General features: G+C 42.9%; 3 protein-coding genes across 4 annotated transcripts; 2 read left to right on the forward strand and 1 right to left on the reverse strand.

Annotated features, from left to right (window-relative positions):
* The first annotated feature begins 27,277 nt into the window (after positions 1 to 27,277).
* LOC138079913 (carboxypeptidase A5) lies at positions 27,278 to 47,693 on the forward strand. Of its 2 annotated transcripts, XM_068972694.1 has the most exons (11): positions 27,278 to 27,393; positions 28,510 to 28,591; positions 29,575 to 29,709; positions 40,063 to 40,161; positions 40,737 to 40,838; positions 42,049 to 42,150; positions 42,497 to 42,607; positions 43,031 to 43,121; positions 46,370 to 46,569; positions 46,828 to 46,912; positions 47,397 to 47,584. In XM_068972694.1, the coding sequence occupies exons 1-11, from the start codon at positions 27,278 to 27,280 to the stop codon at positions 47,582 to 47,584; spliced, it is 1,311 nt and encodes a 436-aa protein (XP_068828795.1). The 2 variants fall into 2 exon arrangements, with proteins under 2 accessions (XP_068828795.1, XP_068828793.1); XM_068972692.1 differs by lacking the exon at positions 46,828 to 46,912 and having other exon boundaries at positions 47,397 to 47,693.
* Positions 47,694 to 58,210: 10,517 nt separating this feature from the next.
* Positions 58,211 to 64,731, forward strand: CPA1 (carboxypeptidase A1). The gene is made up of 10 exons (XM_068972744.1): positions 58,211 to 58,275; positions 58,720 to 58,801; positions 59,269 to 59,502; positions 59,748 to 59,849; positions 60,596 to 60,697; positions 60,903 to 61,013; positions 61,598 to 61,685; positions 62,205 to 62,404; positions 62,912 to 62,996; positions 64,544 to 64,731. The coding sequence occupies exons 1-10, from the start codon at positions 58,211 to 58,213 to the stop codon at positions 64,729 to 64,731; spliced, it is 1,257 nt and encodes a 418-aa protein (XP_068828845.1).
* A 7,162-nt stretch (positions 64,732 to 71,893) lies between these two features.
* CEP41 (centrosomal protein 41) lies at positions 71,894 to 119,720 on the reverse strand. The gene is made up of 10 exons (XM_068972815.1): positions 119,640 to 119,720; positions 104,350 to 104,413; positions 90,082 to 90,129; positions 85,822 to 85,883; positions 84,529 to 84,598; positions 79,197 to 79,341; positions 77,365 to 77,516; positions 76,912 to 76,979; positions 75,761 to 75,875; positions 71,894 to 74,151 (listed from the first exon to the last, which is right to left on the reverse strand). The coding sequence occupies exons 1-10, from the start codon at positions 119,670 to 119,672 to the stop codon at positions 74,003 to 74,005; spliced, it is 906 nt and encodes a 301-aa protein (XP_068828916.1). The 5' UTR covers positions 119,673 to 119,720; the 3' UTR covers positions 71,894 to 74,002.
* Between the last annotated feature and the right edge of the window lie 19,074 nt (positions 119,721 to 138,794).

Below are 138,794 nucleotides of genomic sequence, written 5' to 3' on the forward strand. Positions count from 1 at the left end.
TGAGTAATCTTACTACACTTGCACATCCCTATTTGTTCTCTGGTGTACCTTGTGTTTCCTTCTCCTGGTTTTCATTTTTTGGTTTTGATCTTTAAAGTTGCTTTTTCTGTTTTGCATCCTGGACCTTGAGGAGCAAGGTGGAGCAAAGATTCATCAGTCAGGTTCCTCTTGTTACATTCTTCCTTAGCATATACCATCTGCCTCTTTTATTTTCTCTCTCTCTTTTATTAAATTTGCTCTTTTCAAACATGTCTGTAAATCTTACCCTTCTGCCTAGGATTTGTGCAGCATCTGGTATGTGCTCATAAGCCAATAAATATTCAATATGAGTCTCCTGATCATCTTCTATTCTTTGCCTTCACCTGAATGGAACCAAGCCATGGTTTTGAATATGCAGCTCTTTATAATGTCAAAAAGTCAATTTTAATCCCTGTCCATATCACATGACATATCCTTCTCCATCAGGCTGAGGGGCCTCCAGGGTAATGTTACCTTGGTGACTGCGCTCTGGTCCTGGGTCTAGTTCTTAGTTTTTCAGCTCAAAGGCTTGATATTTTTTGTGTCTGTATTGATTAGACTTGGGGATGCTGACTCACGCCTACAGAGCTCAGATGAAGCACATGATAAAATCAGAATACAAATTTATTAATTTACATCATGGCATGTAACTGTTTAGTGGATTGGGTCCTCACGTCGGCCTGAACAGTACATTCTCTCCCTGTAGGCAAAGATACATGGGAAGCCAAATTATAATCAGAGGGTTGTTTAGTGAGCGGGGCGTCAGAGCAAGGAAAGTTAATTACAGTCTATGATTAGAATTTTTAATGGTATCCAGCTCTAATAGCATGAAACATCTAATTCTATAACCAGAGCACACCTGCCAGCCAGCTGGTCGCTTGTGCTGGCTAGTCAGGGCTGCTTCAGACCAGACAATGCCTCAGTAGATATAACATGCTTGCCTCTGTGACTTGCCTGTAACCTCTGTTTGTGGAACCCCTTGCCCACCCCCAAGATTGAAATGGTCCTTTAGATTCCTTAAGAGAAAGATTTATTGAACAAGGCATAAAAAACCATAAAAGAATACCTGTGACTATAATAACATTAAGAGATATCATTAAAAGACACTATAAAATGTGAAAACAAGTTGGAAATTAGAAGATAGCCATAATATTCATAATACACTCAAAAGACAAAGGACATACAAAGAACTCCTACAGATTAGTAAAAAAAGGACAAATAATCCAACAGAAAAGTGGATAAAAGATATGAGCAAGCACTTCACTTAAGAAGTGGTAACAGGTATTCTGATAACATAGAAGAGATGATTGGGGCTTCCCCTATGGCTCAGTGATAAAGAAACTGCCTGCAATGCAGGAGCTGCAGAAGAAGCAGGTTTGATCCCTGGGTCAGGAAGATCCCCTGGAGGAGGCCATGGCAACCCACTCCAGTATTCTGGCCTGGAGATTCCCATGGACAGAGGAACTTGGCAGGCTACAGTCCAGAGGGTGGAGTTCCCTGGTGGCTCAGTGGTAAGGAATCTGCCTGCAGTGCGGGAGACATGGTTTCAATCCCTGGGTCAGGAAGATCTCCTGGAGAGGAAATGGCTGCCCACTCCAGTATTCTTGCCTGGAGAATCCCATGGACAGGGGAGCCTAGTGGGCTACAGTCCTGGGATCACAAAGAGTTGGACACAACTGAGTGACTGACACTTTCAGGAAGAGATGATTACTGATGGAAGACATATAAATCAAAACCAAAATGAAAAGCCATTTTATACTCATTCAGTCTATATAAGTCAGAAAGTTGGAGAACTTCCCTGGTGGACAGTGGATAGGAATCTGCCTACCAAAGCAGAGGATACTGATTTGATCCCTGGTCTGGGAAGATTCCATATGGCATGGAGCCACCAAGCCTGTGCACCACATCACTGAGCTTGTCTCTAGAACCTTCGCACTCCAACTACTGAGCCAATGTGGTGCAACTACTGAAGTCGGTGTGCTGAAGAGCAGCCCCTGTTAGCCGAAACGCTTAGAGAAAGCCCACAAGCAGCAGTGAAGACCCAGTGCAGCCAAAAAAAAAAAAAAAAAGGAAAGTTGGAGAGGAGGTAGATAACAGGATCTCTTATACCTTGTTGGTAGGTGTGTGAATTAGCAAATTCACTCTGGAGAATAGTTTGGCATTATTTTCTAAATCTCACACTTCCATCCATCCCTTCCATCTCTTCCATCCCAAGCATTGTTGTTCAGTCGCTAGGTTGTATCCAACTCTTTTCGACCACATGGACTACACCATGCCAGGCTCCCTTGCCCTTCACTGTCTCCCAGAGTTATAAACCCAAGAAATTCTTGCAGTATGTAACAGGAGACATATATGAGAATCTTCACAGCAACACTGTTCATAACAGCAAAAACCTAAAAACAACAGTCCACCAGTGGGACAGTGGGTGAATAAATATGGTATTTTCACATACTGAAATATTTTACTACAGTCAGAACAAAATTTAGTGTGATTTCCTTTCTAGAAAGTTCCAAATAATTGGGAGGTAAATATATATAAAATTTATATATACACATAAACACACACACTTATAAGGAAGACATACAAAATTTGATAAAACTATGTAAAAAAGTAAGCAATAGTAAAATAAGTCAGACAGAGAAAGACAGATACTATATGTTATCAGTTATATGTAGAATCTGAAAAATAAAAGAGTGAATATAACAAAAAGGAACAGACTCACAGATATAGAGAACAAACTAGTGTGTAATAGTGGGGAGAGGGAAGAGGGAGGGGGCAAGATAGGGGCAGGGGATTAAAAGGTACAAACGACTATGTATAAAATAAATGAGCTACAAGGCTATATATTGTCCAGCACAGGGAATATAGCAAATATTTTATAATAAATATAAATGGAATATAATCTTTAAAAATTATGAATCACTTTGTTGTACACCTAAAACATACAATACTGTAAATCAGCTATAACCCAATAAAAAGGATAGGAGGGAAGCAAGATACAGTAGACACACCCAGACCCCTTTTCCTGGTCAAGAGCGCTTATCCCTAGCTACTATGAATGTTGGCTGTCAACATATCAGGCCCCATCCCTCTCTGGAGTATTGCCATTAGCCAAATGGGGGTTGCCTTACCCAGGAAACCATGCACCTGCTTTCCATTTATCCCTTCCCCAAATGTTAGTCCATCACTGACTGACTCTAGGTATAAACAGGTAGTCTTTGCTTCAAGGTAGAGTCAATGCTGTGCTTCACTGTATGCCTGAGAGCTCTGAATCCAGGCTACAGCATATTCCACATCCTTGCTTAGCTGTTTTTCCCTCTCCATCCCTGCTTCCCAAACTCCCCTTCTCCTGAGAATTCTCTTAGTAAATCATCTAAACAAGAATCCCATCTCAGGCTCTACTTGTAGGGAAATGGAGAACCTGGGATTTTGAATGATGATTACCTTAGATCGGGAGAGGTTGGGGCATGAGATAAGGGTCAAAGCCCTTTGGTGAGTTGAAGGACCTGAGCTTTTGTTTTAGGTTACCTTTTTTTTTTTCAGGTAAAAAACCTAATTCAATAGCTAAATAACAAAAGAAGGCATGCCATTAACCAAGGATTACAATTAATCCTTAATTACAATTAATTTGTAATTACAATTGCAATCAATTTGGATTAATTACAATTAAGTACTTTGGCCACCTGATGTGAAGAACTGACTCACTAGGAAAGACCCTGATGCTGGGAAAGATTGAAGGCAGGAGGAGAAGGGGACAATAGAGGATGAGATGGCTGGATGGCATCACTGACTCAATAGTTTTAGTAAGCTTTGGGAGCTGATGATGCACAGGGAGGCCTGGCATGCTGCAGTCCATGGGGTTGCAAAGAGTCAGACACAACCGAGTGACTGAACTGACAATCTATTTCTAGGACTTCCCAGGTGGCTCAGTGGGTAAAGAATCTGCCAGAAATGCAGGAGACACAGGAGACATGGGTTTGATCCCTGGGTTGGGAAGATCCCCTGGAGGACGGAATGGCAACCCACTCCAATATTCTTGCCTGGAGAATCCCATGGACAGAGGAGCCTGGTAGGTTACAGTCTATAGGATTGCAAAGGGTCAGACACAACTGAGCATGCATGCATGGACCTGAAATCCAATTTTTAAAAATGTTTACAAAGATATAGTGTTTTTTTTTAAGGTTTTACTATGCAACATACACGCAACATGCATTTATTGAGAATCTAATGTGCCAGGGACAATTTTAGATGCTGGCAATGCAATGTTAAACAAAAAGACAAAAATCCCTTCTTGCATGGAATTTCACTGTAGTTGGAGAGACAGGAAGTTCTCAAGAGAACTGTTAAATTAAAATTTTAATTTGGGAAACTTCCCTAATGGTTCAGTGGCTAAGGCTTCTTGCTTCCAATGCAGGGGGCCTGGGTTGGTGAACTAGATCCCATGTGCTGAGACTAAGACCTGTCACAGCCAAATAAAATAAATTTTAATTTGGGTAATGAGAGATGCTATAAATAAAACCAGCTGCTGTCAGGAGAGTGATGGGTGGTGGTGGGGCCTCTAGATTGGAAATGTTAGAGAAGATGGCATCTGGCTTGTATAATATTATAATATTATTCTTACCTCTCTTCCTTGTATTCTTTTATACTCCCCCAAACCACGTGAAAAATGTGGGCTAATGTTATCCACATTTTACAGGCGGAAAATCTGAAGAGCAATAAGGTTCTTGCCCAAAACAATATCTTCTGTTCCCTAAGTGAAGACCCCACTGAAAAAGAGAAGATCTAAATCATAAACATTCATGGACACAACTTGAATTTTTGAATCACATTTCAGTTCAAAAGGCTCTCATACCTCATCAAACCAGTCTCCACGGAATTTTTCACTATTAAGGACATGGAAGAGGATAGAAAAGGGATAATCCATTGATAATGGAAAAAAAGTATTTTAAATTCTCTTTTATGTAGTACTGGGAAGGGGCTCACTGAGCCATTTTCAAATCTTATACCCAGTCCTGTTGGGGACCAAAAGAAGACCTTCTATGAAGTAAATAATAGGATGGAGTAGGGGTATAGTCCATGGCTGTGGATGGAATTAGCTACTTGAAACCAGAGCTGCTTATTGAACTGCAGCCATCTGGAGACTTCAAGGCAGACCATATCCACTTGTCTGTGTTACACATGGCAAGGGGCAGCCAAATAGCCCAACTCCTTCACTCAGTCATGTGACCTTGGGCCTTGCTATAACCTCTGGGAGCCCTAGTTTCCTTTTCTTTAAGATGAGGATAGTGACTGTATTTATAGTAACTTATGAAGAGGATTCAGTAAGCTAATGCATGAAAGTCTTCAGCACTTTACCTACAGGTGGAAGTACTCCATATGTGTTAGCTTGAATTATTATTCTCACCAAATGTTAAAAATTCATTTATGAATGAGGCATTGGCATTTTCCCTTATTAGAACCCTTATTTATTTATTGGCCACACCTCGTGGCATGTGAGATCTTAGTTCCCTAACCAGGGATCACACTATTGTGCCCTGCAGTGTAAGCACAGAGTCTTAGCCACTGGACTGCCAGGAAAGTCCCATAGAAGCCATATATTTTTTTTAGACTAGTCTTAAGACTTAAAGATCTCAATAATTCACAGAAAAGCACTGGTTGGATGTTTCCATTTTGAGTATTATTTGGGTTTTGAAATTGCGGGGTTCTTTCTCTGGGAGCTTTTCTGTGTTAAACAGATATTGATGCCCTTTTAAGTAAAAGGATTAGTCAAAGGAACATGGCCTGAAACTTCCATAGGTCCAGCTTCCACGCACAGCCATGTCAAGTGTGTAGGGCTACCACTGGTTTTTACAGGTGCTGCCTGCTATAAGTCTATTATGGGTGAAGTTGAGGATATGTTCCAGTTTTGGAATGTTTTATGTAGATTGTACTTTTTTTATGTCACTATCTTCAGACCAACTATGAAGAATCATTTTTATCATTATCATCATCATCCTTATCTTTCTAGTTGATGAATTCTGGAATTTTGCCAAACCAGACAGCTTGTAAAATAAATTCTCTCTACTGTTTGTATTGAGCCTTAAATCATGAGCACCAGCTGTTTCTTGTATTTGAAGTAAAGCTCCAGGTGTACTGGTGGCATCCAGAGAGCATAGGCAGTTTTTTCCTCCTTAGAATATATGGGTACCGTGTGCAGCTGGGCAATTTGTTCCTTTAACTCAGAAAGTGAATCTCATAGTTTTTGTATTTCTTACAAAGCTGAGCTCAGCAGCTAGTAAATATTTGTCGATTTGATTTGCTGTAGGGCAGCAAGTTAACAATTGCATAAGCTGTACTCTCAACAAGTTCAGGCAGCAGAAAAAGAGTACTTTTTCCAACAAATATTATCAGTGGAATTCTTGGAAAATAGATAGGAATGTATATCCCTCAGTTCTAAGAGAAACAGAACATAAATTAAGCCTTCAGAGATAAGGAAGACTTGATATTAAGTTGCTTGCATTTTTGTAATGATTTATATTTAAAAAATGCTTTTATTTATACTGGATAATTAAATTATCACAACCACCTGGGGATACATGCAAGCTGGGTATTCCTGTCCCTATTTACTGATGAGGAGTCAAAGAATTAAAGAGGTGAAGTAACCTGTCCAAACAAAAACAGATGGAAATGGTGAAGCAGATTCTCTAGGCCAGCTCTAGAAATTGTTGCTGAGAAAGCAATTTGAATGCTTTTAAAATGCACAGAGTTCCTCCAGCTCTTTTGGTCTCACAACCCTATACTACCTTCCTGACCTCTGATAGCTTTGAGTTTCTAGGTTTGCAGCGATAAGAGGGAGTTTAGGGAAGAAACAGGAGCCACATTCTCCCTCTCCGGCTACCATTGCTGGCTGATGACACCCAAAATTGAGGGGCATTGTGTGGTTCCCATGGGTCTGCCCCCTGTGCCTGCACCTAACATTGTCATCAAGGGACAATATTTTAATTATTATGAAACATCTGGAATGGACCAAAGACACTATTTCCATACATTAGGGACTTCGTGCACTTTCATAGAGATTAGACAGCCTATGGAACCACCTACTCCCATCTTTAACTATTAGCCTCTTGAAACCTTGGATGACAAAATGCCTACTGCTCTCAACAAACAGATACATTCTATTTGAGTATTTAAACAACTTGACCTAACCTTCAGTTCAGTTCAGTTGCTCAATCGTGTCCAACTCTTTGCGACCCCATGAATCGCAGCATGCCAGGCCTCACTGTCTATCACCGTCTCCTGGAGTTCACTCAAACTCACATCCATCGAGTCAGTGATGCCATCCAGCCATCTCATCCTCTGTCGTCCCCTTCTCCTCCTGCGCCCAATCCCTCCCAGCTGGTTCCAAATAGGAAAAGGAGTACATCAAGGCTGTATATTGTCATCTTGCTTATTTAACTTATATGCAGAGTACATCATGAGAAACACTGGGCTGGAAGAAGCACAAGCTGGAATCAAGATTGCTGGGAGAAATATCAATAATTTCAGATATGCAGATGACACCACCCTTATGGCAGAAAGTGAAGAGGAACTAAAAGGTCTCTTGATGAAAGGGAAAGAGGAGAGTGAAAAAGTTGGCTTAAAGCTCAACATTCAGAAAACAAAGATCATGGCATCTGGTCCCATCACTTCATTGCAAATAGATGGGGAAACAATGGAAACAGTGTCAGACTTTATTTTTTGGGGCTCCAAAATCACTGCAGATGGTGATTGCAGCCATGAAATTAAAAGACATTTACTCCTTGGAAGGAAAGTTATGAGCAACCTAGATAGCATATTAAAAAGCAGAGACATTACTTTGCCTACAAAGGTCTGTCTAGTCAAGGCTATGGTTTTTCCAGTGGTCATGTATGGATGTGAGAGTTGGACTGTGAAGAAAGCTGAGCACCGAAGAACTGATACTTTTGAACTGTGGTGTTGGAGAGGACTCTTGAGAGTCCCTTGGACTGCAAGGCGATCCAACCAGTCCATTCTAAAGGAGATCAGCCCTGGGTGTTCTTTGGAAGGACTGATGCTAAAGCTGAAACTCCAGTACTTTGGCCACCTCATGCAAAGAGTTGACCTAACCTTAGAAAACCATTAACTCAGATTTTGGACTCTCAAGGGCAGAGCCAAGGTTTTATTTATTTTGGGTTCATAGTACGTGAGCAAAAACTGGTGACCCCTACAGCAGTGTCATTTTCACATCTGATCCACTTGGCTAATGGGCTGAGGCAGTCTCCCTTCCTTGGCTCTGAGTACCTTGCCATGGTATTTTTCTTTCCTGATGGATGTAAGAAGCCCAGAGGTCAGGGAAAGCGAAGACCTCCTGCTCTCATTTCAGCAAATCTGTATGAGAAAACTCAGAGAAGTCAGGCTCAGTGGGAAAGGAAGGATGACCTATCTCATTGCTGTGAAGTGGTATTATTTCTTTATTTAAAATTAAAACAATATATATGTATTTCAATATTTTATTATTTGTTTTTGGCTGTGTCATGTCTTAGTTGAAGCACGTGGGTTCTGGAGTTGTGGTGCACGGGTTTAGTTGCCCTGCAGCATATGAGATCTTCGTTCCTCCGTGAGGGATCGTACCCACATCCCCTGCGTTGGCAGGCTGATTCCTAACCACTGGACCACTAGGAAAGTCCCTAAAGTGGTATTTCTAGATACTTCTAGCAGCAGTCGGTGGTAAGCAGGTATTAACTTGCTAAGGAGGCATGTCAAAGAAGGCCCCATACCTTCCTCTCTCCCTCTTGCCCCAGGGCCATCAATAGGATAAATATCTTATAGGCATGCTTCTTTATGTCCTCCAGGCTCCTTGAGCCCTGGCAGGAAGTCTAGGAGCCTTCTGTTTACTCAGGAATACAAATAAGGGGCTCCTGTAGCCAGAAAGATACTTGTTCAGGCTGAAAGTGGACAAATGGCTAGGCTGGGATGCGTGCATGCTAAGTCTCTTCAGTTGTGTTCAACTATTTGCAACTCCATGGACTGTAACCTGCCAGGCTCCTCTGTCCATGGGTTTCTCCAGGCAAGAAAACTGGAGTGGGTTGCCATTCCCTTCTCCAGGGGATCTTCCTGACCCAGGGATTGAGCCCATGTCTCCTGAGACTCCTGCCTTGTAGGCAGATTGTTTACTGCTGAGGCTGGGGAAGGCCTGCTAACTAATAGCACTGGCCCTGGAAGAGGGATTTCCCCTGCTACTTTTTGCCAGGGCTGCAGGGTGGGGGAGAGATATAAGTGCCAGCTCTGTGGGCTCAGAGGTCAGTGGTATCATAACCTTTGGAAATTAAACTGAAAGATTGAGAGGAGGCAGTCCAGAGATAATTTTTCATACTCCCATAGGAGAAATAATAACACATTGATCAGTGTTTCCCTGGGTTGCTCAAACCTGATGGACTGTTTGCTCTAGTAGTATCAGAATTTCTCTGACACTTGAATCCCAATTTGTGGACCATTCCTCAGCTATTAGCACCATCCATATTTGAGCAATGTGAGATTCAGAGTAAAGTTGTTGTTTAGGATTTAATGGCCATGTATTCTAAATCTCTGTGTTTTTGTTAACACCCTGAATTGTCTGTCAAATTTTTCAAGATCTTAACACCCAAGGTGTTTCTGTGATCTTGGGAACCAAAAGGTCTCACTCTTACTGCAAAACCATCTTCCAGAGTCAAGCTGCCTTCTCCTTTCATATATGGTAAATTTCTGAACATGTATATATACAAAAGTTTACAGTAGACACATATTATAGTGATAACCTTTCCGACCCAGGGATTGAACCCGGGTTTCCTGCATTGCGGGCAGATGATTTACCGTCTGAGCAGGGAATCCCGGTAACCTTTCTACTCAGAGTCAAATGACAGCATTAGGCTATATCCAGGAGCTTGTCAGAAACAGAATCCCTGGCTCCACTCCAGACCTACTGAATCAGAGTCTGCATTGAACATGATTCTCAAGTAATTCACATGCCCAGTAAACTTTGAGAAGCACTGAGCTAAAAATATATTTACTAACTATACCTCACCTCAGCATCTTTTAGACAGATGTTCTCCACCCTGGTGGTACATTAGAATCATCCAGGGGTTTTGCAAACTACTGATGGCTTGGGTTCCACCTCAGGCCAATTGAAACAGAATCTGTGAACATTGGCTTATAAAGATCTCTGCTGATACTAATGGACAACCAAGGCTGAGAGCACTTTAAAATTTCAGCTGCACCATGCAACTTGCAGGAATCTTAGTTCCCTGACCAGAGATCGAACCCAGAACCACAGTAATGAAAGCACCGACTCCTAACCACTGGGCAACCAGGGAATTCTCCCTGAGGAAACTGTTTTGAACACAATTTCCAGTGCAATTTTCACAATGTTTTACACATGGATAAATTCTCCATGGATCTCTTATCTTTCTGCACATCCAGATGATCTTTTCAAGGATGTTAGAACAGTAAATAGCTTTGGAGGATGGAGATAATGTTCCTTCTGGAGTGAAGGAAACAGTTGTTTACTGTTCAGTATAGTAGAATAGTCAGCATGTTCAAACTGCATAAAAATAAAGACAAAAAATCTTGAAAGCAAGAATGGGGAAAATGACCTTACTACTTACAGGGCAACAAGCATAAGAATTACAGTGAAATTGCCAGGAACTGTGAAAGCAAGAAGAGTGTGCAGTGAAATATTTAAAATTTTAAAGAAATTAAGACAAACAGGATTCCTACCCAGTGAGATTATCCTTTAGGACTGAAAGAGACTCAAAAAGGCTATACAGTCTTGAGAAAAGGACACAGCTGGAGATATCCTGCTGCCTGATGTCAAACTATACTACAAAGATCTAATAAGAAAACAATATGGTACTGGCAAACACAGATACACAGACCAATGGAACAGAAGTGAGAGCTCAGAAATAAACCTATATGCGTAAGGACAATTTATGACAAAGGAACAAAGAACATACAATGGAAAAAGGATAGTCTCTTCAATGAGTAGTGTTGGGAAAACTAGATGGTCACATGAAAAAGAATGAAAGAATGAAACAGTGGTCTCACTGTCTTACACTGTACACAAAAGTTGACTCAAAACGGATTAAAGACTTGAATGTAAGACCTAAAACCACAAAATTGCTAGAAGAAAACGTAGGTAGTCCCTGGTGGCTCAGATGGTAAAGAATCTGCCTGCAATGCTAGAGACCAGATTTCGATTCCTGAGTCTGGAAGTTCCCCTGGAGAAGGGAATGGCAACCCACTCCAGTATTCTTGCTGGTAGAATCCCATGGACAGAGGAGCCTGACTGGCTACACAGTTCATAGGGTCACAGAGAGTTAGAAACGACTGAGCGAGTAACACTTAACACTCAACCTCAAAGACATGTAGTGATATCTCAGTAACGTTTTATGGATCTGACTCCAAAGGCAAGAGAAACAAAAGCAAAAATAGACAAATGGAACCACACCAAACTAAAAAGCTTCTGTATAGTGAAGGAAACTGTCTTACATTGAAAAGGCAACATATTGAATGGAGAAGGTATGTGCAAATCATATATCTGATAAGGGTCTAATATGCAAAATATTGGGCTGGGCAAAAAGTTCATTCAAGTTTTCTGTACCATCTTAAAGGAAAACCTGAATGAACTTATAGGCCAACCCAATATATATAGAAAGAACTCATATAATTCAACAAAAAACAAGCAACCTTGATTAAAAAATTGGCACAGGACCTGAATAGACATTTTTTTGAAGAAGGCACACAGATGGGCAACACGCATGAGTAGATGTTCAGCATCACTGATTATTAGGGAAATGCAAATCAAAACCACAATGAGCGATCATCTCCCATCTATTAGAATGGCTATGACTGAAATGATAGGAAATAACAAATGTTGCAGAAGGTGTGGAGAAAAGGAAATCCTTATACACTGTTGGTGGGACTATAAATTGGTACAGCCACCATGAAAAGCAATATGGAGGTTTCTAAAAAAAATTAAGACTGGAATTACCATTTGACCCAGCTATCTCACTTCTGTGTATTTATTTTAGAGAACATGAAAACATTAACTCAAAAAGATACATGCAACTCTATATTCATTACAGCATTATTTACAATAGCCGAGATAAGGAAACAACCTAAGTGTCCATTGATGGATGCATGGATAAAGAAGATGTGTGTATACACAATGGAATACATTCAGACATAAAAAAGAGAAAAATCTTGCCATTTGCAACAACATAGATAGATATTATGAAATAAGTGAACTAAGCCAGAGAAAGATATATACCATATGATTTCACTCACATATTGTATCTGAAAAATAAAACAAATGAACAAATAAAACAAAAATAAACTCATAGAAACAGAGATCAGATTAGGGGCTGCCAGAGGGGAACGGAGTTGAGAGGTGGGTAAAATAGAGGGAATGGGGTCAACTGTATGATGATGAATGGTAACTAGATTTGTGATATTTATTTTATGGTATATACAGATTGAATTATAATGCTGTACACCTGAAACTTATATAATAATTAAATGGTTTAGTCACTAAGTCGTGTCTGACTCTTGCCTACCTATGGACTGTAGCCTGCTAAGCTCCTTTGTCCATGGGATTCTCCAGGCAAGAATACTAGAGTGGGTTGTCATTTCCTTCTTCAGGATAATAATGAAATATCAACATTAAAAAAAAGAGTGAGGGGATGACAAGCAGAGAGGCAAAAAAAAAAAAAAAAAAAGACAAAACAAAACAGGAAGGGGACTTCCCTTTAGGTCCAGTGGTTAAGACTCTGAGTTCCCAGTTCAGGGGCACTGGTTCAGTTCCTGGTTGGAGAACTAAGATCCTGCATGCCGTGCAGAGCCTGGCCTAAGACATTAAATAAATAAATAAAGATGAAAATTTCTTTAAAAAAAAAAAGAGTGAAGAAGAAATACTTTTTCAGACAAACAAAATCTGAGGCAATTCATTGCAGCAGGCCAGCTCTGGAAAAAATATTTTTTTAAGTTTTTCAGGGAGTAGGAAAATGACATAGGTCAAAACATTGTATCTATATAAAGAAAGTGGGAGGAATAAAAGAAGGTAAAATAAAATACTTTATTTTTCTTACTCTTAAAGTGATCTAAAAGATAACTTTAAAAATAGTAACAATTAGATTATAGTTTATGGATATGTGAAACATACTATATTTCAGCAATGTTATATGGGGCAAGAGGAAGAAACTGAAAATATTCTAAAGTACCCACACCACATGTAAAGCCATGTTGTTTGAAGGCAGACATAGAATAATTAAAAGTGTACATTGCAAATTCTAGGGCAATTACTAAAATAATTTTTAAAAGAAGCATTCTTGATAACGCCAAGAGAGAGAATAAAGTGGAATTCTTTGAAGAAAGAAAGTCACTCAGTCGTGTTTGACTCTTTGTGACCCCATGGACTGTAGCCTACCTGGCTTCTCCATCGATGGGATTTTCCAGGCAAGAATACCGGAATGGGTTGCCATTTCCTTCTCCCGGAGATCTTCCCGAACCAGGGATTGAACCCAGGTGAGAGTTGGATTATAAAGAAAGCTGAGTGCTGAAGAATTGATGCTTTTGAACTGTGGTGTTGGAGAAGACTCTTGAGAGTCCCTTGGACTGCAAGGAGATCCAACCAATCCATCCTAAAAGAGATCAGTCCTGGGTGTTCACTGGAAGGACTGATGTTGAAGCTGAAACTCCAATACTTCGGCCACCTCATGCGAAGAACTGACTCATTTGAAAAGACCCTGATGCTGGGAAAGATTGAGGGCAGGAGGAGAAGGGGACGACAGAGAGTGAGATGGCTGGATGGCATCACCGACTCAATGGACATGGGTTTGGGTGAATTCTGGGAGTCAGTGATGGACAGGGAGGCCTGGTGTGCTGTGGCTCATGGGGTCGCAAAGAGTCGGACACGACTGAGCGACTGAACTGAACTGAGCTCCTGCGTTGTAGGCAGACACTTGATCGTCTGAGCCATCAGGATAGCTCTTTGAAAGGCTCAGTCAGAACAAGAGAAGGTGAGACTTCTCTGGTGGTCCAGTGGTGGGTGATCCCAATACAGGAGTCAGATCCCACATGCCACAGCAGAGAGTTTACATGCCACAACTAAAGATCTCGCAGGATGCAACTGAGACCCAGCATAGCCAAATACATAAATAAATATATATTTTTAAAACCAGAGAAGGCAGGTAAAGAGGGGAACAAAAGAAACAAAAACAAGTATAACACATAGAAAATGGTTACAATAATGGTAGATATCACTACAACTAGGTTGTTGTTGTTCAGTTGCTCAGTCGTGTCCTACTCTTTGTGACCCCATGGACTGCAGCAAGCCAGGCTTCCTTGTCCTTCACTGTCTCCTGGAGTTTTCTCAAACTCACATCCATTGAATCGATGATGCTATCCAACCATCTCACTTATCCTCTGTCACCCCTTTCTCTTCCTGCCCTCAATCTTTCCCAGCATCAGGGTCTTTTCAATTGAGTCAGCTCTTCTCATCAGGTGTCCAAAATATTGGAGCTTCAGCTTCAGCATCAGTCCGTCCAGTGAATATTCAGGGTTGATTTCCTTTAGGATTGAATGGTTGGATCTCCTTGCAGTCCAAGGGACTCTCAAGAGTCTTCTCCAACATCACAGTTCAAAGCATCAATTCTTCGGCAGTCAGCCTTCCTTATGGTACAACTCTCACATCCATACATGACTACAGGAAAAATCGTAGCTTTGACTATATGGACCTTTGTTGGCAAAGTGATGTGTCTGCTTTTTAATATGTTGTCTGGATTTGTGATAGCTTTTCTTACAAGGAGTGAGTGTCTTTTAATTTCATGGCTGCAGTCACTGCAGTGACTTTGGAGCCCAAGGAAACAAAGTCTGTCACCATTTCCATTGTTTCCCCATCTCTTTGCCATGAAGTGATGGGACCAGATGCCATGATCTTAGTTTTTTAATGTTGAGTTTTAAGCCAGCTTTTTCACTCCACTTTTTCACCTTCATCAAGAGGCTCTTTAGTTCCTTTTCACTTTCTGCCATAAGGGTGGTTGTCATCTGCATATCTGAGGTTGTTGATATTTATGCTGGCAATCTTGATTCCAGTTTGTGATTCATCCAGCTATATCAGTAATAGTTGACTCCAATGATAGTTCGAGTAATATTGACTCCAATTATATCAGTAATAAATTTAAATGTGAATAGTCTAATACATCAATTGAAAGACCAAAATGTCAACTGTATAAAGAAGATCCAACTTTTAAGTTACCTGCAAGAACCTCCCTTTAAATATAAAGGTTCAGATATGTTAAAAGTATAGTGATGGAGAAAGCTATTCCATGTTAACACTAGTTAAAAGAAAGTTGTAGTAGCTGTCTTAATTACAGACAAAGCGGACTTCAGAAAAAGAAAACTTATCAGGATTAAAGAGGGGCATTATATAACAATAAATAACTTTCCAAGACTATATAATAGTTCTTAACATGTTTGCTCTTGCTGCTGCTGCTAAGTCACTTCAGTCGTGTCCGACTCTGTGCGACCCCATAGACGGCAGCCCACCAGGCTCCCCCATCCCTGGGATTCTCCAGGCAAGAACACTGGAGTGGGTTGCCATTTCCTTCTCCAATGCATGAAAGTGAAAAGTGAAAGTGAAGTCGCTCAGTCGTGTCCGACCCTCAGCAACCCCATGGACTGCAGCCTTCCAGGCTCCTCCGTCCATGGGATTTTCCAGGCAAGAGTACTGGAGTGGGGTGCCATTGCCTTCTCCCTTAACAGTGTTATAATTAATGAGACAAAAACTATAAAACTGCAAGGAGAAATAGAAAAATCTGCTATCTGGTTGGGAATTTCAAAACTCTTCTTTCAGTAATTTTTAGGTTAACCAGGCAGAGAATCAGAAAGAATATGATTGACCTAAACAGCACCATCAGTTGACTTGATCTAATTGACATTTTGGAACACTTCATCCAACAACAATGGGATACACATTCTTCCCAAGTTCTCATGAACTTTCACTAAGATAAGCCACATTCTGGGTCATATACACAAAAAAATCTGGTGAATTACCTGCTGGTCCTGTGGTGAGGACTCTATGTTCTCACTGCCAAGGACAGAGGTTCAATCCTGGATCAGGGAACTAAGATCCTGCAAACCATGGTATGACCAGAAAATTTAAAAAAAAACTTTAAAAATTAAAAAAACTAGAAATCATAGACTTCAGGTTCCCTACCCTCAGGGTTCCTCTCCTATAATTTGATGTATTGCCTGGGCAGATGTCACTTGACTCTCTTTGTAGAAAACAGGGCTCAGGGAATTGGCACGAGTGCTGATATTACCCTGAGTAATAAAATCCTCTGTGACCCAGGGTTTTGTGTCTTTTGCTGGCATCCATGAAACAGTGGCAAGCCAAGTTAATTTGAAGTTGGGGTAAAAATTTGGCCTTTCAGTGTCCTTGACAATGTCTTCTATAGTTTTAATCTTTTCCTGTCCAAATCAATACCTAGCTACCTGGGTTATGCAATGAGTGTCCAAGTGAGGCTATTTGTTTCCAGAATGTTTATTTTCATTCATGCTTATCTCAGTTGCATCAAGTTTATCTCCACTGTTTAATCACTGGCACTACAATTTTCAGTTTGTTATTTTCCATTTTTACAAAATGTGGGCGAAATGTACAAATGATGCCATTTGGATAAAATCAGGTAAGGTGAGGAGCTAAACTGCAGGCACCACCTCCACCCCCAGCAACTCCTTCTGTTGCAAAAGAGGCTGAATTCAGCACATACAGGAAGTGTTACTATGTAATTGGTGTAAGTCAAGGAGAGCATGATCCTTGACCACAGTCCTTCAAGGTTCATGAAGTAAACATGGACCCAGAAGTAGTCTTAAAAGTCTTGATCCCAAGGCCTGCCATAGGGGAAGATGGTTCTAATGCAACACGACAAAAAGGAGCAGTGAAGATTCAATATCTTGACCACACATTGGATTCCAAAGGCAGAACCTTGTTGACGTATGCTGTGCTATGCTAAGTCACTTCAGTCATGTCTAACTCTTTGTGACCCCATGGACTGTCGTCTGCCACGATCCTCTGTCCATGGAATTTTCCAGGCAAGAATATTGGAGTGGGTTGCCATGCCCTTCCCCAAGGAATATTCCCAACTCAGGGATCAAACTCGTGTCTCTCAGGTCAAGCTTTGGCAGGCGAGTTCTTTACCAGTAGTGCCACCTGGGAAGCCCGAACCTTGCTCATAGCAGTGCTCAAATAGCTTTCCCCCCCTCGTAATATGTTGATTTCAAAAACAGGGAAATCCTCTAGTATCTGTCAACATTGATTTAAATAAATTTTAATTTAAAAAAACCTCAACACTATGTTAGAAAAGAGGCACTCATAGAAATAAAGGCATGACAGTGTGAGATTTTTCAAAATCAATTAGTGCCAGATCATTAGGCCAGCATTCTTCAGATTTTTTTACCCTGCCCTCCTACAATTAAAAAGTTTTTAGTACATCACACCCAATATAATTACATATCTATAAATTCTGTATACAGACCATTGTATTATCATGTATTTTATAAAACACAAACAAAAATTGAAATAAAAAGTATGAGATAAAAATACACTAGAAGTCATTAATTTCTTCCTTTCTCCTCAGTAGGAGTGAATGCCTGGCTTTGGAAATCATTGGCTTTGATTGAAGAAGGCTTCTATAGCTTTGGAAATCATTGGCTTTGATTGAAGAAGGCTTCTATAGCTTTGGAAATCATTGGCTTTGATTGAAGAAGGGTTCTAACGCACATCTCTGATTTCCCTTGAGCTTTCTAATAGCTTCTAATAGTCTTGTAAATGAATTCTTGCCTCTTCAACCACACCAGGGGGTGGGCAAACTACAGCCTCCAGGCCAAATCTAGTTCTACTTAGTTTTGTACAGCCCCAAAACTTTTTTAGAGTTTTAAATATAAGAAAGACTATTCAGTGAGACTCTGTCTTGCCTCATGCCCTCCCCCACCCCTCCCTGCCCTGCCAAAGACTGAAATATTTACTATTTGGTCCTGCTGGCCCGCAGATAGGGAAGGTGTCTGGTCACTTTGCCTTTCTTCCACACAGTAGGGTCTTCACCTGCTCTTCCCAGGGCTATATAGGGGGCTCCCTGGCTGTAGGGCTGGTCCCTGGCTGCAGATGCCTTTCCTCCAAAGAGTAGGAAGTGGGTTCTTGGGTGGTGGCTGCCAACCCTCTGCCTCACTGAGGAGCAAGCTCTTGTCCTGTGATCTGGGACACCTCATCATCATTTGCTGGGTGGTCCTGGTGTGGCCAGACCCTCAGCCACAGTGTGGTGAGACCTGTGGACTGAGGGCCAGAGAATGTCACTGGGCAAACCCTCTCCCCTTCAGGGACTGAGTGGAGGTGGAATAGAGCTGGGGTCTCCCCATTAGGTAGCTGAACTGGTAAGGCAGAGGGAGGGTGTACTGCAGTAGAGAGGAGGCCAGCTGGGTGCCTAAGTGGAGGCAGCTGTGCAGCAGAGGATGCCCCAAGAGCCTGTCATTAACTGCTGGACCTAGGTTTGGGGATGGCCACCAGTTCTGGGGGAAGGGAAGGCAAGACCCTGATATCCAAGGATTATACTCAAGTATGATACCATGTGAGGTCTCTGTGCATAAGAAAGGAGTCCAGTAACTAAAAGTGGGGAGCAGAACAGAGCAAAGATTTAGGTTCTGAGCTTGTGGATGCAGAGCTGGTAGATGCAGGCAAGGACAAAGGCCGAGAGAGAAGGTTTTGTTTTCCTAGGCTTTGGGCAGTTGGTAGAATGAGTGGACCAATATAATCAATAAGTAGGTCCTGGGCAGTGCCTGGGCTATATGCAAATATCCTGGGGTCATACAGATGGAAGACACAGCCCCAGCCCACGATGAGCTTGTCTCATATTAGACGGATTCTTGTGAAGAATTAGAATTTATATGGTGTGTGATGATAGAGGGAGGCATGAGGTATGATTGGAGATATGGTTGGTCAGCTACAGCTTCCCTTGTGGGGATGATCCCAGTGTGGCATTTTTCAATAATAAAGTTGATTTAGAAACTCTAGGCTAGAGCAGCCTTAACCCACTGTATGGTGGGTCATTGTTTTCTTGGATTTTCAGTTCTCAATTTCCTTTGAAAGCACCTGTTTGGCATATTTCTGAAAGGTGGGATAAGCATGTTTTGTGTTAATTAAATCACATTTTGAGTGTCCTGGGGGAGTTATATTAAGAGACTGTAGTAAATCCTCTTCTTAGTCAAAGAATCCTTTTGTACTGTGAATAATGATACTTGAGTTTTTCTGTTTTTTAAGATTACTTTTGATGTATTTATTTCCATTAAGCACCCAAGGAGGAATTTTGGAAATTAAACATAATTTAGTTTGTGAGTTTTATGTTGGAACACCTCATGTGATCTCTGGAGATTCTTAGGGAGGTTTCTAACCAGGAGTGGGAATTAATACTTTTAATGAAGAAAAGATCCGGGGCAAGAATCAGATTTCCTACAACCTCTTCCCCCTGCCTTGGATGGTTAACTCCTTCATACTCTGCCTAACTAGCTCAAATTCAGTCTCTCTCTTTTTTTGTTTTGAGCTTAAATTTTTTGTGTGTGTGGTAAAATATGCATAACATAAAATTTACCACTGTAATCATTTTTAAGTGTATAGTTTATTTGCATTTAGTACATTCACATGTTGTACAATCATCAGCACCATCCATTTCCAGAACCTGTCATCTTCCCCAACTGAAACTCTGAACCCATTAACCACTAACCCCTATGATCCTTTACCCCCACTAGCCCTCAGTAACCACCATTCTACTGTCACTATGCATTTGACTATTCTAGGTATCAAACGCCACTTCTAAAACTTCATTTTTACTTAAATCAGTTTTACAGCACATGGTTTCAAGAGTCAAGTAGTGCTGTAAAGACTTGTAAAAAGCAGCTAAGTCCCGCTCCCCTTTCCTTCTTCCCATCTCTTGCTCTCCAGCGACAACCAAATTGAATTCTTTTAACCTTGACATTCAGATCCATAAACCTTGATGTGGTGTTTATATTGCTACTTCTTGCTTTTTTAAGTTTTAAGCATTTTCTGTTGATTTCTCACTATGAAAAATAAGAATTTAGCTTTCCCATATTACCCTTAAGATAGGTTTTACTATGAAGTATATGTACAAGAGCCTGTGTAAAACTTTCATTGCCTGTTAAAATTAACTCTTTTACCCACCATTCAGCATTAACAAGAACAAACACACCTTAGAAGCCTCTTTGCACACCCTTCCCTTCCCCAGATGAAACCACAAATCCATGATAATAATTTCCTTCCTTTTCCTTGTAATATCAGCTGTGCACATATTCCTGGACAATGCATTGTTCTGTCTTACCTGTCTGAACATATATAATGGAAACATACAGTGCATGTTCCAATTTGGTGTCTTTCACTCAACATCGGTGTTTTGAGGTTTGTCTGCCGGATGCATGTAGCTGTAATTGGTTCATTTTCTCTCCTCTGTTGTATTACAGCTACGTCTCCATTTTAGAAATGCAATCTTGGACATAAATCTTGCTGCACGGGCACAAGAGTTTCTTCATGGCGTATAGCTGGGTGTGGAATTGTTCGGGTGTAGTATATGCGGCTTTACTAGGTAACAATGGTGTTCTGAAGTGATTTCACCACTTTAAAGCTCCACCAGGAGTGATGAGAGGTGCTCTTGCCCTCAACTCCTGGTATTGACTGACATTTAACTCTTGACAATTTGGTGGTATGATATGGTAATTTCATTGTGGTTTTAATTTTCTTTTCCCCAAATACTAAGTATAATTTTCCTATGTTTATAGATCATTTGTGAGTCTTCTTTTGAGAAATGGATTTTTGTGTTCTTTGCCCGTTAAAAGATGATTCACAGACGTTCTTTTTATATCATGGATATTGTTTTCCAGTTTTATGTATTACCAAAAAATCCTCTCAGGTTGAGGCTTATTTTCTATTCTCTGTTGCAAAGTTCTTAATTATAATGTAGTTGATTTTACTCATTTTTTCCCTTTATGGGAAACTTTATAGTTATGTTTTTTATTTTTTGCCTTTCACATCTTATTTAGAAAAAATATTACCTATTCCAATGTCATAAAATATTGTTTATGTTGTCTTCCGAGAGTGTTATAATTTGTCTTTACATTTAAGTGTTTTAATCTACCTGGAACTGATTTTTGTTTGTGGTAGGATTGAGATTTAATGCCATTTTCCTCATATAGATCTATGGTTGTCTCAGCAACATTTACTGAATAGTCTTTCTGTTCCACAATGATGTGTAGGGCCAAGTCTGCAAAAAACCAAAGTTTCCAAATACGCTTGGGTGTGTTTCTGCTATGTTCTGTTTATCTGTGCCAATACCATGCCATCTCAATTACTATAGTTCTGTGTTATTTTTAAATTTTCGCTTGCTTGTTGGTTTTCGGCTGTGCCAGGGCTCCGTTGCTGGGCGGGAGGGGGCTTCTCTCTAGCTGCGGCGCCCTGGCTTCTCATTGCAGGGGCTTCCTGTTGCAGAGCACAGGCTCTTGGGCACACGGGCTTCAGTAGTTGCGGTTCTCAGGCTCTAGAACAGAGTTTCCGGAGAAGGCGATGGCACCCCACTCCAGCACTCTTGCCTGGAAAATCCCATGGACAGAGGAGCCTGGTAGGCTCCAGTCCATGGGGTCGCGAAGAGTCGGACACGACTGAGCAACCTCACTTTCACTTTTCACTTTCATGCATTGGAGAAGGAAATGGCAACCCACTCCAGTGTTCTTGCCTGGAGAATCCCAGGGACGGTGGAGCCTGGTGGGCTGCCGTCTATGAGGTCGCACAGAGTTGGACACGACTGAAGCGACTTGGCAGCAGCAGCAGCAGCAGCAGAGCAGAGTTTCATATAGTTTTATAATATGTACTAGTGTCTGATATAGAAAGTTCTAATTAGTTCTCCAGGATTCACCTGACTCTTCTTATGGCCTTTATTTATTCATATACATTTACATCAGCTTATGAAGTTGTATGGGCTGTTGGGTTTTTGATTGGAATTATATTGAATCTCTAAATCTATTTGGGAAGAATGTAATTTTCCCAAATTACATTCCCAAATTTGGGAAGAACTGAAATTCCTTATCCTACAATAAAGTATATCTTTAGATGTATTTCAAATTTTAGCATTTTTCAGTAAAGCTTTATAATTATCTTCAGGGAGGATTGCACATTATTTGCTAGAATAATTCCAAAATATTTTTATATGTTAAAAATTCTTGGGAAATTGAAAGTAGTAGTGACCCTCTTTGGAGAAGGCAATGGCACCCCACTCCATTCCTCTTGCCTGGAAAATCCCATGGATGGAGGAGCCTGGTAGGCTGCAGCCCATGGGGTCGCGAAGAGTCAGATACAACTGAGCGACTTCACTTTCACTTTTCACTTTCATGCATTGGAGAAGGAAATGGCAACCCACTCCAGCATTCTTGCCTGGAGAATCTCAGGGACAAGGGAGCCTGGTGGGCTGCCGTCTATGGGGTCGCACAGAGTCGGACACGACTGAAGCGACTTAGCAGCAGCAGCAGTGACCATCTTGTTTCTGATAATGCCTTTTGCCTTGATGTTTATTTTTATCTTATATTAATAAAGCTAAAGATATTTTCTTAATAAAGCTACAGATATTTTCTTTTGGTTAACATTTACCTGACATATCTTTTTTCCCCCACTTTTGACTGTTAGTTTCTTTAGTTCTTATGCTTTAAGCACAGCTCGTGTGAACACATATAGCTAGGTTAAAAAAATCTATTCTGATAATTTTTGTCTGTACTAGAGGGTTAAAATCATTTAAATTTAAACTGAAATATATATTTAGGTACGTTTCTTCTTTTTATGCTCTCTTTGTCATACTTTTACCCCATGCCTTTTTAACTTTCCTTTCTCATCTTTTGATTTATTTTTCCCCCAGTATTTTATTTCATCTTTACCCTTTCTACCTGTTTGGAAGTTACTGCTTTAGCAAACTGAACATATATACTTAATCTAAGTCTAGAAAATTATCACTGTCTACCCTTTCTTCAAACAGTTCTAGGTTAAAACACTTAAACACTAACTCTGATTATCTACTTGCAAGTAACTTGCTTTATTGTGCAGGATTTAAAGTATTGATGTTAAGCAATCCAGAGAAAAGTATTTTCCAAGAATTCATAACAATAAGTAAGCCTCTACATGAGTCTGTGGTCTAAATTTATGCTAACTATGCTGTCCAAAATAACTCAAGCAAATAATTTAGAGTGATCTCAGGTTGGTAGTGCCCCCCAACCCCGCCTCCGTGCCCTCACCACCGGCAACTCATAAAAGTAAATACAAATCCTCTCTGGAGGAACTCAACCTCAATCTAGGCCTCAAAGGAATTCCACAGATAAAGGTCCAAAGAAAATGATTGACTCACAGATAAATGGCACAAGAAAACAATGCGCTTTTTGAATAAGAACCAGCAGAAATAATATGCAGTAGACATAGACTTACAGTCTTCAGATACTGCAGTTACCTGACACAGAGTCTAAAATTACTAAATTTTATAAGTTTAAAAAAACAAACAAGAGATTCTAAAATAGATAATAGGGAAGGGAGGTGGGAGGGGGGTTCATGTTTGGGAACGCATGTACACCCGTGGTGGATTCATGTCAATGTATGGCAAAACCAATACAGTATTGTAAAGTAAAATAAAGTAAAAAAAAAAAAAATCATTTCACCATGTAAAAAAAAAAATTAAATAAAATAAAAAAATAAAATAAAATAGGTAAAAATTGCAAGTCTTTTGGGCTCAAAAAGAATCAAATAGAAATTCCAAAAAATGAAAAAGGAATACCATATTGTGTTGACTATAAAATAAGATTGTAAGATCCAGCATAATTTTATGGGCCATCAAAAACTGCCAGTTATCATTCAAGATGCCACTGATTATAAGATGCTCCTGGGCTGCTGCAGGGGTGTTTAAATCTGAGAGAAAAGTTGTTTCAGAATTGATGAACTATATAAATTGAAAGTTAAAAATCTAGCAGATTGATTAAATTACAGATTAAGCTCAGCTGATGAGAGAATCAGTTAACTGGACTAAAGAAACAGTGTTCAGTGTAAGTAAATTGTCCAGATTGTAGCCCAGAGAGACAATGAAATAGAAATATGATAGAAAGACTACATCTTAGAGGATAGAATGAGAGCACAAAACATATACCTAATAAAATTCCAGAAGGTAATAAAGAGATTGGGTAAAAGCCAATGTTAAAAAGTATAATGACTGAAAAATTTATGAGGATAGTGGAAAGATAGCTATCCCCAGATACAGGAATCCAATCTCAAGCAGGATAAACCAAAAGAAACTTGTACCTAGACACATTATTGTGTATCTGAAGAATACATGAAGATAAAACTGCAGAACATCAAAGACAAAGAGGTCTTCAAAGCAACCAAAGGTAAGATCACATACTAAAGAACAGTAAATAGACTGATTGATTACCTTTTAACTGTGAAAGTGGAAGCTAGAAGACTGGGGGATAATGTTTTCAATGTGTTGAGAGAAAAACAATCAACCTAGAATTTATACTCAGTGAGACTCTTTCAAGAATTAAAGCAAATAAAGAATTTTCAAACAAAAACAGAGAGCTTTTTTTTTTTTCACTAAAGGAAACATTTAAATATATACTTCAAGTAGGAGGAAAATGACCCTAGATACAAGGTATATTCTTCTAAGGAGGAAGATCAAGAACTCTATAGAGTTGAAAGACCTCTACTCGTCATGGGAAAAGTTTGCTTACCTCTCATGTGTCTTGCTTTTACTTCTTTTGGGATCTGTGGATTCTTACTTTCATGGCAACCCAGTGAGGCATTGTATTACAAATATTTTATCTAGCACTTTACTTATTTCATTTGGGCAGGATTGGTCAGGTATATGACAGGAGGTGAAAGTCCTTCTAACAACTTCTTTAGAGTAATTCTCCTTGCATCTTCAGTCAATATGGAATCTATGTTACCTGTCCTCTGGCACATTGTACCTTCCCCTTGTAACACATACGTCAGCTATATTTTCACATTTATTTGTATGCTCTTTCAATTGTCTACTTACCCCAGTAGAAACCTAAGGGCCAGATCTGTATCACTCTATTTTATTTCCACACCTTAGCAAGTGCTTGGCCCATAGTAGGTCTTCAGTAAGCATCTACTGAGTAAATAGTGTCTACTTAATTAGACATTATCTAATGTCTAAGTAATGTCTACAAATAAAAATTAATTAATGAGCAATTAATTTTGAGTGAGAAGCCGATGTTAGGTATTAAACACAGCTGTGTGTGTCTGCTTCAGATCCAGCCATGGAGTCAGTACTTAGGGCTGGTGAATTCCCACAGAACTGTGCTGTCTTATAATATGGCACTCATTAGCCACATGTGGCCATTTAAATTATTTAAATCAACTAAAGCTAATTAAAAATTGAAATTCCTCAGTCATGCTAGCCACTGGTGGTTATCCTATTGGATGCTGCCGACGTAGAACATTTCCATTATCACAGAAAGTTCTACTGCATGTGCTGCCGTAGAATTCTCAAGAATTCTTAACTGTGCCTCTGTCTCTCTTTTGCTCTTGCTCTCGATCTATCTCTGTCTCTTTCCCCACCCCTAAAGCAAGTGCAGGGGTTGTCTTATTATTAGTGACTTACAATGATGCTTTTGAACAAGAAGATGCTGGGTACTTTGGGTGACTAGTACCATCCCACTGTTTTTCTTTTAAATTCCTGAGCTATTGTTTACCAGTATATTCTTTTATTCCAAATTTCTACTGACGCTGAATGTTACTTGAGTAGAAAGCCTAATTGCTTTCTTTTCTAGGTCCTTAAACTCTTTGCTAATGTTTCAGTCTGAGAGTTCTCAAAGCCAGGGTTCTAGGAGAGTTTGGCATGTCTGAACAGCTGAACTGCGAGATAATGGAGTAGGTCCGGCGGGGTGTGGGAGCAGGGCATTCTCTCAATAAGAGCTCTCCTCTCTGCACACATGGCCAGTTAATTGGCCATTCTGGGAAAGCATAGATGGGGAGGGGGGCTTCTGAGAATCGCCGGTGACAGTTAAGTGGCCTTTTGTTGACATCCTCTGCTGAACAACTTTGTTGGATTTAGTCTCTGCCTTTCCTCCACCTCCTGCAGATTTTCTGTTAGATTCATCATTTACCATTCAGGCATCATCTTTCACTTTCTCCTTCTAATATGACTGCTTTGTATGCTGGACTCTGCTTTATTCATACTGTTCCCAGACCATAAAGGGGGCTGTGTGGGGCTTCAGCAGACTGAGAAATTGACTCTGCTTTCTGTTGAGAGCTATAATAATGACTGCAGTGACCTTCATGTCTAGCAGAAAATGCACTACCTATCCAGGCATAATGGTGACCACCTGAAGACAGCAAAAAGGGACCCTTCACTGAATTCCTTCTCACAGAATAGACATTTCCTTTGTTCTGCGCTCCATTTTCTTCTCTCCCCTTCTCTCCACTGCAGCTAGAGTCCTGACCTAAGATGCAGCTGTGACTAAGAGCTAATGCTTTGAGATAATAAAGACATTTTATTTTGCAGGCTTTGCCAAGCCAATTCACCCAAGTTGTCTCATCTAATATCCCCTAGAAAACCCTGTGAGGTAGGGAGGAGAGATATTATTAACCCTATTTGACTGATGAGTAAATTGAGACTTAGAGAGACTAGGTCAGTTGCCCCGGATCCTTTAGACAGGAAGTGAGTACCCAGCTCTGTGTCTAAACCCGGTGTTGTTTCAATGGCTTCCACACCCTTATGTTCAAGGATCATATGTGTGAGTGGATGGGGAGGGAGAAGGAGCACAAAGAAGAGATTAGCAGGAGACTGGAAAGGAGCGATTTCCTTGGGCCTATGATTTCTCTCAGCCTTTCTCTGGAGATGGAGGATTCGATATTCACGAGAGGCTGGCCCAGTAAACTTCTGGGAAGGAAAACAGCTAAAGGCCTTGACTTCCTCTTTCCCTACCCCTGCCCCCTGCACCTTCCCAGGAGAGGACTTGCCTAGAAGTGGGGAGGGACGCCCCACTTCTGGAAGGCCTGACATGTGGGAGTCCCACACAGGGTCTCCCCAGAGAGAGCCTAACGCACGTCCTCTGCCGGGCCTGCCGGCTTTTAGGTGCTCTGCTGTCCTGAGGCCTGCCCATGCCTGTGTGCGAGGAAAACCCCTGAAGTTCACCTGGAGGAAGAAGCATGCAGAGTTCCCCTGGAGGAGGCGTGGTTCGCAAGTGGTCCTCTGTGGGCAGGCGGACACTCCTGGTCTGCAGCTTTATCCTGGCAGCAGCTTTGGGCCAGATGAATTTCACAGGGTGAGTGGCTGCTCCTTAGTGGGAGGGAGGATTGCCAGGAGCCAGGTGACTTGGTGGCCCAGTGGGACCTGATAAGGGCAGAGGGATTCAGGATTTCATTTCCCATCCTGAACCCACTTCTTACTCCTTCACCTCCCAATTTCGCATGTGAGGGCAGGACGCGCAGGTGTCTTATTATTCCTCCCCAAATCTAGACTTCTTAGTCTGCATGAATCCCAAGAATCCAAGAATCCCCTGAAACCATGTGTAAAATTTTGTGTATCTACTTTTTCTCCAGTGTTCATAACTTTCCTCTGATTCTCAAAAAAGTCATAATCCCCAAAGACTATGTGTTCCTAATGTGTGGGTGTGGTATTGTCCTCCTTTGAGTAAAATTAAGTATGAGTATTACATACCAGGCCCTCTACAGACATGATTGCTCAGCCTTCCAAAGGCCCCGCAAAGTGAGCACTCCATCGTATTTCCATAGTGGAGAAGCGGAGACACAAGCTTAGAGAGGGGGGGTTCATCATCCAGGGTATCAGAGCCGGCCAGGGAGGGAGCCATGGCCATCCAGGCTCAGACCCCAGAGGCCACACCGCAGGCTGCTCCGTTGCCCCGGCTCCCACCCCTCCAGGGGCCCGGGAAGGGGCTCAGCTTCCCCCTGTGAGGTAGGGTGAGATTCATTTCTTCCATGTCCTCCAGCTCTTGGGAGAAGGCAGCGGGGTTGGGGCAGACATAGCCTGGACCCTTGTATAAAGAGTACATGGGGCCACTATCGGTACCTTGGCTCCCTGTGTCTATCCCTTTCTCTCCTTCCTTCCTCTTTTTTCTTCCTCCCTTCTCCACCACCATTCCTTAGGCGTCCTGTCTGCCCTGTCTTGGCAGTGGGTTCATCAGCAGCACTGACAGGCTTTATGGAGTCCCCAGGTGGTCTGTCTTTGGGTCTGGAGAGACCCCTTGGCCTCAGGCTAGAGGAGTTGGAACTCCCCAGAGCTGCAGGTTCTTCTGCTCAGGGGTCCTCTAGCCTTCCAGCTATCCCGCCAGGTTCTCTTTTCCACTCTGTGTCCTCCAGGCAGCACAGCCTTTCAGGAACCCCTCTGAGAAGCCCCTTCGGTCCCCTCTGTGTCTTTCCAGTGACCAGGTTCTTCGAATCCTGGCTAAAAATGAGAAGCAGCTTTCACTTCTCAGGGATCTGGAGGGCCTGAAGCCGCAGAAGGTGAGGAATCCATGGGGCTTGGGGCCACGTCCTCTCCTCCCTCACAGCGGCCTGCACCCTTGGCTCCTGTCCCGTTCCCTCCACCCCAAACCTGGCCCTCTGGGTGTGCCTGCCAGAGATGACAGCACCGGGAGAGAATCAAGCGAGGCTTTTCTTCAGGAGAGGCTGGGAACACTGGCCCAGAAAGTGGGGCAGCCCTGCTTGGCTTTCCCCTCTGCCCTGTAAGGGAGGGCTGCTCTGAAAACGGCTGGAAGGTCCTAAAGCCACATGAGAGGCACGTGAGTCTTGGGTGGGATGCCATGCCGCACGCACTGGACACATCTGCTTCCCGACTGAAATGGCTTAGCTTGGCAAATCTGTTTTATTTGGGCTTGTCCCTCAGCCTGAGCCCTGGTTTCTGAGAATGTGTGTCCTCCGCAAGTATTCCACTAGGCAAGACGTTTTCTTCAATATAGAAGAGTTTGGTCTGAGGGCTGTTGAAACAACCAGATATTTCTGGATGTGCCCCAATGCCCACCATCCTATTTGTGTGAGTGCCCCTATCAACCAGGACTCAGAACACTTTACAATAATTCTCTCCATTTTACAAAATGAAAATCGGACAGCACAGGGCTCTGGATTGGGCCTCTCCTACCCCTCTGGGGCTTAGGGGCAGTGATGTCTCCCTCTTCTCCCTAATGTTCTTGACCATGTGAATGTCCCAGATGATAAGCTGTCTCACCTTTAGAAAACTATTGTGGGCTCTTTGCATCTGGGTGAAGTTACATGGAGTGAGTGAGGCTGGGAGACAAAGGTGCTTAGCGTTACGGAAGGAAACTCCATGACCTGGGGATTTTGTTTGTCTCCATCTTTCCGGTCTGCCTTAAGGGTTTCGTTTTGGAACCTGGGCCATCTCAGCTGTATAAGAGAAGATCACCGCTTCTCTGGGTGCCTGCAGGATGTGTGACACACGTGCCTATTGTTTTTTCTCCTTCGTGATCCAGGTGGACTTCTGGCGTGGCCCAGCCAGGCCCAGCCTCCCTGTGGACATGAGGGTTCCCTTCTCCGAATTGAAAGACATCAAAGCTTACCTGGAGTCTCACGGCCTTGCTTATAACATCATGATAAAGGACATCCAGGTGAGGTCCTGCCCCAACACTGAGGTTGGGGGTCTCACCTTCACATCCCTTGCAGGTTTGGGCCCAACCTGGAGAAAAAAATACCCAAAGCTAAAATGGATGTTTTCTTTCTGGAGTTTCATCTGCATTTTTGTGAACCTTCCAGGAAAGGAATGAAACCTCACACTAGTCAAAGGAAATTTAAATCGAAGAAAGATCTTTCTAAAAAATTTAAATGTAAGAAAAATCCAAGAAAGAGTTCATAATTCACAGGTCAGGGTAGCTTGTGGAATCCTCTTCAACGAAAAAAAATTTTTTTAACTTTATATAGTTTTAAAGGTTGCTTTCCACTTATAGTTATTACAAAACGTATTGGCTGTCTTCCTTGTACACTGCATCGCAGGGCCTATCTCACACTCACAGTCTCTGCTCCCCACTCCTCTGCCTCTGTCTTGCCCCTTTGCACCCCACTAGCTAACCACCAGCTTGTTCTCTAGATCTGTGAGTCTGCTTCTCTTTTGTTATATTCACTAGTTTGTTGTGTTTTTAAGAGTTCTCTTATGGAGGAATCTGTAGTTCATGGCAAAGGAGAAAACAGGGAGAAGGGAGGCTGGAGGGGGCAGCTCAGCTCTCTCCTAGGCACTGAGGGCAGGGAGGGCTCTTCTGGATGGCTCTCTTTGCTTTTCTGACTGCTCCTTCCTGTCCCTGTGTGTCTCACCCATTCGATAGCAGGGAATTCCTTCACTCCAGAGAAGCAGGAAGAGGTGAGCGAAGCCGCTCCTGTGAACCCTGCTGTGGTTCCCTTCCTGCCGCCTCCAATGCCGGCTCTCAGTACCGGGTGTCTCTCCCGGGCAGGACTCTCCCAGAAGAACAGCTCTGGGAGAAGTGACTATAGACCTGCCCTTGGTTAGGGCGAAGGGAGACTTCATTCCAGGCATCCCATTCTCTCCCCACCCTCACTCTTTGCTGCATCTTAATGGCATCTTTTTGGAACATCATGAAATTCTGTTTTAGTTGATCTATCTTCCAGAATACCCCCAAGGAGCCTCTTTCCTAAAATGATTCTTCTGGGGCATCCCTGGGTTAGACCTCTCTGGCTACAGCCCTCTGCAGATGCTGCTGTGCACCTGTAGATTTGTATACACACAGGTTCCTGCCCAGCCATGTTGTGCTGCCGCTGGTCTCCTCTACGGGCTCTGAGTGTGGGAACGCACAGTCCTCGGAGTGCACACACTCACCGCCTGCCAGGGAATAAACACATTAGGTGCATTCCTTTTCATGCAAGGACAGGGCTGGGGCACTGTGGTCCATTCAAAGACCTTTCCTCCTCCTCAGGCACATCTGTTTCCTGGTCAACATCTGGGAGTAGGCTCTTTGTCCAGTTTAATCCCCCACAAACAAAAATGGGGAAACGCGCATAGACAAGAGAGGCTACCACATCAAATAATTCAGTGCTCAATTCTCATTTTTTGCCCGTGCCTGGATTTCTAAGTTTGCATTTCCCTGCATCTGCCCTGCCCTGGAGACTCTGCAGTATTTGGCAAACAGATATGAAGAGGTCTCTAAAATTTTTCTGTTGATTTCTGTGTATCAGGAGTGGCCTCAGAGGCACCTGGGAGTCTCCCTGAATCACCGGCTCCTCTGGGGCTGTTCTCTCCTGTCACCCCCAGCCCTGGATTCCCTTTAAGGATAGGGAAAGGGGAGCTTTTCACTGCCTCTCAGTAGAGTGCCCTGGACTCTGGGTGCTAACCCAGTCAGGCAGGATTTTCACCAGCAACTTGCTCTGTCTGCAATGCATCAAGCTCTGATTGTCGTACCTGAGATCACATTTTGGCTTCCAGGAAGCTGGGGCTGGGGGGAGACTGCTGTGTTGAGCTGATTTGTGGTGATGATGGGGGAAGGTGTCCATGAGGAGGGAAACTCAGAGGTGTTAACAAAAGGGAAGGGGTTTGCACCACTCAGGTTGCTGGCCTCCAGTCTCATGTTTTAGTTGTTGACGCACAGGACTGATTGCTTTCTGTCTTCTGGATCTTCTCACCCCAGTGTTTGGCGTGGTGTCCCCTGCACGGGACCCTCAGTAACTGTGTGCTGAATGAATTGCTCTATTGGCAGGTTCAGGAAAAGCGTGCCCAGAGAGACCTGATTAATATATTGGTCTTTGTCTCAAGAGGCCCCTCCCGAAGCTCCTCAAGGAATAGAATCATTTGCCTTATCTATCTTTATACCCCAGCATCTGCCATAGGGCCTGTCATTTAGGTAGGACTTAGTAAATGGCTTCCCTGGTAGCTCAGCTGAAAAGAATCCGCTTGCAATGCAGGAGACCCCAGTTCAATTCCTGGGTCGGGAAGACTCCTTGAAGAAGGGATAGGCTACCCACGCCAATATTCTTGGGCTTCCCTGGTGGCTCAGACAGTAAAGAATCTGCCTGCAATGTGGGAGACCTGGGTTCAGTCCCTGGGTTGGGAAGATCCCCTGGAGGAGTGCATGGCAACCCACTCCAGTATTCTTACCTGGACAATCCCATAGATAGAGGAGCCTGGGGGCTACAGTCCATGGGGCTGCAAAGAGTCGGACATGACTGAGTGACTCAGCACAGCACAGCGCTAGTAAATGTTACTTCACTCAATGGTTGTGAGAAGGAAAGGAAAGAGGGTGTGTTTGCTGGTTAGTACCAGGCTGAGAGAAAGTGTGAAAAACCTTGATCCCAGCTTTCACCTTGGCCAGAGATACTGGAGATTTTTGAGGAAGGGACGTGCTCCCTACTCCCTCCTGTCTTGTGATCAGAAAGATGCTTGAGATAGACTAGGTGGACTCATTCATTCCACCCACAGATACAGAGATGCCAACTGTGTGCTGGGTATTAGGCAAGGTACTGGAAAAACAAAGATAAAGAAATCCAGTCCCTGTATCCAGGGGACCTGGAGTGCTGTGGGGGTGGGGAAGCGGAGGGGAGTAAATCAGTGATTACAATGGAGTGGATGATGCGCTGATGGAGTGGAGCAGGTTGCTATGGGAGCGGGTACAAGAGGCACTGCATGGTCGCTCTGAGGCTCTGAGAAGGCGGCAATTACGGTGTGGCTGAAGAGCGGGAGAAGGGAGGGCCGGGGGAAGGGAGGGCCGGGGAGGGGAAGGGGCCCATGATTGGCAATGAGGCCAGACCAGAGCACAAAGGGCACCCTCCACCAGGTGAAAAGGTCGAGAGAAAATCCCGAAAACCATGGGGGAGCCTTCGGAGGGCTCTGACACGATCAGATTTGCATTTAAGAAAAATCCTTCTGACAGTGACAATGTTGACAGTGTTGAGTTGGGGACAGGAGCAGGGAGAGACTGACAGGCAGGAGGGTGGTGAGGAAATTGCAGTGGGCCAGGAAAGAAATTATCTGATTTTGAGTGAGCTCTATTTGCATTTAATTTTTCTTCACCTCCTCATTCTTTTTAGCCCTTTGGTTTCTTTTTTCTTTTTTTCCTCCCTGGGATGAGTCACCATGGAAAGGCTTCACTTGAGCAATCAGCTCTGTGGATTTTAATGGCTTTTTTTCTGATTACAAAATTAATAAATATTCATGGTAGATAATTCGGAAAATAGGGGAAAGCACAAAGGAGAAAACAAAAATCACCCATGCTCCGAGCACGCTCTAGAGTAAAATACAATTTAGTGTAAATACTGCTTGGCCAATTTTCCCCTCTCTCCTGGATCATTCCCATTAGCATACAAATATAGAGTTATTTCTCTCTTCTTAAAAAGGTCCTCTCTTGATCCCTTCCCCCAACCTCCAGCTATCACCCCACTTCTCCTCTTATTCCAAGAGCAGAACTCTGGGAAATGTTGACTCTACATGCCATCTTCATCCCTCTTTTCGGGTAAACTGTCCATCGCTACCTTCACCCCAGTTGTCACACACAGTGTCACACACAGCGTCACAGACAGCGTCACACAGCTCCCAGGTTCCCTCAGCAGTCAGCTCTGAGTGTGCATCGTGCTTCCAGCTTTTAGCCCGACCCATCACCCTCTCCTCTCTGGACTTCCGGGACATCACACTCTCCTGGGTCGTCCCATCCTTCTGGCTGCTTCTCTGCACACTGTTCTGTTTCCCAGCTCTGTCCTTCGACCTCTTCTCTGTCCCCTCATCCAAGATCATGGAATTGAATACCTTCCACCTCCTGAGCACTCCCATGTTGGTAGCTCCACCCAGCCTCTCATATCTGATCGGAACTCCAGGTTCACATCTCTGACCATCTACTTGGCATTTCTACCTGGGTGTCTAATGGGCATCTCAGACTTCACAGGTACAAACCCAGCTCCCCTGGCCTGCTCCTCCACAGCCTCCCCCAGTGCAGCAAATGGCAATGCCGTCCTCTTTGTTCCTCAGACAAGAAACCTGGAGTCATCCTTGACTCTTTTTCTCACATCCCCCAGACAGTTCTTCAGTTCAGTTCAGTCACTCAGTCATGTCCGATTCTTTGTGACCCCATGGACTACAGCACACCAGGCCTCCCTGTCCATCACCAACTCCCGGAGTTTACTCAAACTCATGTCCATTGAGTCAGTGATGCCATCCAACCATCTCATCCTCTGTCATCCCCTTCTCATCAGGGTCTTTTCCAATGAGTCAGCTCTTCACATCAGGTGGCCAAAGTATTGGAGTTTCAGCTTCAACATCAGTCCGTCCAGTGAACATTCAGGACTGATCTTCTTCAGAATGGACTGGTTGGATCTCCTTGCAGTCCAAGGGACTCTCAAGAGTCTTCTCCAACACCACAGTTCAAAAGCATCAATTCTTCGGTGCTCAGCTTTCTTCACAGTCCAACTCTCACATCCATACATGACTACTGGAAAAACCATAGCCTTGACTAGATGGACCTGTGTTGGCAAGGTAATGTCTCTGCTTTTTAATATGCTGTCTATGTTGGTCATAACTTTTCTTCCAAGGAATAAGTGTCTTTTTATTTCATGGCTGCAGTCACCATCTGCAGTGATTTTGGAGCCCCCCAAAATAGTCTGTCACTGTTTCTACTGTTTCCCCATCTATTTGCAATGAAGTGATGGGACCTGATGCCATGATCTTCGTTTTCTGAATGCTGAGCTTTAAGCCAACTTTTCCACTCTTCTTTCACTTTCATTAAGAGGCTCTTTAGTTCTTCTTCACTTTCTGCCATAAGGGTGGTGTCATCTGCATATCTGAGGTTTTTGATATTTCTCCCAGCAATCTTGATTCCAGCTTGTGCTTCATCCAGCCCCGCGTTTCTCATGATGTACTCTGCATATAAGTTAAATAAGCAAGGTGACAATATACAGCCTTGACATACTCCTTTTCCTATTTGGAACCAGTCTGTTGTTCCATGTCCAGTTCTAACTGTTGCTTCCTGACCTGCATACAGATTTCTCAAGAGGCAGGTCAGGTGGTCTGTCCCACAGACAAATTAGCAAATCCTATCAGTTCTCCCTTCTGATAGTAAGATGTAGAGAGATGTATCTTGCAAATTCTATGCAAGCACCATGGGTCAATACCCCATCAGCCCTCACCTGGATTATTCTAGTAGTTTCCTAACTGTTCTCCATGATTCCACCCTTGCCTCCTTATTGCCTAGTCTCAACACAGCAGTCAGAGGTGTTCTTTAAAAGTATGTAAGTCCTGTTATATCAGTCCTCTGCTTAAAACCCTCCATGTCTCCCCACTTCATTCACAGTAAAAGCCAAAGTCCTTAAAACTGCTATAAGGCTCTACATGATCCACATGCTGCCCTGCACTGCTGACTCTTGCTTACTCTGCTCCAGGCACCATCACCTTCTTGACATTCCTCCAGCTTGCCTGAGCTATCCTTGCCTCAATGCCTTTGGTTAGGATTATATCTCAGGGCCTTTGCACTTGTTGGCCCTATATTGCTGGAATCCTGATTCTGCAAATATCAGCAGGTGGCTCACTGCTTTCAAAACCTGACTCACATATCAACTTTTCACCTTATGTTAAGTTGTACCCTTCTCCCACATTCCCCCAGTTCCCTCCCTCACTTTTCTTCTTGGCACCTATGGCCTTCTAATATCCTATATGGTTCACTTCTTTGTCTTGTTTATCGTCTGTCTCCCCTACCAGATTGTAGGGCTCCATGAGGGCAGGCAGTTTCGTTTTGTTGACTGTTGTGTCTTTAGTGCCCAGTGTGTGCATCACAGACATTACTCTGCTGAATGTGTGTGCATGCTAAGTCGCTTCAGTCATGTCTGACTCTTGGTGACCTCATGGACTGTAGCCCACCTCTGTCCGTGGGATTCTCCAGGCAAGAGTACTGGAGTGGGTTGCTGTGCCCTCCCCCAGGGGATCTTCCCAACCCAGGGATCAAACCTGAGTCTCATATCTCCTGCACTGGCAGCTGGATTCTTTACCACTAGCACCACCTGGGAAGTCCAGTCTGCTGAACAGAAGAGATTAAAACGTGGAAATTGTGTTGGCCGGGGTTGGGGTGGGTGGCAGCTCTAAAGAGGAGAGGAGGACAGGAATAGGTGAGGAAAGATAGGAATCATGGGCAAGCCGCTGAGGGAGAGGCAGAGGCTAGCTGGCTGGGGGTGAGGGTTGAGGAGGGTCCAGGGGGTGGGGAGACGGGGACAGAAGGGCCAGCCCCTCTGTTGGTCCTGCGGAGGGCAGGGGCAGGGACTGTCTGACTCACCCGAGTGACCACTAATGGTCTACTTACTGTCCAAGTCTGACAGACACCAGGTTTCTGGAGGAACCCAGGTTTCCTGGTCGTGCCCTGTAATGCCTATTCCAGCTCGGAGTCCTGGAGTCACCTCGAGAGTTACTGTTATCCTGTTGTTGTCCCTTGTCATCATAGCTGGCATTTACTGCCTGCTAGGCAATGTTCTAAGCAGTTTACATGTATTCACCCTTCTAATCCTCACAAGAACACTTCAAGTATGTGTGAAAGTACATGATAACATGACCTCCATTTTATGAAAGCTCAGAAAAATTCATAATTTGGAGACCAAGGCACAGAGAACTTAGTCATTTGCCCATCAGTGACAATAAAGGATTTAACCTGAGATAGCCTGACTCCAGGCCCTGGACTCTTTACTCTCATGCCGTCTGCCTCCTTAGTGGGTGTCACTGTTGTTCATACGGTGTTTTAACTTTGCCTTTAGGATAGGGAAGCCCCAGTTCAGCTTTAACTTCTGAAGGGTTCATTCTAACAGTCCCAGATCTGTACTCTCCCAGCCCCACATCCCAGCATAGGCATGGACTGTGGTTGCTACCAGCCATGCAGCTACCACTGGAGATGTTAGGCCTGCAGAGGAGGTCAGGGGTGGGTAAGGAGAAGTGACTGCTGTCCTCATAGAGTCGTGTTAGAGCCGTCTCCTGTCCCCCACCCACTGCTTCCGGGAGCTGATTCCATTTCACGTCTGTGGTTGGAGAGAGCTGTGAATGCAGGTTCCTTTCAGGTGTCATCTTCACCTTTGGGGCCCTCAGTCTGCTCCCTGCACCCCCTCCCCATCTTGGAGGTGCACTTCTTAATGTCTCCATCCTTCCTTACTCCTGTCATAAATTAATTTACACCAAGGTACTACTTTTTCTGTCAGGTTATGGCTTCCAGGAGGCAAATGGCTTACTTCTGAATCTGTTTTTTTCTCCAAGAAGCCTGACAGGGCTGTGGTGAGATGAGACTGCATTCTTAGATCTCCCGTCCCCTTCCTTCCCTTCCCTCAGCCCTACGAAGGGAGCAAACATCTGTGTATTTTTCAGGCCAGGACAGATTCATGTTCCTGGAATCCAGGGCCCAGCTGTGAGGGCTGAGCCTTTCCAATTTGTAAGCGGGTGTCACATCCATTCACAAGGCTGTGAGGGTGTTTGGAAAGTTATTTGCAGTTGGGTGCCGACTTCCCACTTGCCTCCAAGATGTTGTGTAGAACAAAGGACAACCTTGTGTGAACTCTCTTCCTGTGGGTGTCCCTGGGCTGTGTAGAAAGAACTGGGTCCTCCAGTCCTGTCTTCTCTCTCCTCCATCTTCACCCACCACCTCCACCCCTAGGAAGTTAGTCCTTTAACTTCATGGTGGTGGGACCAGCATGGGACAGAACCGGCCTTGACTCTGGGTATGTCGGCCCGACCTACTCTTTCTGCAGCTGCTCATTGCAGCTGGTCGTGCCTGGCCCACGGTGACAGGCACACATCGGTCATGGGGGCTGCTGAGATTTCTGTTGATTTTCTGGGAAGAAGACAAATTTCCTTTGTTAGGACTTCCCAGGATGGTGCTTGTGTCAGTGAAGATCGGGGCTCCTCCAGCCATCTCTCTCTAAACCAGCAATCCCTGCTTTGCACAAGTGGGAACGTCCCCAGCCCAGCCAGTTTAGCTAGAAAACGTCACCATTGTAAAGGCCACATGTGTAGTTGGTGCTCAAAAAGAAATGAGCCCCCAAGCTTTGATTTACACTCCCATTTTTAAATTTGTGGTCTGAGGTTTGTGAGTAAGTTGACAGGGAGAGTGGGGTGAGAGTGTCACCCAGCAGTGACCTCGGCCTCAGCAGGTGGGGATGCAGAGGGGCTGTCTTCTAGCCCTGGGACTGGAGACTCCATGGATGGCTGCTCCTTCATTTTCAGACATTGGGGGCATTTTTGCCTTTGTTTTTGTGTTTATTCATTCGGAAGATTTTACTTATTGAAGTAATATGAGCATGCTGAGAAAAATGTAAAAATAGAGAAAAGGAAAAATTGCTTAAAATCACAAGCTTTCTATCCTAACAGTCATGTTAACATTTGAGTAAAATTTTTTGGCATTTTACTGTCTTGTTTTCCTATGCATGGGGTATTGCCTTTTTATTATTTTAAAGCAGTTTTAAATTATAAGAATAGCATGATGGGCTTTTCACCTGTTGTTAATATTTTATACATGTGCTTTCTCTTTCTCCCTCTGTGTATACACACACACACAGATACATAGATGTGTGTGTGTGTGTGTGTGTGTGTGTGATTCTTATTTGCCTTTAATTTTGCTAGCTAGCTGGCCTTAAGGGACATAGTGCTAGAAACTAGGGTATCTGGATTTTTATCTCGTCTCTGTCCTTTGTTAGCTTTGCTGTTAAGTCTGTTTATCTCTCTAATTTGCTTTATCTCTAAAACATGAATAGTTAATTCTTGTCCTGTCATCAGGTCATAAGATGAACTGAGATGATGAGTATTAAGATGCTTGGTAAACTAAAAGGCCCTGGCCTGAAGCAAGGCATCATCAGGATTTACTTGTGACCCAGAGGTGCACGGACTTTCCCAGTGACTCAGTGGTAAAGAATCTGCCTGCCGTTGCAGGAGACACAGGTTCAATCCTTGGGTGTAGAAGTTCCCCTGGAGAAGAAAATGGCAACCCACTCCACTGTTCTTGCCTGGGACATCCCGTGGACCCAGAAGCATGGTGGGCTACAGTCCATGGGGTCGCAAAGAGTCAGACATGACTGAGCCTGACGTGACTAAACAACAACCACAGAGGGGCAAACCAGCGTGACTTTGGGTTGAGGGCCTTTGCTTTCCCTTTTGTTGCAAAGAGGCCCAGACCCCTCCCATGCTGTAGTCATCGCTGAGTCCTGGGGTGTCTTCGTCCCTGGGTGACAATGTAAGGGTATGAGTTTAGGATGAAGGGCACCTACCCATTTCACTGACTCCAAAAGTGGGGAAAATTCCCCAGGATGATGTGGGAGGTCACTTCAAAGTACCACAGAAGGACTGAGAGCCAGCTCCCAATTGCCACTCAAGTAAGGATGCTGCTTTGGCTCATCTGTACTTGTGTTTAACAGGCAGTTAAAATGGTGAGTGAAAGACTGTTGGCACATTAAGTAAAGTGATTTGGACAGGTTTCTCAAATGGCTTGGACGTCAACTGTCAGGGCTGCTTCCTGGAGTAGAGTTCATGATGTGGGCCAGGTGAGCCCTCTGCTCTTCAAGGGGTCAGTGTACATAGTTCAGCTTGGGCTTTCGCTCAACAGAGTGTTCACAGAGGGCAAAAGCAATGTTGGCAGCCACCCATGAGCATATTTTCCAAAGCACTTTGGTATCCGTTATTACATTTTATCCTATTGAAATGGGCAAGGCAAGTCTCGATTTTCAAGCTGAGGAAACCAAGGTTAAGGTTCCACAGCAAGTCAGTGGCAGTGGCAGACTTAGCACCACATTCTCCAGACTCCTTGACCCATGCTCATTTGGGACAAGGCAGGATGAATGCCAGCTTGCCAAGCAGAAGAATCACCCAGCAACCTGGCATCTCCTGTTGCACAGCTCACACTCATTCTGGCTCATTCTGCTATGTCAACGCTATCTTTGTGCAGCCAGCTGAGGCAGGGCCCAGAAGTGACATGCCTGGCCCAGCCTCGCCTTCCCTTCCAATATGTGCTTCTGCCTCCCAGGTGCTGCTGGATGAGGAGAGAGAAGCCATGGCGAAATCCCGCCGGTTGGAGCGAAGCACCAGTAGCTTCAGTTACTCCTCTTACCACACTCTGGAGGAGGTGGGTCTTCCCCGTCAGGCTCCAGACTCTGCTGTCCTCTTGGACCCTCGGGTTGTCCAGACTCAGGGCTCTGGGGATATAGGAGACTGTGAGCTGATGCCTAGAGAGTGTAGAGCAGACACTGGGAGAAAGTTATTGATGTCTGAGATAAATAATCCTGCCTTCAAGAAGCTTAGAATATAAAAGGGGCAGGATGACTAAAAACAACACTGCAAGGACTATGAGATCTGTAAGTGGACGGAAGGGGCCAATAAAATGGAAGGAAGAGAAACTTCCAACCAGAGAGAGCCTTGCAGGCTAACCCTAGGGGGCTGAGTTGGCTCAGCACATGCTGCTCTTCCAGGCAAAGGCATAGCACTGCACACAGGTGAAAAGTCTGGGAATCCAGGCTGACCACAGCTCCTGCCTTAGACCTGGAGGTAGTCTTTGGTTTTTGCAGTTCTTTTAGATCCTCAAGGGAGGTGGGAAAGCATTAAAGAGGGTGGTAGGATCAGGGAAGGAGAATATTCAGAGAGACCCTGGGGTTTGCTCCCTCCCTGCTTAACTGCCCATCTGAGAAACTTCTTTCCTTTCAGATCTATACCTGGATTGACAACTTTGTAACTGAGCATTCAGATATTGTCTCAAAACTTCAGATTGGCCACAGCTTTGAAAATCGGTCCATCCTTGTTCTGAAGGTAAAAGCTGGGAGTGTTGACCGCTAGACTGTACAGTGAGTGCCTCAGGCATAAGACTGAACTCATGTGGGGTTGTGGCTGGGTGGGGAGTCAGCCAGTCCGTTTAGGGAGAGAGGTGTGTACACTCATGTCCTGAGGTGATGCACAAGCTTTGGGATGGTGATGTTCAGGGACCCACCCCTTGTAGGTGTGGACAGTTGGTAGTGCAGTGACCTGGGCATATTCTGGGTCAGGAATCTGGTGGGAGGTTTGTTAAGGAGATGGAACTGCAGAATGGCAGTCATCAGCTTGAACTTGGGATGTGAGTGTGAGTGAATCAGCATTCTTCCTGTTAACTCAGCTGCTTCATCTGGTCAATGGGAAAAGAGGTACACAGAGGCCTCATTTACAAATGACTGAGGCCCTCTGGCTTAGGCAGCCCCATGGATAGGCCTGAGTCTATGAGGAGACCTTCTAGCCCTTCACAGAGCCCACTGGAAACAGGGTTCCAGTAAACTTGGCGGCAGCAGTGCCCTTGGCCATGGAGGCAGCAGGAGAGGTAGAAGTGTGAAGCATACTGGAAAACAATTCTTTGTATGTGCTCTGAGGGCACTCGAGAGCGTGGACCTCGCAGGTCATTTGACACGCAGCTCTCAGAGAAGACAGACTCAGCTGTCCTCAGAAGTGCCCTGGGGGACTCTTCTGAAGGGTCATTTGGCCTCGGCTAACGTGGGACTTGACGTCACCTGTGCCTGCTTTGATTTCTCATAAGGGCTGCCTGTGTTCTCTCTTTAATGTTGTCTAAGCTCTTGCTACTCAGGGTGGTCCCTGGACCCACAGGAACAGCATTGCTGAGTTTGTTAGAAATTACCAACCTCACCTTCCAGATCTACTACATCAGAATCTGAACTTTAGTAACATTCCTGGAGGATTCACGTGCCCTTGAAAGTTTGCGAAGCACTAGTCTAAAACACTCGCAGACCTGGGCAATTCTGTGCTTCTAACTAGATCACTTTGCCCCGCAAGAGCATCACTATGTTGCCAAGGTCCCCACATGTGTGCACTTTCCATGGGCTCCTACACAGGTACCCACACATATAACCCCCCTCTCAGGAACAGGGAACCACCCCAGGCACTGAAGATATATCTGGGGCCTCCTTCTAGGCAGTCTGGGGACAGCCCTGTAGCTGTTGTGGTTCAAACTTGTGTGGGGCCTGGTGCTTTTCCCCAGTTCAGCACTGGAGGTGCTCGGCGTCCGGCCATCTGGATTGATTCTGGAATCCATTCCCGGGAGTGGATCACCCATGCCACCGGCATCTGGATTGCCAGGAAGGTCAGCATGGACCGTAGGGGCTGGGATGGGGTGGAGGGTTGGAGCTGCTCAACTATTTAAGGGCACCTCCAGTTGAAAACTTACTTGGTTCATCTGACTTGGGGTGCTTTCTGCACACCTGCCCTGTGGAACAGCTGCCGTGTGCTCTGGCCATTTGCAGCCCAGAGCCCCCACCTTCTAGTTGTTGAAAATCCAAGCCTTCGGTTCTACACAAGGATGAACCTGATGACCTGATGCCATCCCTGCCTGTAGCCAGTGGCTGTACCGATGTCCTGCTCTACTCTGGAGGAGAGCCTGCCAGGACCTCCTGTCCCTCAGTCTGTACCTACTTGGCCCTTTCTTGCAGATTGTCAGTGAATATGGCAAAGACCGCATCGTAACAGATGTACTGAACGCCATGGACGTCTTCCTGGAGATTGTCTCTAATCCTGATGGGTTTGCTTATACCCACAGTATGGTGAGAGCACCTGAGAGGGAGGGGCTTAGGAATCAGGGGTCAGCTCTGGGGGTAATGGAGGAAAGAAAGGTCACGGTGGTTTTGGGATGCTCTGCTGAGGTTCCCTGGGGACAGAGCCTTTGGGAGCTCCTTGCAGAGTCTCCGTGAGGCAGGCGGGCTGCTCAGGTGCTGTGGTTGCAACTGTTGCCCTCCAACTGCCCAGGGAAGCCCACTGTTATTTGGCTGTGCTCACGCCTCTCGCAGTACCCCAGCTTTAACCAGAAAGCATTTGATCTGCAGCCGTGGCTCAGTATGCCAGCCCCATCCTGCCCTAGAGATTCCTTCCTTTCATCCCTCCCTGTCCCACCAGACCCGCTTCCTAGACGAGGATGTCAGAGGCTCCCACCCAGAAAGGGCTCAGTCACCTGCCCTGCACTTTTTCAGAACCGCTTGTGGCGGAAGAACAAGTCCAGCAGACCGGGAACCTTCTGCATTGGTGTGGATCTTAACAGGAACTGGAAGTCAGGCTTTGGAGGTACCTCAGTCTGCTGCACCCCGAGGGCAGGGCTGGGGAGAACTTGGTCCTTGGCACATCTCCCACACAGATTATGTTGACGCATAACCGGGGAGGCAGAGCACTTAGCTAATGCGAGTGAGTCATGGCCAGGGACAGGCGGGCACATGCCTAGGATTGGCTGTGATATATGGGGAGAGGTTGCATATGTCTGTTAAATGTATACATATGCTCAGCCTTCGTGGGAAACAGCTCCTTGAATGGGGACTAACTGCAAGGATCCGATCCTAAATATGGTAGAGAAAGGCTTAAGGAGGTCCAAAGTAGTCTTGCTTGTTATTTAAAACCCAGGATTTATGGTGCCCCCTGAATATCTCTAGCCCTTCCTTGAAGGGAGCACACCACAGGAAAATGTCTCAAAACTCATTCCTTGAGAACTGTGACCCGAATTTTGCCCTCTGGGGAGGCCGGGACAAAGGTTTAAATATAGAATAAGCTAGTTTCTTATCATCAACACTGACTTAAGCCTGGCTTTTATTTTCGGTCCAATTACTTTGTGACCCTGGGCTGTTGTGTATCCACAGGGCCCTGTGATCCTAGGGAGGAGTGGGCAGCTTCCTCCCGAGTTCCCTTGGTGTTCTTCCTTATTATCTCCCTTGCCATGCCAGGGGCGTAAGGACCACATGGGGAAACTGAAACAGAGACCAGTATGTGAACCCTGGGAATGCAGCAGCTTGATGGGTGGGATGCTGGGTCTAACCAGGACAGTCTCCAAAGCAGAGGGTTGAATAGGCATAGCCCTTGGCCTCCAGATGTGGCTGCCACACTATACCAGGAGTCAGAGTTTAGCTCCACAGGAGACAGTGCTATTGAAAAACAAATCTGCAGACCTGTTTGTTGGCTAATCCAACAAGGCAGAACATTCTAGATCCAGATGCCCATTGTTTCGAAAATCTGGCTTCTTTGAATCCGTTCTTTGAAAATAAGGATAGCTCTGAAGTCTACAGAGCAAAGCCAATCAGCCCACAGTGTAGGGGTTGCCTGAGAATCTGGGTTGTACTTGTAACTGCTTGTGTAAGGAAACACAGCTGTATAAAATTAGGCATTTCCATCTCCAAATAACCAGACATTTGTCCCAAGAAAGCATCCACGTGGGCCCCTTAGAACTGGCTGAAGTGAGTGCCTATCTACCCTGAGACAGACTGGCTAGAAGAAAGACAAATTACCTCTTAAAGAAAATATCTTTTGTGGGTTTCACCACAGGGGGGAAAAAATCAGTATATACACAATGTGGAAAAAAAAGTGGAAAAAAAAAAAAAGCCCAGAGGGGACAAAAAGCTCCCATAATCCCACTGCCCAAAGATTACTGCTTTTAATAATTTACCGTGTCCTTCCAGTGAGTTCCCCTTGCTACAAATTACATTTTTGAGAAGGAAAAATAAATAGCTAATGAATCCATTAGCAGGTACTTGTGAAACAGGCAGGCTCGGAGGACTTTGTGAACGTCAGAGAGAGGCAGGCAGCTAATTCCCATTTGGTCAGGGGAAGATTAGTTTATTCTGCTTAGCTCAAACCAGAACTAATGGCCTGAAGTGTTTCTCCATATTTGGGCAAAGCCACCTGGTCGTTGGCAGGGGAACCGCTTTCCATGCGTGGGCTGCAAAAGCAGACAAAGCTTGCAGCCTCCCCTGCTCTGCTCATCTGTTGCTATTTGTCATTCATCAAGTGTAGCAGGTGCAGAAGCTCCCAGCAGACACAACAAACAGGGCCGCTGTTAGCTGGGCCAGCTCCAGCCCACCAGGCTGCTCCTACCCCTTCATTCCCTGCAGGCATACCCCCTTCCAACCAGGGTCAGTCCTCACCCCTGGTGAGGTTGTGCAGACCAAGAGGGGATGCGCTTCCAGGTGACAGAATTGCCTCTGGGCCTGCCTGTGGCCAGAAATAGCGAGTATCTGGTTAGTGACTCAGGCAGGAAGATTTTGTTTATGACTTTATTATTGCCTGAATTTGATTTCTGCATAATGAGTAATCTGTAGATCATCCTTCCCACCTATACCACCCTCACCTGCACCCTTGGGGAGGACCTGTTTGCTGCAGTCCTAGGACAACATCTGAACCAGTCCATGGGCCAGCCACCTAGGTCTGCAGCCAGCTCATTGCCCTGGGGGTCAGGGGGCTGCTCTGGCATCCTCAGGAGGCTTCAGAAGTTGGGCAGCCCCTGGCTTCTGACCGGGCTTCTGTGCAGTCATTTCAGGGAGAAGTGAGAGCAGGGCCTGGGATGCTCCTTTCATGTGTTCCTGACCCCCAAATCTTGACCAGCCCAGCCTAGCCCTCTACCAACTGGCCACTGGGGAAGAGAGGAAAACAGGAGAGGAAGAAAAGAGATGAGGAGCAAAGAATCTAGTAGGAGATGGGAACAAATTAAGTTTGTGAGCAAAGTAGAGAAACAGTTACTCTTTGCCCTCCTTCCGACTTAGGTACCCATTCAGAAGAATTTTCAGGGATTTTTTGCATCTGTGCTTCCCAGAGCAGTCTTGGGCAACTATGGTGATCTATTCTCTCTTTTCCCAGCTCCAAGTCCATGCTGCCCTTGGGCTGGCACAGCTTGTGCAGACACCATATCTGAGCACTCAACTGACCCAAGCCTTCCCCATGGAAGCGGAGGGTCGGCAGAGAAGGGTCAGCTCACAGGGGTCACTGCTCATAGGGGAAGCCAGGTTGGAGACCTAGCGGCAACTGCTGAGGCAGGCCTGACTTTCTAATGGAACCACAGTCAGGACTTAACCAAAAGACAAGCTAAGGGAGCACTCTGCAGGGCACAGAGTTGCTGAGTTGTGGTGTGGCAACACTCCTCTGATGGATTAGACCAGGGTATGTAGCAGTAACAAGCATCCCTCCAAGTCTCAGTGGCCTAACACAGTAAAAAATTTATTTTTCATGTACGTAAAGTCCACTATGGGTAGGTGACCCTCCTTGATAGCTGTCTTCCATTGGTGACAGAGAGATCCAGGACACTTCTCCATTTAGAGGGTTTTTTTTTTTTTCTTTAATGACACAGAAGAGAGTATCAAGAAGTCATACTTGCTCTTAGCCTCAAACTAGAGGTGACCCATCATTACTGCTCACATTCTCATTGGTCAAAAGTAGCCACATGATCTCAACCAAACTGCAAAGAAGACTAGGATTAGAGAGGAATACAGAATATTTTGTGAGAGTCTTTCCCACGCCTGGGAATTTGAACCCTGTGGGTGTCTTGATTCTACTTCCAGGAAACGGTTCTAACAACAACCCCTGCTCAGAGACTTATCATGGGCCCTCCCCTCAGTCAGAGCCAGAAGTGGCTGCTGTCGTGGACTTTATCATGTCCCATGGGAACGTCAAGGCTCTGATCTCCATCCACAGCTACTCTCAGATGCTCATGTACCCGTATGGCCACTCTCTGGAGCCTGTTTCAAACCAGGAGGAGTTGGTAAGATTAGCTGCTTAGGGCTTGGGGGAGGCATCCCGCAGACTCTCAACTGGCCCCCTGGTAGGGAGCAGGGTGGGGGTGAGGGGCTTGTTCTCACATGTGATCCAGTTCACAGCTGGAGATGCTGTGCTTCCTTCCCGCAAGAGCCATCTACACATTCAACTTCCAAGACTCCTAAGTCCTTGGTTTGCAGAAGCTGGTGAGGGTATGGGGTAGTGGGGACCCACTGCCTCTCACTCCCTGGATTGAATCTTGCAGTACCATCTCGCCAAGGATGCAGTGCAGGCCCTGTATGAGGTTCACGGGATCGAGTACATTTATGGCAGCATCAGTACCACCCTCTGTGAGTGAGCCGTCCCCTGGCTGCTGCTCCTGCGGGCGCCACATCCACCTGGGCTCAGGCAGGTGCAGGCTCTGCTGGCTGGCAGGCCTGGTTGGCCACAGGGCTGTGCCACAGATCCAGCGGGGCTGGGCCAGAGCTGATTTCCACATCTGAGTACAAGGGTGAATAGTGGTACCTAGACCCAGCACCCACTTCTCTGTTAATTAGTGCACAGCCCCTGATGGCTGGCTCACTGCGATGCCCCTTAGGCATACATATCCCAAGGCTGGTGGCCTCCAGGAGCTTTCATTTTGCTAGAGCAGAGCATGCACTGGGTGAGCAGGCTGTGGCCCAGGTTGAAGCCTGGGCCAGGAAGCTTGGTGTGGTCTGGGATGAGTGGGGGTTTGGTCTCCAAGGCACATTGTCTTTGCAGGAAGCCTCTGTACCTTGTGACCACACCCTGTTCTTCCTTTTGGGGGGCATTTCTTTGCCCTTTTGTCCCCAGATGTGGCCAGCGGGATCACAGTTGACTGGGCCTATGACAGTGGCATCAAGTACTCCTTCAGCTTCGAGCTCCGGGACACGGGGCGCTATGGCTTCCTGCTGCCAGCCGTGCAGATCATCCCCACGGCCCAGGAGACGTGGATGGCCATTCGGACCATCATGGAGCACACACTGCATCATCCCTACTGACAGAACTGCGGAGGGGAGAGCCAGGGGAGTGGTTTTCTTTTCTGAGGCCTGGGCTCCTCCTGAAATCCAAGTTATGGATCCCTTCCCCATCCCTGCCCTGACTCCTTAGGAAATAAAAACAAATTTGAAGAGGCTTGGTAGCTTCTGGTGCTGGCTGCCACTCCTTTGGGTTCAGTAAGGGACAGGGGCCTTGAAAATGCCTCTTGGCCTCCTAGGTACCCAGGAGAAAGGCGAGACTAGCAGGCATTCCCTTTTCTCCTCTTACAATGGTCTCGGGGCCCAAAACAGATAACACACTCCTTGGAGCTACTAATATCCACATCATCCTTTTGGCACTTAACTGTTAAGAGGACCCTGGAAGGGGCAGTGGTCGATCTGAAGGAGTGGATCTCCAGGGGCGGCGTTTCTGGCACCCTGAGTGAGAGGTGGGTACAGACAGGTGACCTCTTCTTCCTGCCGCATTTCCCATCCTGGGTAGGGAGGAGTTGCCTATATTGGAAAGACCTGTTCAGAGTCCCCCCCTTTCGTCACCCAGATAACAAAAGTGAACAAGTCACTGGTTTGTGACCTACTCTTCCTGGGCACCCTCAGAGGCTCCGTTGGTCTTGGGAGCAGAGTTGCAGTCCGTCAGAGCCAGTATAGCAAAGTGCTGCACATCCAGAGAGAGAGGTTAGCTCCTCACCATACGTCACGCACTGAGAAGTTAGTCCAGGCAAGGCCATTTACTAAGAAAGAACTTTATCTCAAGGAGAGATTCTAAGACACAAATGAGCTGCCTTCTCCCATCCTCAGGCTGCCTTGTCCCTTTTGCATTACCCCATCACTGGGGAGCAGGGATAGTGGGTCTGTCTGCCCTGCCTTCAGGGGCAAGTAGGTATCCCCAAGAACAGGAGGTCAACTAGAGAGCTGAGTGGGCTTGTGTAAGTCTGAGGCAGAAAGCAAGACCTTCATTTGCAAGGGTCAGACTTTTGTTATTGCTGTTGCTAAAGGACTGTGGGTACCAAAGAATGGATACATGTATGTGTATGGCTGAGTCACTCTGCTATGCTGCTGAAACTTTCACAACTCCAATATAAAATAAAAAGTTAAAAAAAAAAAACAGAATTGTGGGTGCCCATGAATTAGCCCCTGCAGGACACAAAGAGTGCAGGGTTTTACAGACAGGGAAGAAAAGGGGGGATGGTGGGAACAAGAACAAGTTCTGCTTCCCACCCAACCTGTAGAAGAAGACAGAAGCTGGACCAGTTAGTGGAAAGAGAGCATCAGTGGTGATCAAAGCTCTAGGTACGGGCCATGTCCAATATGGCGCCTGAGCCAAAGATTAACAGTGGCTGATAGGAAGTCTGGACAGGTGGTTAGAGGCAGCCATATGGCTGGGTACACATCAGTAAAGCAGCTGTTGAGAGCTCTGAGCAAAGAAATGAGAAGGTTGGCATGAGAGAAGGCCTAAGGTAGAGGCGAGAAGGCTGAGCTGATGGGCCATGCAGCCAGTGGCTGTGATGGCATGGTGGGCATGCCTGTGTCCAGGGCCAGCTGTACCTAGATCATCTCCAGGAAAAAGGCCAGCGACAAAGGTGGAAAGAATCCTGACTTGGGCTAGAGTTTCTTAAAAGAGACTTGAGTTTTTGTGTGTGTGTGTGTGTTTTTTTTTAAAGCTGGAAGCGGCCTAGAATTTCCAAGCTGAATTTTTCTGCTATTAACAGAAACCCGAGGCTGTGGGCTAAGTTAATATAAGCTATAGATAAATAAAGCAAGTCATACTTTTGCACACTGGAGTCTGTGATTATAACTTTTATGCCCTTTGCACAAATATTTTTATTTCAGCCTTGAGGGGAGGATATTCCTGGTGTATAGACTCATTAATAAGCTCAGATAAGGAGCACATGATTTGGAGAGGTTTTAAAGATCATAAAAGGCCACACAGATGGAAAGTTGGAGATTTGAACTTGGGTTTGTCTAACTCCAAACCCACCATGTCACCATTTGTCTTAGTGTGGCTTGGGGCAGAATCTGTAGGGAGTCATTTAACATAAAGATGGCTAGATTCCACCTCCAGACTGAAACAGACTCTCTGGGGTGGGCCCCCAAATCCACCTTTTTACCATCCTGCCCAGGAGATCTGAGGTTTCTAAAAGGCTGAGGACCTCTGATCCCTGCTCCCCTGACTTGAAGGAACATGTTCAAGTCTCCCAGGGACTCCTGGGGCTTTGGGCCTCCTACCCTCTGCTGCTATTAGGGCTGAAGGTGGCTACAACACTGGGGATCCAGCCACCCTTCTCCCAAATATTTCCCAGGGACTGCCTTGACCCTAGCCTAGTGCAGAGTAGTCTGCAGACCACAAGCATCAGCATCACCTGGGAGCTTGTTGGAACGGCAGATTCTCTGGCCACCTTAGCCCTCCTGAATCAGGATCTCTGAGGGGGGGGACCCAGGTGATGCTAAAGCCTAGTCAGAGAAGCACTGTCCTAGAGGCAGCAGAGCTGGACGCTGATGGGCTTCCCAGTAACAGTGACAATAATCAGCTCTCTTCTGGCACGCACTACACACCAGGCATGTTTCCAAGGATTCAACCCATTGCCTCCTCGCAGCTCCAAGAGGTAGGACTAGTACTGTCTTTCATTTTCCAGAAGAGGAAGCTCAGACTCAGCCTGGACATTGGCTTTTAAAAGGCACACAGCTACTGAGTGGCAGGCCTGAGACAGGCCTGCAGGTCACCCTAGTCATGCTCAAAGCTCTTCAGGACCAGGGCCAGGAACTCATTCTCATAGCCACGTTGGCGAGATCTCTGTGCAGCCAACAGGCCCTCCGAAGTTGACGCTGAAACGGCTTTCCAGAGGGTAGTCTTCTTAAAAGGTAACTTTTCCCTTAAAAATCCTTCAATGACTTAAAACCCGCCCAAGGTACTGCTTGGCAGGCCCTGCCAGGCCCTGCGAGTGGCCAGCCATGTCTCGCCTTTGTTTTAATGCCTCGTTCATCAGCCCGAACCTCGCCAGTTTTCTCTCTGTTCCTTCAGCTCCTTCCCAACCAGAGGCCTTGCACGTGTTGCTCCTGCTTGTCTGCAATATTATGTCCTCTTCTTCTTCCCTCAAGTGTCCCACTCCTTAAGATTTCCCCTTCAGTATAATTTCCTCACTAGTCCTCCTCAGACCACCCACTGGAAGTAGATCTATCGTTTCCTTTTCTCAAACCTTACCTATTTCTTTGGGTAAACTCCGGGACTTGGTGATGGACAGGGAGGCCTGGCATGCTGCAGTCCATGGGGTTGCAAAGAGTCGGACATGCCTGAGTGACTGAACTGAACTGATTAATTTCTTTGACAGCAGTGATACTAGTTGACTTCTTTATCTGTGGTTCTGTCTACTGTTATTTGAGAGCCTATGAGGGTACTGACCACGTCTGGGTTTTTCCCTCTCGCTCGGCTCCTGTCAGGCACACGGTAGGTACTCAGTATTGAAGGGGTGTTTCTTTTTCTCTGCCTAGTGCAGGTTTAGCATAGGTGACAGAAACCCTGCTGCTGCTGCTAAGTCACTTCAGTCTTGTCCAACTCTGGGCAACCCCATAGACAGCAGCCCACCAGGCTCCCCTGTCCCTGGGATTCTCCAGGCAGGGATACTGGAGTGGGTTGCCATTTCCTTCTCTAATGCATGCATGCATGCTAAGTCACTTCAGTCGTGTCCGACTCTATGTGACCCCATGGACAGGAGCCCACCAGGCTCTTCTGTCCACAGAATTCTCTAGGCAAGAGCACTGGAGTGGGTTGCCATTTCCTTCTCCAAACTCATCTTACTGTGGCTTAACCAGATGAAGGTTTTGTTTCTCTTAACAAGTCATCTGAGCTGGGCAGTCCAGGGCTAGTTCAGTGCATCCATGATGTGCTGGGGACACTGACCCCTCTGGCCTGTTCCATCTTGCAACTCTGTGATCCTCTTGACCGCTGGTCTGTCGCCATCATGACTGAATTCCAGACAGAAAGTGTAAGGGGCTGAGCTGACTGTCCATGAACTTAAATGTACGTCTTATTGGCTGGGACAGTCAGGTGGCCATGCCCACCTGCAAGAGAGGCTGGAAAGTTGCTTTCTAGCTGGTGATATTGCTGACCCTCCCCCCAGATTTGGAGTTCTGCTGGCAAGGAGGAAGGGGAGTATGGATGTTGGAAAAGCAGCCGGCAGACTCTGCTGCAGCTTCTCTGAGAGGGCAGAGGATTTTCAGGGGCCTCTGAATCCATTTCTTTGCTCTAGCTCATCAAGTGACTGACTTAATCATAAAGCCATAGAACTTTCCAGCTTAAGGAGTCCTTTGAAAGTTTCTAATCCAACACTTTGCAGTTATAAAGATTGGAGGCCCTTGGATCACCTGACTTATGCAAGGCTCCACATAAACCTAATGGCCGAGAGAAGCCAGGGATCGTCCCCCTGGGACTGCGGGGTCTCTTCTAGCAAGCCCTGGGGCATGATGGCGGGGTGGGGGTGCTGTTTAGGTTTATCAAGCAAAAGCTCAAGACTTAGACATGCAAGTTTGGGAGCTATTACAGAATAATCTCTTTTTCATAAAGCTTGAACTCCACCCCCCGCACCCTGCCCCATTTCTTAGGTATATAATACTAAACAAGACCTTTTTTCCCCCTGCATTTTGCTTGTTTTTTTCTCCCAACAGACTGTCCTTTTTTGGTATGTTTTTCATCCTTTTCACCAGAAAAATTTATGAGCATTTATTTGAAAGAAAAAAAACATTGGAAAAACTGAAGGGAGAAAGAGCGATTATACATATGGAAAGCTATAAAGAACCACAGTGAATGTGCTGTGGTTATTGCTTTCTTAGAAAAACAAACTAGGCAGGCAGTTTGGAATGTGAAAGAGTCCTGTGTGAGGGCAGGGCAGGCGGCAGGGGCCGAGGGTGATGGGCTAATGGCTGGGGTCCTGGGAGTCCAGGGAGGTGCTGTCCACCTCCCCCCTCCTCCTCCCTCTCACCTCTGCATGCCCCCGACAGGGTCAGAGAGAAAATGACTTTACTGAAAGATAAAGTAAAAATTTAAAAAGCTTCCTTAGAAAAACAAGAAGGCCCAGGCAGCCACACAGTACAAACTGAGGGAGAACCCAGTTGACATGGGATCTGTCAGTGCTTGATAAACTGGCGAGGCCATGTTCCTCTTGCTGGTGGGGTGTGTGTCCTGAATAACAACTCCAGCCTGTTTGCCTTTGGAGGGTCCACCCCCCAGGATTCGGGGCCATCCTTGGGAATGATGACACGGTTGCAAATCTATTCATTTGGTTTGTCCATTGCTAACCTCTCCCCAGGGTCTGCACTCGGCCTCTTGCTCTGTCCTAACTAGCTTCACCAAGTTCTGTGATTCTCCATTTGCACCTCACCTCCTTACCCATCAGCCCACCTCCCTCAATTCCCCCAGACAGAGTCAAAACCAGGGGTAACATCTCACGAAATTTTACTTGGGAACACAGAAGGGAAATGCAATGTAGAAAATAAAACACCTAAATTGGATGCTGGAGATTGCTGCCACTGGAGTTGGTGGTTCAGAAGTGGTTTCCTCTGCCTGTTCCTATTTTGCTGGGGCTGCCCATCCTGGCTCCAAGGGTAGGCATGCACCCTCAAGTGCTCCCCAGCTTCTCTCTCAGGCTCGGTCAGGAACATTTTCCCTTGTGCACACTGGGCACCCCCGCTCACTGTCTCTCTCTTCTGCATCTCTGTCCTGAGATTTGGGCTCTGATTTTGACTTTTTTATTTTTCTGATTTTTCCTAAAAACCCACTGGAGTGCTTCTTTCTGTAGGTGACTCTTCTTCCAAAGAAAATTTCTGCCTCCATTCTGAGGATGAACACTGCTAGCTATGTTAAAGTGACAGCTCCATAACTTGAAAGCAAACAAATAGTCTCTACTGGGCACTCAGTTATGAAAGCAGAACTCAAGGAGGGCTGCTGATGGACCTTCTTCTCCTTGGCTTCCGTGCCCCCCCACCAAGACCGCCCTCCCTAATACAACCTTAGCAGGATGTGGTCCCTCTCAACCTACACTGCTCTGGGAGCACTTACCCATTGAGAACTCCAGGGCCCCTCTGTCTCTATTCTGACCTTCCCACAAACCTGGCAAACCTCTCTCCACTCTGCCCAGGGTAAAAATATAAATGTCTTAGAATCATAAAGGGTCACAGCTGTAAGGGACTGTGGAGATCATTTTGACCAACTCCCTCATTTCATAGATAAGAGACTGAGGTCCAGGGATGTGCAGGGAGCTGCCCTAAACCATATGCTGGGTTTGTGGCAATCACTGTACAAGGCATTGCTGTCCCATTTTTCTCTCTTCTGAAGTTAGGCAGTGTCTGTGTTAGGTGGGTTCTTTTTTAAAACCAAAATTTATTGGAGTATAGTTGAATTACAATGTTGTATTAGTTTCAGGTACACAGAAAAGTGAATCAGTATATATATATATCTCCACTCTTTTTAGACTCGTTTCCAGTACAGACCATTGCAGAGTATTGGGTAAATTTCCCTGTGCTATACAGTGGGTTTTTATTAGTTATCTATTTTATAGCTAGATACATTTCTCAATCATGTGTGACAGAAAACCAACCTGAAAAAGCTTGTGGGAAAGAAGTAGAATTTGTTGGCTCGTCCCTAAAGCTGGGGTGGGGGCAGGGTGGCTCCATCCATCTGAGTCACATGGCCTCAGAGTTGGGAAGGGTGGACCTTAAGGGAAAATGAAGGTGCTGTTATCAGAAGGAGGAGGATACTGGGTGGGCAAATAAGAGATGTCCTTTACAGTCCACCACTTGGCTGCCCCAGATTCCCACAGACGTCTCTTCCCATGCACACAGTATGTAGCACAGACAGCCTTAAACACAGCTGCCAAGGCGGGACAGCTGATGTCTCAGTCCTTTACTGCCTCTAGCCGCTCTGACTGCGCCCATCTGTCCTCTTCCAAGGTCTCCCTCGTCACTGTGCCCCTTGGACCTCTAATGTGGACGTGGGGGGCTGCATCTCCTTATGCTGCGTCACCAGCCCATTTTCCAGGTTTTGCCGTGGGGATCTCTAAGCACTGTCTTAGGGCTCCTATTGGCCATGCTTGGGTGTTTTCTGGCAACAGGGCTGCCATGGACGTGTGTCCAGCTTATGCACTGCCCAAAGGTATTCTGCTTAGGATAAGGAATGATGTCTGTCCAGAGCGGGAGGAGTGTCTTTCTCCATTTCCCATAAAGGCTCTCCTGGGCTAAAATTTATTGTCTTCTGACAATACAGGTACTTTAAAAATAGCTGTATGCTTACCTTAGTAAGTGCATCAGTTAGAATGCTTTTTACAGGAACAACAGAAATCCCAATTAATAAGAACAAAATGTATATTCTTTCATATTATACAGTCCAAAGGTGGGGCAACAAACTGGACAATGTCCAGAGAAAGGTATCTCCTTCTCAAGAATAGGGAAATGTTTTCTAGAAGTTTCCTTGCTGGTTTCCCCTCATATCTCATTGACAAACCTGGGTCACATGCCTACCTCTAACCAATCACTTGCAAAATAGAATGAGATTCTTTGAAGACAGTCTTAGACCAATCTTAGAATTTGGGCTTCCCTTGTGGCTTAGCTGGTAAAGAATCTGCCTGCAATGTGGGAGACCTGGGTTCGATTCCTGGGTTGGGAAGATTCCCTGGAGAAGTCAAAGGCTGCCCACTCCAGTATTCTGGCCTGGAGAATTCGCAGAGTCGGACACGACTGAGTGACTTTCACTTTCAATCTTAGACTTTATCCCTAAGCTGGGAATGGGGTGACTTTGCTGAGGGGTGGCACCCGCATATACTCTGGGTTAGCTCAGCCAGCTCAGCAGCAGGAAGGAGGGAGGGACACTAAATTGGTCGATGTGGTGACAGCAGGGCCGTCTGTTTGCACTCGGGCACTTGCCCAGTGGCTTGTCCTTGTATCTAGATGCCAGCCTGTTTTCTTTCTCATGCGACCAGGTCTTGGTGCTCTGCCTGTTCCCCCAGCTTTCAGCCCAGTGGCCATCATCTTTGCCCTTACTCTGGACTGATGTGAAGCATGCCCATGGGTAGAAAGGCAGAGCTGCGGCCCTCTGCCTCTGGTTCCAGTCCAGCAAATTGGTCTTTACCAAAAGGCAATGTTCAGCATTTGGAGGGACCCCAGAAATTAGGCTTAACCTCTACTTGAGACCCACGTTCCTCTGCCATGGTGCTCTCAGCTCAGTGCTGACCCTAATTTCGGCTTGTGGCACCCTCCCTTTCTGCTCCCCCTTTTCCAATGGGCTTGTCTTTTCTGAAAGGAATTCACAAAAGACCAAGAATTAGCCAGCACCCCCTTCAACATGGGTAGTGTGCATGAAACATTAAAAACTATAGGGCAGCTTTTGACTTAGAAAGAGAAATACTGTTTTCATAATGCAAACTAAAGAAAGGCCCTACAAAACTTCCTGGGGTCGGGGGGCACTGATTAGAGCAGCTCGAGAGCCCTGTAGGACACTTAAGAGATGAGGGGGACTATGAGGGATGGGTAGTCATGGTTCCTGGTCTCAGGAAGTGTATAGTCTCACTGGGGAGACAGAAATAACACTTTAGGAATGATTAAGGAGAAATAACTGTGTTTATGTTCAAGCACCAAACAGTGTGATAAACATCACTTCCCTGCCCTACCTGGCAAAATCCAGTCATTAAGACCCAGGTCAGATATCACTTTCTCGGTAAAGTCTTTGCTGGACACTCTTGGCTGGGTCCACAGTTCTGAGCCTGCAGCCCTACTGATGTCTCTCACACCACGTTACGGAAAATGCGTATAGGTCTCCTATAGCAAGGGGAGCGGCCCAAGGAGCGTCTTGCATGTGTCATCCTATCTTGATGACAGCTTCTTGGAGACCTATTGCAGAACCAACACGTTGGCTGGTTATTTCTGTCTTTCCCACTAGAACTCTGTCAGCATCCTAACAAGTCACTGGGGAGCCTAGGGGCCCGATGGCCCCATCGCTGAGGTGTGACGAGGCCACGCGTCCCTTGGGCTGTTCTCAGCTGGTGACTGAGCATAGCACTGCACTGGCAGCAGCGTTCCTGTCGGAGGCAGGCCTCCCTGAGCTGCCGTGTTGGCCCCAAGGTTCTGCATCGGCCTGGCTGAAATGTCCTCAGGACTGTGCTGCTGCCCGAATTCCTCCCACCCAGTCTGCCTTCTCCCTGCTCCCCTCCCAGGTGTCGGTCCTGCGGCGAGCTGAAGGCTCTTCTCCCCTTCCCTTTCTCTCTCATGGCTATGTCTCCCTGTGAATGTCATGCATGTTTAATTCTGTCTTGGTGACTGACAGCATCTAGGAAAACTTGAGAGAACACAACCAAGTTGGTTACTTCTGTGTGCCCCATCAGACCAAGTTCCATGAGATCAGGGGCCCATCTATCTTGGGCATCATGTCAGGGTGGAGCGGAGGACCAGGCCCAGAAGGATGAATGAGCAAAGAGATGAGCGTTCATTCAGAGGTGGGACAGAGAGGTGGGAGAAAAGCCAGAGGAAGCTTCAGGAAGGAGGTAAGATTTCCCTGGGGTGTGGAGGGCAGGCAAGGGTGCCAGAGTATAGAAAGGAACAGTCTTCATGGAGGCTCAGCATCTGTTGAGGATGAATTCAGTGTCTTATCACCTTCCCGGAGCTATGTTCAGGAGAGTTGTGGGTAAACACAATGGGTCACTCTGCCTTGGCCTAGGAAGTTTGGCCAGGTAGGGAGGGGGTAGGCTGGAGAGGCAGAAGGAACAGATGGAAACCAGAAAGGGCCGCCTTGGCTGTTTCATCAGTGCCCAAGCCTGAGGCCCTGACGCAGAGCAGGGCCCCCAGATGCCGCGAGGGAACCGCTTGACCCCTGTGGATTAGGGTGGATTTGTGTTAGATGTCTCTTCAGTGAGGTCAGCATCCTGTACACTGTGCAGTCCCCATAGGGGTCTGGCCCTGGTTCCCACCATCACACTTTCTGCTCAGAGGACGTCTGATTACAGCTCCCACCGAGGGCAACCCTTGATTCCCAAAGCCCTAGAGCAGCAGGGAGGGAGGGGAACTTCTGTTCCTGTGCTGTGGCCTGATTCCCACAAGGCCGCTGAGACTGGTGGGAGTGGGGCTGGGAAGTTTCCTTCCCAGGGCTGTGCCCTTACAGGTCAGGCGACCCTAGACAAAACCAGGGTGGTTGAGGAGCCAGCAAGTCTGGCTCCCAGCTTGCTCTCTTGTGGGAACAAAAGAGCTGGTGTTCAGGAACGTGGGAGAAGGGGACACCCCACACAAGGCCCCAGCTGGTGCAGCCAGGCTACAGGGTCCCGGCTTCTTCTCCATTGCCGGGTCAGTAATAGGACTGGAGGGTCTGTGGGCAAGCAGGCTTCCAGTTGGGAGGCCTCAAGCCCTAGCTGACCCTCAGGCCCAGGCTGGGCCCTCATGGCCAGAGGTTGAGGCCTGGCTTATCTCTCCAGCTGCCCCGTTCCCTGCCACTTTATCATGGAGGGTGGGCCGGTGTCAGAGCCCGGAACTCCCCTCCCCACTGCCCGTGGGAGAGGGCCCAGCTGTGAGCAGAAGGCTCAGCCAGGAGACATCTGTCCTGGGAGAGTTTAAAAGGCCCCAGGACCTTCTCCGCATCTGCTGACCTTCTCAACTGACTGCAGCATGCAGGGGCTGCTGATTTTGAGTGTGCTGCTGGGGGCTGCCCTCGGCAAAGAGGACTTTGTGGGGTAGGAGCATGGAGAGGAGGGGGTGCTCAGAGGAGAGATGGGGGAGCACTCATCCGCCAGCCAGCACCTGGGGGAGACACATGGGAAGATGGCCAGAGGGCAGCAAATTAGCACATCCCAGAAGGCAGGCTGACCGGGGACCAGGACTGAGAAAGGGTCCAGTCTCTCAGGACAGCCTCGTGAGCCCTAGAGAATCTGAGCCCTAAAGAGGAATTTTCAAAAGCGGAGGCAGGAGGAGGCCTGGCGGTCTTTGGAGAGAGAAAGAGTCGAACCTGGGGCGGTGACGGCAGCAGTGTCTAGAAGTTTCCAGGGGGCCCAGGGCTCCCATTGCTGGGATCCCCTGTGCTTTCCCTACTTGGCCCCGCCCCCCTGCTCCCACCTGGGGAGCGTGCATGGCCAGTAGGAGTTGCTCAGGCCCTCAGCCTCCCCTCCCGCTCTGCCCAGGCACCAGGTGCTCCGAATCTCTGCCGCCGATGAGGCCGAGGTGCAGACGGTGAAGGAACTGGAGGACCTGGAGCACCTGCAGGTCAGAGGACGTGGGAGCAGCCCCAAGGCCCCAGGGTACCTCTGAGAGCAGACGGGCTTGCCCCAGACCTCCACCCACCCAGGGCCACCTGGGACCTAGGCTCTTTCTCCCCAGCTACCCAGGAATGAGCTACAGGACTGATGATCCCTGTTAGGATGTGACTTAAACCTCCCAATTTCGGAATCTTGCTGCGTTTGTGCATCTGAGAAAAGGGCCTCCCCCACCCTCCCCTTGTCCCAGCTTCTAGCTCTCGTCTCTCCCTTGCTGCCTCCAAGCCCCTCCACTCCACTTCCTGGGCTATTCACCCGACCAAACTGGACTTTGTGCAGTGCCCAGGGGTTCCTCTCATCCTCTTCCTGTCATATTCATGCCCTATCCCCAGTTATATGTGAAATTCTGGCGCCAGCACCCCCTTCCATGGGTGCCCTTCCCCAGCCCGCAGTGACAGTGGCTCTTGTCTTCCCCAGTTGGACTTCTGGAGGGGCCCTGCCCAGCCAGGCTCCCCCATCGACGTCCGAGTGCCCTTCCCCAGCCTCCAGGCTGTTAAAGTCTTCCTGGAAGCCCATGGCATCAGATACAGGATCATGATCGAGGACGTGCAGTCGCTGCTAGATGAGGAGCAGGAGCAGATGTTCGCCTCCCAGAGCCGGGCCCGCAGCACCGACTCATTTAACTACGCCACCTACCACACCCTGGACGAGGTGAGGGGCCCCGGGAGGGTGCTGCCCCCCATGAGCGCCAAGCTCTTGGTCAGACCGGCAGATGGTGTCAGGGCCAGCCTGGAAGTGTGTGGATTCTGCCCCGTCTCCACGCTGCCTGGAGGCTCAGGGTGGCAGCTCCTCCGCACTCAGGGCCCATAGCAGGCTCGCTCAGGGAGCTGCTAAGGGAGGCATCCAGGCTCCCCTCGGAAGCCACAAAGGTGGCCTTCCCTCCTCTGCCCCTTCAGATCTATGACTTCATGGACCTGCTGGTGGCCGAGCACCCGCAGCTTGTCAGCAAGCTCCAGATTGGCAGCAGCTATGAAGGCCGTCCCATCTACGTGCTGAAGGTAACGGGTGCCTGCCAGTGCATGTACGTGGGCACTTCTGCAAGAATGGATGCCTGCATTTGTGAATAGGGCTCCCGGGGTGAGCCCAGGGTGACAGAAAACACACTGTTATACAGACTCTGTGTGTAGCACAGGTGTACACATACCTGTACACACAATTAAAACTTTTAGGTGACTCCCTGCTCCCAGTCAAGTGTCACATTGTGCAAAGTATCCCAGAGTTGGGTAGTCCAGATAAAATGCTCATGACCTTCGACAGAACTATGTGTGGGTCTGGGAACACGGTGGGGCCCGGAAGTCTGGCCAAGTCATGTTTGCCCCATGCTACCCACTCCAGTATTCTTGGGCTTCCTTGGTGGCTCAGACGGTAAAGAATCCACCTGCAACGTGGGAGACCTGGGTTTGATTCCTGGGTCGGGAAGATCCCCTGGAAAAGGAAATGGCTTACCCACTCCAGTATACTGGCCTGGAGGATTCCATGGACCGAGGAGCCTGGCAAGCTACAGTCCATGGCATCGCAAAGAGCTGGACACGACTGAGCGACTTGCACTTTCGCTTGAGCTGAGGGCAGGAAGCTAGGCTCTGCAGGATCCCTGTCCAGACCCACCTCTGCCTCCCACCTGAGTGACGGTCCCTCAGATGGAGTTTCAACCTGGGGTACAGAGACCAGACAGCCTAGGGTGCACTCCCTTTCCAGGGGATGAGATGGGGCCCCAGCTGAACTATTTCCTGCTCTTCTCATCCAGTTCAGCACTGGGGGAAGCAACCGTCCAGCCATCTGGATCGACTTAGGCATCCATTCCAGGGAGTGGATCACCCAGGCCACTGGGGTCTGGTTTGCAAAGAAGGTGAGCCTGGGGAGGTGAGGGTGCTCTCACCTGGGGGAGCACTGGTATCCACGGCCCACAGGAGCCCTGGCCCCTGCCTCCCATCCGGAAGCAGTGACCACAGAAGGAGGCTAAGGGCAGGCATCCATTGGTCCAGCGCAGCAGATGCCTGGCTTGGCCTGCTCTGCCCCTCTGCTCCCTAACACCACCCTCCCCTCAACCCCAGTTCACAGAAGACTACGGCCAGGACCCGACTTTCACTGCCATTCTTGACAGCATGGACATATTCTTGGAGATTGTCACCAACCCTGATGGTTTTGTCTTCACTCACAGCCAGGTATAGCCCTTCTGTTCTTGGGGGAAGCGGGGCAAGCCTCTGTCCTCTGTCCCCCCACAAGCTACTCTCCCCTAATCTCAGCCCCCAGAAGTTGAGGGAAGGACAAACAGACCTTTTCTCCTTGAGTACGGATTCTTGACCTTGGCATTCTTGACAGTTTGGGCAGATAATTCTTGGTGTGTCGGGAGCTGTCCTGTGTAAACATCTTTCTGACCTCCTCAAGCCCCCAGATGAGACGACTGCAAACATCTCCAGCTTGTGGGGGACAGAACTGTCCCCGGTGGAGACATACTCCCCAGAAATTATTTCCTGGTTCTATTTTATTTCTATGGGACAACTTGCTACCAATCAACTATGTATGGGGTTGGGGGAATGCCACATGCCTTCTTTACTTTCCACCAGTAGAACCCTCTGCCAAGTGCCATCTATCATCTCCTCCATCTTTCTTCAGCCAAGAGCCTCCTCTGCAGATCTTCCTCCCTGAAAACCAGCTGAAAATGGTTTCTGATCCCCTACTGTGTCCACACCCAGGCTCTGTGTTGATTGTGGCCCCTATGGGGTGGCTAACCATTCTCCTCTCTCAGAATCGATTGTGGCGCAAGACGCGATCTGTCACGAGCTCCCTCTGTGTTGGGGTGGACGCCAACCGGAACTGGGATGCCGGCTTTGGGAGTAAGGCCCAGTGTGGTTTGGGGAGCAGGGGTGGGACCCCCAGAATGGTTTTTTACCATCCTTTGTTCTGTTGCCCCACCCGACTCCTGCCCCTGCCATGGGGGCATGTGGGGAATGCTGGCCCCTCCTCCAAGGTACTCAGTGAGGAAGGTGGCCTCTGAGACCTGCTTGTTCCTTGCCAGTAAAAGGAAAGTCCTTCCCGATGGATCTGAGGTCTGAAACCCATCCAGGGGTTTTCTAGTATAACTTCAGCCCCTTCCCTCCGTGGTCACTGCACTGCAGGGAGCAGGCTCACACGGGGACCCTTCCTACCTCTCTGGGTGTGTTCGTCAGCTCTGTCCAAGTTTGGCTGGGGAGGGAGGCCCAGGACCCCCAGGTTATAAAAGGCCTCTCTGCCCTTTCCTTATCTGGGGTGGGGGTGAGGCCTCGTACATCTCACCTCCTGCAAAGACCAGAGGCCCCTGGAAACCAACTACTTGGGTGTAAAGAATGCCAGCTCTCCTCTCTCCCCTCCCACAGAGGCAGGAGCCAGCAGCAACCCCTGCTCAGAGACTTATCACGGCAAGTATGCCAATTCCGAAGTGGAGGTCAAGTCCATTGTGGACTTTGTGAAAGACCATGGGAACTTCAAGGCCTTCCTCTCCATCCACAGCTACTCCCAGCTCCTCCTCTATCCCTATGGCTACACAACACAATCAGTCTCTGACAAGAATGAGCTGGTACGTACCTGATGCCTGCTTGTCCTCGCAGCCCAAAGGCAGCTTTGGGCGGGCCTATCAAACGTGCTTAGTGAGGGCCTACACTGTGCCTAGCACCCCTTTCTCCCATGGACTCCTGATGGCTTGGGAAGACCAGCAAGGCCAATTAGACTCTCCGCCTGGGAAGCTGAGGCACAGAGTGCTTCAGTCACTCTTGTCACACGACAGAGCAAAGGGCAGGGCTGGACATTGAGCTAGTACCACAAGTTCACACTTGGGGCTGCAGAATGACCAAAGGGCGGCGAAGTACCAGCCAGACAGCCCACAAGCTCAGAATTATAGGGCTTCTGAGTTCCTGAGACTGACCCTGCAAGGCCCAGTGGGCTCCATGCTGTCTGCTGGGGGTGGGCTTCTGCAGGGCGTGTGCTCCTGGGTCACCCTGCCAGCCCCCAGGATACCCTGGCCCTAGGTTATGGGGATCTGGGGTTGCTGGCCATGACAAGTCATCCTGCTTGGCATTTTCTCCAGAATCAGGTGGCTAAGTCTGCTGTTGAGGCCCTGAGCTCTCTGTATGGGACCAGCTATAAGTATGGCAGCATCATCACAACAATTTGTAAGTGTGCACGGTCTCGTGGGTGGTCCTGGGAGGAAGCTCAGTTGACTTTTCCTGCCTACGGGAGTGTCTCTCCCAGAGGAAGTAGCCAGGGGTACCCCAATGTGGGGAGCATGGACAAGGAGAATGGCCCTGGCTGACTGTTGGCTTGGTGGGCAGAGGGCCCTTTCCTGATGTGAACTCTACCTTCCTTGATACCTTCAGACAAACACTTCAGTTCCTCTGAGAATTCTTGTCCCCTTATCTTGGGGTTAAATCCAGCTTCATACATAGAGCAGGTAGAGAGTTCTGCTGGCCTTGTAGATCCCCCAAGAAATTCAACTTAAAAAATACTTCTCCTCCAGTGCCCTTCTATTATAGAATATATCTTATCTTTTCTCAGCTTACTTATCCACGCAATGCATCAAATGGAATTAAGTCAACAAATGTTTATTGGATACCTATGATACACTAGGGCTTGTTTTGTGTGCTTGAGACACAGTTGGGAATAAAATAAGCAGACTTCTATTCTAGTCAGGGACGAATAAGGAAATGATATGGTGTGTTAAGTGATCGATGCTAAGGAGAAAAAGAACTCCCAGGACAGGGTGAGGGGACTCAAGTAATGGGGGTGGAAGTGGGTCCGAAGCATGAGCCTCAGTGAGAGCAAAATTCGGGCAAGTGTTGAAGGAAATGAGGGATGGAGCCAAGAGGCTATTTGAGGAAGAGATTCTAGGCAGAGAAATCTTCTAGAACAAAGTCCCTACCACGTGCTCTGGCTTGATGTACTTTGGGAACAGCAGGAAGAGCAGAGACTCACTGGCTGCAGCAGAGACAGGTGTGGGGTGGCGGAGGTTCCGTAGGGCCCTGAGGGGATACAGCAAATTTGGGGTTCACTCTTCAGGGAAGAGTCCTAAAGAAGCAGAGCACAGGGGCACACTTCTGACTTCCTGCCCTGATTGCCCAGTTTTGGGGGGCAAGTGGGGTTGCAATCTCACCTCTGGCTGGCCTTGCTTTTGGACTGTTTGAAGTTTGTTTGGAGACTGTTTCAACCCTGAATGAAAAGGTTTTTGCTTTGTTCAGAGTGTTATGGGGTTCAGTTCTGATCTGGAGCCACCTCCTCCTCCCCAGTCCAGTTCCTCGGGAGCTTTGTTTATTTACTGCAGAGCTGTCTGCCAAAGACAGCCGAGGGCTCCTGCTATGACTCTGGCCCTTTGCACTTTCCCCCTGCAGAGCAGGACCCTGGGGGACAATCCTGGTTACCAATATGTGGGGGCTTGACCCAAGCCACTGTTAGACGGAGGCGGCTTTCAAAATCATGGGAGCTTCCTTGCACGCCCTAGTGAGAGGAAAACCATTGCTGGTCTGCCTCTCTGGCCCTCTTGGACTGCAGTCTTTCAGGGGAGCATCTTGGGAGGAAGCCAGGCTGCTTGGTCAAGAGTGGGAAGGTAGCAGAGGCTGACTCCAGTCGACACTGCATGAGGCTCTCGGCTTGGGACCGTTAGCTTGGCCCACGCAAATATTTTCAAGTGAGTGACCTTGTTCTGCCGGTTCTGCTCCTGCCACAGACCAAGCCAGTGGAGGCAGCATTGACTGGTCCTACAACCAAGGCATCAAGTACTCCTTCACCTTTGAACTCCGGGACACGGGGCGCTATGGCTTCCTGCTGCCAGCCTCCCAGATCATCCCCACGGCCCAGGAGACATGGCTGGGGCTTCTGACCATCATGGAGCACACGCTGAATAACCCTTACTGACCCAGCCCTTCAGCACTCTCTTCCTCCTCCTCTTCAGCCCCACCCAATCAACCGAATAAAGTTTGAGAGTACATGGAACAGAATGGACTCTCGTGTGGGGGTGCAGGTGGCATGCCTGCCTTTTCAAGCTGGGGCAGAAGTCATTTAGTTCCTGCAGATCGCAGTGGAAATGTGTGGGTGGCTGGACTAGATGACCCTTAAACTTCCCTGCATTCCAAGGTCCTGTGAAGTTGTATCCAAGTGGCATCTGTTTTAATGAGACCACCCTGAGCTCAGCTCGTCAGTGGGGTGATTTGTTCATACCTTAGGAGCAAGCAGCAGCCACAGCTGCTAACCAAATGCCCAGCACCCTGCCGTGGTAAGGAATTCAGCTTGTACAATAGTCTAGCTAGTTGGATCCATTCATCTACAAAAGCAATAACCCTGAGTATGAAATAGAATAATCCCGGTGGTCACTGCTTTCCCAGATGGATGTCACAGTCAGGCAAAGCTTTCTATACAGCAAAATATGGTCTCCCACTCCTGAGCTAAATTGGAATAAAACAATTGCATTAAACGGAATCATTTAAAGAAAAAGAACAAACACCAATCCCAGGCATTTTTATTAATTGAAGTTTATCGCAAAGACTTTGCCTTTAGAGACAGAAGTAGTTTACTTCTCATGGCCACACGCTTTCTAGCATCTCCTAGTACACTGTCTGCGCCCCCTCTCCTCTCCCACCTACCGCCGCTCCTTACCATTTGCAAAATTTCTCAAACGGAAGACTCTCCCCTTGATACATCACCTCCTCAGCTCCTAGAATCTGGCTTCCCTCCTTTGGCTTGGTGATTCTAGTGTCTGTGATATCACCCTAGTGGCTAGCACCACAAACATGTAGCATATATCTCAACATTTTTTTCAAAGCAAGAATCTATATTCGTTTCTTCCAGATCTCTTAAGGTGTGACTGTTGAGTAGGTAGTCAGTCCGAAGACGTTACTGGGAAGTTGGGGTAGGGAGATGGCTCGGTAGCTCCCCAAACAGGGGAGCTGGGGTAAAGATGGCAGCCTTTCCCTGTATCAGCCAGACAAAGCACCACAATGCTTCCAACTCCAGTGACTTAAAAATTTGTGTCTTTTTCACATACAGTAGCCTGAAGTTCAAATGCTTTTTTTAAGGGCCCATTAGGGAATTTTCATCTTGGAGTTTTTAAAATAATCTTTGATATCCTAAAATTGAGGTATAGTTGATTTACAATATATATATGTTTCAGGTATGCAAAATAGGGCTTAAAAATTTTTATATATTATACACCATTCATTTTTTATTTTAATATGTTTTTGCTACCAAACATGCTGAGAAATAAAAAGGATGAGGCTGGCTATACATATAGTACACATAAACTTACACATATATAAGTTTATGAGGCAAGGTGAAAGTGTAAATCAGTCTTTACAGAAAGATGATCTAAAGATTTTATAACCTTTCCTTCAGGTTTTCTTTTGGGAAGCATTTCCCTTCAATTTATGTAGATAACCTGAAACCCACTGTGACGGCTCAACAACAACAAAAAAAAATTGGACAAGAAAAAAAAAACTGATCTTACTGCTTAATACAGACTGATAAATGAATAAAAATATTAAGTTAGCAAGATAGTGTATCCTTTTATTAAAACTGGATTACTTAGGGATCAATGGTGGAATTGCTTAATCTAAAATAAACTGTATTCCCTGATAGCAGAGGCCACTTGGTTTGGTATTCAGTCTGCAAAACTCTCAGAAGTACTTGACATACAGATACCCAATAAATATTTGTTGAACAAATGTTCTCCACATTTACTAGAAAACTTTTCATTTTTATAGTCTGTATTGTGTAGGCTTGCAAGTTATTTTGAATTTCCCTGAGCTGCAGTTTAGAAAGTAATGCTCTGAACAAGTAAAAGTATTAAGAAAGCTAAAAAGACAAGAAGCACAGCACCAGAATGAAAATGCCACGAGGCCAGGAACTGTGCTGTTTTACTCAACACTGGTTTCTAATGACTGGCCAAGTACACGACACGTATCATGCACTTAATAAATGCTTCTCAAATGGAGACATGGAAATTAATTAAAAAAATTTTTAACTTTATACTTTGAGATACATATTTTTATAAATCTATGGATTAAAAGTTTTTATTTTCTAAATTAAACAATGCTAAAAGAGAAATGATAAATTTAGAAACTAATACCACATATATGAAAAATTATTAATAACCCTGAGAAGAAAAGAGCCTTTATAAGTAAAAGGAGCTAAAAAAAAAGAGACAACATTTCAAAAGAAAAATAGAAGATTCCTTCCCCAAAGAAGAAATACAAAAAGTTGATAAATGAAAGATACTGATTCTCTGGGCAAATTTTTTTGTACATTAAAGAAAAATATATTATTTTTTCCCCGTCAGATAAAGAATAAAAAGAGTGACAATTCAGTATTATCAAGAGTATGAAGAAATAAGACCTGTCATATACTGCTGGTGGGAGGATAGATTTATACCACCTTCCCAGGGGGAATTTGGTTGATATAAATAAAACATTTCAGCATATTGCTGCTTTGACTCAGTAAGTCCACTTGGAGAATTCATTTTATAAAAATTATCTGAGAAGTTCAAATAAACACAGGTACACATTGCAATAATAAAAACTTAAATAAAATAGAAAAGAACCTAGATAGATACCAGTATTAATATGGATATTACATGTTTACACAATGGAATATTGGGAAGCCGTTATAGTCTGTGATTGATATGGAAAAATGGTCACAATATACTGAGTGAAAGAAGCTGGTCACATGATGGAAATATTCTAAAATAGGATTGTGGTAATGCTTGTTCAACCCTGTAAATTTACTAAACTCCACTGAACTGTATCCTTCAAATGGGTGAATTGTATGGCATATGATTTGTATTTCCACAAAGTTTTTTAAAAAGCAGGCTATAATATAGTATATGGAGTATGAATCTCAGTTTTGTTTGGAAAAACATATACCCACTATGCCTGGAAGGAGATATTCTCCAATAATAATAATTGTGGTTACCCTGGTTGATGGTTTTTCCTCTTTACACTTTTCTGAGTTTCTTGCAATGAAAGAAGCTACTATGAACACACCAGATCACCTGTGGGTAACGTTATCTAATATCAACTTATTATCAAAATTAAACTCTAAATGATCGTCTTAATTTGTGCCCAGATTCTTTTTCATAATTTGTCTAAACTCATTTCTTCTGCTGTCGCCCTGAACAAGGTAATTGTCTTACTTCTGGAAAAGTTTATTTTCCAGATAGAGCTGGAAGTAAGTGCCCTACCAAGGGCAGGGTACCAACATCTCCTTGTTGGGGCCAGAGGTAGTGCAGATGACAAATCCCAGGAGTGCTTGCTGCTCACATTCAGTTCCTGCAGCAATCTGGGGAATTGATTAGGCTAATGCCTATTCTCCAGGACTTTTCAAAAATCTTTATTTTAAAATGAACTCATTTATTCCATTCTTCGATCCTTATCTATGGTTCTCAGTGTGGCCTGTGAAGCCATTGGTGGTCCATAAGAATCCTTTGGGTGGTCTTTTGAATTAACACTAAGATATGTATGTCTAGCTTTGGCCTGAAGTTAAAATTGAAATGTCACTGAATACAATCCAGATATGACCTCACCAGTTCCTCATTCAGTGCAGGGCTGTTCATCATCTCAGCGATTGTTTTGCAAGGACACGTGGGACTAGGTGGATTTGAAGATGCAGACGGATCCTTGCTCTAAGGACTCTAGGGTCAGAAACATCATTCTGTGAACACACTGAGACCCAGATGCTCCTTACAGGAAACTGATATGACCAACCAAAACATTCAAACTGGCCAGATGAAGGAAGAGCACTGAGAAAGAAGCACAGAACACCCGTCAAATCTGAAAAAACAAAACAAAACTGTCAAAGGGTAATGAATTCTCTCCAAAGCTTTCAGGATCCATTTGGCAACTCAAACTGTGAGCATCATCTACCAACCCCAGAGACAAAGTGGCCAAATGTTTACTGCCAAACTAAAAGAAGAAAGTTAAGTCTTCTGTTTAACCACAGTGGTGTGTTCAGCTACATTTTTAGAGGAGTGCAGTGGAATGAGAGCTCTGCTCACACACAGACAGAGGCGCAGAGGTTTGCTGCTTTTTCCTCCCATGAAGCCTAGGCCTGTGACCATGAGCCAATTCACATAATTTATGTTTCAGCCTACATCAGAAACATAGCCACAAAGGAAAGAGAAGATCAGACACAAATCATATCAATATAGTTTTATTGGAGAGTTCAACCATCAGGAAAACAGCCTACTTTCCCCCTACAATCTGTTGAAAAGCTTGTAACTCCCCTTCCCTAAGTGATACCTCATTAGGGACACGCTGAGAACCAAAACAAATCTCAGAAACCCTGGGGCACCTGTCTTCAAGATAGGTCACCAGACACAGACAACGGTGGAATGGGGAAATTCATGGTCCCAGAAGCAGATGCTTCTGTCCCCGAACTCCCATTGCCCTTCGTGTAGGTAGAGGAGGAAGGCTTTCAGTGGAATCTCGGGTAACGGGGAAGGAAGGGAGGCCGACAGCCAAGGGGATGTTACATTTTTGTTGGTGAACCGGAGGTATGGCCAGAGAGAACGTGCTGGGCCCACCCAGAGGGGGAAGCCCAGAGCAGAGCGGTTTTCTCAACCTTCCAGCTCAGTGACTCAAGGGCAAGTTGCTTAATTTCCACTCGACCCTCAGTCTCTTCACCTAAAAATGGGGGCGCCTACCTTGTAGGGATGTTGGGATGGTCAAATGAGTCAAAACATAAAATGAAGACTCTAAGAATACTACCTAACACATAGTAGGCACCCCATAAATGTTTACAAGCATTAATACCTGGAAATCTTTAAGATTTGAAACAAAAGAGAAAGTAAAACCTGCTCTCAGATGGGGAGATGGTGTATAACCCACAGCTGATGAATTCTGAAGGCTATGCTGAGCCTGAGGGGACCATGGAAACAGGCAGACTGTAGACAGCCAGGGTAACAATAAAGGTCCTCACAGCTTCCCGGGCACCTCCTGCAGAGGGTAATCTAAAATTCTCAGAGCTATGAATGCCTCGTCTACGAAAGTAGGACGTCCAAGGGAACAAGGGGTAACAAACTTTCCAGGTCTCCAGAATGGCAGACCAGGGCTGAGTGGCTGAAACAGTGGGCTTTACATCTCAGACTTCAGTCTGGATGGATTTCTTTAGGTCATTTATTCACATACTCTTATTAAGGGTCACTGTCACGTAGTTGGTGATTTTTACCTTCTAGGAGCTTATAGTCAAAATAATTTTTAAAAATGTAGTCAATCAGTCCGTAGTGAAGTGACCTCTGTTGCCATACATTTCACCAGGTGCCTCAGGATGTTATGCATGTGAAGAGAATCTGAGTCTGCATTCGGAACAAAGAGGATCAGCATCCGAGGGTGAGACTGTAAGGGGATGGGGTGGCGGGGGAAGGAGGCAGTAGAGTTCTGTAAACACATAAAATCATGCACTGAATCCCGTTCTGTCAGGATCCAGTGCTGACAAATTGCCACCATTACACATTTCATGCTATAACTGACCTGCGTGCCAGTTTAAGGACATGGCAATAGCAATTTCAATAATTACTGCAATTTTAGGAAAGTACTACTACCCAAATGTATTTTGAACACTTGGGAAGCACAATGTGTCCTATTTATTGTTTTTATAGGAAAAACATATTAATTTTAATCAAAAAAATAATTGAATAGAAGATAAGCATAGCATCATGCTCACATAAGCTGATGTAAAATACACATTTCTGATGTTTCTTGAAAAAAGAAAAAGGAGAGTATTATGGGAGTTACAACTTTGAAAGAACTGTGAAAAAATAAAAGCACATTATAGATACTGGGAGCATTTTAGAACTGGACAAAGAAAGGTTCTTAATGATTATCTTCAGGATAGAACAGGAAGGGAGTCATGGATTTAAATCCAGGTGGACAGAAATTAATTATCCCCCCTAAAAAAGTCAGAGAACATAAAAGACAGAATCTACAACGAATATATAACATGACAGAAACCAAAACCAACACAAGAAAAATTGCCTACATATTTCTTTCTAGCCCAGGACTCTGATTTCACTTATATTCCACAAGGGAATTAGAGAAAAGACGGTTTTGTTTTGTTCTGTGTTCTTGGTGAGTAGCCTAAAGTCTTATGAATTTTTGTATAATCTCAATAGCGCCACGGGAAAAATCCCTCAGCAACTAATGAACACTACTTGTTCTCTCTTAATTCTGACTCACACCCTCGTCCAACATGATTGTGCTGGTTCCGACTTTCTACTAAAGGCGAAAAATAAAATTACTTTTAGGCCATTTAGATCATTCTATGTCTTTCCGTAGACTAACCCTGGCATGACAGCCCACGATGTTCTTTTTGTTCTCGAATGAGTAATGTTGCCTTCTCCTCCCTCTCCACTTCTTGCTTTCATGCTTCTCTCCTTCCTCCCCTCCTTTCTCTCTTAAATACACATCCGTTTAGAGTACTGAACGTATTAGTTAGACTTTGACCATCACTGTCGTTCAGAGAGAGGAGTAGTTGTACCTCGAGGAAGCATTTTCCATCCAGGGGGTCCTAAAGTTCCCAGGCAAGAGCAGCTCGCCAGCCTCTGCAACACTGACCAGAGTCCCATGGTATTGTGTTTAAGGTGGCCATCAGTCTCTGCCGGGCATGGAGAGAAACCCAGACCTTCTGACTAGAGAGCTAAAGTCTCCTGCCCTAACTGGAATGACTTCCTGATTCATTTATACAAAGAAAATCTGCGTTCCTGGGAGATACAGCAAAAAGAAGTACACTTTCCAATCACCCCAGTCTCATGTGACGCCCCGCAGATCATCTCAACAGAGAGGGACAATGAAGTTGGCAGCCTTCAGCATATTAATAGCAACAACAAATTAGCAACTATGTATTTTAATCGTCAACATTCATAATTGCACAGAGTATCACAGATCACTTAAATAATACATGTCAGTTAATCTAATGAAGAAACTAGTAACGTAGAACATTCAGAGCAATACCGTGAGCATGTAAAAACTGTCTGCGAGTGACATTTCACACACAGAGTACAGAATGAGAACAGGTTTTTGAGGAGTAGTTATTTAAAACCCTTACCAACAGGCAAAGTGCTATGGAGAAACACACATCAATATAGCCAACCTGCCAGATCTCTCCAGTAAATGCACAGCAATTCTAATAGATTCGGCTACGCTGGCTGTGCGCACATACACAGTCATTTCAAACACTCTGGTGTTGTGTGGTGATGGGAATGCAGAACAGGAGCAAAAGGGGCTACCACTTACTGGTAAAACTGAATCCAGTGGGGGAAATCTAGACTCCTGGCTAGTCAACTTGAAAATGGAATAAACAGAACTCTGTCACAGGGAAAAAAAAATTTTTTTCTTGAAAATGTATATGTGTCCAAAATGGCTGAAAATCTTGTCCACGCTAGGGGAAAGTTGAATGTGGAAAAATCTGCATTTAAAAAAATCTATGCTGTAAAGAAAATAAAAAGCCAGAGCATTTTGGCATTAGCGAAAGGCTGCACTTAGTTCTCAGGCAATAAATTTATGGGGAAACATGACAGGCTCCTCATTAAAGCTTTGTGTACGTTGGCTGAATTTTATACAAGATTCTTGAATCTTATGGAAAATTGGGCACGGCTTGACATCTGAACAATGTCCCTGGTTTGTTTGATTTCTAAAGCATCGGAAAATGTTGCACTTTGGAAATCAAGTAGAGAAGAATAAACACACTAAAATAGAACTGGGCTGAATCTGAAACTTATTTTTCCATATGTCTCTATAAGATATTTATTACCTTTATTTTCCTACAAATACAGCTTTCCATGCTGGAAATACTGTGATACCTTTTTTTTGGTGGTGAGAAAAATAGTCCTGTTAAGACAAATCTTACCCAGCAGCAATAACCACCTAAGGATAGGCAATTTTCAGCTGGCTTTTCAGAGGCTGGTTGCCATGACAAAGAGCACAATTTATTCCTCAGTCCCTTATCACAACTACAGATCACAGACCATAAAAATTAACAAGCCTCTTTTTCCTTTTCCTGATGATTTCAGAGTTCCTCATCCTTACCTGAGGTCTTTTGTTCCCCCAATTAAATGGAATGAATGTCAGTCATCTAGCAATTCAATTAATGCCGATTCAAAATTCTGGCCAAACAAGAATCTATAATCACAACCTCCTAATCACAGCTCAGTCATGAGAATGAAAAGTAAGCAGGAAATTGCACTAATTACTCAATTAGACTAATACTGTATTTTTAAGCAAGGATTTAAGGGGTTGTCAGCTCTGACAAAGGGCTGTGGAGTCGTCCTCACCTTGTGTGCTGGTAGTGACCCAACCAAAGCCAGTGTTTTCAAGGGGCCATGATTTCTACCCATCTAATATGGATATGCCTGAGCTGGATAATGGAAATTTACAACTAATACGCCAACCAAAAATGAGGGGCAACTCCAGGGGGCTTCAATGAATGGCTTTCAACCCAGCCCTGTACTGTGGATAGGGCTTTCCCATGAGGGTGGCTGAGCACACAGCATCACCTGTGCTGGCCCCAGAACATCTTGTGAGGGGGAACTTTGCACACACATGAGAGCGGCTACTAAATCTTAACTGAGTAATGCTTATAGGTATCGGCTTCCAAACTCAAGACAGAACCTGTATCGGGTGGGTGCTGGGCAAAAGCTCCTCAGCCAAGCGGGTCCACACCTGATGGGGACCCTGGTGGCGGCTATGAATCATCCGCACCCCCAGGGGCAGCTTCTCAGGCTGCAAAGCCTACCTAGAGAACCGTCGTGAAACCAAGAACACTGAGTGAAAAAGAACTGGCTGGGAAGGACACACAGATGTGCCTGAAGTAGTTACAAAACAATGCAGGATACAGACCAAAACAAACTCGACCTTATTTTTTAAAAAATGAAAGCCTAAAAAAATTAAGACTGTTTTTTGCTACTCAGTTTCAGAGACTTAAATATCCTGTAAACAACAGGGAGGACACTAGAGCCTGTCATGCCTCTGGTTTTTGTAAAAATTCTTCCCAAGTTGGATGTGGGAAAGGAGCTGGAGACAGGAAGAGGGCCTGACACACATGCTGAGGTCTTTGCAGCAGTTTCTGAAATGACCAACTTGGGGGCTGCTCGGGGCTCCAAAAGGAGAGAAAACATTTATTTGACTAAGGCAGACAAAGTCTTTTACTTCCAGGGTTTGCCTTGCAGGTGGCCACTGCCCAGTGAGCGGGGATTCTGGTGGCTGGCAGGGCCCCCGGCAGGCAGGTTCTGACCGCTGCGGGTGCCAGGAACCTTGGCATCTCTTCCAGAAGTGTTAGCTTGGCTCAGCCGGCCTGGAGGAAGCAAGAAAGCAGGGAGCAGAGCTGCAAAAATGACTGCAGAGACAATCTGCCAAGTATACTTTTAAACTAATGAAGTCTTATGCTACAAACCACTTTTAAGCTAATGAAGTTCTATTCAGCATCTACTTTAGGTTAAAACCTACTCTTGAGCCTTGAGATCAATTAGAAGGTGGGGAAGAGGGTAGGGATGAAAGGAAACCCAGATTGTTCTTCTTTTCTTTCTCTCCATTATCCCAACCAACCTCGCCTTTCATCAGTAGAGAAGGGAACAGGAACGACTACAGGAGAAAGAGAAAGCACTGGGCCAAACGAAAGGCTGGAAGTGTAAGAAGCAGCAGCAGAAGGAAGCAAAGTTTTCCAAGAAGGAATCGAGGGCTTCCCTGGTGGCTCAGTGGTAAAGAATCCACTGGCCAATGCGGAGACCTGGGTTCAATCCCTGGGTTGGGAAGACCTTCTTGGAGAAGGGAATGGCAACCCACTCCAGTATTCTTGCTTGGAAAATCCCATGGACAGAGGAGCCTGTCAGGCTACAGTCCCTGGGAAGGCAAAAGAGTCAGACACGACTTAGCGACTAGACAACAAAAACAATGGTAATAATGAGGGGAAAGATGGAATGCTTTGTATTCCAAGAAGGAATCTGAATGCTTTAGGTTTGCCTCTCAACTCCGCCTAAGATACCCACTTTATTTGACTGAAAACTTCTCTTTCAGTTGTCTGTGTGCAATGCCTAATTCTTGCCATCACCTGGGAACACCTCCACTCACTCATTTTCCCTCTCCTCACAGAGCACCTGCATATTTCCCTCCCCCCCTGCAAATATTTTAAGAATCTGAATATAAGAGATCAAGCTTCTCATATAATGAGGTTGATGTTCAAAGCTGTAAATCTCAAGTTCTACAGAAACATTATTTCCAAAGGTCAAAATATCTTACTAGGATTGTCTGCAGGACCCTGGTCCTCTTCCAGGTAATATTCTATCTTCTTTAGGTCTTCCGGGGTAAATCTCCATTTATTCTCAGCTGGTAGGGGCGGCACTTTGGGACTGGATCGTTTCCGGGCAGAACCAGGAGGAAGGGCCTGCTGGCAAGATGCTGGCAGGGAACCTGTAATCAGTCCTTCTGGGAATTTCTGAGCTAAGACTTTTAGACCTAGGTATGGAAGATCATCAGAAAAAGCACTGTTAGCATGGTGAGGCCAAGGCAAACCTGGAAAGGAGCCCACGTGTCTCCTCAACACAAGGACGGGAAATCTTTCTTAACTGCTTCACCATTAAGTAAATTACACCAGAAAATGTCCGTTGTTATGTGGGATTCTGAGAATTCCACCATAAATTTCTTTGCTCAAGTCTTCAGCACTAAGGCTTTCTTACAGAACCATAAAGCAACATCATTCTTTCAGGAATTAGAAACATGTGCTGATTGAGCTAAGGGAAGTTTCACATATCCTGACTCCCTTCCGCCAGCATGTTTTTTTCTCTTTCCAGAATACTGAATTCTGAGCTCTGCAGGGGAGGGGAGGGGGGAAGCTCTAGGAGTGAAGCTGAAGGAGTGTGAGTCCAGGTATTTGCCTTTTAAGTCCTAAGCAGAACATAGCCCCTCACCTCCGGAAAGCATGAAGAGGTTCTCAAATCCCCTCTCGCACATGGTGGTGGCCGCCTGGCTGGCCAGCCTCTCGTCGTCGTCATACAGGATGATGATCTTGCCATGGGCATTTTTCTAACAGTCACATGAGTTAAGGTTTGACCACACTGAGCTAATGCTCCTAGACTCTACAGAAATGCCGAAGGAAGGAAAGCAGTCAAGGTTTGCCTATCTTGAGTTCAGGGAGCATGGGATGACCCCTCTTCAGGGCATCCTGGATTTTTTTTCCTGTGCTGAAAACCAGCACAAGCTGGTATCCTTTCCTTGTGTGTGTGTATATATATATATATATCTCCAAGATGGCACTAGTTACATACTGTATACTCTTTGGCCCTTTCATCTGTACAGTCCTGGAGAGCAATTATTATAACCTCCATTTATAGATGAGGAAACATAAAAACTTTTGTGCCCAATGTGTCCACTGCAGCCTTAGTAAGAACAGTAAAAAAGCGGGAATCACCTAAAAGTCCAGTCCTCCAGAGAGGAATGATTTAGTAAACTATAGTAAATCTAAAGATGAGATATTTTACTGCATCAAAAACAGAGTTTATAAAGAGCTTGTGTTAGTGTGGGGAAATTCACTGTAATAGGAAGTGGGGGAAGCAACTAAACACTAAATTATATATATAAGTATGACTTTCACTTTGTTAAAAAGACTACATAGAAGACCGCCTGGAATAAAATACACAAAAGATACCGTAAGAGTTTGTTATTCAGTTGTGTGGTTATCGGGGACTTCAATTTTCTTTTTTATATATTTCAGTATTTAAATTTTCTATTTGTACAATTTTTATGAGCAAAGCAAATGAAAATTTTAAGAAGAAAAAAATTAAAATAGAAGGAAAAAATTCACTCCTTATATTTTACTTGGGGAAAATGGAAGAAAAAAAAAAGCTTTCTGGGGGGAAAAAAATGTCTTAGGACTAAGTGTCAATAGATCCTAATGTTAATCTAACGTTTCTTGTCCAACTGCAGGACGGACTAGAAAGCAGCCTCAGCAGTAGCTAAGGATCCAAATTCTAAAATATGCTAAGTTAGCTAATTAATATCAGTCAATTTGATTCTTACAATCCTTATACCACCCAACTCCTTAAAGTGCAACAAAGGATACATACTCAAGAATATCATTTGAGTAAGGGTTCATTGTTCTAGACAGAGTTGCAATTGGGTAACTGTAAGCTGCAAAGAGAAGAAAAAGCTTAGGAAGTTTGTAGTTCTCAGTACAACTTGGCCCCAATCCCTAGCTGGTTTAACATCTAAGAGTTAAACATATTTTCAAACTCACTAGTGATAAACCGAAATACTTCTGTGAAAGAGAAGAGAACAGGACACAGTGAACGACAGGAAGCACTGCTTCACTGTTTCTGACATTTAGCCCTGGGCCCCTGATCCCTCTGAGAATTTCCCCAGCCTCTCTTAGAACATGCGGTGGAGCCAACTCACAGGTTCCCAGAACCCATCTGGCTAGCACTGTGCTGACCACGGGGTGTGGGTCGAGCCTGCCTGGGCTCAGGACCGGGCTCTGTTCTTGGGAGTGAGACACTGAACAGCCTTTCTCTCTTACCTCCAACAATGTGGCACTGCTGGTAAGAGTCTCTATCTCGTACATCTAGCAGCAGGAAAGGGCAGTCGGGATAAGGTTTGTCTTTGGTATTGGGCTCTGTTTTCTTCACAAGCCCTTTGTCTAGATCCAGTTCCCCAACACCACTGATGACGCTGCAAGTGCAAAAGTAGGTCGGCAGACACTAGTCAGGGGTGGGTGGCTTAAAGGTCAAATGCGTTTCTTCAGAATGGCGACAAGAGTGCTCAATGTCTTTTCAAAAAACACTTCAAAGAAAAAGGAAAATGGATATGGTGTCTCAGTTCTGTCTCTGAATGCAAGGTACTATGGATGGATCCTTATTCTATCACCCTGGACACCAAGGAAGGCATCCACTGTCCATACTCACCTTCAGAGAGTTCATGTTAGGTCATTAGCATGGCAGAGGGGGTAGAAACTGTAGGGCACATGCTGCCTCCAGCAACAAGGGCAGCATTCAGAGAAAGAAAGAGGTGAACAGTTAATCCAATGGAATTTTGATGAGTGTAAGAAAGCAGAGCAAAAGGAAAGAATAAGGTTGACAGGACAGGAAAACTGAAGACATTTCTATGTATATTATATGTAACATAAAGTAACAATGGTGTTTTAATATATTTCATATACTGTGAATTATCCAGTATGTCTTATACTCAATGTCTTTAATAGTTATCTGTAACTTAAATTTTTATAGCTTACGACGTTGAGGTTGAAGAAGCTTTTAGATTCTGTGGCATATGATAAGATGGTGGAAAAACTGCGATTAAAATGAGGAAGGTCTGTTTCTGACCCGTTTCTGAAGTCACAGAATTACCAAAACTGCTTGCCAGGTTAATATGGGCAAAATGTGGCATAAACATGAGTCGGAGAAAACATGTGTTATGAGCAAAATGGCAACAGTGAAATATCTGCATTGGGATAAGAAGATGATCACTTTTCTGGTAATATGAAGACACACATGCCAAACCACAGGTTGGTTAGTCTGTAGCAATAGTTCCTCTCCCATCACAGCAAGTCAAATTCTGCCTTTAAATTCAAAGAAAAGCTACAACTATATGCCATATGGTGCATATTTTATTGAACCAAAGAAGAAAAAAACTATGTCATATGAAACTACATCCTCATGGAAGCCTTGTTCGTCTATCTTGTTTTGAATGCGATTTTAGAGTTCCTGGAACAGAAGTAGTTATGAAAATAATAGTAGTGCAATTGACAATAGCAATACTGTCTCCAGTAGAACTAGCCTGTCTGGTAGAACTGTTTTACCAGTAGAAGCGATGGATATGTGCAGAAAATTAGTACCATCTTATAACCAACAGTGAATATAGGTGAGGAAGTACTGCATCGTGAAACTGCCACATGCATTTGAGAGTTGACATCAAGGCTGCTTTCACTCTCCTTTGCACCTATTTAATATCAGAGCACTATGTGTGGCACTCTATTTTTCTTCTGATTCTAGACAGGGTAATTATAAGCTGCAGCAGACAGAAAAGGAGAGGGGGGGGAAGTCATACTCTCTGAGTCAAAAGACAGTGGTTGTAAAACTGAGTCCTAATAGCAAACTTGCATATATGAAAGCTCAGAAGAACGGGGTTGAGGAGTGAAAATTAATGCTCTCCTATCAATATATGCTTGCATTAACTAAGAATGCTGTGAAAAGATTCAGGAGGTGGCATTTATATATAGAGAAAATCAAATGGCTGGGATGAATATGTGGGATTTCACGACGCCAACCTGTTTCTAAGGTAATTAAGTCACTGACATGGTACATAGATTAATGAAGGTAAAATGCAGTGAAAACATGAATCTGATAAGAGCACCTCTGAAGAGTCGAGCGGCTAAAGTCCCCGGCTCCCTCACTGTTGATGAACTGTACGGGGCTTGGCGACTGCTCCCCAGGGCTCCCATTTCCGTTGGTCTTGGCAGTGATTTCAGCATCAGGCTCTGAAGTTGCAGAATCATTGTCTAAAATTTGCAAATGAATAAATAAATAAATTTAACCTCAGAATTTGTATTTACTTGTTAGGTAGTTCCACTGAAAGTAGGTGGAGAAAAGGAACTCATATGATCATTATTAAATTGTTCTCTAAGTTCTAACATACAGATTCTCAAACTGTAGTCTGTGGACTCAGGAGTCCCAAAGACCCTTTTTCAGGGGATCTGAAAGGTGAAAACTATTTTCATAATACTACGATGTTCAGTTCAGTTCAGTTCAGTTCAGTAGCTCAGTCGTGTCCGACTCTTTGCGACCCCATGAATCTATTTGTCTTTTTTATCATGCTGATATTTGCACTGAGGGTAAACATGGCAGTAACATTTTTTTAAAAGTCCCTGATAAAGTAGTAATCATAATTTTTACTAAATGTCCTCCTTAAATAACACACCTTTAAAATATTCTGTGTGATGAAATGGGGGAATCCACACACAACAAATTTGCTACATACCAACATCCCATCGGTGTTTCAAGGGAAAGTATGCGTGGGATTTGTGCTGCTTTTGCCCTGAACTCCACTTTTATGTGGAAGAAAAACTGACATGAAAACTATAGCTATTTAGGCTTGTGCATTTGGCATATATTTTCTAAAAGATGATCTACATGAATTTCTCATTTCAAGGAAAACAACCAATGGTATTTGTTGCAATGATTAAATTTTAAACAAAAATAGAATTTTGGAAACTATTTGCCACCAAGAGCTTGACTTCTTTACCATCTTAATGACTTTTCTGATAAGATGGGTGTTGAGGTCAATAAATGTGACTTTTTGATATTGTGTAGTGAAATTTGCCAACATTTGGAAGATAACTCTTAACTCAGTGAAAGTAGTGAAAATGAAAGCCGCTCAGTTGTGTCCAACTCTTTGCGACCTCATGGACTATACAGTCCATGGAATTCTCCAGGCTAGAATACTAGAGTGGGTAGCCTTTCCCTTACCAGGGGATCTTCCCAACCCAGGGATTGAATCCAGGTCTCCTGCATTGCAGGTGGATTTTTTACCAGCTGAGCCACAAGGGAAGCCCAAGAATACTGGAGTGGGTAGCCTATCCCTTCTCCAGGGGATCTTCCTGACCCAAGAATCGAACAGGGGTCTCCTGCATTGCAGGCGAATTCTTTACCAACTGAGATATCAGGGAAGCCCTCATCAGTATTTTCCAAATGACCAATGAATGATGTTATAAAATTATGTATGAGTAAAAAATACATTCAGAGTTCAAAACAGACCGATGGGTTCAATGTAACAGGGTATGAAAATATGGTTTCAGATTCCACACTACAACCAACCTTTAAGAAGGTACCAGCTATCAAGTTTTGATGTAGTGTCAAAAAAAAAATCCATATTATATGAAAGGGCTATTAAAATGTTCTTCCTTTTTTCAATTACAGATCTGGGTGAGGCCAGAGTTTCTTCAGGTTACTTCAGCCCAAAGAGCATATTGCAACAGACTGAATGCAGAAGGTATGAGTTATTAGCTGTCTTCTGTTAAATCAGACATTAACAAGACTTACAAAGAGTGTGAAACAATGTTATGCTTCATATATATTTTTGTTTTGGTGACACAGCTATTTTGCATAAAAATATATTATTTAGGTTTGCAATGGGTTTAGTATTATTATTTTTAAGGTAAATAGCAAATAAATATTCTTAAAATTCTATTTAAATTTTTAATATCTCAAGTATTAATAGATATAATTCACAAAAACCAAAACTCTTTGAGGTCATCAAAAATTAAGTGTAGAGGAAGACTAGTACCAAAAGGCGTGAGAATTTGCTGTTCTAACCAGTATGATGAGAGAATAAATAGAAATAAGAAGTGTAGTTATTAAAGAGAATATCAAATTTTAATTTGCGTATGATATACCTAGAAACTTTAAGAGAATCCTATGAAAATAAGGAAAATATTCATAAATATGTTAGATTTTAAAATTAATCTAGATTGTAAGGTTAATTAAAAAAATAAGCTATTTATAAAATAAATAAATACTGACAATCAAAATATTTTTTCTATATACCAATAAGAAAATAACATGAAGAACATCTCATTTATGATTACAGCTAGTTATAAAATATACTCTCCTAGAAAATTAACCTATTAAAGAATGTAAAGGCCCTATGAAAACTGATAAGTGCTTTATAGGTCTTATAAAAATTTTATTTAGGGACATTAAAGAAGACCTGGATGAAGAGAGAGTGACATATTGTGCATATTCCTGACTTAGTGATTAAAGTGAAATGATGTTAATCCTTTCCTATTTAATTTTCAGCCTTAAAGCAAATCCCAATGGACTTTTTTTTTTTTTTAAAAAAAGCTTAAAAGGATTTTAAAGATGAGAAGAAAAAAGATATATGTACACGTAATTTGGAGAACCTGCCTTTTCAAGTAAGTCACATATATTGAAAAGGTAAAGGATCAAAACAGTACAGTAGAGCAATGGAAAATTACAAAGAACACAGAAACAATCCTAGGAGATATATATATAAATAAATCTAATGTATATTAAAGGCACAAAAACCAGTAGGTAAAGGGAGAACTATTAAAAAAATAGTGCTGGGACAATCTGTCAACTATTTTTAAAAAAGCAAACTTAGATAACCTCTTCTTATTTTGGATTTTATGACTCTAAAGCACTAAAATGAAAATACAACAGGCTAATAGATTTAATCATGAAAAAATGCAAAGCTCAAATATGTCAAAAGTCAACACAAAATTAAAAATCACAAATTAGGGGAAAAAATCCATGACATACGTAAGTGAGAAAAGGTTAATATACTTAGTTCATTGATATTTTAAAACTAGTTCTTTAGTAGAAAAAAGAGTGTATGCACAAAATAAAAATGCAATCAAGATAAACCTGTTAACATGGAAAGGAAGCCTTCTTTGCACTCCAGAACTGCAGGCCGTCAGGCCCCTTCCCCCAAGCGAACTACCTTTAAATATTTGTCTCCTTCCAAAAATGAAACAACTGCATATTTTATATATACTTATTTCCCCCCTTCTTACATATCCAGAAAGATGCTATTCATACGGCTCTACACTATGGTTTGTTGTTTACTTTTTTCTTTTAACTTAATAACATCAAGTAAAGGTTTTTCTCATTTATTTTCAAGGCTATATTGGTTTCCAATGAATAAAGAGATCATAATCATTTAAAGATTTTACAAATCAGTAAGTAAAAGATCAACATTCTATTAGAAAAAAGCAAGAAAAGACATGCCCTCAAAAGAAGGAATATCTATGACTAACAAACACAGATATGTATGCCAAGGCTCAATCTCGTTTTCAGATAAATTAAAAATAAAACTGCTATATACCATTTTTCATCCATCAAACTGGGAAACATTCACAAAAGTGAGAACTGTTCAGCACTGGCTGGTATGGGGAGAAATGGGTCTTCTTATTTGTTTGGTGGGAATACATTATCTTTCTGGAGATAATGTGGAATCAGCACTGAGCATCTTACAATGGTTCCACCCTTTGACCATCTGCAGCAGTTTATCTTCAGGAAATAAGTCAGAACCATACAAAAATTTATGTATTTACATTACAACATTCTCTCATAAAAATGAAAAATCAGAAAAACATTAATGGCCAACAATAGGAGAATAATTAAATAAATCATGGCATATCTAAAGGCTGGACATTATATGACAACACAGCCTTTACAAATTGAGCTTTTGAAATCTACTTAATGACTTAGCAAAGTTTTCATGATAAAATGTTCAATGAAAACAGCATAATACAAAACTATATAGAAGAGTACGGATTTGGGTGGAGAAAACAGACCAAAATGTTAATAGGGTCTATTAGTTATTTTAATTTTCTTTTTTATATATTTTTAAACAGGTTTCTGATTTTCTAGAAATATATTTTAAAGCAGGGAAAAAAGAAATATTATAAAAGGAGTTTTTTTTATCCCTTCAAAAACAGCCAATGTGTATACAGATACAATCTGTTCTACAGGCATTCCTGAGTGAGTTATTATTCTGTATAGAGCACTAAAAACACTAATATTACTCACACATTATGGTGTCCTACTTTACAAGAGCCTATTTTGCTCTGCAAATTTATCTCAGAAGAGAAAATTGCATGTGCCCATATGTCCTGGTGTTGCAATCTCGACAATGAATTAAAGGACAAAATCCAGGTACTTTATAATAACCAGGTTAAAACTGGGAGTACTCGAATGAGGAGACTCAATTATCTCTATTACAAAGAGCCCTTATTTCTCTGCAGTGTGAGAGGTATCCGTCAAAAGATAAATTCCTGTCTTTTTTAGATTCTCTTTATCCTCCCTAACAAAAACAAGCCCAGGGAAATGACAGTTGAGTTGTACAAACCCGGTGTTCAGACTTCCTGAGAAACTTGTCTTGAAATCAGAAGTCAAATTCCTGGCCTCCATCAACCTTAACAAAACACATCCCCCTTCAACAAGCAGCCGCACATTGACAGCTGAGGACTTCAGGATGAATAAAGACCTTTGCTCTGTGGATTCTTTTCATGATAGTACACCTAAGAGGCTTTCTTTTCAACTTGGTATTTAAGAAGGGAGATCTGGTGCCTATCTTGCTAGCTTTATCTCATAACCCTCACTCAGACCCCAGCCAGACTGGGCCATGTGTGACTCCCCAAACACGCTTGGACTTCTCCGTGCCTTCGCTCAGGCTGCTCCTCAGCCTGAGACAGTCTCACCCTTAACTTGCATCTGTTGAGATTCCACGCCCTGAAGGCCACGGTGTGCACGTGCACACATGTATTGGGGAGGAAAATAACAACAGAAAGACAGGTTACTCATACGACAGAAATTCATATGACTCCATGTAAGCAGAGCTGTGTCTTTTTCATCTTTGTAGTCTCATAGCACCTAACTCTGTGGCCTGTACCTATACAGAGAGCAGTAAAAATATTTGTTTAAAAAATTAATTAGTATATTAAACACATTTAAAACATTTAAGGCTAAAAATGTTACAACCAGTAAACCAGACAGCTTTTTTTTTTAAAGAAATTAAGAATTAGCAAAGCACCAGATAGCATTTCTCAGAGAGTCACAATCTAATTACAGACAGATACATCAAAGTCCCTGTGAACACAATAGCACAGGATCCCACAGTCAAATGGTCAATTTGTCATTTTCCCCAAATCCTCAATTCTCATTACCTTCTAGCCTTTGAATCTCCTCAGCTGTCACTTCCAGTGTTTGATCAGATAGGGACGCAACTTGGATGGCCTGATAGGAAACAGAATGAAATGTGTAGATGTGTGTATGTTTGTCTTTAAACAGAGGCAATTCTGTTTTTAACAGAAGACGAGCAAATATCAGACATCAAAGATCTCCTGTTTTAAGAAACTGTCAGTGTCCCAGGTTGAAGACTAAATCTCAGGTCTTCTTACTTTGACGGCAGTAATTACATTTTCTTTATTCCAGAAGAAAAAATTTGTTTAAAACATTACATGATAAACTTAAAAGACCAAAAGGATAATTTTGGACAAGAAACATAAATAAGAGTTTAAAACTGCCTTCATGTATATTCTAGTTTCAATATAACATGCTATTTCTTAAAAAATGGATAACAGCATTGTATTAGCAATTATTCAATGAAGAAATAAATGTAATTATGGCTATATTGATTATAATGTTGTATACCCAATACATAGTTTTTAAAGTACTTTTCTGTTGTAGGAAGTGATAAAGTAGGAGATTGTGATTAATATGCACATACTACTATATATAAAATAGATAATTAACAAGGACCTACTGTATAGCACAGGGAACTCAATATTCTATAATAACTTACATGAGAAAAGAATCTGAAAAAGAATATATATACATATAATAACTGATTCACTGTGCTGTACACCTGAAACTAACACAACATTATAAATCAACTATACTCCAATAAACATTTAAAAAATAGTACGTAGAATTCAAATTAAAAAATTAATAAATTACTTTTCACAACTTAGCTCGTTAGACTAACATCCACCTTGAGTTGTACATCACTGGAACCCTTGTTTGGGGGCCAGAGAGACATTTTGTCCATAATTTTCAAATGAAAGAAGAAAGTGACTTTACTAAAGTAACAAAATAGCCCATGGCAGAAAGACTTGTAAAAAGAGTACAGTCATAGATGGGATATTACCTGCTTTCCACAGAGAAATATGTCCAAGCAATAAAGAACCCAGAATTCTAGGTTCTTATTATTAAGATAAATTGACAAGGAAAAGTAAACCTTAAACTACAAATTTGATGATTAAAAGGTAGAATTTATATTTTACTGTATAAAATTCTTTTCAAAGAAAAAAGTTTCATACCAATTAGCCCTCTCATAGGTGAAATATAAAGAAGCAGAAGAAAACCCTCAGCAAACATTACTCAGAGTTGAATTTAGAAATATAGAAAGTAGCACAAATTAGATAGTCTTTATTCCAATGGAAGATCATTAAACTTACCAGCTGGGCAAAAGTTGTTACTTTCAGTCTCTTGAAAAGCTCATCTTTTTTGTATCTATAATCTGCAAAGCAGAACGGGACAAATATTTTTCCAGGTTTATTTTGCTTTCTTGGAGGTATTAATTCTTTCTAGTCATCAAGAAACTTCATCAAGAAATGTACCCAAAAATGGTATATTTTTCCAGTTATTTGCATGTATTTCCTTGCATTACCTCATCTGATCCTCATGATAGCTTCAGAATTAAATGTGGCAGGTGTTGTATCATTTTTGTCTGGCCGGGAGAAGCCTCCAGCTGAAACTCTAAGCTACCTTTTTGGGTCCAGCGATTTGACCTCTTCCCTTTATTTTTATTGGTCTACAGTTATCCTTACTATGCTGTCTCTACTTTGACCCCATTGTTTTGCATACATTTTTGTAAGTCCTTCTCAGAACAAGCAGGGGATAAATATCTTAATTTTACAAATGAGGACAGAGACCCAGAGAAGCTGAAGTGCCCTAGGTCAAGAGCTGGTAAGACATTTAAACCCTACTATTTTATCTCTGTCCTAGAAAGAGAATAATTGCTAGAAACGGAGGATGACCTTTTTTTCCTGGAGTACAATACTGGGCACAAACTTATGACTGGTCCTGATCATCTCTTATATCAATTTTCCTTCAACTTTACTTCAGTAAAAATCAACTTATTGCAGTTTTGCAATAGGAAAAAGTTATGGAGATTTATTGTACAACAAAGTAAATATACTTAGCAGTAGTGAACTGTACACTGAAAAATTTATAATGAAAGATTTATAATGGTAAATCTTGTATTGTGGGTTTTTTTTAAAAGCAAAATTAGAAAAAAAAGAAAAATCAACTGAAAACATCAATATTTACTCAGTGCTATCTTTACAATTCTGAGACATAACTCAAACTTTTTCATTTGTTTGTGTTAATAATTCTTCACATATTAAAGTTTTAAGAAATACAGCCAATCTCACTTTATTATTTGTCCCATAGAGGCATGTTAAAAGCTGGCCTCCCTAAACTTTTCTGAAGAAGACTTGCCAATTCTGAAGAGTTTCCAGCATTGAACTCCTGCCCACCCCTACTCTTCACTCTTCTTCTAGTTTATATATTGACATCCTTGACTCCTTAAATACTACCTCATTATTTCAGAATTACTGAAGGTTAGCTGAATAATTACTTTAGTCTCATAAACAAAGAATCCTAGCAAGGAAAGCATTAAAGGTACTTAATATTATTTACTTGGTTATACTAATCATTCCCATGAATTTTTCAAAAAACCAGCACAGACCAGAGAGCTACTTTGGAGGATAATGTGAGCATGATTTACCAAACACCTTGAAGCTCAGAGTTGGGAAATGATACTATCTTAAAAACATGCCTTCTCTAAGTACCTCAAGACTCTGATGAGGAACTAAAGCTTCTCTGTTCTGAAATGTCCTAAAGATAGCAATTTGGCTAAAAATTGATCTTTCTTCCAGGAAATTCTTAAAACAGTTTCTTCTAGATACAAGATAACAAACCTAGACGCAAAGTAGCTTCTAAAACACATCAGGATGCAGACCCGAATAAGCTGAGCAGAAGCTTTAGAAAGTGCAACTCAACTACAGTATTTCACTCAGTTGCCACCAACTTGCCCACCCAAAGTCATTTATGTAAATTAAAATGGCAATAAGTCAGCCAAAGAAAATAGTCAATAGCTTTCAAAGTAGTTTGCACTGTGGCATTTATCTATTGCTATTCTTTTGGTATAGTTAACATAGTTGGAAATACTACTCTAGTTCTTCACATTCTATGTACAAAATACACACATTAAAATCCTCTTTAAATAGAAATCACCTTAAATAAGAAAACAGGCACTGCTGTTTTCTAATGATCGGCATTTCCAGCATCCTCTCATAAGCACTAGAAATTGCACTGCACATTTGAACCTGAACTCTACATACCTGGTTCTGGTTTAGAAGGACAGCCATCATGAGGACTTTCTGACATTATTACTCAGATAAAAGATTAAGCTAGACGTTTTACAGCAAGTCTTAAATTTTATAAAAAGGATAACTTGGAAAGCTCTGTCAGTCTGTCCTTGCAAGGGCGAACAGAGCTTTAAGAATGGAGCTTCTGCTACTGTAGCTTCTCCCGGACTCGATAATGGAGACAAACAATCCTAGTTTCAGAAATGTTATCAAGTTTTGCTTCTCCGGTAAGTCTGGAGTCTAAGTGTGTCTCTCTCGAGTTACTGGAAGGACAGAGACCTAACTATCTAGGACGCTTCACACCGGGTCCAGCCAGTGTCATCTAACCACCAGAAGCCAAGAATGGGCTTTGTGAATGGTCAATAGACACAGGGTGTCTATTTCCCCCAGGCAGAGTTGAAAGAATATTCAGATCACAAAGGAATTCTGCGTTTTCAGGGTTCTGTTAAATCGCGTTATTAGCAAAGGGAAGTGGGCTCACAGTGGAAGACAAATCAAAGGAAGTAACAGGACAAGGTTTGTGATTTCACAGAAAGACATGGCATCTAAGGTAATCTGAGGAAAGAGATGGGTTTAGGGTGTCACAGAACAAGGCAACATTCTCCTCCTTCTGACCCAGAAGAACACCTACAACAGAAGATGGGAAAAGAGAAGGGAATATTTTCCAAGATGTAGATCCCAAACCAGAACCTGAAGTAATTCTAGCTGGAGTATCAGCACAAAGTGTGTGAAAAAGGTGAGTGGAACCTCCTGTCTTACTAAAAGGAAGCCCACATCCTCTGAAGAGGGAAGGTGAAGTACGCATTTTCAAGGACTCTAACCCACAGGTATTTCTTTTGGGAGATAAGTTCCATTTAAAGTTTATATATCCCAGAAACCACATTGTGCTTTTATGAGGAATATTTTAAACAGGGTTTCAGCAAGCTGGGTGGAATGGGACAATTTTTATATGGGACAAATTTTGGTGTGGATGGGTGAGTTTACACTCGGCTACCTATGCTTAGGAGGTGAAAAAGGCTACAAACCAGAACAGAAGCAAGCCAGTTGAATTTTGCTCACAGTGAATGAATTAAGGATGACAACAATAAAGTTTAGGTGAGTAAACAAGATTTTTTTCATAGTTTAAAAATTTAATATACACATATGTATGTATGTAAAGTGGAATATTTTACAGATACATAACATTTTAAGTATACAGCATAAATGTATAAAGTATAAAATATATAAGAAAAAAAGGATACTGTGACATTACACATTAAAAAACAAATGTCTATAGCATCAGTCCTTATAGCTGAATGTAGCGAAAAAGATTCAGCACAGAGCTGCTCCTGAGTCCACGTCTATTGTCTGGGGTTTCTCGATACTGCAGCAATTCAAAAGGAACAGGAACATTATCATTTAAATTAAAAGTCCTGCTATGTAAAAACAAAAGTTCTGGTGAATTCTGGATTTGTAATATTTTCTTCCCAGAAGGTATATTCTACCAGAGACAGGTCTTGAACTGCTACCAGTCAGAGCGCCTCTCTGCCACCATTAGCTCGTAAATACTGCCCTAGCACTGGGTTCTCCTACTGAAGCTATGAGCAAATCCATCTTAGAAAACAGATGTCCCTGCTTCTCTGATTCTGGCCATGATGTGTACATTTTACATCTGTTTTGGACACAGATTGAAAAATTATGATTTTGTGCAAGCACAGTGCACTCAGTGACTAGAAGCATATCTTTGCCGAAGATTAGTTTTTTAAAAGGATGTGCATGAAATATGATTTTTAATTAAAAGAAAGCTGACTGCAATGAATTTATAATGCATAACACCACTTTAAGAATAAGCTCTTTCTCACACCTCTAAGTCTTTCATGAATACTGTCGAATTTATACTAAAAAGAATGCTATGAAATAAGATATTATTACTCCTATCTCAGGTACAGAGAAAATAAGAAAATAGGAAAGATTAAGTACCTTGAATACAGATCATAAAGACTGCAGTACAATGAAACTAGAAGCTGGGGTTCTCACTGCTTAACTAGAGATTATTTCATAGTCCAACGTTATTATCTCCCATGGGCTTTAAGGCGGGCAGAACTCAGACCCAAAGACCACAACCTCAGCAGCTGACCCGATGGTACAGTGTTTCCCACATCCTTCAAGGCATCTGCCATGCTCACCTGACTCCCATAGCTTTGTATGCGAGTCAGCTGTAGAGTATGGTTAGGATTGTTAATAACCAACTTACAGAGCCACTATAGGGTTCCATTACCCCACACCATAAATAGTGTTACTCACTTTTTTTGATCTCTTCTAGCTTCTCAATGTACTTAGTCATACTGTTACCTAAAAAGAGAAGGATTTTAAATATGCTTTTAATGGAAGAAAATGACGTCTGAGCCTTCCCATCCTGTTTTTACAGAACTGCAGTAGACAAATGGATCAGACATAGTAAATAGTCTTAAGGATTATACGGCATCATTAAAAGATAAGGAATCCAGGGAAATGTTTTGGTCAAATGTGTTAAGCTGAGGTGCACACCCAATAAACATTAAGAAGTCCCCACAGGCACTACAAATGATCACTTTATGTAATTTCTTTTCTTTCCGAGTTAAGCCTTTCATCCTCCATTTATTTGCCCCATAAGCTTTTTTCGTGGGGAAGGTGTGCAGAGGAAGAGAAAGAAACAACAACCTCTGAATGTCTAAAATGAGCTGCTGTGCCCAGCCAAGTAACCCTTTCCTCTTCGCTGAATCTTTGTGGTTTCCTTCTCTTCCCTGAATTTGGGTCTTCCACTATTCATGCTGATACTGCAGTCTGAACTAGACCACACAGTGTGTACACCAGTATTCACCATGGATTTGATTTGCTGAGAAATCACAGCAGATCCTCAGCACTGTGGGGAGTCCTCCACCCTCATGTTTTATGGCCTGGTTCTATAACACTAGGTTCTAGCCAAGGTGGTTTGGAGAGTTTTCATGCATTAAAACTGGGCCAGGATCCTTATGGTTTCCGAATGAACTAAAGTCTGGTTCTCAAGCCAGGGGCTATTATTTTTTTACCGAGCATGCTTCAATTTGATTCAGTTCAGCACAGCAAGCTCTATCTGGCACCTCACATGTATAGCAAAAAAAAAAGGAAAACATTAAAAATAATTTTTCATTTCTAAAACTGTGCTCCTAACTTTTAAGCCTTGAGAGCAACTAGTCAGTTTCAGTCACAAACTTTGGGTAAAAGAAATGCTTCCGATTAATGGTATAAGCACTGTTCTGAACTTTTCTTCATGTGTAGGTGACAAGCAGAGAAAGAAAATTATTTCTCTGAAACCCAAAGCACATTTTCAAAAAACAACTTACATCACTTGTTATTACTAAATCTATACCATCATGGAATAAAATTTCACTGAGTTAGAATATTCTTTTTTCATCTGACAACACACAGTCCCCAGATCAGAACCGAAGAGCAGGACTGATTCAGTGTAGTCCTGAACCCAGACTGTATCCTTCCAAAAGCTCAGAGACGTGACAGTAGTAGGGCTGCTCAGAAGGCCTGAGGCTTCTCAAGACAGACACTGAGAACACCTCAGAAGAGATCCAGAAAGGACCAAAGACCAAGGCTGGAATCAAATATAATCTTTTCTAGGTTCTTCAGGCTGGAATGAACCTGAGATGTTGACCAGATCTCCACAGTGGAAACCGTGAATCCTTCCCAGACTCACAGCCTCTCCTGTGCAAGTCTGCACTTGGGCAGGAACCCAACTGGTCAGTACTTAGGTTAGAAGACAGGGCAAATGGCATGCTCTTCACTGTCCCACAGTCTTATTCTTAAACGACTTTATAGGAGCACGTTCCTGGGCCCGTTACAGTGCCAGGCTGTTGACGTGGCAGTTAGTTTCTTTTCGCTGGAGAAGCTTCAGGTATCCTTCCAGAATTGTTGAAAAATTGAGGTACAAAAGGTCCACTGACTTGTCCGGAGAGGGCAAGTTAGTAACTAAGTCGAGATTAGTATTCCCAACCTCCTGGTTTCTAACATGGCTCATAGAGACACACTGATTCTCTAGCTGTGCTGTTTTAAAAACATGATTTCACTGTGAGGTAAATATGTAGGAAGTGTTACTTTCTTCATAGTAGCAGGTGGGAACCATTTCATGCTCTCAAATTCCCTGAGGCATGCTATGCATGGGAAACAATAGCCAACCTTATCATATAGTCTTTATTATTAAAACACTGCATTTCCAGTCTATAGCAGTTTCTACTAACAATGTGTCTAAAATCCATTTCTCAGTCAGTTAACAACATTTTCAGAATATTTACACAGCACTTCATCTTTGTACCAGCAGAGCCTCACAATGACCCTGTGAGGTATGTTTTCATTCCTACTGATTATTTTTTCCACTAAAGGAGAAGACAGAGAAGCAAAGTCTTTTGCAGAGGTGTACAAATACTTGGCAAAATTAGGAATAAATCTAAGAGTGCTATTGATAAGAAGCTTTTTTCATTATAGCTATTCATTCTCTCCTGTAGGGGGAAAATAAAAGAAAATGGAAGATTTCTGCATTGCTTCAATTGGAGAAATGACTAATCAACACAAAAGAAATCCCTAAAAATGATTTTAGAAAGTAGTATTTTTACCCCACTTCATGTACTGCTTGTATCTTAACTAAGCAGCTCACCTTACTGGATCTAATTTCATCTGAAAACAGCTTTTTGACTACCTTTTAAAAAGAATACAAATGCATCAATTCTATAATTGACTTATTTATAAACACGTTTTTATTTTATACAAAAGTAAGGAGGCTAAAAGACTATCAACAGAATAATTTTTTAAATTGAAATTACACATTACTGCCAGATAAATTTTCCTAGACAAGACTTTGATTAAAAAAGAAAGTTAGTGGCTCCCCACTGCTTACTGACTGAAGTTTAAACTCCTTGCTCTACTACTGAAGGCGCCAACATCTCACCTACCTCTTCAATCTTGCCTTAATTACTAAACTTGACAAACTCTCTGTGAGTCTTTGGCTCTCTAACATGTCATCTTGCCCACATAATCATAATAGCTCACCCAGCTGGAAGTGACCTTTCCCTCCTCTGAACTTCTACAGCACTCAGCTTACCACTCACAAGGCATTTATCATTGTACTGCCTTATTTGTGTGTAAGTCTTATCTATCTTATTATACTGAAAGCCCCAAATAACTATTTACACACACACACAGACAGACGCACACATGCACAGAATATCTTCATCCTTTCCACTGTCTAGGGTTGGAGGTACTCAAAAATACTTGCTAAATGAGAAATACTATGAAGATCTACTAGCTGAAGAATCCTTATAATGGATCATATTATAATGTAAATAATCATACCCCAATTTGCTTTGAGTTTTTGGATGCCTGATTTTCTCTAAGCTATACACAACTTTATTTATATACAGTACATATATGTTACACACTACTTAAACGACCTATATTGTTTCAGGACTCAGGTAATAGAAATGTATACGGTGATATTTAGCCTCTACTTAGTTTATAATTTAAGTTGCTAAAAAAAGATATATAAAAAGGTTTTACAAGTGGAATCAAGAGAAAGAGACAACTCAACTATATTGATATTGCTAAGCAAAGATACAGCATAATCAACGAACTGAGGGGTTCATTCATTAGAGTTTTTCCTTTGTTTTCCTATAATGTAATAACCTTATTTGTACTGAGCCAGTAAGAAAAGCAAGTGATTTTGAGCAGCAGTAATCTAAAGTGGTTAAGATTTATAAGGCAGGAACTCAGTTGCTAAGAGACAATTCCACTGCTTTATTTTTCTTCAATATTTCCCTCCTCTATGGAGAAGTTCTTTTGGCTCGGAAGGAGCAGAAAGCGTGAAAAGAGGCACAGAGGTCCTTTGTTAATCTCAATAAGTTACACGAGCGCATAGTGCTTTCTGGTTTGTAAAAGGCTTTCACATACATTTCTTCCTTTGGCATAAGAAACAGAATTAAATACCAAGTAAAGATGAAGAGTACATAGTCTGTAATGAGTTTCAGTGCTTAGGATCAAGGCTATTAGCAGATATTCAGGAAAAGTAAAGACTAAGAAGAAAAAAAGAAAATGACTAGTTTGTATGGAGATAAGAAAAGTAAGATGAATTTTTTAAAAATTAAAAACAGCTAGAAAAGACTGAGTGGAGATAGTCTATGGACTTTTAGAGAGCTAAAGAAATTTGAAATTAGATTGAATATAGATTGAAATGAGAGAATAATGCCAGAAATGAAAGCGTTTAGGAGGCTACAAAGGAAGAGCCCTGTGGTTTGGAAATTGTCCCTTAATCAGCCTGCAGGGCTACAGAGCAGGAAGCCAGAGAGGGTGCTTGAGAATACACAAGGACCCTGCGGTGGTGACCGAACAAAGTGCCGGCAGGGATTTCATCGCAAGCATAATCCATTCCGGGCACAGTCTGGCAGTGCTGGGGAGCTGGGAAGATACACTCAGGCACCTATGGAACAAAAGAAATATTTGAAGTTCAAAATAATTCTGATATTTCTAGCCATGGCTATACAATGGTGTTTGAATTTATAAGAGAAGTAGCGTCAGAAGGACAGAAATAAAATATTATCTTTACCCAGGAAGAAGATATCTGGCTTTGAAGAACTCAGTAGAAGGCGATTTGGGTGAAGATTGGAGATGCCACAAAATTCTTGATTTCTCGGGATTAACTCTGAGTTGCTCACTGTTTGGTAAGAAAAGATTAAAGACCCATCTATTTAGCCTAGAAATAAGAAATGCTCGTTTGTTCCTGTGCCTATTTCTACTGCTCTGACGGCAGAGCTTAAAATCATACCTCAGACAGGAATTCCTTACTCTTACTTGACCTTTAAAGTCAGTCTGGTGTTTTCACAGCCAGGATTCCTCACACTTTTCACCTTATGGCAGACACACATAAGTGATAACATTTGGATACAACACCGAGGTTTGGGCTGTCTCAGGCCCTGACGGCTAGCCAGAGGGCTAAAGAGATCCGTATCCTGGCTCATAACCCACAGGCTGCTGTACTGAATATACAGAGAGGTAAGTCACACACACACAAAAATGAATAGAATAAATGAAAATCTTTCCCTTAAACTGACTTTAACATAATTTTTAAAATCTGAAACAAAAAATTGAACACTAGAATTACATTTCTTCCATACTGACTTTAAAATACACTGGGTTTCCAGCAATGAAGCATACTTTGGCCCTTCCAAAGGTATTATAAAACTAGACTTCTGCTTCCAGGAAGATGAGGTAGGATGTACTTTTCTCTACTCCTCCAGCTAAGTACAAGAAAATCCCCAGATGACCCACAAAATAGGAGGAAATATCTGAAATTATCCTTCAGATAAGGGTCTACTATCCAGGGTATATAACAGAACTCTTGTAACTCAACAATAAAAAGAAAAATAACCCAACTGAAAAAAGAAAACAGGCCAAGGATATGAATAGCCATCTCTCCACAGGAGATGTATAATTGCCAATAAGCACATTAAAAGGTGCTCAACATCATTACTCATTAGGAAAATGCAAATCAAAACCACAATGAAAATACCACTTCACACCCACAAAGATGACTATAATCAAAACGATGGACAACAACAAGTATTGTTGAGGATGTGGAGAAAAAAAGAGCCCTCCTACACTGCTGATGGGAATGCAAAGTGCAGCTGCTTTGGAACACAGTTTGGCAGTTCCTCAAAAAATTAACATCTGACCACAGACTTAACATCTGACCAAGAATTCAACTTCTAGATATATAACCAAGAGAACTGAAAACAAGTTCACACAAAAACATGTATGCTAATGTTTTAGCAGCATTATGGTCAAAAAACATAAATAAACCAAACATCTATCAAATGATGAGAAGATACACCAACTGTGGTGCTGTGCTTAGTCGCTCAGTTGTGTCCAACTCTTTGTGATCCCATGGACTGTAGCGCACCAGGCTCCTCTGTCCATGGGGATTCCCCAGGCAAAAATACTAGAGTGGGCTGCCATGCCCTCCTCCAGGGAATCTTCCCAACTCAGGGGTCAAACCCAGGTCTCCCGCACAGCAGGTGGATTCTTTACCATCTGAGACATCAGGAATAGCTATATAAAAGAATATTGTTTAGCATTAAAATAAAGTATTGACACATGCTAGAACAATGATGAACCTTGAAAACATTATGCTAAGTGAAAGAAGTCGCACACAAAGGTCACATGTTGTTGATTGCATTTTTACGAAATATTCAGAAGAGGCAAAGTCACAGATACAAAACATAGATTAGTGATTCCCAGGAACTGGTAAAAATAAGGCATAGGAAATTACTGCTTTGGGTATGGGGTTTCTTTATGGGATGACAGAAATATCCGGGGGACACTAGTGGTAAAGAATCCGCCTGCAAATGCAGGAGATGCAACAGATACGGGTTTGATCCCTGAGTTGGGAAGATTCTCCTGGAGAAGGAAACAGAAACCCACTCCAGTATTCCTGCCTGGAAAATCTCATGAACAGAGGAGCCTGGCAGGCTACAGTTGCAGGCTCCATGGGGCTGTGAAGAGTCGGACACGACTGAGCGTGCATGCACACACACACACACAGAAATATTCTACAGTTAGATAGTATTGATGGTTTGACAACCTTGTGAATGTTCTAAAAATGTCTGAATTGTACATTTGTAAAGGTTGAATTTTATGGTATGTAAATTATGTCTGAATTTAAGAAAACATACCCAGTTAGAAAAAAAGACTGAATAGAAAAAGAAAATCCTGGATGGGGTAAATTGAGAGTTTGGGATTAGAAGCTACATATTACTATATATAAAATAGATAAACAAGATCCTACTGTATAGCACAGGCAACTATATTCAATAGCTTATAATAGCCTATAATGGAAAAGAATCTGAAAAAGAAAATATGTTTTATGTATATATACATATATGTATAAAACTGAGTCATTGCTATACACTAGAAACTAACATGACATTATAAATCAACTATACTTAAAATTAAAAAAAATACTGGACATTATATATAAAACAAACATAAAAAGACTCTGATATGTGGAGCAAGGAAGGCAGATTGGCTAGGGACTTTGGGACCTGAGCAATGACATAATGGTTGAGCTACCTGGGTGTGTGTGTGTTTGGTTTTTGTCTCATTACCCTCAACTTGGAGCTGAAGAAGCCAGAAATCCAAAAACACCAACAGATGAAAAAATTCCTAAAAGGACAGCAAGACAGAAAACTATCAGACAATAACTGCCTTATTCCAGTTGCATTCCACAAAAAAAGCTATGTCTTACCCTTACCTGCCCACAAAGGCCAGATGGGGAATCTTGATTTTCATCTTTGTTGGGCTGTGATGAGATGCTATCAGAGTACCAAAAAGGAGGAGAAAGAGGCTGAAAATGCACTCAAAGATATAACTGCTGAAACCTTTTCAAATTTGTTTTCAGTCCCTGGTGGCTCAGACGGTAAAGAATCTGCCTGCAATTTGGGAGACCCAGGTTTGATGCCTGGGTTGGGAAGATCTGGAGAAGGGAATGGCAATCTACTGCAGTATTCTTGCCTGGAGAATTCCATGGACAGAGGCTACAGTCCATGGGGTTGCAGAGTCAGACACGACTGGAGACTAACACTTTCAACACTATCAAATTTGGCAAGTAACATAAACTTCAGATTTATAATACTGTTTGGCGTTTACTCCAAAGAAATTCACAGCAAGATGTTATCATAGTCAAACTTCTGAAAACTAAAGAAAGAAATCTCAAAAGCAGCAACAGAAAAATGACACCTGACCTATATGGGAAAAACAGTTTGAATAACAGGAGATTTCTCTTCAAAAATCAGGTGTCCAGAAGAAAGTGGCACAATATTTTTCAAGTGCTGGAAGAAAAGAACTGTCAACTGGAATAGAAGAGAAGATACCCTTTAGGAAAATAAAGAAGAGAAGATACCCTTTAGGAAAGAAGAGAAGATAGCCTTTAGGAAAATATAGAAGAGTAGATACCCTTTAGGAAAGAAAAGAAATTAAGACATTCTCATTAAGGAAAACTAAGAGACTTTGTTACCAGTAGACCTATCCTAGAGAATGGTTAAAGGAAGCTCTCTGCTTAGAAAGGAAAAGATAAACGAAGATATCTCACAATATCATGAAAAAAAGAATTCACTAAGCAAAACTATGCCTCTTTTCAAGTACCCATGGAACATATACCCTTGGTATATGTTTCAATACCTTAAAAAAATAATATATACAGAGTACATTCTCTAACCACAGTGGTATTAAACTAGAAGTCATTAACAGAAAGATAACAGGAAAATCTCCAAATACTTGTAACTAAATAACATACTTCTAAATAATCCATGGATCAAAGAAGTCTTAAGAGAGGTAAAAAGATACACTGAAGTGAATGAAAATGAAAATTCAACACATAAAAATTTTTGAGACACAGCTATTAATCAATGCTGAGAGAAATTTGTATTACTAACTATATGCATGAAAAAGAGAAAAAATCTTTAATCAATAATCTGAATGCTTACCTCAAGAATCTAAAAACAAGAGCAAAATAAACCCAAAGCAAGCAGAAGAAAAGAAATCATAAAGAGAAAAAACAATAAAATTTAAAACAGAAAACACAGAGAAAATTGATGAAACCAAAAGCTGGTTCTTTGAAAAGATCAATAAAATGGATAAATCTGTAGTGAAGAAAAAAAGACACAAATTACCAATGTCAGTAATGAAAGAGAGGCTTCACTTCAGACATTACAAATATCAGAAGGATAACAAGGAAACGCTACAAACAACTCTATGCACTTAAATTTGAAACCTTGGATGAAATGTACTAATTCCTCAAAAAACATAAACCCACAACTCATCTACTATGAAACAAACAATTTGAATATCCCCTTACCTATTAAAACATTAAATTCAAAATTTAAAAACTCTCAAAAAAGTCTCCAGGCATAACAGTTTTATTGGAGAATTCTACCAAATATTTAAGAAAGAATTGACACTAATAATACACAATCTCTTCCAGAAGAACAGAACAGGAGGGAATACTTCCCAACTCATTTTATGAGACCAGTATTACAACAATACTAAAAACAGACAAAGACAATCCAAAAAACAAGCCAAAACTACAAACCAATGTCCCTCATGAATATAGACTCAAAAATCTTTAATGAAATAATAAATAGAATTCAGTAATATATAATAAGAATTATTATACCATGATTAAGTGAGGTTTACTCAATGAATGCAAAACTAGTACAATAGTTAAAAATCAATAAAAGTAATCTATATTATCAAGATAAAGCAAAAATACATATGATTATATCAATTGAGGTAGTAAAAAAGTATTCAATAAAATTCAATTGTCATTCGGGATTAAAACTCTTAGAAAAATAGGAACAGGAGGAAACTCCCTCAACCTGATACAGCTAACATTATCCTTAATGATGAAAGACAATGATTTCCCTCTAAGTCTGGGGTAAAGATAAGGATGTTTGCTCCAATCACTCATTTAACATAGTTCTGCCAATTCTGACGTGTGTGTGTGTGTGTGTGTGTGGCTAAGTCGCTTCAGTCGTGTCCGACCCTGTGCGACCCCATAGATGGCAGCTCACCAGGCTCCCCCATCCCTGGGATTCTCTAGGCAAGAACACTGGAGTGGGTTGCCATTTCAGTGCAATAAGGTAATAAAAGGAAATAAACACATGTAGACTGGAAAGGAAGAAATAAAACTTTCTTTTTTTAGATGACATGATTGTCTATATAGAAAAGCCCAAGGAATCTACCAAAAACTCCTCCCTTACCTAATAAGTACTTTTAGCAACATCTCTGGATACAAGTTAAATACACAAAATTAAGCTGTATTTCTATATGATAGCAATGAAAACGTGGACACGGAAATTTAAAAATATAATACCATTTAAAATTGCTCAGAAAAAGAGAAATACTTATCTGTCAATCCAACAAAACATGTATAGGATTTATATGCAGAAAACTGTACAATGCTGATGAAAGAAACAAAGAGTCAAGTCTATGGAGAGAAAGAGCATATTAATGGAATGTAAGACTCAACATAGGAACATGTCAATTTTCCCCAAATTGATAAGACAGGTTGAATGAAATTCCTATCAAATGTATATCAATATTTTTAAGTGTAAATAAGATTATTCTACAGTTTACATGGAAAAAGGCAAAGGAATTAGAGTAGTAAAGTAATTTCGTAAAGAAAAATAAAGTGGGGATAATCCATCTAACCAATATCCAATTTACTATATACAGCTATGGTAATCAAGATTGTGTTATTGGCAAAGGGATAGACACACAAATCAATGGGACATGGAAACAACCTAGATGTCCATCAGCAGATGAATGGATAAGAAAGCTGTGGTACATACACACAATGGAATATTACTCAGCCATTAGAAAGAATACATTTGAATCAGTTCTAGTGAGGTGGATGAAACTGGAGCCTATTATACAGAGTGAAGTAAGCCAGAAAGAAAAACACCAATACAGTATACAATGCATATATATGGAATTAGAAAGATGTAACAATAACCCTGTATGCAAGACAGCAAAAGAGACACAGATGTATTAACAGTCTTTTGGACTCTGTGGGAGAGGGCAAGGGCGGGATGATATGGGAGAATGGCATTGAAACATGTGAATTATCATATGTGAAACAAATCGCCAGTCCAGGTTTGATGCGTGATACAGGTGCTCGGGGCTGGTGCACTGGGATGACCCAGAGGGATGGGATGGATGGGGAAGGAGGTGGGAGGGGTGTTCAGGATGGGGAACACATGTACACCATGGCGGATTCAAGTCATTGTATGGCAAAACCAATATACTATTGTAAAGTAAAATAAATAACTTAATTTTTTTAAAAAAATCAATGGAACAGAATACAGAAACCAGAAATAGATCCACATAAATATGCCCACTGGTTTTTGACAAAGGTGAACATACAATCCAATGGAAGAAATGCAACCTTTTAAACAAATGGTGTAGAGTAATTGGACATCTGCAAGCAAAAGTTAATCTCAATCTAAGTTGCACTTCTTATACAGAAATTACCTCAAAATGTATCAGGGACTTACACATAAACCTAAAATACATAACTTTTAGAAAAAATTATGATAGAAAATCTTTGGGATCTAGGTTAGGCAAAGCGTTCTTAGGCCTGACAACAAAAGCAGGATCCATAAAAGGAAATACTGATATCCTGGACTTTACCCAGATTAAAAACTTTTGCTGTTTGAAAGACCCTGTAGGAGGATAAAAACGACAGGCTACAGACTGGCAGAAACTATTCGCAAACCATGTATCCAACAAAGGACTAGTAGCTAGGATATATAAAGAACACTCAAAACTCAACAACTAAAAAGCAAGCAATCCAATTAGAACACAGGCAAAAAAGACAAACATTTCAGTGAAGATGAAATACAGATATATAGACGGCAAAAAAGCACACAAAGAGATATTCAACATAAGTCATTAGAGAAATGCAAAACACAAGGGCAATGATATGCTACTACACATCTATCAGAATGGCTAAAATTAAAAACGGCAACACCACCAAATGCTAAGGATATGGAGAAACTGGATCACACTGCTCATGGGAGTGTAAAATGGCCCAGTCACTCTGGAAAACAGTTTGGCAGTTTCTTAAAACGCTACAAATGCAACTGCCAAACAACCTAGTAACTGCACTTCTGGGCACTAATCCCAGAGAAATGAAGGCTTATTTTCACACAAAAATCTGTATTCAAATGTTTATAGCACATTTACTTGTAACAATCAAAAAGGGGAAACAATTCAAATGTCCTTCACTAGGAAAATGATTAAACTCACGACTCTGCAGTCCCATGGATAGTAGCCCACCAGGCTCCTCTGTCCATGGAACTTCCCAGGCAAGAATACTGGAGAGGGTTACCATTTCCTCCTCCAGGAGATTGAACCCGAGTCTCCTGCATCGCCTGCACTGGCAGGCGGATTCTGTACCACTCTGCCACCTGTGAAGCCCATGGTGCATCCATACTATGGAATATTCCTAAGAAGTGAGGTCGTTTAGTCGTGTCCAACTCTTTGTGACCCCACGGACTGTAACCTGCCAGGCTCCTCCATCCATGGGGTTTTCCAGGCAAGAATACTGGAGTGGGTTGCCATTTCCTTCTCCAGGGGATCTTCCCAACCCAGGGATAGAACCTGGGTCTCCTGCACTGCAGAGAGGCTCTTTAGCATCTGAGCCACCACTCAGGAATAAAAAGGGATGAACTACTAATACATGCAACAACCTGGTTAAATCTCCAGAGAACTTCCTGAGGAAAAAAATCCAGTCAAAGTTATATACTGTATGATTCCATCTATATAGAAGTTGTGAAATGACAAAATTATAGAAGTGAAGAACAGACTGGTGGGAGCCAGGGGTTAAGGAGCAGGTGAGGGTGGAAAGTGGATATGAAGCATCCTTGTGGTCATGGAAGAAAAGTTCTGCATCCAGACTCTATCTATCAATGTCAATATCATGGTTGGGATAGTGCAGTATCGTTTTGCAAGATGTTACTATAGGAAACTAGGTAAAGTATATGGAATCTCTGTTTTATTTCTTACCATTCCATGTGACTCTACAATGACCTCAAAAGCCCAGATGGTGAAGAATCTACCTGCAATGCAAGAGACCTGGGTTCGACCCCTGGGTTGGGAAGATCCCCTGGAGAAGGGAAGGGGAACCCACTCTATTATTCTTGCTGGAGAATTCCAGGCAAGAATGGACAGAGGAGCCTGGTGGGCTACTGTCCATGGGGTCACAAAGAGTTGGATACAACTTAGTGACTAACACTATGTATAGACACTAACAAGTTTAATTAACAAAAACACTAGATTGAAAAATCTCAATATAAAAGGATATAGGCAATTACTTTGTATTATAAAAAGAAGATACAAATATCTCAATTTCCAAAAAACTGAATTATTTTCAGATATCATAATTGAGTCAAACTTTGGTTATGAGTTGAGGAACTGGAGAGAAAGAAATGGGTTTTCATTCAGAAAACACAATTCAATTTCCAGGAGGAAAAAAAAAGATGTTATAAATAAATCTATATAGCTGAAAAACATCTCAGCTCTTACAAATTTTAATTTTAAGAAGGCTCCAAAAGAAAGCATTAAGCAGTCTTTAAAACATTATCTGTACTTCTCAGAGAAAATATGGTATTTTTAATAAAAAGTACTTGCCTCTCAGAATAACTTTTTCCAGAAGGGTGGGTCACAGTTGCAATTATGGGGAGAAAGGTAGAGATGCAGGAGCTGAGGGCATTGGTGGTAGAAGAAATGAGGCTGGAGGAAATAACTGGGACAGCGTGGCCAAAGACACAGTACACAGGAACTCGGGCCAGGTCTCCAAAGTTGACTTCTATTATCCTGCACACAAATCCTAGTTCTGTCTCCTTTATTGAACTTTAAGTAAATCACGTAATCTCTGGACTAAGATTTCCTCTTCCTCCAAGACAGAGATAACATTTTTTACCTCCTCCCATAAAACAGGATATTTGCAAGGACAGATATCTGAACAGCACAAAAATGCTTGAAAGAATGGTCCTAAGAAAGTATCTGCAAAGCAGGCTCATTTAAAACATTTAAGTCCATTTTATATGGGGAAAAATGCATAACAGAAGACAATAATTTTGAAGAAGACTAGGAGAAAGAGAAAGAAAATGAATGATATTTAAACAGTCAACATCTCAGTTTATTTTCTTAGTTGTCTTGAGTGGTAGAAAATTCAGTATTGCTAAAGGCATGTGGCACTCCAATCTACTAGCAAAACCATCTTAATAGGATGGATTTTCCACAGCAGACTTTAAGAGGTTGAAAAAAACTAAACAAACAACCAAAATCTCACAAGACTGCAAATCCACCAGGGGCTTGGGGAGTGGTTTTCATCCTGACACTGAAAAATGTCAACAGCATGGAAATAAGCAGTAACACACTCTTAAATTTCATTTTACCTGAACTGCAGCACTAATTTAATTTTGTCTGGTATTTTAGTTACTCATTCAAGTCTGTCTGCCTCCACTTGAATCTAAGCTCTTTGATTGCAATAATCAACAGTTCACACTCATCTTTACATGTCCCATAGCCCAGAACCTTGCATGTAGCTACACTCTGCAAATAGGGAGTTGAACAAACATTCACAAAGTATAATCGATTACTCCCAGTTTTAAGCAATATACTTAAATTGCTTAATATACTTAAAGGTCTTCCAAGATAGAGATGACGTCCTGATATTTTTATTAGCCTCAGTCCTGTAACTTATTAAACAATTTTTTAAAATCAGTTTTGCAATTTATAGTGAGCTCAATAATGTGAATGGAGTTTTTAAAGATAATCTGAAAAATAGCTTTCATAAGTCCTGAACTCAGAAAGACATTAGACAAGACAGTGAGAAACTTTTAGCTATGATTTGTATCAGGCATGACATACTGCTTTTTGTCAATAATCAGCTATTAAGATTTTTTTTAAAGTTGTAATTTGCTAATCTTTACTCACCAGTGTCTAGTCTTGACTTGACATGCTGATACCTTGGGTTTTGTGGTATCCTTCTGGTCAGATACTAAAAAATAAGAAAATTCACAAATAATTGGGTTAATGTTGGGAAAGGGACAATATACTTTAACAATTAGAACAAATTCTAAAATTTAATTGAATTTAAAGATGGAAGGAGCTCTAGAGGTCCAACAGGGCTCCTTGCTACAGCTTCTCCACAGGTGAAGATGGTTATCATGTTCTGTCAAAACATTTCCATATTTTGTCAAAATAATCTCATAGCACTATGCAATTAGGAAAAAAGCTCTTGAAAATGATTTCCGACATTGAGCCAAAATTGATCTAATTTCCACCCAGTCCACTGATACAACCTAGAATGAACCATTCCACCCTGCCTCAAGCAAGCCATTAAAATAACTAAAGGCAGCTCTTTTCTCCTTTTTAATTTTCTCCTTTACATGATGATTTGAAGGCTGTCTTCTCTGGATGCCCTCTAGATTTTATCTATGCAACCCCTAAAAAACAGCACGCAGACCTGAGCACGCTGCCCAGATGTTGCCAGGTCAGGACCCGGTTTGGCAGGTCTTTCCTGCAACTCCCCTTGAGTCGAAGCTTCACAGATGTCACCATGATGGCATCTGCTCTCACGGCAGCTGGGGTGTATCACGGGCTCAGGGAAAGTTTATGGTCAGTAAAAAGCTGTCAGGTCTCCCCTGTCCTGTGCTTTGGTAGTAAATCTGAATCCAAGTACAAGGCATTTACCCATATTAAATTTCAGTGGCATTTTCAAAAGCCATTAAGAGAGGGAAGGCTAATGAATAAAGACATTACAAAATACAACTTTCTTGCTCAGGCTTTTTTTCTGGCCTACAAGTATGAAAAGCAGATGTTCAGTGACAGGTAGCAGTGGAATCTGAGATTAGAACTGGGTAATATCTCTCCAGCTTCATTTTCTGTTCTCTCCCACGTGTTCCTGGGTTGAAGTTGCCCAAATGTTCTCCAAATGTACCAGGTTCACTCAGGTTTCCAGTCTTAGCAAACTGTCAACTGTCCATGTGTAAAACTTCACTTCCTCTATAAAGGTGTCCAGGGTGAAATTAGCTACTTTCTCTCTGGCTCCTAGAGGATTGAACCCTGCACTATTGTTTATACCTTGACCTTCTTTTCTAGTCTAGGATTTCCTTGAGAGTAGGAATGATAACTTCCTCAAATTTGTTTTCACCCAGGACCTCGCACATGGAGGACACATTTACTGATATTCAACCAGTAAATAAATATCTAGAATGAGGATTTTGTGGTTTGCTGTTCAGTCACTCAGTTGTGTCTGATTCTTTCTGACCCCATGGACTGCAGCACGCCAGGCTTCCCTATCCTTCACCATCTCCTGGAGCTTGCTCAAACTCGTGTCCATCGAGTTGGTGATGCCATCCAACCATCTCATCCTCTTATCATTCCCCTCTCCCCCTACCTTCAATCTTCCCCAGCATCAGGGTCTTTTCTAATGAGTCGGCTCTTTGAATCAGGTGGCCAAAGTATTGGTGCTTCAGCTCCAGCATCAGTCCTTTCAGTGAATATTCAGGACTGATTTCCTTTAGGTTTGACTGGTTGAACTCCTTGCAGTCTAAGAGACTCTCAAGAGTCTTCTACAACACCACAGTTCAAAAATATCAATTCTTTAGTGCTTGGCCTTCTTTATGGTCCAAATTTCAAATCCATACATGACTACTGGAAAAACCATAGCTTTGACTGGATGAACCTTTGTTGGCAAAGTAATGTCTCTGCTTTTAATACACTGTCTAGGTTGGTCATAGCTTTTCTTCCAAGGAGGAAGTATCTTTTAATTTCATGGCTGCAATCACCATCTGCACTGATTTTGAAGCCCAAGAAAATAAAGTCTGCCACTGTTTCCATTGTTTCCCCATCTGTTTGCCATGAAGGGATGACACTGGATGCCATGGTCTTCATTTTTTGAATGCTGACTTTTAAGCCAGCTTTTTCATTCTCCTCTTTTACTTTCATCAAGAGGCTCTTTAGTTCCTCTTCACCTTCTGCCATATGGGTGGTGTCATCTCCATATGGTTGTTGATATTTCTCCCAGCAATCTTGATTCCAGCTTGTGCTTCATCCAGCCTGATGTTTCTCATAATGTACTCTGCATATAAATTAAATGAGCAGGGTGACAATATATAGCCTTGATGTACTCTTTTCCCAATTTGGAAGCAGTATGTTGTTCCATATCCAGTTCTAACTGTTGCTTCTTGACCTGCATACAGGTTTCACAGGAGGCAGGTCAGGTGGTCTGGTATTCCCATCTCTTTCAGAATTTTCCAGTTTGTTGTGATCCACATAGTCAGTGGCTTTAGCATAGTCAATGAAGCAGAAGTAGATGTTTTTCTGGTATTCTCTTGCTTTTCCAGTGATCCAATGGATGTTGGCAATTTGATCTCTGGTTCCTCTGCCTTTTCTAAATCCAGCTTGAACATCTGGAAGTTCACGGTTCATGTACTATTAAAGCCTAGCTTGGAGAATTTTGAGCATTGCTTTGTTAGCATGTGAGATAAGTGCCACTATGCGATAGTTTGAACATTCTTTGGCATTGCCCTTCTTTGAGATTGGAATGAAAACTGACCTTTTCCAGTCTTGTGGCTGGCCACTGCTGACTTTTCCAAATTTGCTGGCATATTGAATGAAGCACTTTCACAGCATCATCTTTTAGCTCAGTTGGAATTCCATCACCTCCACTAGCTTTGTTTGTAGTGATGCCTCCTAAGGCACACTTGACTTTGCACTCCAAGATGACTGGCTCTAGGTGAGTGATCACACTGTTGTGGTTATCTGGATCATTAAGATCTTTTTTGTATAGTTCTTCTGTGTATTCATGCCACCTTTTCTTAATATCTTCTGCTTCTGTTATGTCCATACAGTTTTTGTCCTTTATTGTGAGGATTATATTACAGCAACTATTTAGTTTCTTAGAAGAGAACATTAGATTTTAAAACCTGTATCATTTGCCCTTGAAAACACAGTTAAATTACAGCATGCCCTGTTGAGAGGACTGAAAAACAAATCTACATATTAAAATACTTTTTCAAATGACTCACAAAGCATAAAAAAAATAGGGTATATATATATGTCTTACAGAATATCTATTAGTCAGAGTTTTTGATTTTGGAAACCAGAAAGAAGTTTTTAAAATTGGGATACCTACAGAAAATCATCGACATTTAATTTTGACAAGGACATAAACAAAAAGTAAAACCTCACAATTTCCATCTGCTATTTTAATATTAAAAAGAAAGAAAAAATCCTAGAATAAAAAGATCAGCTCTATAGTGTTATTAAAACACTCATGGATATTTCTGTGTTTTTCATTTCACCCCAGGCAAATAAAACCTTTGTCATGGACACTTGGCATGGGTACTCAGAGGTGGAACTCCTGAGCTTCTTTATCCTGAGACAGGTTGGTAAGCTCCATCTGATCAGTAACCCCACTGTCGGTAAGAAAAAGTGACTCTAAGATGAAGACAGAGAAGATTCTTCAGTGAGAGACGGAAAATATTCAGAGACTGAAAAGAGGGACTATAGGATGAGTTCCCCAGAGGGAGACGATACTGTGGCAAAACAAAACAAACAACAAAAAAAACCCAGGGAAAATATGTGCCTGTTAAATTAAGGAAAGCTAAAACTCCAATTTAGTTATCTCAGGCTAAGGGGTTTTCTTTTTTCTGTCTTTCCCTTTCTTTCTCTCCTTCACACTCTGTATTTTTATAGTTTCTATATACTGTTTCCTGTTTTTACTTTTGTTTTTCCCACTAGTTTCCTAGCAAAGCTTCTTTTGAAAGATTCCAGGCTAGTCTCTGCTGAACCAGGGGGATTTGTCCATACCTCAGCCAACATAGCTAAGAAGTGAGGGTGTCTCTGGGGACCAGGTGCGGTGGCGGCAGAATGATGGGGGGCGAGAGTGTGGACAGCTGCAACGGCTGAGCCCTTCCCGCCCCCGGTTTTCCCTTACATAGACTAATGAGAAATCCATATGTGACAGGACAAAAATGTAGTGTTTCTTGCCCATTTTCCCATTTTGGTCCAAATTCTTGTTCCTGACTTTCTGGTACCAACCATAACGTAAAACTCTTGTGTTCTAGCATACGCAGAATACAGTTTATGGAACTGCCAGACTTTTTTTTCCTTAAAATCCTTGCTTTCAGGGTGACTGTTTCTTGACCTACTGACCAACTAGCTTCTTTTTTTCAATTACATAAACAGGATGGAATGGTGGAAAGTGAAAGAGCTGAGAGAAGCAGCTGTTTCAAGGAGGACTATTCATTCGTTCGACAAAGGCTTATTGAGCACCGACCATTCATTCAGTCGACATTTACTGGGTGCCTACTAGGAGTAAGCCATCATGCTGAGGACACAGAGGTAACAAAACACAGTCCTTGCCATCCAACTCTCACTGATGCTGGAACGTGAGACAAGCAAGCAGATGTCACACCGCACGATGAACAAGCAGAGGGAAGCAGGGTGTGTGTGTTAAGATTGGAACTACTTCCTGAGGAGTGACTTCTGAGCTGAAACCTGAGGGCTGAGGAAGTTAGTCAAGCTGAACTAGTAGTGGGTGGGAGCTGCAGGGTTCCTGGTAACTGTCAGATCTGGAGGAATGTGGGCAGTATGGGGTCAAGTGGGGCTAGAGGAGCAGGCGGGAGCAGAGCACAAAGGGCCTCGTACTCATGCTGAGAAACCTAGAGTTTATTCTGTAGATCACTGTGGATCCTGTAGACCAAAAGGGGCCATTTTGCTCCCCCAACTCACAGGGATATTTGTCAATGAATGGACTGGGTGGTGGGTAAGTTACCAACATCTAGTAAGTAGAGGCCAGGGATGCTGTTAAATATCCTATAATGACAGGAGGAGCCTCCCAACCCCCAGAAAGAATGAGCTGGCTCCAAATGTTGATCGTGCTTAAATTGAGGAACCCTGGTGTTGATGATGGGAGTAACTGAAGAAGGTTTAGGGAGAAGGGATGGGATCCTATTTCCATTTTAGGAAGATCACTCTGGCAGCACCCTGGAAAACTAATAGGATCATAGTCAAGAGTGGAGGCACAAAGATCAGGTAAGAGGTCATGCTCAGAGAATCTGTGGTCTTAAGAAAGTGGCAGTAAAGGTGAGAGGCAGACAGTTTTAAAAAGTCTTTAAGATATAAAATCTTTAAAACTGACTGGTATAACAGGGGAAGGGCAGTGATTGTCATTGTCATTCAGTTGCTCAGTCGTGTCTGACTCCTCGTGACCCATGGATGGTAGCCCATCAGGCTCCTTTGTCCATGGAATTTTCCAGGCAAGAATATTGGAATGGGTTGTCTTGGACTACAAGGTGATCCAACCAATCTACCCTAAAGGAGATCAGTCCTGGGTGTTCATTGGAAGGACTGATGTTGAAGCTGAAACTCCAATACTTTGGCCACCTGATGCGAAGAGCTGACTCATTTGAAAAGATCCTGATGCTGGGAAAGATTGAGGGCAGGATGAGAAGGGCCAACAGAGGATGAGATGGTTGGATGGCATCACCAACTTGATGGACATGGGTTTGGGTAGACTCTGGGAGTTGGTGATGGACAGGGAGGCCTGGCATGCTGCGGTTCATGGGGTCGCAAAGAATTGGGCATGACTGAATGACTGAACTGAACTGAAAGGACCTTCCCGACTCAGGGATTGAACCTGTGTCTCTTGCATCTCCTGCAATGGCAGGCAGATTCCTTTCCACTGCACCATCTGGCAAGCCCAAAGGACAGTGATACCATTCCCAAAAAAAGAACTTACGGAGGAAGCATATATTGGAAAACATCATGTATTCTGTTTGGGGCCTTTTGAAAATGAGGTATCTGTGGGTTATCCAAAATGGAAGTGGTAAGCTGGATTATCTAGGGGGTCTGCAGATCAAGAGAGATTTCTGAACTAGAAAAAAACAAGATTTGGGGGTTGTCGGCATGCAGGCAGCAGGGGAAGCCATGGGAATGACAGAATCACCACTGGAGAATGTACAGGCTGAGGGAAAAAATCTCCAACATTTATGGTCAGGTGGAGAAAAGCACTGTGGGTGAGACTCGCAAGAGGCCACAAGAAAGTGGGTCATGAGAATTAAAGAAGAGTTTCAGGAAGAAGGGAATGGTCAACAGTGATTGATGCTGTCAAGTCAGAGAATAGGAGATCAAATATGAACAAGTGAACAAGAATGCAGGTCAAGAAAGAGAAAACAGAAAAGTGAATTTGGACTGAACAAACCAACAGTGGTTGATGACCCTGGTGGATGCCATTACGGTAAACTGACACCAAGAAAAGCAAAAAAGCAAGTTAAGTGTATGAGAAGGGAGGATAGTAGCCAGCTGGGTCCTTTTTTTTTTTCCTTCAGAGTTGCTAAAGAGTAGTTTTTGTTGTTTGAAGAAAGGAGAGGTTCGAGGAGGTTTATAAGCAAATGGGCTGAATAAAAGGCTGAAAATGAGGCGAGCAGTTATGAAAACGAGGGAGTAGGAGAAGATGAGGCCCAGAGCCCAGGCAGAACGAGCAGCTTTGGAAATATGTTTAAGATAATGAAATAAGGGGATTTGCCTGGTGGTCCAGTGGTTGAGACTCCATGCTTTCAATGCAGGGGGGTGGGTTTGCTCCCTGGTTGGGGGAAAAAGGATCCCACAGGCTGTGTGGTACAGCCAATAAATACTGAAATAAGATAGGTGGTCATGATGAAGGTTCAACGGGAGGGAGGAGGGAGAAAGTTGAGAAAGTTCATGTTTGTGGTATTAGTACAGGCTCTTTGAAAGCAACCCAAAGTGTCAGAGGCCCTTTGAGGGCTTACATCTTTAGAGACGGTTGAAAGAAAATACCCTCCCCATCTACCTGCCTACTGTGCTCTTTAACTTCTAGTCAGCTTTCAAGACCCAGCACAAGCACATCTTCCAGGAAGATTCCTCCTCTGGGGAGAGCAGCCAGATAGCAATCTCTTCCCTGCCTAGACTGTCATAGCACTTTGTACCATTTACACCCCTCACTGCCTGCACTTGGGACAGAGGCTCTACCTTGGTACCCGGTACAGGGCCTTGCACCAGCGTGAGAGTAATAAGTACTGCTAGATGCATGGAGATGGTCCTGAGACCTGAGCCACACGCAGTGTGAGTGCTAGTGCCCTGTGGGCAGCACTGACATCAAGGGCTGGAGGAACCTGGAACAGAGAGAGCTCTCACACTGGGGGTGATAGGGGAGACTGCATGGAAGAAATGGCCCTGGAGCTGGGTTTCAAGGGCTGAAGTTCTGTGCATAACAAGATGGGGAAAAGGGATGGAAAAAGTATTCTAAGTGGAAAAAATTATAATAGCAAGGACACTTTTAAAAGCATGTTTGCATGAGTGCTAAGTCACTTTAGTCGTGTCTGATTCTTTGCAACCCTATGGACTGCAGCACACCAGGCACCTCTGTCTGTGGGATTCTCCAGGCAAGAATACTGGAGTGGGTTGCAATGCCCTCCTCCAGGGGATCTTCCTGACACAGGGATCGAACCCAAGTCTGTTATGTCTCCTGCACTGGCAGGTGGGTTCTTTACCACTAGCACCACCTGGGAAGCCCCAAAAGCATGTTGAAAGAACAGCAAACTATTCTATTTGCTGGAGAAGACCCAACAACAATAAAGGTAATCGCTGCTAACATTTACTGAGCACTTAACTGTGTTGTCAGGCACTCAGCTAAGCATTTCTCTGCATTATCTCCTTTAATCCTCACAACCACCAATAAAATGGATACTAGTGTTAGCCTTATTCTACATATTAGGAAATGGGAGTAAAGAGGTGGAGTGACTTTCTGAGGTTAGCTGGTAAGAGTGATAGAACCTGGAATTAAACTGGACAGTCTGGCTCTAGAACTTGAACTCTTACTCGACTGCACAGCCTCATTCAGGCAGTGGTTCTGAATATGGGGTCCATGGATGGAACTTAGGAGGTCCATGAGTCCCATGAATCTGTATGCAAAAACTTTGAGTGTATGTACATTTTTCTAGGAGAAGGGTCCTTGATTTTCACCAAATTTTCAAAGGGGTCTATCACCAAATGGTTAAGAGTCACAGGTATATAGAATCCTATGCTGTAAGGTTGGACATGGCTACAGAAGCACCAGGTGGAAACCTCTGAATTTATAATAGCAAGGTCTGAGGGTCTGGACTAGCCCTGAAGATGATGGAAGATACCAGAAACACTGATATATGAGCCACACAATCAAAGGAGTATTTTGGCAGATCACTATTACATGCAAGGTAAGACCATGTATTTGGGACTACATGGATGTTGGAGAAGAAGGGAGAATAATGAGATGTCAACAGTGGGGTTTTTCTGCAGGAAAATCACTAAAAAAAATGAGGGAGATTGTCTGAATCACAGGTCACTCAAAAACGAATAAGCTTTTCTGACTTCCCACTTCTTTTCAAATGAAATTCACAAGGTTGTTCACATTAAAATGACAATGTATGATTTACAATTAAGGACTAAAACAACATTCCATTACATATTTTGTTCAGAATTTCTCTACTTATTTACATAAAGAGAAAGTCAATAAAATGAAGGTACTAGGTATCAATTTTAAAAGATTTTTTTTTTTAATGGGAGTTTTAATCTGGTCCAATTCTGCTGATCTTAAACACCAGCCTTGACCCACGTTGCATGTGCAGCAGCCCTTACTCTGGCAGCAGCTACCACATGTGGCAGACTGTATTCTTCAAGATGGCCACAACAGGATTTCCCAACCCACTTACACTGTGATGTTGACACTCCTCCCAATGAAGGGTGGGGGTCTATGCTCTTTCCCCTTGAATCTGAATGGGCATGTGACTGATGGAGGTGATCCCACAGGATTTCTGAGGCAGGATCATAAAAGACAATACAGCTTCAACCTGGTTCTTTTGAGACACTTGTTCTTGGGACCCAGCTCACACTACAGGGAAGGCCAAGTCGCATGGAAAAGGTCATTTGTAGGTGGCGTGGCTGACAGCACCAGCTGAGGTCTACATCAGCAATCTGATGTGAAAAAAGCCTTCAAGATAACTTTAGACCCAGTTTCTATCTGTCTGCAAAACCACATTAGAGAGAGCCCAAGTACCAAGTTAAGCCTAGTCAACCTCTAGAACTTGACCAATAATAATGTCAATTTATCACATCTCCTACACACTCCCTCTCTTCCGGGGGCTTTATATCCTTAAAATAGTACCCTTTTAATGAGGCTTTTACTGAGGTTTTGGAAGGAAGTACATTTGTTCACTATGCTGTCTTCACCCAGTAGGTCATGATCCTACCTTCTTCAGTTTGTTGTTGTTCTAAGCCACTGAATATTGAGAAAACTCATGACAAACCAACATATAATTGGAACGCCATCTCACCCTTTTTACTTTCTAGCTAACCTCCTTGTTTTATTTATTTATTTTGGCTGTGCCATGTAGCATGTGGGATCTTAATTCCCTGGCCAGGGATTGAACCTGTGCAGAACGCAGGAATGAACCCTTCAGTTGAAGTGCAGAATCTTAACCACTGGCCTGCCAGGGAAGTCCCTCTAGCTATGTTACTTGTGGGTGGCAGGGGTGGGGGGAACCACTACACTAAGCAACTGCATCTTACTCTTCCATCCGTTGCAACGTGGCCACTGTCTGCATCATTCTACTATGGTTCCTGGAGGAGCCAGCCAATCTCAGAGATCCCCTAACTGCTAAATATAAGTTACTTCTCAGTCTCTAACTGACATGACCTTTCTGCACAGTGTTATATAGTCCTACCTTCTTCAGTTTTCACTTGACTTCAATAATAGCTCTCTCTCCTGATTCTCCAATGATTCATGGACCCTTCTCTTAGCCATTTAAATACTGTCTTCCCTAGGACTCTATCTTCTTAATCTGTAAGTTCTCTGTGGGCCATTTAGCCTTAATTCTGTTTACATGCTTCTAATTCCCAAATAGTGAACTCTAGCCTTGACTTCTCAGAGAAGGAAATGGCAACCCACTCCAGTACTCTTGCCTGGAAAATCCCATGGACGGAGGAGGCTGGTAGGCTGCAGTCCATGGGGTGGCTAAGAGGCGGGCATGACTGAGCGGCTTCACTTTCACTTTTCACTTTCATGTACTGGAGAAGGAAATGGCAACCCACTCCAGTGTTCTTGCCTGGAGAATCCCAGGGAAGGAGGAGCCTAGTGGGCTGCCATCAATGGGGTTGCAAAGAGTCGGACACGATTGAAGTGACTTAGCAGCAGCAGCAGCAGCAGCAGTAGCCTTGACTTCTTCTCCTAGCTGAGATATATTCATTTACTCATTTAACAAATATTTAAAGAACAATTGTGTGCCAGGCAGTGGCACAGTACAGACAAGATCCCTATCTTTTCTTGTAGATGTGCCAGAAATAGACAAGCAAATAAAATAATTACAGATCATGACCTACTGGGTGAAGACAGCATATTGAACAAATGCACTTCCTTCCAAAACCTCAGTAAAAACTTCATTAAAAGGATACTATTTTAAGGACATAAAGCCCCCAAAAGAGAGAGCGAGTATAGGAGAAACGATAACATGTGTTTTCAGAAGTCTAGGAAGCCCATCAGCAAGTGAAAATTACTTGATATACTCAAGAAAATTGAAGGGAAAGCCAAGAAAAATTCTTAAAAGGCCCAGGAATTGACAGCTCCAGGCACCTCCAGAAGTAAAAGGGCTGAAATAAGCAAAATTGGTTGAAATCTGAATGAGAAGCTACTGGATCAACAAAACCTTCTCCCTCTGTGTCACTGGGTGACTGCCCATTCCCCACCACAGCAGCTATCCATAGAGTTATTTCTTGAAAAGGGTTTCTGGACTTGGGGTGGGAATAGTTTCCAGACACAGGGAAAAGCTATCATTACTGAAAATAGGGATATTAAGTGACTGGTGCATACTCATGTTGAAATTTAGCCCCTAACTTTAATGTCTCCAGCAACTCAACTAGGCTTCTACTCTCAGGCTTCCCTGGTGGCTCAGATGGTAAAGAAACTGTCTGCAATGGAGGAAAACCAGGTTCAATCCCTGGGTTGGGAAGATCTCCTGGAAAAGAGAATGGCTACCCACTCTAGCAATCTTGCCTGTAGAATTACATGGACAGAGGAGCCTGGAGGGCTACAGTCCATGGGGTTGCAAAGAGTTGGACACAACTGAACAACAACATTAAGTGTACAAAAGAATTACGTCTTAAAAAATCTATATATCTTAATTAAAAAATACTTTTTTGCTAAAATATGCTAACTATCATCTGAGCTTTAAGCAAGTTGTAGTAGTAACTCAAAGATCACAGATCATCATAACAAACATTAATAAACAGTTTGAAATAATTGTGATAATTACCAAAATGTGACACAGAGACATGAAGTGAGCAAATGCTGTTGGGAAAATGATGCCAAAAGACTTGCTTGATACAGAATTTCACAAACCTTCAATTTCTGAAAATGCAGTATCTGCTAAATGCAATAAAACAAAATATGCCTATATGAATACACATAGTAGCAGCATTCATAATAGCCCGAAAATGGAAACAACGGAAATGTCCATCAATAAAAGAATGCATGAAAAAAATGTGGCAGATCCATGCAAAGGAATATTACTCAGTAATAAAAAGGAATGAAATATCAAAGCATAATACAACATTCATGAACTTTTAAAACATTATGAAAGATGCCAGTCACATAAGACATTTTGCATAATTCAATTTACATGAAATGTAGAGAACAGGCAAATCCACAGAGACAGAAACAGACAGGAGAGGATTAAGGAGCGAGAGCTAGAGGTTACAGAATTTCTTTGGGGGGTGATGAAAATGCTCTGAAATTGGTTTCGGTGATGACTGCAGAACTCTGTGAAGATACTGTTGTTGTTTAGATGCTAACTTGTGTCCAACTTTTTCCGACCCTATGGACTATAGCCTGCCAGGCTCCTCTGTCCATGGGATTTCCCAAGCAAGAATACTGGAGAGGGTTGCCAATTCCTACTTCAGGGTATCTTCCCCACCCAGGGATTAAACCTGCATCTCCTGCATTGGCAGGTGACTTCTTTACCACTCAGCCATCTGGGAAGCCCCAGTATCAGTTAGGAAAATGCAAATTAAGACCATGAGGAGGTATCACTACACACCTATTAAAACAACTAAAATAAAAAATGCTTGTACTATTCAATGTTGCCAAGAATGTAAAAACACTGGATTTCTCATACACTAGGGCTGGGAATGCAAAATGCTACACCCGCTCTGGAAAACTGGTTTGGCAGTTTCTTAAAAAACTTACTATATGGGAATTTCCAGTGCTTCAGTGGCTAAGATTCCGTGCTCCCAATGCAGGGTTTGAGCCTAGTTTCCGCATACTGCAACTAGGAGTTTGAATGCTGAAACTAAAAGATCCTGCATTCCACATGCTGCAATGAAGACCTTGCACAGCCACATATTTTAAAAAGAAACACACCTAAATATAAGCTTACCATACCACCCAGCAACTGCACTCTTGAGCATCTATCCCAGAGAAATGAAAATTAACATCCACACAAAGAACTGTACCCCAAAGATCATATCTCTGTTTGTTGCCCAAACAGAAAGCAACCAAAATATCCTACAATAGTTTAATGGTTAAACAAACTGCTTTACATCCATACCACAGAATACTAATCAGCAATAAAAACGAATGAACTACTGCTACAGGCAACAACGTGAATGTGTCTTAATAATACTATTTTGAGTGAAAAAAGCCAGTCTTAAAAGGTCACAAACTATACGATTTCCATTTATGTAACATTTTCAAAATTACAGAAATAAGAGGCCACATTAATGGTTGCCAGGGGTTAGGATGGTGAGGAGGAAAGTGGGTATGACTAGCAACGAGTAGCTTGAGAGAGAGATTTGTGGCATGGAATAGTTCTCTATCTTGATTGTAAATCAACACTCATGCAAATCTTGATTATATTAAATCTACACATGTGATAAGATAGCTCCAAACTACACACATGTTGTACAAATGTCAAATTTCTGCTTTTCATATTGTACTATATTTACATAAAATATAATCATTGAGGGAAACTGAGTAAAGGGTACATGGGGTCACTTTGTACTATTTTGGAAACTTCCTGTGAATTTATTTAAAAATAAAGGTTTTTTTAAAAGGACATTAGAGCCCAAATCAGAGTTCTTTAAGAATTAACAACATGATGGCAGAAATTAAAAACTTAATAGAAAGACTGGAGGATAAAGTTACATCTTCCAAAGAGAACAAAAAAAAAAAACAAAGATGTAGAAAATAGGAGATAAAATTTAAGAAAATTAGGGAACCAGTCATATAGAAACAACATAAGAATAATGAATTCAAGAAAGAGAGGATGGAGAAAAATGGGGGATGTGAGTCAATAACAATTTTTTTTAATGTTTACAGAATAGAAAGTCATGAGTTTCTGGTGCCTCTCGCCCAAAAAAGGGAGAACAAACATCTATCAAGAAATATCTTTGTGAAACATCATAACGCTGGTGACAAAGAGAAGATTCTATGAGCTCCCAGAAAGGAACACTCAAGTGGCATACAAAGGAACAGAATGGTTTTGAACGTCTCCGCAACAAAAAGTGAGTGCTATTAGACCACAGTGCAATGTTTCCAACAGATTGATGATTTCTAACCAAGAATTCCATACCTAAGCTCTCAAGCATATAAACATGAAGGTAAAATAAAATGTTTAGATATGCCTAATGTTGTAGACATAAATTTAAAATATTTATTTCTTATGCAGTTGTGCTCCATGAAAACAAGACAGTAAGCTGAACATCTTTATCCAGGGCACAAATATGCAACCATAAAGGGCATCCCTGCTCCTCTACCCCTACACTCCTAAGACTATTCATCCTCTTTCTCCCATATTTCTGATCTCATTATGGCATCAGCACCAGTGAGTAGCCCAAGCTCAAAGTCATCCATCACACTCTCATTTCTCAAGTTAATCATTAAGTCATGATTATTTTATCCCCTAAGTATTTCTTTCTGACCCTAGTTCCACAGCCTTACTGGAGGTCTGTATCATAATAACCACCTAACCCCAATCTCCCTAGCCCCAGTCCTGGCCCCCTCAAATCCATCGTCTGCAATGTGGTTACAACCATCACCTAAAATGCGCAACTGATCATGGCACTGGGCTGCTTAAAACCCCAAAGCTTCTCAAATTCTGACCAGCAGTCAAAAGGCCTTGGTCAAAGTGTTACTCTTCACACCTACCTCCCCTACATCCATGGTAGACATTACAATGGATCATGGCACTCCCCTGCAGACCCGAAATCCAACCTTACTCAACAAAGGTACAGCTTTCTTAACAAAGCTCATAGACATCCATCATGAGATGAAACAAGCTGCAACTCCAGTTTATTACACTGGCAAGGCACAGAGGCCCCACCTCTCTACGAGGCGCTGTCTACCTGCGTGTTTCACATCTCCTTAACTTGGCTCCAGCTGTCCTGTCTAGCTCCGGCTGTCCTGTCTGCCTGGGATGTTTCTTCATCTGCCTAGTAATCTGAGACTTCAGATCATCTCCAGACCCCTTCTCTCATTCCCTAGCTTTCTTCTCTGCTCTCCTAACATCTTATTCTCCAACCACATTGAACTCAAATTGTTTATGTCTTCCTCACTAGATTTAATAAACAGGCCTTGTCTGATTCTCTTTGCATTTCTAGCACCCCCTGCACAGTAGGAATCCAGTAAACATTTGTTGCGGTGAAATGACCCCATATGCAGAGGGCAACTGGTTGTGAAACTGCCAAATAAGTAAAAGGTCTTAATCGAGGAGGGGGTAAAATTTATGTCATATTTTGCATCCTTTCCAATTGGCTTCGTCTGCTTATTCCTGCTCTTTCTGTATCCCCATAATCAGAAATGATGGCTCCTTTGATTTGGTTCCTTTAGTGTTTCGGGCTTCATCCTGATGTTACTTATTTTTTTAGCTGCCATTCTTAGACTGTAAGCCCTCTGAGGGAAGGGATTGTGTCTTCATGCATTTCGCTTCTTTCGGCGACAAACATAATGAGCCTGTACAGGATGGAGGCCTGTGGCCGCAAGATAAGGGTCAGGCATTTCATCCCCCCCTTGACCCGCCCCGCCTCCCTCCCCCTCCAGACCCCCCCCTCACACCGCCGCTTCCCGCCTTCCGGACGGCGGAAGTCGCTGACTACTCTTCCCCGCCCATGTGGAGCCTTTTCCGGTGCGCCCTCCCCCTCCGATTCTCCGATCCGGACCTGGCCCTCACCTCAGGATTCCCAATGTGCCTCCGGACAGACATATTTGCTCCAACCGACCACGCTCGGCTTTCTAGCCTCACCGGTAGCCTCTAACCCTAGCTTCCTACCCCCACAACCCCCGCTCAGCCGCCTCCCTACAACCTCTTCTCCGATTGGCCTGCTTTCCCCTACCAGCCAATGGATGCCCTGTTTACTCTCTCATTGCAGGGTCAAGGGAGAATGAGACGCTGCTCAATGGTTGCCAAGGGCAACGCGGGACGCCGGCTGGCGAGGCTCTTTGTGCTCTCGGCGGGGCCTGCAGACTCCAGCCTCCGCGCGGGATGAGGGCCGCGGGGGGAGGGGAAGCTGCAGACAGCGCGTGGGCGGCTGCGGAGAGCTCGAGGGGGGAGGGGCTCGAAAGCGTGGAAAAACCAAGTGTTTCTAGCTAAGGTGGAAGCACAAACACCGCGCAGGGTCGCCCCTCTTTAAGGCTCTTTTAGCCAAAGATCTGGATACTTCTTCCACAATAGAGGATAGTTATGGGACATGGTTGTTCACAGGGATGAGAATCTGTAGTTTATTTTCAGGTTAAGTTAATATGCAAATTGTGCAAAATACCACGTGGAAATACAGGCATTATTGTTGCTTTAAAAGCTTTTAACTAGCAACAGAACAGCAGCCTTAATTGCAAAGCACACACATCATTCTGTGATTCTTCATTCATTTAACAAATATTTAATAAGCACCTTATGAGAAAAGCTGCAGAAGGTTTTGTGGAGGATGGGAGGATGACTAAGACCCAGTCCCGTTGTCATGGAAACCATTGTGACTCCTGCCATCAGCCACCACCTGTTCTTATTCCAGATCTGAAAATTAAGTCCTAGCACCTTTACAAAACAATCACACACACAGTTTGACTTGGCTCCAAAATGTCCCACCAAATCCATCAAAATTATTATTTCCTTTTACATGGGGGGAACAACACAGTAACCCTTTGTCCTTTGCTTTAAGTTGTTTTTCCAGGAATGGAGAAAGGTTACCCTGAACTGTTCATACTGGCTAGCTCTTTGCTTGTGAATAATAGCATACATCTGAGCTGTTTCAGGGTCTGGGCAGATGACCCATTCAACAACATGGCAGTGACACGCCCTTGTCCTTTCAGACTCCTCAGCAACCCACCCTTCTGGTCAAATCTTGAGTCGTATTGTCACTCAGAGCTGCTTGATCTCCAGGATATTAAACTGGCTGTCTTCTTGCACGTTCATGCCTCCTGAGTTTTAACTTCCTTGTTATCTCCAATCCTTCCACTCTTTGCAATTACCAGTTTTTCTCCCCTCCACTAAAATAAGGAAGAGTTTAGAGACTGCATTGGAAGTGGGAGGATATTTAGAATCTTTTGCATAGCAAGCAGAGACTTCTGGACACATTACAACTTAGAAAGATGTTTACCTGGTGCAGAGTGGGGGTGGTGTGGTGATAGAGATTATGGGTAGAATAAACAGGAGAAAGGAAAGCAGAGAGGGAGATAAGGGACTAAACTAAGGGGTTGTGAGAAAGAGGAAAAGAGATTTAAAGACAGGAGAAGAGGTAAGGAGTGCAAGAGATAGGAAGGACTCAAGGATGGTTATCATTTTTATACCTCAGAGACTGAATAGATAATAGTGATAATGCAGTAATCAAGTTAAAGTACAATGGATGTCAAGAAATCAAAAGAACAGAAAGTACAAGACCCAGTAGGTCGTCCAAGTTGGAAGCTCAGCTTCCATTTATCAGTGTTTGGACTGTCTGTATGGTTGGCTCCCCTTTGTTGCAGAGGGAATGGGAATATCAGGTTTCTTTGCCTCAGCAGTCATTGTGGTTGTCAAATTTGGGCTGCATATAAAGCAGTCAGAGATATTACAGAAATGTGGCTTCTCAGGTCCAATTGTCAGAGATGCTGACTCTTTGTGTCTGGTGTAGAAATGTAGGAATCTGTAATTTAAATGCGTCTTCCCCAACTCCCACCCCTGAGTTTGATGCACAGGGTCCAAGGGCCACACCTTGAGAAACTAGAAGCGCCTTCTATTAATATTTCCTTCCATTTTGCCTCAGTGGAATTTTTGGAAAGCTTAAAGCTATAAATCAAAAGTTTTTAATATCATGAGTTTCTCTTTAGGATTTCTTTTGGGTCCTGCTATAGCAAAACTGCTTCAAAATTAAAGCAAGGTGCTTATCCGCAATATAGAAAGTAGGTAAATCACACAACATAGTAATTCATAAAAGAAAAGCATTTGATAAACTGTGAAGAAATATCCAACTAGTAGGGAAAGAAAAAATAAAATAATTAGATCCCGTTTTTTGACTAACAAATAGAAAAAGTTTTGTTTTCTCTTTTTTTAATGATAAATGCTAAGTGTTGGCTAACGATTTGTGAGACAAGCATGCTCATACATTGTGAGTGCAAATACAAAGAAGTGAAAAGTAATTCAAGAATGGGTATCAAAAAAGCCCTCTAATTTTGATATGTGGAGAGTTCTTCCTGAGGAAGTAATCAGGGAGTTGCACAAACATTACACCCACAAATGTTTACTGGAATCTTATTTTAAATGAGGAAAAACTGAAACAACCTAATTGATCATTAGTTTAAAAATGATTAAAATAAATAATGGCATATCCATAATGAGTAATATTATGGAACCATTAAAAAATATGTTTCAGAGAATAATGAAGGCAATGGAGAGCTAACTGTTCCTGATAGAGTAAATGGAAAGAGCTGGAAACAATTTTTTAGTTAATAGACTCCTGATTAGTGTGGAGAAAAACATAGGTATTCACGTACACAAAAAAATCTGAGCAAAAAATATTTAAAATGTAAACCGTCTCTAGATTATGGGATACAGTTATTTATTTTATTCTTTACACTTTGTGCATTTTGCAAATCTGCTTCAGGGACTGTGAATTAATTTTATATCTTAATAAAAACCATTCTGTCCATAAGAAACAAAAAACTTGATTCTGACTTCGGCCTGAAAATTGTCTCTGGTCTTTGTCTGGGCCAATTTAGAGCTAAACTGAATTCTACGCAATTCTGCTCTCTGAAGAGCTACATCTCTCCCGTTCTTGGCAGTAAAAGACTCTCTAGGCACTTGAGTAAGATCCTTGCAATCAGAGTCATGATTGCTAAGAGGTTCAAGCTTTGTTTGTAAGAAGAAGTTCTGATTCTTTTCTTTAAAAGTTCCTACTTTCACTGATTAACTTATTTTTCATGAAGTTAGAAGTGCTCTTATGAACTTCCATTTGTTGGATGTCTTCTTTTTAACCCTGTATATGTTCCAGAAAGCTTCTGGTCTCTACAGAGTCGATGTGAGCCCCAGGTAGGTAAGTGTTGCTGGTTTAGGGCTATTTAATGTCTTAGGTACTCCTGTGCTTGGTCAGTCCCCTCTACCCAACCTCCTCTCCCCAACAACTAGATGGATGTTTGGGTATCAGGTAGACTGGCCCTCTCTGAGCTAAAACCTTCTGGACCCCTTTATGCCAAATCCATCCTCTCCTCCAGTCTCATGCCAACTTGCTCTCCATCTCCAGCTCTCAGCCCAGTTTCCTGCTCAGAGCCCAGCATCCTCCCCTCAGACTTGTCTCATGACAATGTTTCTGGGATCAGGGCCTTGCCTCCCTTCCTTGGCTTCATTTACCTTCATTTCCTAAATGATGTGTACTTTCAGATGTTAAGGAACTAATTCTGTCCAATCCAGTCCAGTCCTGGGTTCCTTCCCTGAGCCCCTAGAAATGAAACTGCCCCTGAGGCAGTGAACCACCAATCCATAGGCTGCCCCCACACCCACCCCCCTCCTCCGGGATGAGGTCTCTACAGTTCTGGTAACAATTTGATGTCGTTCTACCTGGTGGTGGAATGTGCCAAGGAAAGAACACATTAACCGCTGATTGGAGAGCTGACCCTTGCCCTTCTCCAGCTTAGGACACAGTTGAATTGCTTTATCTGGGCCCAAAGACCTCCAGCATCCATGCAGCCCCTTCCAGGGGAGTAATACCTACATCCCAGAATTTCTTTGGCTATACTGCTCACTGGTGAAACAAAAAAAATTGGCATGCTGGTTCCTTACCTGATCGGATTGGCATTCCCACATATACAGTTTTGCAGCCACTTCTGAGAGCCACATGAGTCTCTTACACTATATACTACACTATAGCGTTTCCTCCCAGAGAGATACAAGACCTTCTTTACCACTTGTGAACCTAGGACATTTAGTTGTCATATGTCATGTTTTGCTTCTGGGATTTGCATAGAACAATGCTTTGCCATGGACCCAGTTCCAAGTGGACTCAGCAGCCAACATGGGTCCCAGAATGGTCTGCCCCAAGGTGATAGAGGAGAAGTCAGTGTTGGGAGTTAACTGTGTCACTCTGGGCACAGTGGTCAGCTGGAGAGCTTGTGCCCAATAAAAGTCCAGTAAAAGTGGCTCAAGTGTGTCATATGGTCCCATTTCTCAAAATAATCTAGAAACCTGGATTCTCATTTGAAATCTACAGGCCACTAATTTACAACCCCTGCGCTAGACTCTGTAAATATAATTCCTCTGCTTCTTGGTTTTTAAATAATCAAGATCATACCCAAGGTAAAAACAAACATTGGTGGAAGTCCTGCTTCTATTTAGGATGGAGGAAGCAGCAAAGGACATCACTCACATCTTAACAATAAGAAAAAAATGAATAATCTACAAAATCATGTTTTCTTAAATCCTTCAGAGAGCTGAGATCACAAGGTAGCCAAATAACCAAATTTCAAGAAGTGACAAGTTCTACTGTGGAGAGGAAGGACACACAGACTGCTTTGTGTTTAGCAGACCACTGGAGAAAAGGTGATGGCCGTAGAAGTGAGTAAAAAAAATATCAGCTACAATCTTCACTAATTCCTAAAGGCTGAGTTTAGCCTAGCAGATCAGTTTAGAATAACTGGGAGCCTGTGTTTGTTAATTTTATGCATCAATTTGACTAGGCATGATACCCAGATATTTGGCCAAATACTATTCTGGATGTTTCTGAAGAGGTTTGGTTTTGTTTTTTAACGAACATAGCAATTTAAATCAATAGGCTTTGAATAAAGCAGATTGCCCTTGATATGTGGGTGGGCCATAACCAATCAGTTGAAGATCTTAAAAAACTGAGGTCCCTGAAGGAAATGGGAATTTTGTCAGCAGATGGCCTTTAGATTTGAGGTATAGAATCAGCTCTCCTCTGGGGCTTTTGCCTGCCAGCCTACCCAACAGATTTTGGACTTGCCAGCTTCCATAATTGTGACAGCCTCCATGTATATCTGAGAGAGAGAAAATAAATCTTATTTATATTTAAATATATAAATATACATTTGTATCTGTATGTATTTATACTGATTTTGTTTCTCTGGAGAACCCTGACTAGCACAGAGTCCCAGACACAAGGAGAGTTTCTGTTCAGTTGCAAAATCTTCTCCGTAGGTGGTTAATAGGTGCTCCTAAGGAAGACTGGGGGCAGGACAGGAGATCTGAGGGAGCCCTCTTGGGGGTATAGGTTTGTAGAGGTAACTGGCTGCTGCTGGGAATAGGCACAAACCACCACGAGGGTCTGTATCATCTGACACTTCTTTATTAAAGCAAAAAAGCTTTAAGCCACAAGAGGAGAGGCAGTAGACCCTCCTGCCCCCAGAGTCATCAGGAGAGGGGTTGAAGCAAAGACCATCTGCAGATGGGGGATGGCAGGAAATCATTTCTCATTCACAGGAGCCGAGCGGCCATCTGTTGCTTCAGGAGGAAGTATAGAAGCAGAAGCTGTTTGTTCCTGGGGCAGTGCAGGGAGGGTGGGAGAAAGCATGGAAACCTCAGGTCCAAGAACCTACACCAACATAAAACAGAGGTATACACCCACTGGGAGAGAAACACATGCCTCTCTTCTGCTCAAACCCCACCAGACACAAGGCAGAGCTTGGCTATCATGGGAGGTATGGGGAAGGAGGGTAGGAACATTAAGAAGGTCCCACTCCCCAGGCGCAGATGCACAGGCCTTATCTGAGACTGGACCAGGAGAATCAGGGACCACCACCTGCTTCCAACACGGTCTGGTAACAAGCAGCCTGTTGCTGAGGTGGAGATAAGACTGTGAGAGAAAATCCTCCAGCAATCCATACTCCACACTAAGCACAAGATAATGGCACTTGCTGCTACACCAAGGGTAATGATAGTGATAACTAAATTCAAACCAGCTCAACTACTGCCTCAGAGAGGGCATGGGCGACCCACTCCAGTACTCTTGCCTAGAAAATCCCATGGACAGAAGAGCCTGGTAGACTGCAGTCCGTGGGGTCGCTAAGAGTCGGACACCACTGACATGACTTAGCAGCAACAGCAGCAACTACTGCCTACATCAACTCAGTTTAGTTCAGTCTCTCATTAGTGTCCGACTCTTTGCAACCCCATGAACCGCAGCATGCCAGGCCTCACCAACTCCCGGAGTCCACCCAAACCCATGTCCATTGAGTTGGTGATGCCATCTAACCATCTTATCCTCTGTCATCCCCTTCTCCTCCTGCCCTCAATCTTTCCCAGCTCAACTCAAGCCCCATAATAAATGCCTAACAGAAGAAACATGACTCTTTCCAGGCATAAACACTATTTGCCTCCATCTCCGTTGGCTTCTGCACATAATGTCCAGCATTTGATAACAAATTATGACAATACAAAAAGGAAAAAATGAGAGCGAGAAAGAGTGGAAGGTTTATCATCAAGAGATAAAGCTATCAACAGAACCAGATCTCAGCAATAAGGGCCTATCAGATAGAAACTTCTAAATGTCTATGACTAATACATTAAAAATCTAGTGGAAAAGGCAGAAAACATGAATGAACAAATGGGAAATTTTGTAGCTAGATGGAAACTCTAAAAAGTAAATGTGAGAGATAAAAAATACAATAGCAAAGATCAAGAATTCTTGTAATAGAATCATCAGCAGACTAGATAACTAGAAGACAGTATATTAGAAATTATCCAAAATGAAACACAAGGAGAAGAAAGTGGGGGAAGAGGGTACAAAAGTGATAATTTTAAAACTGTAGGACAGGAAATTCCCTGGCAGTCCAGTGATTAGGACTTGATGCTCTCACTGCCAGTGCCTGGGTTCAGTCCCTGGTTAGGAAACTAATCCCACAAAAAAATGGCCAAAATGGCGAAAAAAAAAAAAAAAGAAAAAACCTATGAAACTGTGGGACAATATCAAGGAGAAGGTAGAGAATGGGGCAATAGAAATATTTAAAGATATAATGGCCAAGACTTTTCCAAAATTAATGAAATACAACAAACCACAGATCCAAGAGGCCCGTAAACACAACCAAACCAAAGCAAAGTCAAATCTACCGATACAATCATATGTCATTTTGTATGTGCTTTACTAATACTGCAATTTTTACAAACTAAAGTTTTGTGGCAGCCTTACATTGAACAAGTGTATTTTCAATTCTTCCAATAGCATTTATTTACTTCATGTTTCTGTGTCACATTTTGTTAATTCTCACAATATTTCAAACTTGTTTCAAACAAATTATATTTGTTAATGATGATCTGTGATCATTGATCTTCGATATTACTACTACAACTTGTGAAAAGCTCAGATGATGGTTAGCCTTTTTTAGCAATACAGGATTTTAAAATTAAGGTACATATATATATAGGTTTTAGACATACTGCTATTGTACAGTTAGCAGTCTACAGTATAGTGTAAGCATAACTTTTATATGCACTGGGAAACCAGAAAATGCATGTGACTAGTTGATTGTGGTGGTCTGGAATCGAAACCATGATATCTCTGAAAAATGCCTATATGCTCACAGTCAATTTGCTAAAAACTAAAAATTTCTCTTTTTTGGAAGAAAATCTCAAAGGCAACCAAGGGGGGAAAATTATACACAGAAGAAGAAAGATAATACAGCAAACTCCTTGTCAGTAACTATACAGAACAGAAGACATTTTTAAGCACAGAAAGGAAAAAGTCAACCTAGAATTCTATGCTCAGTGTAAATATCTGCTGAAAATGAAGATGATAAAGACTTTTGCAGATACCAAAAATTAAACGAACCTATTGCTAATAAACCTGTATTACACAAAAAGTTAAAGAAAGTTCTTTGGCAGAAAGAGTATGATACTAGTGGAAATTTGGACGTACATAAGTGAAGAGTAATGGAAATGACAAAATGAGGATAAATATAAAAGATGTTTTTAAATATTTATTCTATTTGAAAGAAAATTTACGAAGTACAAATAGTAACAAGGTATTATGAGAATTATAACATACGGAATTAAAATATGTAATAACAATGGCACAAAAGTTAGGAGAGGAAATTGAGATGTACTGTTGTAATGATATTAAACTAAACATGGAGTGGTATGTTATTTCAAGGTAGACTATAATAAGTTTAGGATGTATATTGCAAGCACTTAAAAAGTCATAAATAACAAGCCAATAATGGAGATTAAAGGGATTAATAAAAATACTGCTACTCCAAAGAAGGCAGAAAAAAAAGAACAAATAATAAATGGAACAAATAGGATACAAAGAGCAAGATATTAGGTTTCAATCCAAGCATGTGTGTGTGCATGCATGTTAAGTTGCTTCAGTCATGTCCAACTCTCTGTGACCCTATGGACTGAAGCCCACCATGCTCCTCTGTCCATGGGCTTCCCTAGGCAAGAATACTGGAATGTGTTGGCATTTCCTTATCGAGGGGATCTTCCCGATCCAGGGATCCAACCTGTGTCTCCTGCGACTCTTGCATTTCAGATGTATTATTTTACCACTGAGCCATCCAGGAAGCCCAATCCAAGCATACCAATAGTTAAAACAAATATAAATAATTCTACACCAGGAGTCAGTAAATATGGCCCTCTGCTCAAGCCTAGCCTGCTGCCTGTTTTTGTAAAATAAGTTTCATTGGAACACAGTCATGCCCATGAATTTATGCATTACCTCTGGCTTCCTTCTCACTATAATGGCAGAGTCAAGCATTTGCAACAGACTGGATCGCTTTCAAACCTAAAATACTTACTATCTGGCCCTTTGCCGAAAACATTTGCAAACAAACCCCTGCTATAAACACCCCAATTATCAATAAATGGTAAAGACTGTTATATTGACTAAAGAAAACCATCTATTTGTTATCTACAGGAAATATACTTTAAATATAAAACTACTCATTGGTTAAATGTAAATGGATAGAAAAAACTACCATGTAAACACTGATCAAAGGAAAGCTGGACTAGGGAAAGGAAAGTCTGTTCAACAAATGGTGCCGTAGTGGGGAGGGATAAATTAGGAGGATGGGGTTAACATACACATTACTATATATAAAGAAGAGATATATATATAATATATATATATATATATATAGTAGATATATGTAATCAATAAGGATCTACTTTGTAGCACAGGGAACTCTACTCAATACTCTGTAATAACCTGTATGGGAAAAGAATCTGAAAAGGAATAGATATGTGTATATTTATAACTGAATCACTTTGCTGCACACCTAAAATTAACCCAACATTGTAAATCAACTATATTCTAATATAATATTTTTAAATGGTGCTGGGAAAACTGGATATTCGCATGTAAAATAACAGAGTTAAACCTTATACCATATACAAAAATTATCTCAAAATGTATCAAAGATTTAAATACAAGAGCCATAACTATAAAACATAGGGAGAAATCTTTATAACACTGGACTTGGCGATGATTTCTGAGCCAAGAGCTCAGGCAACAAAAGAAAAAATACTTAATTGATCTTCATCAAGAATAAAACATTTATACTTTAAAGGACACTGTAGATGGAATGAAAAGATAACCTACAGAAAGGAAGAAAATATTTGCAGGAAAAAAATTATTGCATAATCAGAATCATGAATCTGATAACAGATTAATATCTGGAATATATGAGGAACTCTTAAAAATCAACACCAGCAACAATGAAAGAAAGAAACAACCAAAATTTAGAAAGAGCAAAGACTTAAATAAACATTTCTGCAAAGAAAATACTCAAATGACCAGTAAGAATATGAAAAGATATTCAACATCATTAGTCATTAGAGAAAAGTAAATTAAAACTAAAATAAGGTACCGCTTGATAACCAGTAGGATGGCTGCTGCTGCTGCTGCTGCTAAGTCGCTTCAGTCATGTCTGACTCTGTACGACCCCATAGACAGCAGCCTACCAGGCTCCCCCGTCCCTGGGATTCTCCAGGCAAGAACACTGGAGTGGGTTGCCATTTCCTTCTCCAATGCATGAAAGTGAAAAGTGAAAGTGAAGTTGCTCAGTCGTGTCCGACCCTCAGCGACTCCATGGACTGCAGCCTTCCAGGCTAAGATTATTTAAAAAATGGAAAACAGGTGTTGGTGAGGATGTGGATTGGAATGCTTATGCATTGCTAGTGGGAAGATAAAATGATGCATCTCTTATGTAAAAATACTTTGTGTGGATTCAGTGGTTCAGTCGTGTCCAGCTCTTTGCGACCCTATAGATTGTAACACTCCAGAATCCTGTCCATGGAATCTTCCCTGGCAAGAATAATGGAATGGGATGCCATTTCCTCCTCCAGGGGAATCTTCCCAACCCCAGAGATCAAACCCACGTCTCCTGTTTCTCCTGCATTGCAGATGGATTCTTTACCACCAAGCCACTGGGGAAGTCTATGAAAAAATAGTTGATTGTTCTTCAAAAACATAGACATAGAATTACCATAGGACTCAGCAATTCCACTCCTAGCCATATACCTGAAAGAGTTGAAAATGGGACCTAAACAGATACTTGTATACCAATGTTCATATTGGCATTATTCACTTTAGCCAAAAGGTAGAAACAACCCAAGTCTCTATCAACTGATGAATAAACAAAATATGCTAAATCTATATATATATAATATATATACTTTAAAAAGTTTAAAATGGTAAGCTTTCTGTTATATATACTTTATCACAATGAAAATAAAACAACAGGTTGGACTGGCTATATTAATTTTACACCAAGTAGACTTCAGTGATTTTCCAGAGTCTTATGACCAGATCTTATTCTTTAGATGACACATAAGACCTTTGAAATTCTGTTCTCTGCCTACCATTTCAGCCCAGTCTATTACCATAGAATGGCTTCAAGTGGGCCATGTTGCCTCTTGCCCCTGAGTCTTTGTGCTGGCTATTCTTTCTGTTTGGAAAATCCTATTTTCACTCTCCCTTTAGGATAAAATTCATCTCTTCCTGGCAGCCTTCCCTGACTAACTTCTACCCTCATCTCAGACACTGGGAAGTGCTTTTGTAATTTATTTGTTTGGCTGTGCCAGGTCTTAGTCGTGACATGCAGGATCTTTGTGGCAGCATGTGGGATAATTTTTCTTTTTTTTAGTTGTAACATGGGAACTCTTAGTTGTAGCATGTAGGATCTAGTTCCCTGACCTGGGATTGAACCTGGGCACCCTGCTTTGGAAGCGTGGAGTCTTAACCACTAGACCACCAGGAAATCCCTGGAAAGTGGTTTTTCAAAATGCTTCCATGGAACTCTTCCATGGTAGACACAGTGTGTCTACCATGCTGTGCTATGATGGGTGATTCCATGCCTGCCTCCTTCACTACCTTATCAGCTCCTTGAAGGCAGGAATATAGTTCTTTCTATTTCCAGTGCCTGATACGGTGCCTGGCATATAGTAGGCACACAATAAATATTTGTCAAAGGAATGAAGTTCTCTGACAGTGCTCATGAAGGCACATGGGAGATCAAACCATAGGAAAATTTCCCCTTTATCACACTGGTCATTTTTAACCTTTTTTTCTGCTGTCTAATATATCCGTATATAGGGCACAGTTGTAAAGTATCATCCAAAATGGTAAATAATATTAGCATTTGATTGTTGAAATAGTGAAATCCACGCAAAATGAATGTGAATAAATGTCTGCAAATGTCATCCTAAGAAACAGGACGCAGCAGGTCCTGGAAGTTTAATCAAGGCGTGATGGGATGTGGAGCAAAGCTGCAACCTCACCAACGGCCTCAACAGCTGAAAAAGGAATATGTGAGCAGAAGGGGGGTCTGTAGGGAGTGCTGAAAAGTGGAGCCAAGGAACAAACATTTGTCATGATGTCTCCAGCCCTGTCAAGGGAAAGAGTTGTTTTTTGACCATTTGACACAAATATGCAGTCCACTCTATATCCCTATGGATGCCACAGAGCTCGTCCAGTTCCCTCCCTTTGTTCTGATTTCATGCTCACAAACAACCTCTTGATTATAATTTGGCTTTCCATGTAGATTTTCCAACAGGAGAGAATGCGCTGACCAGTCAGCATGAACATCTGGTCTCTTTGGCAAGCAGCGTCCTCTTTGTATATGAACGCATTGCATTGGTGTTCTGGTTTATACATCAGTCAGTTCATACACCCTGGGGGCTGCAGAGGTTCTCATTCTCCAAGCTCTTGTGAGACTGCCTGCGAGGTCCTGTTCCCCTTTGCTTGCATCCTGCCTTGGCATGAGCTGAGGACAAAGGATCACAAGTCAGCCACTGCTTCTCCAGGTTTGAGCCCTTCTTGTTCAGACTTACAACTTCCCTGTAGAAGAAAGGGGCTTTTGGAACCACAGCTTAAGCTGCTGCTCAGGGTCTTTCATCAGGACTTTCTCTCCTCTTCAAACGTTTGGCCTCTGCTGATGATACAGTTCTCATCTTTCCATACCATGATTCCTTGCCAGTGTGTTTATTTATCTTAATAATCATTTCCAAAGGCCTGAGATTAGGCAAAATAATTTCAACAGAACATGGTTAGAATTGCTATGAGTCTGGCGAGGACTTACCCTGTAAAACTCAGGCACAATTAGCATGGAAGATACAAATGGATTCCAGCTTCTATCTGGTTGTTATTCTTGTTGAAATGAATGCTTGGACAATTTCTATAGGCCTAAGGCCACAACTAATGGGTGTTCCGTGGGGTGTTTTGAGTTCTAGAAAGTTAAGGGTGAAATTAATGGAGTTGCTGAGAGGAAATGCCAAACGGATCTACACCAGGCTGGAGAGAGACCTTGAATACATATTCAGGCTGAAAAGAAGCTGTATAGAAAGTAGAGGAAAGGAAGATGGGGTTGGTGAACTCTAAGGGAAAATTTGTAACTAAGGGCTTCCCTGGTGGCTCAAATGGTAAAGAATCCGCACGTAATGCAGAAGACTTAGGTTCGATCCCTGGGTCAGGAAGATCCCCTAGAGGAGGAAATGACAACCCACTCCAGTATTCTTGCCTGGGGAATTCCATGGACAGAGGAGCCTGGTGGGCTACAGTCCACGGGGTCACAGAGTCAGACATAACAGAGCAACTAACACTTTCACTTTCAAGTGTTTATCCTTCCTTTTCAGCAGGAACTGTTTCAGGGTAAGCAAAGAGCCCTAGCCGATGAGGCAAAGCGATAACAGAAGAGTGCCAGCAAATAAATGCGGAAGGAATTACACAATAAGGAAAGCAATAGTTGGGAAATTCGAATGAAAATACTCTTTCAGGCAAGGTGCGTCAACTGATTTTAAAAGACTGGTGAATCATGCTGAAGAGCTGATACCTGTATAGCACCAAAGCAACACACTACAAGGAGATTTCCAGTGGTAAGGTGAAAAACGGGTACAGCAAAGGTGTTAGACTGTCATCACTCTCATCCTGGCCTCAGCCCTGGTGCTCCTAAGAGATGGTCATCCACGTGCTATGTGTCCTATGATATGACTTAATATTGAGTAGACAGTATAATCGATGATGCATTCTATTCAAATATACCTCACTTGAGTAAATACTTTAGATATAAGTTTTATTTTGCATGGAAAACAGGAGATGGAGGCACAAGTTGAACAATACCACAAGGGAGTAACCAAACAAATCCTGATGGTAGGATGTTCCACAAGACAACTGATCTGGCCTCTTCAGTAGTCAGTGTCATGGAAAAAGTGACTGTGCTGTGTTCAAAGACACGTAAGAGACATAGAAACAAGAGGTACTCTAGGGTCCTGGATTGGATACTGATTCAGATGAACCCATTGTAAAGAACATTTTTTAAACAAATGGGGAAATTGGAATTTGTATTGGGTACTAGATTAAATGAAACTTACACAAAGGTCAAGACGACTGGAAGAAAAAGACTTCAAAAAAGTGTATCTAGTAATATGTCATTTTGGTTAAAACATTCAGTTCAGTTCAGTCGCTTAGTCATGTATGACTCTTTGCAACTCCATGGACTGCAGCATGCCAGGCCTCCCTGTCCATCACAACTCCAGGAGCTTACTCAAACTCAACTCCATAGAATTGGTGATGCCATCCAACCATCTCATCCTCTGTCATCCCCTTCTCCTCCTGCCCTCAATCTTTCCCAGCATCAGGGTCTTTTCCAACGAGTCAGCTCTTCGCATCAGGTGGCCAAAGTATTGGAGTTTCAGCTTCAGCATCAGTTCTTCCAATGAACACCCAGGACTGATTTCCTATAGGATGGACTGGTTGGATCTCCTTGTAGTCCAAGGGACTCTCAAGAGTCTTCTTCAACACCACAATTTTTCAGTGTTCAGCTTTTTTTATATTCTCAAATCCATACATGTCTACTGGAAAAACCATAGCTTTGACTAGACGGACCTTTGTTGGCAAAGTAATGTCTCTGCTTTTTAATATGCTGTCTAGGTTGGTCATAACTTTCCTTCCAAGGAGCAAGTGTCTTTTAATTTCATGGCTGCAGTCACCATCTCCAGTGATTTTGGAGCCCCCTCCCAAAATAAAGTCTGTCACTGTTTCCCCATCTATTTCCCATGAAGTGATGGGACCAGATGCCATGATCTTAGTTTTCTGAATGTTGAGCTTTAAGCCAACTTTTTCACTCTCCTCTTTCAATTTCATCAAGAGGCTATTTAGTTCTTCACTTTCGCCATAGGGTGCTGTCATCTGCATATCTGGGGATATTGATATTTCTCCCAGCTATCTTGATTCCAGCTGTGCTTCATCCAGCCCAGCATTACTCATGATGTACTCTGCATAGAAGTTAAATAAGCAGGGTGATAATATACAGCCTTGGCATACTCCTTTTCCTATTTGGAACCAGTCTGTTGTTCCATGTCCAGTTCTAACTGTTGCGTCTTGATGTGCACACAGATTTCTCAGGAGGCAGGTCAGGTGGTTTGGTATTCCCATCTCTTTAAGAATTTTCCACAGCTTGTTGTGAGCCACGTAGTCAAAGGCTTTGGCGTAGTCAATAAAGCAGACGTAGATTTTTTTTGGAACTCTCTCACTTTTTTTATGATCCAGCGGATGTTGGTAATTTAATCTCTGGTTCCTCTGCCTTTTCTAAAACCAACTTGAACATCTGGAAGTTCATGGTTCACGTACTGCTGAAGCCTGGCTTGGAGAATTTTGAGCATTACTTTACTAGCGTGTGAGATGAGTGCAATTGTGCAGCCGTTTGAGCATTCTTTGGCATTGCCTTTCTTTGGGATTGGAATGAAAACGGACCTTTTCCAGTCCTGTGGCCACTGTTGAGTTTTCCAAATTTGCTGGCATATTGAGTGCAGCACTTTCACAACATCATCTTTTAGGATTTGAAAGAGCTCAACTGGAATTCCATCACCTCCACTAGCTTTGTTCATAGTGATGCTTCCTAAAGCCCACTTGACAGTGATCACACCATCATGATTATCTGGGTCATGAAGATCTTTTTTGTACAGTTCTTCTGTGTATTCTTGCCACCTCTTCTTAATATCTTCTGCTTCTATTAGGCCCATACCATTTCTGTCCTTTATTGCGCCCATCATTGCATGAAATGTTCCCTTGGTATCTCTAATTTTCTTGAAGAGATCTCTAGTCTTTCCAATTCTATTATTTTCCCCCATTTCTTTGCACTGAGGAAGGCTTTCTTATCTCTCCTTGCTCTTCTTCGGAACTCTGAATTCAAATGGGTATATCTTTCCTTTTCTCCTTTGCCTTTCACTTCTCTTCTTTTCACAGCTATTTGTAAGTCCTCCTCAGACAGCCATTTAGCCTTTTTGCATTTCTTTTTCTTGCTGATGGTCTTAATCTCTGTCTCCTGTACAATGTCATGAACCTCCATCCATAGTTCTTCAGGCACTCTGTCTATCAGATCTAATCCCTTGAATCTATTTGTCACTTACAGTGTATAATCGTAAGGGATTTGATTTAGGTCATACCTGAATGGTCTAGTGATCTTCCATACTTTCTTCAATTTAAGTCTGAAATCTGGCAATAAGGAGTTCATGATCTGAGGCACAGTCAGCTCCCAGTCTTGTTTTTGCTGACTGTATAGAGTTTCTCCATCTTTGGCTACAAAGAATATAATCAATCTGATTTCGGTATTGACCATCTGGTGATGTCTATGTCTAGAGTCATCTCTTGCATTGTTGGAAGAGGGTGTTTGCTATGACCAGTGCGTTCTCTTGCCAAAACTATTAGCCTTTGTCCTGCTTCATTCTGTACTCCAAGGCCAAATTTGCCTGTTACTCCAGGTGTTTCTTGACTTCTTACTTTTGCATTCTAGTCCCCTATAATGAAAATGGCATCTTTTTTGGGTGTTAGTTCTAAAAGGTCTTGTAGGTCTTCATAGAACCATTCAACTTCAGCTTCTTCAGCATCACTTGTTGGGACATAGAATTGGATTACTATGATATTGAATGGTTTGCCTTGGAAATGAACAGAGATCATTCTGTCGTTTTTGAGATTGCATCATTTGAGACTGCATCCAATACTGCATTTCGGACTCTCTTGTTGACCACAATGGCTACTCCATTTCTTCTAAGGGATTCCTGCCCGCAGTAGTAGATATAATGGTCATCTGAGTTAAATTCACCCATTCCAGTCCATTTTAGTTTGCTGAGTCCTAGAATGTCTACATATACTCTTCCCATCTCCTATTTGACCACTTCCAATTTGCCTGGATTAATGGACTTAACATTCCAGGTTCCTATTCAATATTGCTGTTTACAGCATCGGACCTTGCTTCTATCACCAGTCACACACACAACGGGGTGTTGTTTTTGCTTTGGCTCCATCACTTCATTCTTTCTGGAGTTATTTCTCCACTGATCTCCAGTAGCATATTGGGCACCTACTGACCTGGAGAGTTTCTCTTTCAGTATCCTATCATTTTGCCTTTTCATACTATTCATGGGGTTCTCAAGGCAAGAATACTGAAGTGGTTTGCCGTTGCCTTCTCCAGTGGACCACATTTTGTCAGACCTCATGGCTTAGTTTCATTGAGTTAGACAAGGCTGTGGTCCGTGTGATCAGATTGGCTAGTTGTCTGTGATTGTGGTTTCAGTCTGTCTGCCCTCTGATGCCCTCTCTCAGCGCCTACCGTCATACTGGGGTTTCTCTTACCTTGGATCGGAGTATCTCTTCCTGGTTGCTCCAGCAAAGCGCAGCTGCTGCTCCTTACCTTGGATGTGGGCGTATCTCCTCATGGCCGCTGCCCCTGACCTTGGACGTGGGGTAGCTCCTCTTGGCCACACCTGTGCCGCGCAGCCGCTGCTCCTGCACCTGCAGTGGCCACAGGACTGGAAAAGGTCAGTTTTCATTCCAATCCCAAAGAAAGGCAATGCCAAAGAATGCTCAAACTACCACACAACTGCATTCATCTCACACGCTAGCAAAGTAATGCTAAAAATTCTCCAAGCCAGGCTTCAGCAATGTGTGAACCGTGAACTTCCAGATGTTCAAGCTGATTTTAGAAAGGCAGAAGAACCAGAGATAAATTGTCAACATCCGCAATTTGTTGTGGATCATCAAAAAAGCAAGAGAGTTCCAGAAAAACATCTACTTCTGCTTTTTTGGCTATGCCAAAGCCTTTGACTGTGTGGATCACAAGTAACTGTGGAAAATTCTGAGAGAGATGGGAATACCAGACCACCTGACCTGCCTCTTGAGAAACCTGTATGCAGGTCAGGAAGCAACAGTTAGAGCTGGACATGGAACAACAGACTGGTTCCAAATAGGAAAAGGAGTACGTCAAGGCTGTATATTATCACCCTGCTTATTTAACTTCTATGCAGAGTACATCATGAGAAACGCTGGGCTTGAAGAAGCACAGGCTGGAATCAAGATTGCCAGGAGAAATATCAATAACCTCAGATACGAAGATGATACCACCCTTATGGCAGAAAGTGAAGAGGAACTAAAAAGCCTCTTGATGAAAGTGAAAGAGGAGAGTGAAAAAGTTGGCTTAAACAAAGATCATGGCATCTGGTCCCATCACTTCATGGGAAATAGATGGGGAAACAGTGGAAACGGTGTCAGACTTTCTTTTTCTGGGCTCCAAAATCACTGCAGATGGTGACTGCAGCCATGAAATTAAAAGATGCTTACTCCTTGGAAGAAAAGTTATGACCAACCTAGATAGCACATTGAAAAGCAGAGACATTACTTTGCCAACAAAGGTCTGTCTAGTCAAGATATAGTTTTTCCAGTGGTCATGTATGGATGAGAGAGTTGGACTGTGAAGAAAGCTGAGTGCCAAAGAATTAATGCTTTTGAACTGTGGTGTTGGAGAAGACTCTTGAGAGTCCCTTGGACTGCAAGGAGATCCAACCAGTCCATTCTAAAGGAGATCAGCCCTGAGTGTTCTTTGGAAGGAATGATGCTAAAGCTGAAACTCCAATACTTTGGCCACCTCATGCGAAGAGTTGACTTATTAGAAAAGACTCTGATGCTGGGAGGGGTTGGGGGCAGGAGGTAAAGGGGATGACAGAGGATGAGATGGCTGGATGGCATCACTGACTCGATGGACATGAGTCTGAGTGAACTCCGGGAGATGGTGATGGACAGGGAGGCCTGGTGTGCTGCAATTCATGGGTCGCAAAGAGTTGGACACAAGTGACCGACTGAACTGAACCTCTTTATTAATATTTGTTATTTGATGAGATATTGTCCTCATACTTTCTATTAGGGTTTTAGACATGGTTTCAGTTCATTCTTTTAAAATATTTATAATAGCTGATTTAAGTCTTTGTCCTTTCAGTCCAACGTCTGGGCTTCCTCAGGGAGTTTCTATGGATTGCTTTTTCCCCCTGTGTATTGACCCTACGTTCATATTTGTTTTCTTCTCTCAATTTTTTTATGAAAATTGGGCATTTAAAATAATATAATATGGCAAACTGGAATTCAGATTGGCA

The sequence above is a fragment of the Capricornis sumatraensis genome, chromosome 5 (assembly GCF_032405125.1).
Source record: "Capricornis sumatraensis isolate serow.1 chromosome 5, serow.2, whole genome shotgun sequence".
Lineage (NCBI taxonomy): Eukaryota > Metazoa > Chordata > Mammalia > Artiodactyla > Bovidae > Capricornis > Capricornis sumatraensis.

Bases quoted from the DNA above. Each gene is read 5' to 3' on its own strand.
- LOC138079913 (XM_068972692.1), top strand. From the start codon at position 27,278: ATGCAGAGTTCCCCTGGAGGAGGCGTGGTTCGCAAGTGGTCCTCTGTG. The intron at 29,710-40,062 runs GTGAGGTCCTGC...TCTGCCTCCCAG, and splicing joins TCATGATAAAGGACATCCAG to GTGCTGCTGGATGAGGAGAG. The intron at 46,570-47,396 runs GTAAGATTAGCT...TTTTGTCCCCAG, and splicing joins TTTCAAACCAGGAGGAGTTG to ATGTGGCCAGCGGGATCACA.
- CPA1 (XM_068972744.1), top strand. From the start codon at position 58,211: ATGCAGGGGCTGCTGATTTTGAGTGTGCTGCTGGGGGCTGCCCTCGGC. The intron at 58,276-58,719 runs GTAGGAGCATGG...CGCTCTGCCCAG, and splicing joins GGCAAAGAGGACTTTGTGGG to GCACCAGGTGCTCCGAATCT. The intron at 59,850-60,595 runs GTAACGGGTGCC...CTTCTCATCCAG, and splicing joins GTCCCATCTACGTGCTGAAG to TTCAGCACTGGGGGAAGCAA.
- CEP41 (XM_068972815.1), bottom strand. From the start codon at position 119,672: ATGTCTGTCCGGAGGCACATTGGGAATCCTGAG. The intron at 85,884-90,081 runs GTGAGTAACACT...TCTGCTTTGCAG, and splicing joins GCTAGAAGAGATCAAAAAAA to ATTATAGATACAAAAAAGAT. The intron at 79,342-84,528 runs GTAATGAGAATT...TGCAAATTTTAG, and splicing joins GGAGATTCAAAGGCTAGAAG to ACAATGATTCTGCAACTTCA.